The sequence below is a fragment of the Trachemys scripta genome, chromosome 1 (genome assembly GCF_013100865.1).
Source record: "Trachemys scripta elegans isolate TJP31775 chromosome 1, CAS_Tse_1.0, whole genome shotgun sequence".
NCBI classification, from domain to species: Eukaryota; Metazoa; Chordata; order Testudines; family Emydidae; genus Trachemys; species Trachemys scripta.
In genome coordinates, this window is record NC_048298.1 from 151,023,001 (window position 1) to 151,166,826 (window position 143,826).

General features: G+C 44.6%; 5 protein-coding genes across 9 annotated transcripts in view; 2 read left to right on the forward strand and 3 right to left on the reverse strand.

Annotated features, from left to right (window-relative positions):
• Window positions 1-36,498: 36,498 nt before the first annotated feature.
• Window positions 36,499-59,039, reverse strand: TBX19 (T-box transcription factor 19). Its single transcript, XM_034789699.1, has 8 exons — window positions 58,822-59,039; window positions 52,796-53,060; window positions 50,034-50,168; window positions 49,106-49,167; window positions 48,135-48,196; window positions 45,791-45,979; window positions 43,789-43,924; window positions 36,499-37,616 (listed from the first exon to the last, which is right to left on the reverse strand). The coding sequence occupies exons 1-8, from the start codon at window positions 59,016-59,018 to the stop codon at window positions 37,385-37,387; spliced, it is 1,278 nt and encodes a 425-aa protein (XP_034645590.1). The 5' UTR covers window positions 59,019-59,039; the 3' UTR covers window positions 36,499-37,384.
• A 9,818-nt stretch (window positions 59,040-68,857) lies between these two features.
• On the reverse strand, window positions 68,858-87,435 carry SFT2D2 (SFT2 domain containing 2). The gene is made up of 8 exons (XM_034789710.1): window positions 87,299-87,435; window positions 83,913-83,999; window positions 82,435-82,520; window positions 80,357-80,438; window positions 79,374-79,409; window positions 79,223-79,281; window positions 76,887-76,916; window positions 68,858-75,281 (listed from the first exon to the last, which is right to left on the reverse strand). The coding sequence occupies exons 1-8, from the start codon at window positions 87,359-87,361 to the stop codon at window positions 75,242-75,244; spliced, it is 483 nt and encodes a 160-aa protein (XP_034645601.1). The 5' UTR covers window positions 87,362-87,435; the 3' UTR covers window positions 68,858-75,241.
• A 5,385-nt stretch (window positions 87,436-92,820) lies between these two features.
• Window positions 92,821-109,003, reverse strand: TIPRL (TOR signaling pathway regulator). Of its 3 annotated transcripts, none has more exons than XM_034789734.1 (7): window positions 108,960-109,003; window positions 106,060-106,239; window positions 105,084-105,183; window positions 102,029-102,160; window positions 99,650-99,745; window positions 97,795-97,857; window positions 92,821-95,970 (listed from the first exon to the last, which is right to left on the reverse strand). In XM_034789734.1, exons 1-7 carry the CDS (start codon window positions 108,986-108,988, stop codon window positions 95,821-95,823), a joined length of 750 nt encoding a protein of 249 aa, XP_034645625.1. In that variant the 5' UTR covers window positions 108,989-109,003; the 3' UTR covers window positions 92,821-95,820. The 3 variants fall into 3 exon arrangements, with proteins under 3 accessions (XP_034645625.1, XP_034645615.1, XP_034645636.1); XM_034789724.1 differs by lacking the exon at window positions 108,960-109,003 and adding an exon at window positions 108,714-108,933; XM_034789745.1 differs by lacking the exon at window positions 108,960-109,003 and adding an exon at window positions 107,857-108,297.
• Window positions 109,004-114,669: 5,666 nt separating this feature from the next.
• Window positions 114,670-136,380, forward strand: GPR161 (G protein-coupled receptor 161). The gene is made up of 6 exons (XM_034789757.1): window positions 114,670-114,818; window positions 120,047-120,458; window positions 122,944-123,668; window positions 126,784-126,888; window positions 130,024-130,143; window positions 133,068-136,380. The coding sequence occupies exons 2-6, from the start codon at window positions 120,076-120,078 to the stop codon at window positions 133,313-133,315; spliced, it is 1,581 nt and encodes a 526-aa protein (XP_034645648.1). The 5' UTR covers window positions 114,670-114,818; window positions 120,047-120,075; the 3' UTR covers window positions 133,316-136,380.
• Window positions 136,381-141,117: 4,737 nt separating this feature from the next.
• The window catches only part of TTF2 (transcription termination factor 2), a 50,079-nt gene continuing 47,370 nt past the window's right edge, over window positions 141,118-143,826 (forward strand). For all 3 annotated transcript variants that reach the window (XM_034789770.1, XM_034789790.1, XM_034789781.1), the window contains exons 1-2: window positions 141,118-141,216; window positions 141,463-141,574. In XM_034789770.1, the coding sequence (XP_034645661.1) occupies window positions 141,189-141,216; window positions 141,463-141,574 (140 nt within the window). In that variant the 5' untranslated portion in view covers window positions 141,118-141,188. The remainder of the gene's footprint in view (window positions 141,217-141,462; window positions 141,575-143,826) is intronic.

Sequence of the window (143,826 nt, forward strand, 5' to 3'; positions counted from 1 at the left end):
GGAATCCTGGGGTCGACGCCTGCCTCTGCCACTGACAGAGCATGAGACCTTGGGCAAGTCACTGCACTTCAGTTCCTCCCTCTGTGAAATCTAAGCTACCTGGAGGAAGATGATACTTAGGAACCATCTTTTAAGTGCTTTTCAAACTATAGATGAAAAGGGCTAAGTGCTAAACAATATGAGACTCCCTGGAACTACAGTTTTGCATCCTAACATGGTTTTCCCCCGTCCTTCATCTTTCTGCAGTAGATGCATGGAATGCTGTGTAGTTTCAGATAAAACCTGAAAGCCTGAATTCCTGTCTGTTCTGCATGGATATTCAAGACCCCACCAAACACTTTTCATAAGGGTAAGGATTCACCCCAGTGTCCCTGGCTATTTTTTTTTTTTTTTCATTTTGCCATGAGCCTGGCTTCTAACCTGCACCCCAGAGGTCGCTGAAAACACTAGTCTCTGCTGGTATCTGAGTCTCTGGCCCAGCTGGTGTAGCGGAATGAATAGTTCAGGGCCTACATGTGATTGGAATTTGGAAGAGGGAAAGGTGGCTAAGGCTCACTGCAAACAAAAATGAGGCTCTGGTGGGGAAAACAGCCTGACAAGTCAGTGGGAATGATATCCACACCCTGCCTGAGGATCGTGGCAGCCATTTGTCACACAGTTTACAGCAAGGGGTCTTATTAGCCGCTCTGGTCCCACTGGACGCAGTTCGCTGTTTCAGGCCAATGGGGGCTGCGGGAAGTGGTGCGGGCTGAGGGATATGCTGGCCGCCCTTCCCGCAGCCCCCATTGGGACGTGGCAGGTAAACAAACTGGCCCGGCCCGTCAGCGGCTTTCCCTGACGGGCCGTGTGTCAAAGGTTGTCGATCCCTGCTTTAAGTAATGGCTGCTATGACTCAGCAAGGGCATGTGACCAGACCACATGATACTGAACTCCATTTTGGGTATCTATATTTTTCCACAAACCGGGCTGGGAACTGTTTCTGGAACAAAGTGTTCCTGCCATATGTTAAAGCTAGATAAGGTGGGGTGTCACATCATCTAGTGGCCTCACTCCCCGCACAAGAACACTCCTGGAAACACCCGAAGACCAAAGACTGAACTGGGGGAAGTGCTGGTCCCCAGCTAAAAGGATTTCTAGCATGTGTATGGAAACCTGGTGGACTGCTAATTCAGATCCAAACTTTCTAGTATTTTAGGCTTAGTTTGTGGTTTTGTTTATTTGCTAGGTAATCTGCTTTGATCTGTTTGCTATCACTTATAATCACTTAAATCTATCTTGTTGTAGTTAATAAGCTTTGGTTTTTGCTTTATCTAAACCAGTGTGCCTTTGAGTGAAGTGTCTGGGGAAAAATCTCAGCTTGGTTATCACGGGCTTGTTGTATATTCCTCTCCACATTGAGGGCGGGGTGCACTATTTATGAGTTTACATTTTACAGATCCCAGTGCAATGCAAGATGGTATAATTTATACTCCCATGGGAAGTATGAGCCTGGGAAAATGGCTGGTGTCTCCTGCCTGTCTTTGAGTGCTTAAGTATAGCAGCACTCAGCTAGTTCAGTTTAGGTGTGTGGTACCACCTACTGTTGTGTTGGGTGTTAACAAGGCCTGATGAGGCTGGCTGTAATTCCAGCACAGCAGTGTGGGCAGGGATAGCCCAGCTGTGTGTCTTAGAGGGGCGCAGTAATTCTCACAGCTCCCAGACTGCACCCCAGGGGTGACAACCCATCATGCTGCTATTGGACCACTTCTGTTGGTGAGAGAGACAAGCTTTCGAGCTCACATAGAGCCAGGGGCAGCACGTTTGTATAATTTTTGGTGGTGCCCAGAACGGGTCCAAGTCCCGCCCCTCCACCCCTGCCTTGTAAGCCAATATATATAGTTTAAAATAATGTAAAAATGTGAGGGCTCAGGGGTGGGGCTAGTGATGAGGGGCTTGGGGTGTGGGGGGGGGCTCAGGCAGAGGGTTGGGGTGCAGGGGTGAGGGCTGCGGGGTGGGGCCAGGGATGAGGGATTTACAATGCAGGAGGGGGCTCAGGGCTGGGGCAGAGGGTTAGGGTGTGGGGAGATGAGGGCTCTGGCTGGGGATGAGGCGCTTGGGGTGCAGACAGGCTGCCCCGGGGTTGGGGCCAACCCTCTCCCCGCTGGCAGCACACTCACCTCACACCACTGTCACTGCACGTGCTCTTAGGGCCCCTCTCAGGTCCAGGAAGCCCTCTCACCCCCCTGTGGTAGGTCCGGGGGAGGGGGCTGCCATCACGTGTGCACCTCCTCCCCTGCTGCTGCCCCTCACTGTAGCCTCACTGGGGGTGGGAGGTGGGGTTGCCCCTTGCCCAGTGTGAGGCACGAGCGGTGATTGCAGGCGGGGTGGGGGGGGGGCTGTGCTGGTAGAGGGTCCCGCTGGGAAAAGGAGGGTCTGAGGTGGAAGGGCAGGGTCAGCCTGCCCTGGCATTAGTGGATGGGGGCACTAGGACCCTGCAGCGGCAGTTGATGCTGGGAACCAACAGAGCAGAGGCAGCGGGGAGCTGCAGGGGGCAGCCGCCCACTTGAGACAGGGACGCTCCAGGGCCCGGGGGAGGCGCGCAGGGCCGGGAGAGAGACCCGGCCCCAAACATTGGTGGAGCTGGGCCCCCGGCCCTGAATATTGCTGGAGCCCAGGCACCACGGGCCCATATAACTCGCCGCCCTGCACAGAGCTCTTCTTCACGTCTAGGAAAGGTGCTCAGGGTGTCACAGCTAAATACAAGGTGGGCTGTAGCCCACGAAAGCTTATGCTCTAATAAATTTGTTAGTCTCCAAGGTGCCACAAGCAGGGCCGGCTCCAGGCACCAGCCTGGCAAGCAGGTGCTTGGGGCGGCCGCTCTGGAGAGGGGTGGCACGTCCAGGTATTCGGCGGCAATTCGGCGGACGGTCCCTCACTCCCGCTGGGAGCAAAGGACCTCCCGCCAAATTGCCGCCGCAGATCGCGATCACAGCTTTTTTTTTTTTTTTTTTGGCTGCTTGGGGCAGCCAAAACCCTGGAGCCGGCCCTGCTCACAAGTACTCCTGTTCTTTTTGCAGATACAGACTAACAGGTCTGCTACTCTGAAAGGTGGAACAGATTGTTTAGCATAAGTAGTTAACACATATTCCAAGGGACCATTCAAGGTGGCCCGTTAACAGCCTTGCAGCCATAGGACTGAAGATGGGGATTAGTGGGTTACAGATTGTTATAATATGCCATAAATCCAGAGTGAAAAGGTGGGTGAGGTAATATCTTTTATTGGACCCACTTCTGTTGGGGAGAGAGACAAGCGTTTGAGCTGACACAGAGCTCTTTGAAAAGCTCAAAAGCTTGTCTCTCTCCCCAACAGAAGTGGGTCCAATAAAAGATATTACCTCACCCACCTTGTCTTTCTAATATCCTGGGACTTACATGGCTACAACAACACTGCAGAAATCTAGTGTCTTTATTTAGACCATGATTTTGAGTGTCTAGCAAAGTAATGAATTTAAGCTTCAAGGCTTATCTTTTGAAGATGTGCAGGTTTCCTTTGAGGATGAGGACTGAGAGGTCAGATACGAAGTTGCTTTGTGAAAATTGTTCACCCAGGGGTGATACGGTGTTTTTGTCTTTTATCGTTTTTCTGTGTGAGTTCATTTATAGTTTATTACAACAATCTGTAACCCACTAACCCCCTTTTTTTTTGTCCTATGACTGCAGGGGTGTTAACAGGCCACTTTACTTTGAATAGCCCCTTAGAGTATGTGTCAAGTATCAGGGGGTAGCCGTGTTAGTCTGTATCTACAAAAACAACAAGGAGTCTGGTGGCATCTGAAGAAGTGAGGTTTTTACCCATGAAAGCTTATGCCCAAATAAATCTGTTAGTCTTTAAGGTGCCACCAGACTCCTTGTTGTTTTTTTAGAATATGTGTTAACTACTTATGCTAAACAATCTCTTCCACCTTGTATTTAGGTGTGACAATCTGAGTACCTTTCCCAGACCAAAAGAAGAGCTCTGTGTAAGCTTGAAAGCATGTCTCTCTCACCAATACAAGTTGGTCCAATAAAAGTAGGATGGCCAGATGTCCCAATTTTATAGGGACAGTCCTGATTTTTGGGTCTTTTTCTTATATAGGCTCCTATTACCCCCCCACCCTCATCCCGATTTTTCACATCGGCTGTCTGGTCACCCTAAATAAAAAAGATATAATCTCCTCCACCTTATCTCTGAAATATCATATCTCATTTAATTTTAAATTAGATTCTGTATTTGTTCTGGACATGGAATACAGAGAGTGTGTTTCATGAAGACACACACACAAGGCACCACCACAAATGAATGAAATAAAGTTTCCTTTTATACTGCACTGACCCTCTCACTTGATTGTCTTTTGCATCCCAAGATCATAACCCAAGTGGGTGGTATCTTCTACTGAACACAGGGACTTTTGCCATATGTTGTGTCTTTATATGATTCAGCTTCATATTCTGATCTGTGTTTACAATGTACTACCTAATTGATAGTGAAAAATAAGCAGATCATGAAATATCCGATGGCATGAGGATGAGGAAGGCTTACAGAATTCTCTCTCGGACTCATAAACATTTGGTGACACAAGCATTTAAAATAATGGCAGCTTTAAAAGACTGCTTTGAAATAACAAAACAAACAGCAACAGTGTTAAGAGTTTGTGTAGGTTTTTGGCCATGGGAAGATTGTAAACCAGTAATTTGCTATGACTATCTCCCAGCTGTTGACCTTAGAATATGACAGCACAAAGGATTGAAATTCTCTTCTCCTCTTGTGTTAACCTGGGGGAATCTGTTGCATATAATGCTAATCAGAGGGGGCCAGAAAACAGCAAATTGAAATTTTGTTTTCTGAGAAGCTTTCCATCTAGCTCTAATATTAAGTATTGGTGCAGCAAAGTTATGCAAAACCAGTGAACTCACTGACACTCCAAAGTGCATGGGTCTGGTCAGGTCCACTCTAGGGTTTGATAAAGAAACCTGGATCAGCAAAGCACAAGAGTACAAGTACATTATATGAAGCCAGGAAAGCAGTTCCTTCTCTAGGCCTTGATCAGGTTGCTTTGTATCATTGATGGAGCAAAGCAGAACTGAAGCTAAAGAACCTTGCTCCCCTTACAAGTCACTCAGCACAGGGCAGGAGTTTTCAACCTGGGGATTGGGACCTCCTGCTACATAAGAGGGGCATCCAGGTAGGATCCCCGAGGTGGTCCTGGTAGGTAAAAGGGGATTGAGATGTGGGAAAGGTTGAGAACCTCTGGCATAGGGCAGTCATCAGGTGCTGCACCCCATGCTGATCCCCCGCATAGTGGTTATGGCCAGGGGAAAGAGGACATGGCTGGGGGGTACTTGCAGAACACAAAGCAAGATTTGGTCTACAGTGTGCATAGCACTCTGGGATGAAGATGTAAGACTCCACTGACTAAAATTAGAGATGGAATGTCAGGCCTTAGGACCTTGTATGAAGCACAGATCTATTCTGCTGACTCATCCAGACAGCCGGAACAAGTGGGCCTCATTGGATTCAGCTCAGGAATACAAAATTTGAAGGGCTTGTCTACATGGAGAAATTTACCAGCAAAAATATACTTGTATAATTACAGTGCTACAGTTATACCTGTATGACTCACAGTGCAGACACTCTTATTCTGGAATATGAGTGTTTCTTTCCAATATAGGTTATGTTACTTTGAAAGTGGTATAAGATGTACTGGAAAAAGGCACTCTCATTCCAGAATAACAGTATCCACAAAGGGAGTTATACTGGTACAACTACAGCAATATAATTATATCGGTATAAGTCCGTAGAGTCTCTCTCAGGACTTAAGTATCTGCATAAAGGTAAGCACATAGTGAAGCACTTTGTTGAATAAAAATGGATTTAAGCATGTGCTAAATGCTTTTCTAAATCAGTACCATAATACATTAAAGTTTGTCACCCTATTTCCAGTTGAGTCAATGGAAAAACTCCCATTGACTCTAATGGACTTTGGATTTGGCCCAAAGGCCTCTTAGAGGTCCTGAAATTGGAGTCTGTGGTTCACAGAGCTGCTTCTATCCCTATGGTGAACCACCTATCGGTCTCTATGCAGTGATGCCAGCAGGTAGTTGTAGCCTGGTCTGGAAATCTTTGGTTCCTAAGGCTTTTCCAACTAAATTAACACAAAACCCTACCCAAGCCTCTTTGCATCTTACACACTTATTAATGTATTCCTTTCTTGAGTGTCTATTTGGTGCAAATATAAACATCACCAAATTTTCAGACGCCACCAAAACTGAAGGAACATAAAACACACAAAGGGAAAGGATCCAATGGCAAAGTGACCCCGGAGAGACCAGAGCAATAGATGATTTTTGTAACAAAGGGAGATTCTTTACTAATTATATAAAGTTCCTATATCATGAGAAAAAAGAACGAGGAGTACCTGTGGCACCTTAGAGACTAACAAATTTATTTGAGCATAAGCTTTCATGGGCTAAAACCACAAAAGCTTATGCTCAAATAAATTTGTTAGTCTCTAAGGTGCCACAAGGACTCCGCGTTCTTTTTGCTGATACAGACTAACCCAGCTACTACTCTGAAACCTGTATCATGAGAGGAAATAAAGAGCACTGGTACAACAAAATGGATGGGACGTACCACGGTTGCACCCATCCCAATAAAGAGATTTGTTTTCATCTTCTCTACAGTAATTTAATACAACAGCTGCCACAGGGAAGATGCAGAATCAGGAGGTTAGGAGCGAAAATGTCCACAACAGGATCTTTGTCTTAAAAAATGGTCTACAGGCCAAGGAAGACTGTAAACCATTCCTTTAAGGCAACCATAGGCGTGCGCACGGGGTATGCCGGGTGTGCCCAGGCACACCCTAATGCAGGGGCGGGCAAATGGCTCCACTCTCCCAGCGCAGGAAGCCGACAGCCCCTCCCTTGCCTTCCTGGGCCAGCCCCCGCCTGCGGGTCTCCCCCCCCCCCCCCCCCCCCCCCCCCCCGCGGGGCTCCCCCCCCCCTCGGAGCATCCCTGCCTGAAAGAAAGCAGCACAGGCCTCTCCCATGCCTGCTTGTGCTGCTGCTGTAGCACGTTCCTGCTCAACTGCTGTCTGCTGCCTCAGGGTCCTAGTGCCCCCCATCCCCTAATGGCATGGCTGACTGCCCTTACCCTGCCCTTCCGCCCTAACCCTGAGCCTCTCCAATGCCCCAAACCCCTCAACCCCAGCTCTCATCCCCCCGCACCCTAATCCTCTGCCCCAGCCCTGAGCTCCCCCTGCATCATGAACCCCTCATCCCCAGCCAGAGGCCTCATCCCCCCACACCCTAATCCTCTGGCCCAGCCCTGAGCCCCTCCTGCATCATGAACCCCTCATCCCCCCGCACCCTAATCCTCTGCCCCAGCCCTGAGCCCCCTCCTGCATCATGAACCCCTCATCCCCAGCCAGATCCCTCATCCCCCCGCACCCTAATCCTCTACCGCAGCCCTGAGCCCTCTCCTGCATCATGAACCCTCATCCTCAGCCCCACAGCCCTCACCCCTGCACCCCTCCTATCCCCAAACTCCCTCCCAGAGCGTGCACCCCCTTCTCCTTCCCACACACCCCCTCCTGCCCCCAAACTCCTTCCCAGAGCCTGCACCCCCCTCCACCTGCACGCCCTCCCCCACCCAAACTCCCTCCCAGAGCCTGCATCCCTCACCCCCTCCTACGCCCCCACCCCAGCCCAGAGCCTGCACCCAAACTCCATCCCAGAGCCTGCAGACCTCACCCTCTCCTGCACACCCACCCCCTGCCCCAGCCCGGAGCCTGCACCCAGCACCCAACTCCATCCCAGAGCCTGCACCCCAGACAATCTCCCCCACCCAAACTCCATCCCAGAGCCTTAGGCAGGTGGGAGGTGGAGTTGGGGGGGGCGGGTTCTGGGCACCACCAAAATTTCTACAAACCTGCCACCCATGCGTGGGGCAGCGTGTCTGGCTCTGCGTGGAGCAAAACATGCTGCTAGGAGCCTCATGGTAAGGTGTCCAGGACCGGGGGGTTGGATAAGGGGTGGGGGCAGTGAGGGAACAGGGAGCAGGGTGGGTTGAATAGGGGAGTGGGATCCCAGGGGGGTGGTTAGGGGTGGGGGGTCTCTGGAGGGGGCAATCAGGGAACAGGGGGGGTTGGATGGAGCATGGGAGTCCTGGGGTCTGTCAAAAGGGCAGGGGATGGATAGGGGTCAGGGCGGTCAGGGGACAGTGAGCAAGGAGGGTCCTGGGGGGCCAGTTAGTATGGGGGGTCTCTGGAGTGGGTGGTCAGGGGACAAGGAGCTGGGGGGAGCTGGATGAGTCAGGAGTTCTGGGGGGGGCTGTCAGGAGACAGGGGTGTAGAGAGGGGTTGGGGCAGGCAGGGAGCAAGGGGGTTGTATGGGTCAGGAGTTCTGGGGGTCCTGTCAGGGGGCGGGGAGCGGTTGGATAGGCGTGGGAGTCCTGGGGGCCTGTCTGGGGGCGGGTGTGTGGATAAGGGTTGGGGCAGACATGGGACAGGTAGGTGGTAGGGTTCTAGGGAGGCAGTCAGGGGACAAGGAGCAGGGAGGCTTAGATAGTGGGTGGGGTCCTGGGGGGCAATTAGGGGCAGGGGTTCCAGGAGGTGGTAGTCAGGGGCCAAGGAGCAGGGGGCGTTGTGGGTTCTCAGGGGGGCAGTCAGAGGGCAGGAAGTAGGAGGGAGTGGGCGGGTTAGGGCAGGGCAGGGGCGGGGGTAGGGCAGGGCTCCCTGGGTGCACACCCTAATGAAATGTGCTGCGCACGCCTATGAAGGCAACCACAATACAATAAAATAAATCTGTGAAATTCCCTTGAGGGGAATCATGTGGGTGTAGCCAAGAACTGGGACCCAGAGTCAAAGATACCGTATGATTAGAGAATACACAAGAGGCAGCATGGATTTGTGGTCTGAGTGCACAGCACTTGGAGACAGAAGTCCTGACTTCATCTCAATCTCATCTCTCTGACCTGGGAAAAAGCACCTTCACTCTCTGCTTCAGTTTCCCCACCTGTGCAGTGAGGTAATACTGATTTGCCTATCTCACAAGGTGCTTGTAACAATTAAAGGTTGCTTGTAATGCAAGGCAAGAGAAATGTGGAGTGAAACCCTGACCCCATTGATATCAATTGGAGTTTTGTCAATGGGCCCAGGATTTCACCCATTGTCTAAGTGCTATGAGCACAAGAACGGAAACCCAGGATTCCTGAGTTTCAGCTCCGACACTACCCTCTTATAGATTCATAGATTCATAGATTCTAGGACTGGAAGGGACCTCGAGAGGTCATCGAGTCCAGACCCCTGCCTGCATGGCAGGACCAAATACTGTCTAGACCATCCCTGATAGACATTTATCTAACCTACTCTTAAATATCTCCAGAGATGGAGATTCCACAACCTCCCTAGGCAATTTATTCCAGTGTTTAACCACCCTGACTGTTAGGAACTTTTTCCTAATGTCCAACCTAGACCTCCCTTGCTGCAGTTTAAACCCATTGCTTCTGGTTCTATCCTTAGAGGCTAAGGTGAACAAGTTTTCTCCCTCCTCCTTATGACACCCTTTTAAATGCCTGAAAACTGCTATCATGTCCCCTCTCAGTCTTCTCTTTTCCAAACTAAACAAACCCAATTCTTTCAGCCTTCCTTCATAGGTCATGTTCTCAAGACCTTTAATCATTCTTGTTGCTCTTCTCTGGACCCTTTCCAATTTCTCCACATCTTTTTTAAAATGCGGTGCCCAGAACTGGACACAATACTCCAGCTGAGGCCTAACCAGAGCAGAGTAGAGCGGAAGAATGACTTCTCGTGTCTTGCTCACAACACACCTGTTAATACATCCCAGAATCATGTTTGCTTTTTTTGCAACAGCATCACACTGTTGACTCATATTTAGCTTGTGGTCCACTATAACCCCTAGATCCCTTTCTGCCCTACTCCTTCCTAGACAGTCTCTTCCCATTCTGTATGTGTGACACTGATTTTTCCTTCCTAAGTGGAGCACTTTGCATTTGTCTTTGTTAAACTTCATTCTGTTTAACTCAGACCATTTCTCCAATTTGTCCAGATCATTTTGAATTATGACCCTGTCCTCCAAAGCAGTTGCAATCCCTCCCAGTTTGGTATCATCCGCAAACTTAATAAGCGTACTTTCTATGCCAATATCTAAGTCGTTGATGAAGATATTGAACAGCGCCGGTCCCAAAACAGACCCCTGCGGTACCCCACTCATTATGCCTTTCCAGCAGTATTGGGAACCATTAATAACAACTCTCTGAGTACGGTTATCCAGCCAGTTATGCACCCACCTTATAGTAGCCCCATCTAAATTGTATTTGCCTAGTTTATCAATAAGAATATCATGCGAGACCGTATCAAATGCCTTACTAAAGTCTAGGTATACCACATCCACAGCTTCACCCTTATCCACAAGGCACGTTATCCTATCAAAGAAAGCTATCAGATTGGTTTGACATGATTTGTTCTTCACAAATCCATGCTGGCTGTTCCCTATCACCTTACCACCTTCCAAGTGTTTGCAGATGATTTCCTTAATTACTTGCTCCATTATCTTCCCTGGCACAGAAGTTAAACTAACTGGTCTGTAGTTTCCTGGGTTGTTTTTATTTCCCTTTTTATAGATGGGCACTATATTTGCCCTTTTCCAGTCTTCTGGAATCTCTCCCGTCTCCCATGACTTTCCAAAGATAATAGCTAGAGGCTCAGATACCTCCTCTATTAGCTCCTTGAGTATTCTAGGATGCATTTCATCAGGCCCGGGTGACTTGCAGGCATCTAACTTTTCTAAGTGATTTTTAACTTGTTCTTTTTTTATTTTATCTGCTAAACCTACCCCCTTCCCATTAGCATTCACTATGTTAGGCATTCCTTCAGACTTTTCGGTGAAGACCGAAACAAAGAAGTCATTAAGCATCTCTGCCATTTCCAAGTTTCCTGTTACTGTTTCTCCCTCTTCACTAAGCAGTGGGCCTACCCTGTCTTTGGTCTTCCTCTTGCTTCTAATGTATTGATAAAAAGTCTTCTTGTTTCCTTTTATTCCCGTAGCTAGTTTGAGCTCATTTTGTGCCTTTGCCTTTCTAATCTTGCCCCTGCATTCCTGTGTTGTTTGCAGATATTCCTCCTTTGTAATCTGTCCTAGTTTCCATTTTTTATATGACTCCTTTTTAGATCATGCAAGATCTCGTGGTTAAGCCAAGGTGGTCTTTTGCCACATTTTCTATCTTTCCTAACCAGCGGAATAGCTTGCTTTTGGGCCCTTAATAGTGTCCCTTTGAAAAACTGCCAACTCTCCTCAGTTGTTTTTCCCCTCAGTCTTGATTCCCATGGGACCTTACCTATCAGCTCTCTGAGCTTCCCAAAATCTGCCTTCCTGAAATCCATTGTCTCTATTTTGCTGTTCTCCCTTCTACCCTTCCTTAGAATTGCAAACTCTATGATTTCATGATCACTTTCACCCAGGCTGCCTTCTACTTTCAAATTCTCAACGATTTCCTCCTTATTTGTTAAAATCAAGTCTAGAACAGCTTCCCCCCTAGTAGCTTTTTCAACCTTCTGAAATAAAAAGTTGTCTCCAATGCAGTCCAAGAATTTGTTGGATAGTCTGTGCCCCGCTGTGTTATTTTCCCAACATATATCCGGATAGTTGAAGTCCCCCATCAGCACCAAATCTTGGGCTTTGGATGATTTTGTTAGTTGCTTAAAAAAAGCCTCATCCACCTCTTCCACCTGGTTAGGTGGCCTGTAGTAGACTCCTAGCATGACATCTCCCTTGTTTTTTTACCCCTTTCAGCCTAACCCAGAGACTCTCAACACTTCCGTCTCCTATGTCCATCTCCACCTCAGTCCAAGTGTGTACATTTTTAATATATAAGGCAACACCTCCTCCCTTTTTCCCCTGTCTATCCTTCCTGAGCAAGCTGTACCCATCCACACCAACATTCCAATCATGTGTATTATCCCACCAAGTTTCAGTGATGCCAACAATGTCATAGTTGTATTTATTTATTAGCACTTCCAGTTCTTCCTGCTTATTCCCCATGCTTCTCGCATTTGTATATAGGCATCTGAGATACTGGTTTGATCTTTCCTCCCAGTTTTGTCCTGACCCTTCTTTCTCTCTGCCAATATAGCCCACACTCCCTCTCATTTCCGACCCATCTCCCCGGTCTCCATGTTCCCCACTTACCTGTGGGCTTTGCTCACCTGTCCCCGTCGAACCTAGTTTAAAGCCCTCCTCACTAGGTTAGCCAGTCTGTGTCCAAATAGGGTCTTTCCTCTCCTCGAAAGGTGAACGCCATCTCTGCCTAGCAGTCCTTCCTCGAATAGCATCCCGTGGTCTAGGAAGCCAAAGCCCTCCTGGCGACACCATCTTCGCAGCCAGGCATTCACCTCCATGATGCATCTGTCTCTGCCTGGGCCCCTACCTTTGACAGGAAGAATTGAAGAGAATACCACCTGCACTCCAAACTCCTTCACCCGTACTCCCAGAGCCCTGTAGTCACTCTTGATCCGCTCAGTGTCACACCGCGCAGTATCATTTGTGCCCATATGGATGAGTAGCATGGGGTAGTAGTCAGAGGGCTGGATAATCCTCGACAATGCCTCCGTAACGTCTCGGATACGGGCTCCCGGCAGGCAGCATACCTCCCAAGATGAAATGTCAGGGCGACAGATGGGCGCCTCCGTCCCCCTCGGAGCAGAGAGTCTCCGACCAACACTACCCTACGTTTCCTATTTGCAGTGGTGGCAGCAGACCTCCCAGCCTTAGGGGTACGAGGCTTCTCCTCCTTTACTGTAGGGAGTGATTCCTTCTTTCCTGTATCAAGGAGAGCATAACGGTTACCTATAACCATGGCAGGAGGGTTCGGAGCAGGGGTGGAGCGCTGCCTGCTGCCAGAAGTAACCAGCTGCCAGTGTCCACCCTGAGCCATCTTCTCCTCCACCAGTGGTGTATCAGCAGTCATGTGTACTGGGACAGCTACCTCAGCTGTCTCCACATGGACACTGTCGAGGAATTGCTCGTGGATTCGGATGCTCCTCAACCTAGCCACCTCCTCCTGTAGCTCTCCCACCTGCTGCCTGAGAGATTCCACCAGCAGGCACCTCTCACATTGGATGGTCCCCCCAGCCTGGATATCAGTAAGTGGAAATTGCAAGTTACAGTCTCTGCAAAACCACACCAGGATCTGGGTAGAGGCATCCATGCTCAGGTGCTCTGTCTGGCTATAGGCACAGGTGGAGGAGACAGAAGCAGTGCTGGCACAGGTGTTGTGGGTCTTTCTAACCATCGTAAGCCTCTCTCTGTCAAACTCCCGTCTGCAGCCCCCTGTCCGCTGAAAGGGTTGTTTAAGCAAGAAGTTTTGAGTGTAGTTGGTTTATAGGTATTAAGGGGAATAAAGAGAAAACAGATAGAACCGGCAAGGGACCCTCGCCCCCTTCCTGCTCCCCTTCCAAACTCCCTTGCGAAACTCCCTGTTAGCAGCCCCTGGTCACTTGTGCGCTGCTTTATAAAGCCCTGGCCTGGGTGAAAGCCCCGCCCACTGATTAAGGCTCAGCCACTTACCAGAGGCTTCTAGCTTTCAAACCTTCCTTTGAAGCTCACAGCTTCCAACTGCCAGCCACAGCACACGGTCCTTCAAACAACCAAAACAAACAAACAGACTGACAAACACAAGCTCAGCACACAGCAAGTAACCCTCAAACACAAACAAACACACACTACAGACAGTCACTTACCCCAAAAGGGTGCTGTATTGCTCCTCCTTCACCTGGAGAACTCCCTTGCGAAACTCCCTGTTAGCAGCCCCTGTGTAAAATGTTCCTCTCTGCTAGAAAAGTTTCAAACTCCAGGGAAGTAAATTGACTACCATTATCTGAAACCAGTTCTTTGGGGTTACCTTCCTGGCTAAAAACTGAAGAGAGGAACTTAATTACTGTAGCAGAAGAAATTTGCAATGTAAACACCACCTCAGGCCATTTGCTGAAATAGTCTATTAAAGTGATGGCATAATGACAGTCAATTGGAGCAGTATCAAAGGGTCCTACAATGTCAATCGCCACTTTTTCCCATGCAGATTCAGGAAGAGGAACAGGCTGTAATGGAGGGGTACATTTCACTGCTGTCTTATCATGCATTTGGCAAGTGACACAGGATTTTATGACTGCTTCAGTTTGAGAGTCCATCCCTGGCCACCAATACAGATCCCATAGTCGTTGTTTGGTTCTGACAATTCCTTGATGAGTATCGTGTGCCAGGTGTATGAGTTTTGACTGCAATTCTTCTGGCACAAGTAGCCGGTGTGTACCTCATAGCACACAGCCATCGAGCAAAGAAAGTTTATCCCGAACTCTAAAATAAGGCAGCAAAACTGGGTCAAGATTTTTAGGGTTACTGGGCCATCTCTTTGTCAGAAATTTCCTTAATTTTTGTTGAATTGGACACGCTGAACAAGCAGCTTGAAATTGTTCTCTTGTAACTGCAGTAAGAGTGCTTGTAATAAGCGCAACTACTATATCCTCATCCTCCGTTGGACCATCTGGTGAAGGCAAAGGCAGGCGAGAAAGGCAATCAGCTACCACATTTTTGTTTCCAGGCTTATATTCCAGTTCATAATTGAAAGAAAGTAGTATTGCAGACCATCTAGCAATACGATATCCTGCTCTTCCCAGTCCTTTCATGGTGAGCAACGTCGTCAAAAGGCTGTGGTCTGTGCGCAACTTGAACATGCGGCCCCACAGGTAAGTTCTCCATTTTTCAGTAGCCCAAACACAAGCAAGTGCTTGTTTTTCAACTGTAGAATATTTTCTCTCAGCATTACTTAGTGTCCTTGAAGCAAATGCAACAGTCCTCTCTGTGTTGTCCTCATGAAGTTGTGTGAGGACAGCCCCAAGTCCATAATCAGAAGCATCAGTAGTTACAATTGTGGGCAATGCAGGACTGAATAATGCAAGTACTGGACTATGTACAATCAAGTCTTTCACCCTTTCAAAACTAACTTGTGCATCCGTTGTCCACACTAAGGTTGAACTTCTCTGTAGTAATTCTCGTAACGGTTCAATGACTGAAGCATAATTGGGAATGAATTTTGCATACCAGGAGGTAAGACCCAAGAAGGAACGTAAGGTTTGCAAATCTGTTGGAGGAGGAGCATTTGAAATTGCCAGGAAATGATCTGGATCAGGTTTTAGTCCAGCCTGTGAAATTGTATGCCCCAGAAAGGAGAGTTCCGTTTGTCTAAATTTGCATTTGGACCTATTGAACTCGAGTCCTGCTTTGCTGATGCAGTTTAGTACAGACTGCAGGTTATTGTCATGCTCCTCAGTAGTATTTCCAAACATAATAATATCATCCAAATAGCACTGAACTCCATGTTGATTCTTCAGAATCAATTACATCATTTTTTGAAAGGCACTTGGGGCTGATGCGAGACCATATGGAACACATTTAAAACGAAATAATCCCTCATGTGTAATAAATGCTGTGAGGTCTCTGCTATCTTCATGCAACATAACCTGGTGGTATGCACTCTGCAAATCAAGAGTAGAAAACACATGTTTGCTCCACGGAGTTCTGCAAATACTTCCTCTATGTGAGGAAGAGGATGGCTATCAATCACAATAGCTTTATTTGGCTCCCTTAAATCCACACAAAGGCGAATGTCTCCACCCTTCTTCTGCGTCACTACTATAGGTGAAACCCATTCCGAGGAGTTAATCTCTTCAATAATGTCCTTTTGAACAAGTTTTCTAAGTTCCTCTGAAACAGCTTCCCTGACTGAAAATGGTAAGCGCTGTAATTTCTGTCGTACAGGCAACACATTATTCCGCATTTTAACTTTATGCAGAAACCCATAAGCACAGCCGAGTTTCTCCTCAACCTGGAGTTGGGTCCCAGCTGAAACTGGTGTGTGTACCACAAGAGTGCTTTGCTGAGGAAGATCAATTTGTCCATTAACTACCCTGAGATTTAAAGCAGCTAATAAATCTCTGCCAAGGATAGGCAATTGTTTGTTTGCAGTGATAGTGAACTTTTCTGCAAAGGAGTCACAGTCTGGACTGGGCCTCCTGTACACTTGCTCATTATTTTAGCTTCACCAGTAGCTGACTCAATCTGAGTAGCAATGGTTATTGCTTTTTCTAGTGTAAGTTGTGGTTCTAGAAGTAAGTGTTCTCTTACACGAAGCATGGTTGTTTTCTCAATGAGCTGGTCTCTAATCATCTCATCTTCCATATTCCCAAAGTCACAAGTTGCAATCAGACTCCTCAGGGAGGCAATATACTGCATTATAGTCTCCCCTGGTTTCTGCTCATGCTGATGAAATCTGTAGCGATTAGCTACTACATTCACTTTTGGCACAAAAAGGTTCTTTAATGCAGTGAGTGCAGTCTCATATTTATCATCTGCACGGGGAAAAGTGTGGAATATACGCTGCCCTTCTGCTCCAAGGCAGTGGATTAGCAGAGCATGCTTTCTTACTTCAGAAATCTCTGTAGCACTAATTGCAGGCAGATAAGTCTCAAACATATGGATCCAGCCAGTAAAAGCAATTGGAGGCTCACCTGGGCTTTGCAGAAAGGGTGCAGGTGGGTTCAGAGGCAGAAGATCCATCCTCGTCGCCAAAATGTTGTATCCACCAAGCAAAGTATTAACAACTTCAACGGAACTTTATTTACAGTGGAAGTCTCTTTTCCAAGCTGTAGCTGCACACTCCTTTTCTGTGCCTCTGGCCAGGACATTTATATACCCCTTGTGCTATTCTTAGGGACTGCTCAAGAACAAGTATACCAAAGGGAATACATTATGCCATCATTAAAAGCTGTCACTTTATAAAACAAATGTCTTGGGGTTGCATAAATTATGCCTTTGACTATCATATCAGGGCGGCTCAGCTAATGTTTTCCATTTTATTAACCATTTAGCATAGAGATGAATTTGGACCTAATCCCTGCCTACATCTAACTCCACCCTCAAGGAATGTGGGGCATTCAAAATCAAAACATCAACACCTAGACCCTAGTTTTACAAAGGACCCCATTTGGACAATGGGCTGGAAAAGAGGTGGGCTACACCCAACCCATTAACTACAACTCCAAAATCCTGTCATAGCATCTCATGAAAGGAGTCCCATTATAGGCTTGTAATTAGAGCTGGGTAAAAAAAATTTCAGCTAGTAGTAAATTAACCCAAAAAAATGCATAATTCCAAAATTATTTCCAAATTTGGGTCAAATTCGGTGAATACTTTCAACCTCCCAAAACCTGAACGTCAAAATGTTTCATTTCAAAAATACTGATCCAAACAATATTTTGTTTTGAACTGCTGGTTGCCGGCACAGAGTGCCCGAGGAAAGCAACAATGGGGTTCGTTGCCCGGTGTGCTTCGCGCCAATGAACACACCAGGGTGGAGAAGCAATCAAAGTTTATTTGAGATCTCAAAGCAGTGCAAGGAGACTGGCATGTCTCAGATCAAGCACACTGAGACAAGCAGTTTTCCCCTTTTTATACATTTTTTTTTCCTTTCCTACCTCCACCCCTTCCTCCCCCTTCCTTCCTCTGCAGTAGTTACATTAAGCAAGTAGCAAGCAATTACATTTAAGCAGTTAAATCATCTTGGCGGCTATAAGTCCAGCTTGTTAGTAACTTTTCTTTGAATTATTATCTTGTCCCTTTCCTTTGCCTTTCAGACAGAAGTATGCAGGCCTCATTATTACCGCTTGGCACCGGTATGAGCGGTGCTGCACCTGATAACTGGTTCTTATACATTCCAATTTCTGCATCTGGCTTTTGAGGTTGATTAGAATTTAAACATGGAAGGACTTTGGTTTATTTAAAAAGCCTAGTGCAGGAAGGCTTCATCGACACTCGTGGTCTTCCACCCTTCCGAGTTACCTAGGGTTATGCCTAATGACACCAACATGTTGATTCAAATCAATACTTGGTTTCAAAAATGTCATTTCAAGTTGACATTTGCAACATTGCCTTTGACCTGAATGAAATTTTTGCTGTATTTCATTTCAGCAAGAAAACCAAAAAAATTCAGTTTAGGTTCGAAATTAAACACATTTTTTTGTTTGCGGATTTTTGCCACTGAACCCAAAACTCAATTATTTGCTCCGCTCTACTTGTCATCCCAGAACTAAAGACTCTAATACCCCCTGGAAGAAAATGTTGGTGATGGTGATATTGGCGGGGGAGGAGGTTGCAATCTGCACTCAAATATTGCAGCTTGTCTCTCTCTCTTTCTGCTTTTTAGATCAATCCATCACATGACCTGCCGCGCTGCTGTCATTCCTATTCATCCCTTTGAAATCAATGACACATAAGCAGGGGTAGTCAATTATTTTTTGTCAAATTTCTTGGTCAAGGTCCAGGCTCCAGAGAAAATATTTAAAAAAACAATAACAATAATGATAATAATAAGTAAATAAAAAGATTTCAGGGTCCGCTGTAAAGTGTCTGACAATCTGGATTTGGCCCGTCTGTTAACTACCCCAGTACATAAGGGTGTGCGTAGCACATTCATCCAGGGGCAATCTACCTGGAACTTCCAGTGGCAATCAGATTCACTTAATGGGCAATCTTTGCTACGAAGTATCAGAGGGGTAGCCGTGTTAGTTTGGATCTGTAAAAAGCAACAGAGAGTCCTGCGGCATCTTTAAGACTAACAGATGTATTGGAGCATAAGCTTTCGTGGGTGAATACGTTGCGTCTGACAAAGTGGGTATTCACCCACGAAAGCTTATGCTCCAATACATCTGTTAGTCTTAAAGGTGCCACAGGACTCTCTGGCCTTGGCTACACTTGCAGCTGTACAGCGCTGTGAGGTAAACCTCTCTTCGTACAGCTGAGTAGGGAAAAGCGCTGCAGTCTGTCCACACGGACAGCTGCCAGGGCAGTGGTGTGGCCACACTTGCAACATTTGCAGCTGTGTTGGGAGCAGTGCATTATGGGCAGCTATCCCAGCATTCATGTGGCTGCAATGTGCTTTTCAAAACGGGAGTGGAGGGGGTGGAGTGGATTGTGACAGGGAGTGTGGGGGGAGAGAGAGTGCTTTTTGGAGCACATCAGGTCTCTATTTTGCAAGTTCCGAACTCCCAGCCCCCTGCTCATTCATTTACTCACTCAAAGCAAGCTGCAAACTGTTTGCTTTTCTCTGTGGTATGAGCTCTGAAACCGGCACTTCCGCATTCCTGCAGCCGGTCACAACAATGGAGAGGATTGGCCACTTGACAAGGTGATTAGTACAGAGCTGCAAGCGTTTACACTCACAACCGTGAGTCGTAGCCACTCCGCTGCAGCTGTTATTCCTCTCGGGGAGGTGGAGTACCTGCAGCGGTGTACCCAGGGAGATACAGCACTGTGAGTGCCCTGCCAGTGTGGACAGGGAGTGAGTTACAGCACTGGGGGAGGCTTTACAGCGCTGTAACTTGCTGCGCTCAGGGGTGTGAAAACGCCACACACACCCCCCGAGTGCAGCGAGTACAGCGCTGTAAAGCGCCAGTGTAATCAGAGCCTGCAACGCTGCACGCTCGCTCACAGTACTGCAAGCTATTCCCCTCGGAGAAGTGGAGTACATACAGCGCTGCGAGAGAGCTCAACGGCAGCGCTGGGAAGTCCCGAGTGTAGCCAAGGCCTACGTTGTTTGCTATGAAGCATCTGCATTCTGTGATCCAGCCCTATTGAAGGCCTATATGAGAAGCACCCTGAGGCTGACAGTACTGAGTTACCTTTTAGCCACGCTGGACCCACATCTGAACTGTTGACATCAGGGTGAGAGGTTCATAGTCTATCACTCACCCTGTCCCACCTCTTTTCTTTGGGAGCGTGGCATGTGCATTTCTCACTCAGAGCAGCACACTGCAGAGGCTGTCTTGCTGTGTCACCCTCTCTGCTGCAGGGTCGGACAACTAGAAAAACAAACAGGGATTTTTTATTTCTTGCTCCTATTTCATTAGTTACTGTTAGGAATCAGAACCAGGACTATGGCAATGAGAAATGGTAATGGACAAATAAAAAAAATCACAGTCTAAATTAAGGTTACATGAATTCAGTGGCTCAAGAGTAACATAATCAAGCTGAAAGAGTGTCCTGTTAACCTCTTGGGAAAGAGACATAAAATACCACAGAGCCGGCCCGGGGTCTGATGAATAGCAAAACTAAGAAGCAACCACCAAAAATACTTAGGCTAGTAGGATGCACACACACAACACAGTTGAAGCAGCAGCACGTCTGGGCTTTCAAATTCCACACACATCCTTGAAAACTGGCAGCTTTCCTCTAACGTCTTTCAGCTCTATCACCAGAATGATCCCTTTTCCTTTTCGAGCCCTGTGTGAGTCATTAAACAGCCGTCTGACACCATCTGCTGGACCGGGAGGAAGAAAGTGCCAGCAACTGGCTGCCAAGGAGAACAGAAGTAAAATGTGAGGGGTTCCCCCCCCACCCCCCTTGAACAATGATTTAGGCTGTGGGATTTGGCATACATTCGCTGTCGACGGCAATCAGTCCTTTGCATTGGACAGTGCAAATTGGAGGGGGGGAGGGGTACAGTCAATGTAATTATGCTTCAAAGCAAGAATTTAGGTGGTGAGCTAAACATATGCTGTTTTTCCCTTTCCAGGGCGACAAAGGGAGAAGAAAACAGTTAAAAAACAGCCTTCTGCAATGTCAGGTTCGAATTCTAGTAGCAATGGCAGAGAAGGGAGCTGGGTTTTAAAATACAAGACCTCAGAGCAGTGATGAGTCAGCCACTGCGTAAGCAAAGGAAGCGGCCATTATACATTCAGCAATAGCTTGCACATTAGACCCTATCTGCATTGTGTGTTGTGTGGAGGATGTGGGTCAAAACACTCAGGTTCTTTTCCCCAAAACACACTCTCTCTCTCTCTCTCTGCATTGTATGTTTTGTGGAGGATGTGGGTATTCACACACACACTTTCTCTCTCTCTCTCTGCATTGTGTATTTTGTGGAGGATGTGGGTCAAAATACCCAGGTTCTTTTCCCCAACACTCTTTCTCTCTCTCTCGCCAAAGAGTACCAGAGCATCTTTAACATCCACTTGGATACCTGCCACCAGGCAGCAGGTTTATTATTTTATTTAAATTAGAGAGGCTCACATTTCATAGCTTCTAGAGGCCGAATTCATTGCACACGCCAGGGGCTCCTTTCATCCCTCCATTCCACCCCACAAGCTTCCTGTGTCCCACGCTCCCATCCCCCACTGTTTCAGGGACTGCCTGAAACCCCCAAATCCTGTATGCCAGGGGCTTAGTGTACACTCTTTCCTCCCAAGCCAGGGGCTCTGTGGCCACCATTCCCCCTTCTTCCCCAAGCCAATGGCTTAGTGCACCCCACATTCTCTGCTCCTCTCCCATGCCAGCGTGTCTATGTGGGCCCATCTCCCTTCTCTCACATAGCTGTCTTCCCTCCTCCCCCCTTATTATTTCTTTTCTTTCTGTCGGGGAAATAAGCCATTCAGAGTATCAACATTTGAAACTCCATTAGGACAATGGGCAGAGCTGAGCGGTGGGGAGTTGTTATGATGGAAGTTGTTAATGGCTGCCATCAAGCAGTTATTTGATCAGTAGAGAATTATAGCTCTGGTTGCATCTGCTGGGTCTGCTAACCAGATGCCAGGGGCTCTGTATGTCCTCTGTCTCCCCATTCTAGTTTGCCAATTTTCCTCAAAATCGACAGGGTGCTGCCCATTGTTGCCTAGAACATTCCCCGAAAATTTGGAATTGATCAGATGCGGCATTCAAAAGTTACTGCATTACAGCCAAACAGAGAAAAGCTATCAAGTTGAGCATAGGGCCTCACTCTCCTCTTCCCCCCATATATGGCCAAGTAAAGGGAGAATCCAGGCCCACTGAAGTCAATGGGAATGTTCATATTGACTTCAACAGAGCCAGGGTTTCACCCATGGCAACTACCAATGCAGCTCTCCCAACCCCCTTTCCATATACTTTCTTTCCACCTCAGATTTTTTGAGATCAGCCACACTTTGCAGAGCAATCCCTCAGCATTAGCAGGTCACAGGGCTGCTTCAGATAATGGTCAAAAAGCTGTAGGGGCCACCTGAGGTCCCATCACTGCTAGTGTGATGTTCACTGCTCCGATGTCAGCCTTGCATGAGGTGGAGCATGACGTGATTTGTACTTTCTGAGCACTTCTTGGTGGTAACATGAACCCTTTGGGTAATCAGGACTCCTCCCCCCTCCCCTTTTCATGATGGCTTTGTCTGGCACATAGCAGAGGTTGCATGCACTGCCAGTTTTACAGGTAGCCTCTGCTCATTATTACATTAACTCCCTCTCTCTCCCTCCAAAAATACATGTACATGTTCTGGACAAATCACTTTCCACTCCTTGGGACTGACCCCACCATGCTCAGCAGACAATACATTGCATGGGAGTTTGAAGCAGATGAGAGGAGATTTCCCTCTGCATGTTGGTTTTGCAGCTGGAGGATTCAATTTGCTCGAGCCAGCCCTGATGAGTCCTGAAATCTCTTTGGAGTCTTGTACCATAAGAACAGCCATACTGGATCACACCAATGGTCCATCTAGCCCAGGATCCTGTCTTTCGACAGTGACCAGTGCCAGGTGTTTCAGAAGGAATGAACAGAACAGGACAGGGCAATTATCAAATGATCCATCCCATCATCGAGTCCCAGCTTCTGGCAGTCAGAGGTTTAGGGACACCCACAACATGGGTTGATGTTCCTGACCATCTTGGCTATGGGACACAGCCTGCGAGGGTTCGGGGGGGTCAGTCCCTGAAGCAAGGGGCTAGCCAGAGGCATTGGGGTACAGCGCAGGGGTGGGGGTCAGATCCCAGAGTGAGGGGCCAGCCATAGATTTTTTAAAAATTAGCGTTACATTAGCTGTCCTCCAGTCATCTGATACAGAGGCTAATTTAAATGGTAGGTTACATACTATACTGAGAAGTTCTGCAATTTCATATTTGAGTTCCTTCAGAACTCTTGAATGAATACCAGGCCCAGCTCCAGGCACCAGCGAAGGAAGCAGGTGCTTGGGGCGGCCAATGGAAAGGGGCAGCACATCCGGGTCTTCGGCGGCGGGTCCCTCAGTCCCTCTCTTCCTCTTTGAGCTGCCGCCGAAGTGCTGCTGAAGAGGAAGAGAGAGAGAGCGAAGGACCCGCCGCCTAATTGCCGCAGAAGAATGAAGCGGCGCGATTGAAGTGCTGCCAATCTGCTTTATCTTTTTTTTTTTTTCCGCTTCGCCACTTGGGGTGGCAAAAAAGCTGGAGCCAGCCCTGGTGAATAGCATCTGGTCTTGGTGACTTATTTCTGTTTAATTTATCAATTTGATCCCAAACCTCCTCTATTGAAACCTCTGTGTGGAACAGTTCCTCAGATTTGTCACCTAAAAAGAATGGCTCAGGTGTGGGACTCTCTTTCACATCCTCTGCAAAGAAGACCTATGCCAGGGGTGGCCAACCTGAGCCTGAGAAGGAGCCAGAATTTACCAATGTACATTGCCAAAGAGCCACAGTAATACGTCAGCAGCCCCACATCAGCTCCCCACCCCCCGCCAGCTCCCAGTGCCTCCCCCCGCACCGGCAGCCCTCCCCACACTTCCCGGTCAGCTGTTTTGTGGCATGCAGGAGGCTCTGGGGGAGCGGGAGGAGCGAGGGCACGGGGCAGGAAGGGGTGGAGTGGGGGCAGGGCCTGTGGCTGAGCAGTGAGCCCCCCGGCACATTGGAAAGTTGGCGCCTATAGCTCCAGCCCTGGAGTGGGTGCTGATACAAGGAGCAGCAGATTAACTTCTGAGGAGTTAATGCAAAGAATCAGGGCCAGCTGCTGTTTCCCTCCTATAGCCATCCTTTGCGCCGCACGGCAGGGCCGGGAAACAGCAGCAGCAGCGCACGGCCTCTCCTGCCCCATGGCGGGATACGCTCCCCGCCTGCCCCTGCTGCCGCGGAGACTGCCTCCGCCCTGGGCTTGGGCTGCCTGGCTCCCCCCAAGCGATGCCCGGTTCCTGGTGCGGGACCCCAGTCAAGCCCAGCCCCTTGCATCTCCTCCACAGCGGCACCCCCTGCCCACGTCCTCCCGGAGTGGCCCCTGGGCAAGCGGGGGAGACTCTGAGGTGAAGAGGCTGCTGGCTCTGGCAGGGCCTGAGCACTGGAAACTGACAGGTACCTGCCCCCCGGCCCAGTGAGTGTTACCTGCCCCACCAGCCTCAGTGCCCTGCCCCCTACTGTCAGCCACCCCAATCTCACTGTGACACCAGCGCTCCTTGGCAAAGGGCCCCCTGATCTTCACAGACAGCTGTCACCGCAGGCTTGACAAACTCACTGCACCCCACACATGTCTTACAGTGCCCTTACCCACAAAGAGGAGCGTGGAAGGGATCTACACAAGGCTGTAACTTGTCAAGAGTGAGAATCTTTGTGAGAGGTGTGCATGGGTAATATTGAAGGAATAATGTATTTACCTTAAAAGTCTGGTTTATAGACTTGGAGTAGAAATTAGTCACCAGGGGATAATGGCCCTTTGGGGCAAGGGGGATTTGTCACCCTGACTAACCTGGCTGGTGATGTGATGCAAGGCTCAATTGTTTAGCTTTACACAATAGTAAGACTTTGAATGGGACACCATCAGAGGCAAATGGCAAACAACTGAAACGCCTTCAAGGTAAAAAAGAAACATTACAACAGCCATTACCCAGTCTGACAGGCTGTTTATAATGCTAAGTTTACTAGTTTTCAGAGGTGGGGGGGGGAGAAGGGGGGCGCAAGGTGGAAGTTTCACCTAGGGTGCAAAATATCCTTGCACCAGCCCTGCAAAGAATTCATTTAGCTTCTCCATTACGACCTTGTCTTCCTTGACTGCTCTTCTAGCACCTTGATCGTCCACTGTACCCACTGATGGTTTGACAGGCTTCCTGCTGCTGATTAACTTAAAAAAACTTTTGCTGTTAATTTTTGGGTCTTTTTCTAGTTGCTCTTTAAATTCTTTTTTTGGCCTGCCTTATTATACTTTTACACTTGACTTGCCAGAGTTTATGTTTCTTTCTACTTTTCTCAGTAGGATTTGACTTCCAATTTTTAAAGGATGCCTTTTTGCCTCTAACTGCCTCTTTTACTCTGCTGTTTAGCCATAGTGGCATTTTTTTGGCCCTCTTACTATTGTTTTTTTTAATTTGGGATACTCTTTTAGTTTGACATCTCTGTTGGGGTGTTTTTAAATAGTCTCCATGCAGCTTGGAGGCATTTCACTCTTATAAGTGTTTCTTTTAATTTCTATTTAACTCACTTCCTCTTTTTTGTGTAGTTCCTCTTTTTGAAGTTAAATGCTGCTGTGGAGGGTTTCTTTGGTATTTGCCCCCCCTACAAGGATGTTAAATGTAATTGTATTGTAGCTGCTATTACCAAGCGGCCCAGCTATATTCACCCCTTGGCCCAGATCCTGTGCTTCACTTAGGACTAAATCAAGAATTGCCTCTCCTCTGGGGTTCCAGGACTAGCTGCTCCAAGAACCAGTCATTAATGGTGTCTAAAAATTTTATCTCTGCATCCCATCCTGGGGTGACAGGTACCCAGTGAATATGGCTATCAGTGAAATCCCCAAATATTGCATTTTTTGTTTTTGTAGCCTCTCTAACCTCCCTGTGCAGGTCAGATGGTTGGTAGTATATTCCTACTGCTATACTCATATTATTCCAGCATGGAATTTCTATCCCTAGAGATTCTATGGTACTGCTTGATTCATTTAAGATTTTTACTACATTTATTTCACTATGCTTTCTTTCACATATAGTGCCACTCCACCACCACCACAACCTACTCTGTCATTCCTATATATTTTGTACCCTAGTATTACTGTCCCCCATTGATTATCATCATTCAGTCATCTTTCTGTGATGCCTAGTGTGACCATGGAGGCTTAAACCAACTTCAGGCATACGTATCAGCTGTAGGTGGAATGTTATTAAAATTAACTTGTTAAAATTACAGTAAAAGATGTAGTGATTGGACTTTCCTAAATGCTAGTGAACAGATGACAGTAACACTCCGATGCTAATCTCTGTATTTCTCATGTTTAGAAGAATATCTGTACATGTGTGTTACATAACCTTCACATGGCTAGGACAGACTCCATGATAACTAGGCTCATTAATCATTGCTTAGTTTCAACCATAAAAGCAGCTACAATCCTTGGGGAGAGAGTGGTCAACTGATACTCATGAAAAAGCAACATGGCCAGAGGAAACTCCTTGATTCTCAATACAGTAGCTAGAAACCAGTACAGGAGACAATTCAGAAGGGGGAACTCCCACCCAGAGATGAGTCACACAGGATGACTTCACTGAATAATTACTTCCTGGACTCTCCCACTCCCTCCCCCCTCCATCGCCATCACCTTTTGCATCTGTGGGTCCTAGCATCAAAACAGTCACATGGCAGGGTTTTCAGATAAAAGTTCCCTAGTGAAATAAACAGGGTTCTTTTTACCCGATTGGATCCAAAGAGGCAAGGACTTTTTCGCCAGGTAAAGGACCCCTAGCTGCCACAGCTGGGATAAGTCTCCGAAGTTGACAGTATAAGAACTTTGTTACTTTGAACAAAAGTTTGATAAGATAGTAACCCAAGTTTCAGAGAGTCCTGTGGCACCTTTAAGACTAACAGATGTATTGGAGCATAAGCTTTCGTGGGTGAATGCCCACTTCGTCAGATGCAAGTGGGTATTCACCCACGAAAGCTTATGCTCCAATACATCTGCTAGTCTTAAAGGTGCCACAGGACTCTCTCTTGCTTTTTACAGATCCAGACTAACACGGCTACCCCCTCTGATACTTAACCTAAGTTTGTCTTTGTCTGTCTGTGCCTTTAGTACGCTTAGAATCGTGCAAATATTTCTTGCTTCATTTCCATTTAAGTAATAACTCCTAACGAAGCTTATTACAGGATCAGACTGAGCATTGCATAATTGTATAAAGGCGGGAGATTGAAGGAGGAACTGACCTATGGCATGTGTCTGGTCCTTTGAAAACAGAGGAACGTGGAGTTTCCTTGATATTACGGTGAAAAGGGCCTACTATCACAGGCATCCACTTACTTGGTGTCAAGAGGGACTGGGGCTTTCAAGGGGATTGTTTAAAATCTATATGAAGGCTGGCCCAAGCCTAGGGAGTTAATAAGCAGGGCGGATAGCTGGTATCTCTAAGGCGTTAGAGTCACCGCTGGTACTGGGTTAACTTCCCTGTTATTGAACAATCTGCCCTGAAGTAGAACTCAGGGTCTTGAAATACCAAGGGGCATGATATCTATTATAGCAATATCCTCATTTAATACCAGGCACTCAAGCTGACCCATCTTAGTATTTAGATGCTTGCATTTGTATACAAGCACTTATAAAATCTGTCAGTATTTAGTTGTCTGCCTTCATGTCAGATGTCACTGAACGGGACTTTTTCATTTGACTGTTTCTCTTCAGTTCCTACCAGTACTTTATATCATAGTAAACAGGAGAAGACAGAAGTTGAGAAAGTATCCCCTTTAATAAATCCTCTCCAAAGGGACGTGTCTGTCCGAACCCGTCGGCTTTCCCCCAGACTTTAGTTTAAAAACTCCTCTACAACCGTGTTAATTTTACACGCTAGCAATCTGGTTCTGTTTTGGTTTAGGTGGAGCTCCTCCTTCCTGCATAGGCTTCTCCTTCCCCAAAAGGTTCCTCAGCTCCTAATAAACTAAATTCCGCCTCTGAACACCATTGTCTCATCCACACATTGAGACCCTGCAGTTCTGCCTGTCTAACTGGCCCTGCGCATGGAAATGGAAGCATTTCAGAGAATGCTACCATGCAAGTCCTGGACTTTAATCTCTTATATAGCAGCCTAAATTTGGGCTCCGGAACTTCTCTCTTACCTTTCCCAATGTAATTGGTACCCACATTTACCAAGACCACCTTCCTCCCTCCTATCCCCCCCCCACACTGCATATAAGTCTATCTAGATGTCTCAAGAGGTTCTCAACCTTCACACCCAGCGGTCACCACAAACCCAACTATCTTTCTAATAATTGAATCCCCCATTACTATTACCTGGGTATCTTTCTAATAATTGGGGTCCCCATATCCTCAGTGCGAGAGGATACCATGACATCATCTGGAAGGAGGGTCCCAACTATGGGATTGTTTCCCTTCACTCCAGCTTCATGTTCTCCGTCCCTGAGACTTCCATCCTCCTGCACAGCACAGAGGCTGTCAAACTGGGGTGGAACTGCGCTAGTGTGTCCCTGAAAATCTTGTCCATGTACCTCTCTGTCTCCCTTAGCTCCTATAATAGACCCACTCTGGTCTCAAGAGCCCATATGCGATCTCTGAGGGCCATGAGTTGCTTGCACCGCATGCACACATACGCCACCTGCCCACAGGGCAGGAAATCGTACACGCTGCATTCAGTGCAATAAACTAGATTAGCTCCCACTCCGCTGCTGGACTTCTGCCTGCATTATTTTTTTACTCTTGCAGGGGGGGTTGTGTGTGTGTCTGTTTGTCCTTTGTGGGGGGCTTTGAGAGATGGTTATTGGCCTAAGTTTAGAATATGTTTGCTAGGTATATCTGGCTCTCAAGCTCCCTCTCTAAACTCCCTTGCAAAACTCCCCTGGACGCTAGCTTCTCTGGTTGATTAGAAACTGGCTTTTTAAACCCCTGTTCTTCATGAGTTAGCCCCGGCCCCTTGTCAAAGGATCCTAAAGGGATGAGGCATCAAAAGATAGTGGGCTAGAGCCTCAGAGCTTTCAGCCTAGCCTAGCAGGACGCTTGGCTTGGCACACAACATACATTACCAAATTGCCAGGCAATGTAGCAACTTCTTTAAAAAATCCGACACTAGTTTAAAACAAATGTTGAAAGCTGAAATGTTTCATCAAAACAAATTGAGGAACCAATGCTTCCTCCCATGTGCAGTATCTTATAGCTCCATGAAGTGAGCGTTAGCTAGGAGGCCAAGCTGGCAAACTCACAGGAGCATTCCTTATACACACATGTAAACCCACTGACATCAGTGGGATGACTGGCGTGAGCAAATCTGATCTCAGTAATCCTATTCATCTTGGACAGTGATGCAAGACTGCTCCGTTTCACTGTTGCTTCTAGTCCGTTTCATTCACTCACCCCCATATTTAATGGTCTTGTGTTTCCAACACTGCAGGGTGTAATAGACATGCTGGTGAGAGGCTGAACTTTTATTTCCTGTATACAGTTATATGATTTGGATCAGGGTTACAAAGTGAGCCCTCTACCTCTCCCTTCAGCAAGGTACTTACACACATGCCTAACTGAAGCATATGCCTATTTTCTACTCAAATGCTTTTAGTTAGGAATGTGCTTAAGTACCTTGTTGAATCAGGGCCCTGTTACAGGACTGAAGTCAGTATCCACTAATTCCAGTGGTTACCAGCACACAGGGGAAGGTTTAACTCAAATAATCCTGTTTTCATGGAGATGGGTGGTTATTTTTTTTCATGTCATGAAAATATTATATATACACACAATGACTAAACTTTCATTTGGGGCCTGTACTAATTTGACAGAGTCCCTTTAAAAGAAACAATGTATAATGCAGTATAATGCAATGACAATGTTAGTAACACGCAGTACATTTATTATATTGCATTTACCACCAGCAAAACACTTTACTAACACCAATTAAAGCCCCACAACACCTCTGAGAGGGAGATCAATACCCCTTTTCATTCTCATTTTACAGGCCTAGTTCCTTTATCACCAGACTTGTCCAAGATTACAGAATCAGTGGCAGAGCCAGACACACGGCTTTCCAGCAATCCCCATGTAAAGGGCACACACTGGTAAAGTTGTCCACTTAAATCAACCCTTTTAAACAGACAAGTCATTGAAGAGACCTACAGGCTCCCAGAACTACAGTTCTTGCTCTGGGCAACCTTGAGAAAATCTGTTCCAGGTTGCTGAAGTCTTGAATTTAAATGGATACAGACAAGGCATTTCACTGTACGCTGACATGAGGTACCTAGAGCAATATGTCTCCCCTCTGTAGGATTGGCTGTTCAGCGCAGAACTGATACGCATACAGCAGCATATGTTACAGAAATTGATTTCCTGTCCTGATATTTGGTTATACACAGAGGGACTTTCATAGGAAGGGGCAGAGAGGGAATGGGGGACAGTCGATCACATCAGACTTGGAACTGGGTCATTTTCCAGACTGCCAGCTACAGCTAAGTGAATGGTTAGGAGGGCAGATTATACAGACAAACACACACAGAGACACACACATGATTTTTGATCTTCAGTGGATTAAAGGACAAGAACCTCAGTAGAGGTCCCAAAGTAACAGCTGTCTCCAGATTCTAGGGGCCTGATTCTCTGTTGCGCTGCACACTGCATATTCATTTACAGCAGTGAAAAATGACGGCCGAGCGGATGTAAAATGCTAACATTCTGATGTGAAAGAAATTTACACCCACTTGGCCCCAGTGTAAATGACTGCACAAGATCCAGGGCAACAGAAAATCAGGCCCCAAGAAATGCAAAGATGCACAACACAGAAATCAAAACCATACGTGTTACACAGCTACATCCACAACCCAAGTAGAGACGGGGCGGGGGGGGGGGGGGAGACATCTCTTATCTGCGCACAAAAATTTGCAATTGGCTCCCAGAAAATGACTGATTGTGTAATTTAGTTAGTGGCTTTGAAACTGCTGTCATTCCTTTCAAAGTTGCTGCAGTGTGAAAGTCTCTTTAAACATTTTTTTCTGTTGTTCATTCCACAGTCAATAGAAAGGAGTAATGCCTCAATAACTCCCCCCAAAAATCCATTTTTAAAAATTTTACAAATGATCTTCCTACTCAATGAATAGATATATAGTCGGTGGGAAAGTAATTTACGTTTTAGAAATGAAAGAGTTCTACTAATTGATTTTCTATTCTTATCCTTATCAATACATTAATACAATTCTAGCAAACCATTTATATATATATATATATATATATATATACACACACACACACACACAGACTATTTTCCACACATAGTACCAGTATATGGAGAAAGTTAATATCTTATTACATTGTTATTAATTTGCTGTGAGCTGCCTGGAGGCCCCACTTGATTTCACAATCCCACTGCACTAGGCACTGTACAGACACACAGTAAGAGACAGTCCCTGTCCTGATGAATTCACAGTCTAAATACCCACAGCAGACTAATGGTGTGGGAGCAAAGGCAAAGACCTATCCACAGTCCCATTGCAGGTCAGTGTAGAGCCAGAAAGAGAACCTAATTCTTCTGAGCCTCTCAACTGAGGGCACAGTGCAAATTCTGCACCTTATAAGTCATGATTAAATTGATTTGGGGGACAGTCATCTTCTCAAGCAGGGGATGGATTCCATCATGTAATGGGACTTTTCTATATCTATTATGATCCTACCGCTCCAATTACATATGATATGAGCACCACCTTCACCCAGTACGTCATAATCAAAGACAATTTAAAGTCTGGCCATTCTGAAGGCCCAATTACCCTTTCTGTACATATGTACAGACAGACCAGCATGAAGTTATTCAGAACAGCACCAGGATTGCATTTTATAGGTGCTCACTTACCACAGGGACAAACATGGTACAAATAAATGGATAGAGCAGATGGCTAGTTTATGCCATATTGAAATATTGTGGCTTATGGTTTAATGTGATTTCTGCTAACCTCTCATCATCAGGAAGTTAAAATTCTATTTTTTGTCCAGGCCATGTTCATCCCTTTCTAAAACGAAATCTTGCAACAGGAAAAAAAAAGTCACACAAACAAATGGCTTAGCAATCAGTAAGCAACATTTCAAAGGTATTTTTAAAGGGCCACCCAGTTAGTTAGAGCCAGAGCACCACCTAGAGTTTTAGATGATATGGTAAAAAGATCAGAGGGGTAGCCGTGTTAGTCTGGATCTGTAAAAGCAGCAAAGAGTCCTGTGGCACCTTATAGACCAGGGGCCGGCAACCTTTCAGAAGTGGTGTGCTGAGTCTTCATTTAATCACTCTAATTTAAAGTTTCACGTGCCAGTAATAGATTTTAATGTTTTTAGAAGGTCTCTTTCTATAAGTCTATAATATAAACTATTGTTGTGTGTAAAGTAAATAAGGTTTTTAAAATGTTTAAGAAGCTTCATTTAAAATTAAATTAAAATGCAGAGCCCCCCGGACCGGTGGCCAGGACCTGGGCAGTGCGAGTGCCACTGAAAATCAGCTTGCGTGCCGCCTTCGGCACATGTGCCATAGGTTGCCTACCCCTGTTATAGACTAACAGACGTACTGGAGCATGAGCTTTCGTGGGTGAATACCCACTTCGTTGGATGCATCACTCACGAAAGCTCATGCTCCAATACATCTGTTAGTCTATAAGGTGCCACAGGACCCTTTGGTGGTAAAAAGAGAACAAGTGCTTTTTGGAAGGGCTTCCCTCAGTGTCTGATTAAAGGTGTTTTGGTATTCCAGCTGTCCCCACAATGCCTTTTAGTTTCCATGCACATTCTGTATCCTGTTTGTCATGGGCAAATCCAAAACGTCACAGAACCACTTTTCCCCTATTACACTGTAAGCTGAGAGACTGTCAAATAGTATAAAGTAAAAAAATGAGACTTTCTAAGGACAGGCAAAGCACTGCCTGCACTCCGGCACTGCAGAGTTCCTAGCGACGCTTTGTTTCCTTCTACGTGTCCTCCATCGATAATTAGGAGATTTCTACACTGGGAGAATAAAATAAACATCTCACTTGCAATAAACACGGTATCCCTGACTCTAAATAATCATCTGCCCATGGGAACATGTGCTTCAACCGTCTCACACCCCCCCCCCCCCAAAAAAAGAAAAGTTTAGTCTTGGAAAATAAATGATCAACATGAGAACTTAGGAACTGAATGTCTTATGGTGTGGGTTTAATGAGCCATGTCTCTCAAGAGTGGGAAAAGGGGCAGAGGGCTGCAACAAGGAATCACCAATGGTTGAGTTAATACTTGCACAGTGCACACACTACAAACTGATACAAACAAGGACTCGGAGTGAGTCACAGGCTCGGGGGGAGAGCAAGGTGCTGCTAGAAGTGATGCTGGCGACTTAATAGCTGGTCAATACTTAGAAGATGACCCAGGAAGGTGTGGAGGGCACCGTGCAGCTAAACAAAGATGATTTATTAGGTACACCTTCCCTTTGTAGCCCCGGCTACAATACAAGTGCAACCTGTTGTGTTCACAGCATCCGCACAGAGAAGTTGGATAAAAACATCAAATGTTCTCGCTGGAAGTTGAAATGTAACACTACTTTATTTCTTAGAATTCAGAACACCACACAAAAACCAAAACCAGAGCAGAGACACAAAGCAGGCTGCTCCCTAAAAACAGAGAGGCACAACTCACTCCACCTTATTCTAGGCTGGCTGTCTACAGACAGACTGCTGGTTGTATGCTTCCCTACAGAGCTCCATAGGCTGGATGCAGGACCAGGAAACCCTCCTGCTCTTAAAGTGATAGCTTGCAATTTCAACACAGTCCTCAATATGCCACACAACCACGCTTCTGGAAACAGGTCCTGACATGCTCATCTAAGCCAGTTACAACAAGCGCGGCTGAACTGTGCCACCACACAGCTGTTCCCACAACAGAGCAATGTGTCAGTCATGGCTCCATATCCATGCTTTTCATGCTGCCGTGCTTGCCTATGTTTGGTGAATGCATTCTGGGAAATTCTGGGCACCCATCCCTTTGTACCTCGGCAGAAGACAGAATGTCTGCAGAACACACACAGGCATCAGCAACACTTGACAAGATGTAGACCTGAGGTTCTGACCAATTGTGGCTGTTCATCTTCTCCTCTTGAGTTGCCTTTAAGAGCAAGTGCCACTTCAAAATCCTCTCCCCATTTGCACAATATTTCCCTGAGGAATAACACACTTTGCCTGCTGGCACCTTTAACCCAGCTGATACTACTGGGAAAATCCATCCTGTGGGAAACGGATGTCCTTACACAAACTGTCCAGATCTCCCAAGTAAAAGAGAAATACCCCCTGCTTGGCTCAGGTCTTATCTTCCACCAATATTATATTTTTTAGAAAATGGCACCTCAGTCCCATGATGCCTGATTCAGGGTCGTGGGGCTCAGGCTAAAGGTTTGTTTAATTGTGGTACAGATGTTCGACTGGGACCCTTCCACCTTGCAGGGTCCTGGGGGCTTAGATGGGAGATAAGGAAGCAGCCATGTGCATGCCCAGAGGCAGCAATTTAAGGGCTGAGTAAGTTTAGGCTCCTACAGGATTTGGTGGGAGTTTTGTGGATCACAGTGCAGCCAGCCTTGGGACTTAGGTGCCTAAGTACCTTTTGTGGATGTGGGCCTATGTATGTAATCACTCTGATCCATTTTTTTCTCCTCTCAGTCCTGTAGCGCTAACGCACCTATGGGGAAGTTCACTGCATTCTGTCCCCGCTTCCACATCAATGAAATAAAACTGCAGTTTGCAGAACTTCTTGTGATGGTGACAGCATAGCCAAAGCACAGCTCAATGACTCAAGAGCCAGTATGTGGATCTGGCAAAAATAGCAAGTTAGAAGATGTGTGAACTCCTCCTTGGGAACATCTAACTATTTGGGGAAAACAGCAAATCCTGTAACACTGTGGAGTCACTGGTTTTACCCTCTGCTAGGGTGACCAGATGTCCCGATTTTATAGGGACAGTCCCGATTTTTGGGTCTTTTTCTTATATAGGCTCCTATTAACCCCCATCCCCGTCCCGATTTTTCACATTTGCTGTCTGGTCACCCTACCCTCTGCAATATCCATAACCACACAATGTAGCTTTTGTGCTGTGAAAGGGGAGCTGAACAGCCAGCAGAGGGTAGCACAAGTTAGTCAATAAACCTATTCCTAGAGGAGGCTGCTTCAGTGATCAAAAGGGCTCAGAACCACTTGTTTAAAATCTGTGTCTACAAACCAGAAGAGGACAACACTGAGAAACGTAATGATCATGCTTTGAAGAGGATTTGGAAAACAAAAATGAAAACTAACATTCATCGGCACTTCAAGTGCAGATAATTGCAGGAAACTAGAGTGGGGTGACAGATTTCATCACCTTTTACCAAAGTCATTAGCTCCCGTTTGACCAAGTGTCTTGTAATGATGAGTCATTAGCTGATGGCTGGCTTGTGGCCTTAGTGAAGCAACCTGATGATTTCAGTTCTGAGGGCAAAGGGGTCCACCTCAAATAAACTAATGGCAGTGCTGAGTCAGATCGGGGCATGGCCTTGACTGGAACAGTGTTCTGAGAAGAAATGACATGTCTCAGCAATACTGAGAGACTCTGGAGGCGACAGTGCAGGGGTGTTGGTACCAGAGTGTTTCATCTTTAGCTTAGTCAGTTGTACACCAGCCAGCCTGACTGAAAATGCTTCCACTCTAACAGTTGCCCTGGGGTGCCTGAATGAGACTGGTTTCAGTCCAATTCACGGTCAACAGAAGACCCACCATCATATTTGACACCCGTTGATACACTTGTGCAGACACACCAATGTGGAGTAGTCTTGCGGAAGCCTGGTCTGCCCTGGCCTCTTATGTAGCTACAGGGGGGACTTAAGCCTGCATTGCTGTTAATCCAGTACCTCTCATTAGTCAACAAGAATTGATTACTGTTTTTAAAGAGAATTTAAGGACTGTCGTGCTTTCCTTTTATCCAAAGTACAGATGGCCGCCTCTAAAGCGACAGTCAACTAACTACACTCTTCTCTGTGTATCTCAGATTTGCTGACCTTCAGGGATGGCTGCAAGGCCTGTCTTCTTAGGCCTTGTCTACAGGGGGTATATGCCCTAGATAGCCATTCACTGGCATTGCTACAGCTGCGCAAATACAGGCCCCTTCTGTACTCAGGGACATTGCAATTCAGTTTGGTGTAGTTTACTGCTGCTTGAAAGCAGCATAAATGGCACAGCATGAGCTGTGGCTTTCCCTATCTACACCAGGAGCTGGTATCAGGGTGGAGCAAGACCTTAGGCAGGCTTCGGGGTTTGAAGAAACTTGATGGAAGTTGGTGTTTGGGAGGTGGGGGGAGACGGTCTGCTGGGGGCGGGAAGCCAGTAGTAGTACACTAGCAGCTAGATGTCCCACGCGAGATCACAGCCCCATTTTGCTAGGCACTGTACATAGCCAGAGTAAGACAATCCCTGCCCTGAAGTTACAATCTAAATAGACATGACAGGCAAAATGAGGAAGGAGGCGAGAGAAGGGAAGGGACTGCCCCAAGGTTATACAGCAGGTCAGGGGCAGAGTTGGGAACAGACAGTTCCTTTCTGGGTTGAGATTTGCTGCTGGTTGAATTGTTTTGAACTTTGTCTGAGGTCCCTAAAGTAAGAGAGGTGCTTTATTATTATTATTATTTTGGTGAAGACAGTAAAACTAAACCAAATCATTTCATTTGTGGTTTATTTTTACTCTGTCTGCACCCTGAAGCAAAGTTGGAATGCAAGATTCTAATATTCTCTTTTGTAACTATTTGCTCAAAAATAACAATAAATATATGACATTTAAAGAACTTACATCACTTTACAAACTCTGTATAGGAACCACTTCACCAACGCTGAAATGCAGCCAATTTTTTGGCAGCCTTGTTACATTTTCTTATAGCACACAAAGACTACACAACAGCTGTAGGAGAGGAAGGGAAGAATACCACCCTACGCAGGTGAAACTAGAGGGGAGTGTCTTAGGGAGACAGAAGGCAATTTCCTCCAAGTTGGAAGTTAGCTTCAAGAATTTTAAGAACTTCATAAAACAAGTATTTAAAAACACTAGGGCATTTCTGGGCAGCATTTCCACTTTAAAACGCTGCTCAGGGACTGTATGAGGATGTCATGGTTTCTGGTTGTTGTTATGAGGTCCCTGCCAGCAATCTAATTGTGACTGGCCTAAGTTACAATACACATTCCTTTGAAATCCCATTAAAATTCCCAGCTGCCACTTCTGTTCCATTGGGACCTGAATCTCTGGCCCCTTTGCTTTGACATGGAAGCAAAGCTGACTCTAAAGACTTGGATCAGTCGTCGTCTGCTGTAGCACTGAATGGTACAACAAGAAGCCAGCTCCCCTCTAACTCGTTCCCCTCCTTTGCACTAGGGCTCTTGACTCAATCTTTCATTGCTCCTTTGGAAATGGAGAAGTGCAAGGTTTATCGTGGAATCTGGTGCATCGCTGAAATAGGTTCCTTGTGTGCATGTCCCCTCCCCAATCTGTACTGTGATCATAGGAGGTGTTCTTGTCCTGTCAGTCTTGCTTGGATCCTGCTGAACATTCCTGAAGAGCTTCCCGCCTGTTAAAACGAATGCAAGGATGTCCAGGCAGAATCAGCTAGTCTGGCTAGAGTGGGTTCCCCTGGTGTTTCCATGTTGCTGGCAGCTGCTCCCTGCAGAGGAATCGAGGCAGATGTGGTGGGCAAAGGGATGTTACCTCGCAGGAACATGCCTGGAGCGCTGCCATTCACGTCACTCCCCGGGTTGGCAACATTAAGGGCACTGTTGCTGACTGTCCACAGACACGGATAGTGGCTGGAACGAAGCAGTGTAAACCATAACAGAACTTAAAGAAGTATTTCAAAGTAGATTAACACCCCCCCCCCCCCCCGCTCCCATGGCACAATATGGCAAAGTAAAGTGCATTACCCAGTATTGGCTACTGTCCATGATAGCATACCAGACTCAACAGGCCACTGGTCTAAATTGGCAACTCCTATGTGAAAACCCAGTAAGAACTAGGGCTGGTTTGGGACAAGGGGGGAAAGGGGAGGAAATGTGAAGCTAATTTTGAAATCTGAAAAGGTTTATAGTTCTAAATTTTGAAAATAGTTCCACCAGCTCTGCAGCTGATCAACAAAGGAGAGGACATTTTTAAAAAATGTTTTCTCCAGTGACTTTCAGAATTTTAAAATTAAAATCCTCATCCAAACTTCTAAATTCAAAATGTTTCAACTACTCTGTTAACAATACTTGATACCTTTGTAACATCTTATGAACTGGACTTCACAATGCCCCAGTGAGGCCAAGTATTATCAGCCTCCTTTTACACAGAGAGACTAAGGCCAAAATATTTTAGTGTCCACTAATTAGGGATGCCTGAATTTGTAAGTGTTGAAAGGAGACATTGCCTTTCAGAGCTGCTGAGCACCTGCAGCTCCCATTGATGTCAGCTGGAGTTGAAAGTGCTCAGCCCTTCGGAAAATCAAGCCAGGATTTTCAGGCTGGGCACCCAGAAAATAAGGAACCCACAATTAGTGAATCCTTACAAAAATGCAGCCATGATTTTCCTGGGGTCAATCACCAAAACCAGGCACAGAACTCAAGAGTCCTATCGTCCAGTCCCATTTATATAGCCCCTGGATCAAATGCCTTTCTATTGCTGGACGGAGAACACAGAAGTCCTCACTCCCATTCCTACACTAAGTACTGGCTCACACTTGCGCCTCTCCTTCCCTTGACTAAGGCCTGGTCTACACTATGAGTTTAGGTCGACTTTAGCAGCGTTAAATCAAATTAAGCCTGGACACGTCCACACAACGAAGCCCTTTCTTTTGACTTAAAGGGCCCTTTAAACCAGTTTCTTTATTCCACCTCCAACGAGGGGATTAGTGCTAAAATCGGCCTTTGCGGGTCGGATTTGGGGTAGTGTGGACAGAATTGGATGTTATTGGCCTCCGGGAGCTATCCCACAGTGCTTCATTGTGACCGCTCTGGACAGCGCTCTCAACTCAGATGCAAGGACCAGGTAGACAGGAAAAGGCCCGCGAACTTTTGAATTTCATTTCCTGTTTGCCCAGCGTGGAGAGCACAGGTGACCACGCAGAGCTCATCAGCACAAGTAACCATGATGGGAGTCCCAGGATCGCAAAAGAGCTCCAGCATGGACCGAATGGGAGGTACAAGATCTGCTCACCATATGGGAAGACAAATCAGTGCTAGCTGAACTCCGTAGCAGTAAACGAAAAGGCAAAATATTAGAAAGTCTCAAAGGCCATGAAGGACCGAGGCCATAACAGGGACACACAGCAGTGCCGCGTGAAAATTAAGGAGCTAAGGGAAGCCTACCACAAAGCCAGAGAGGCAAACGGAAGGTCTGGGCAGAGCTGCAAACATGCCGCTTCTACGCAGAGCTGCATGCCATTCTAGGGGGTGCAGCCACCACTACCCCAACTGTGTGCTATGACTCCATCAATGGAGAATCATGCAACAGGGAAGCAGGTTCGGGGTACGCGGAAGATGATGATGATGATGAAGACAATGAAGATAGCTCACAGCAAGGAAGCGGAGAAACCAGTTTCCCCAACAGCCAGGATATGTTTATCACCCTGGACCTGGAACCAGTAACCCCCGAACTCACCCAAGGTGTGCTCCCAGACCCTGAGGGCACACAAGGGACCTCTGCTGAGTGTACCTTTGTAAATATTACACATGGTTTAAAAGCAAGCGTGTTTAATGATTAATGATTAATTTGCCCTGGCAATCGCGGCCAGTACAGCTACTGGAAAAGTCTGTTAACGTGTATGGGGATGGAGCGGAAATCCTCCAAGGACATCTCCAGAAAGCTCTCCTTCATGTACTCCCAAAGCCTTTGCAAAAGGTTTCTGGGGAGGGCTGCCTTATCCCATCCACCATGGTAGGACACTTTACCACGCCAGGCCAGTAGCACGTAGTCTGGAATCATTGCGTAACAAAGCATGGCAGCATATGGTCCTGGTGTTTGCTGGCTTGCAGACAACATCCATTCCTTACCTCTCTTTGTTATCCTCAGGAGAGTGATATCATTCACGGTCACCTGGTTGAAATGGGGTGATTTTATTAAGGGGACATTCAGAGGTGCCTGTTCCTGCTCGGCTGAACAGAAATGTTCCCCGCTGTTAGAAACGTGGTGGGGGGAAGGGGTGAAGTGATCATCACAGAGAATTGGGTGTGTGTGGTGGGGGGTAGTTGGGTTTGTGCTGCATGTTAACCCGGAAACCGCAGCCCCTCCTTTTACATTGCAAACCCATTTTAAATGGCCAACCCAACGTGTCCTTGGTATGGGAAATGAGGGCGCTGCTGTTTGAAACCATTCCCACATGTTATGAAGGTTAAAAAAGCCAAAAGACTGTGGCTTACCATGGCTGTCTGCAAGCCGAATTCTGTTGCCTGGCACTGTGTGAGTGATCTCTCACACCAAACCGGCAGGCCCTCAATATAAGAGGAAAAATGCGACCTTGTAACAAAAGCACATGTGCTGTGTAATGTGAACAGCAAAATTTAACATGAAAGAGTGTATCCATTGTTCTCTAAAATGAGTCTTTTTTAACCTCCTCTCCTCCACCAACTGTAAATGTTTCTCCTTCACAGAGGCTAGTGAAGATTAGAAGGAGAAAACGGCGGACTCGGGATGATATGTTCTCGGAGCTCCAGATGTCCTCCCACGTTAACAGAGCACAGCAGAATGCATGGAGGCAGTCAATGTCAGAGTGCAAAAAAGCACAATATGAACGAGAGGAGAGGTGGCAGGCTGAATCGCGGGCTGAAGAGAGCAAGTGGTGGCCTGAAGAGGATAGGTGGCGTCATCTTGCTGACAGAAGGCAAGAGTCGATGCTCCGGCTGCTGGAGCATCAAACTGATATGCTCCAGCGTATGGTTGAGCTGCAGGAAAGGCAGCAGGAGCAGAGACCGCCGCTACAGCCTCTGTGTAACCAACAGCCCTCCTCCCCAAGTTCCATAGCCTCCTCACTCAGATGCTCAAGAACGCGGTGGGGGGGCCTCCAACCACCCAGCCACTCCACCCGAGATGATTGCCCAAGCATCAGAAGGCTGGCCTTCAATAAGAGTTAAAAAGTTTTAAACTGCAGTGTGTCCTTGTCCTTCCCTCCTCCCCCACCCCTCCCGGGCTATCTTGGCAGTTATCCCTTAATTGTGTGATGAATAAATAAAGAATGCATGAATGTGAAGTAACAATGACTTTATTGCCTCTGCAAGTGGTGCTCGAAGGGGGGAGGGGAGGGTGGTTAGCTTACAGGAAAGTAGAGTGAACCGGGAGGGGGTGGGGAGGGGGGGGTTCATCAAGGAGAAACAAACAAGTTTCACACCGTAGCCTGGCCAGTCACAAAACTCGTTTTCAAAGCTTCTCTGATGCGCACCGCGCCCTGCTATACTCTTTTAACTGCCCTGGTGTCTGGCTGCGCGTAATCAGCGGCCAGGCGATTTGTCTCAACCTCCCACCCCGCCATAAATGTCTCCCCCTTACTCTCTCAGATATTGTGGAGCGCACAGCAAGCAGCAACAACAATTGGAATATTGGCTTCGCTGAGGTCTAGCCGAGTCAGTAAACTGCGCCAGCGCGCTTTTAAACGTCCAAATGCACATTCCACCATCATTCGGCTCTTGCTCAGCCTATAATTGAACAGGTCCTGACTCCTGTTCAGGCTGCCTGTGTACGGCTTCATGAGCCATGGCATTAAGGGGTAGGCTGGGTTCCCAAGGATAACAATAGGCATTTCAACATCCCCAATGGTTATTTTCTGGTCTGGGAAGAAAGTCCCTTCCTCCAGCTTTTGAAACAGACCAGAGTTCCTGAAGACGCGAGCACCATGTACCTTTCCCGGCCATCCCACGTTGATGTTAGTGAAACGTCCCTTGTGATCCACCAGGGCTTGCAGCAGCATTGAAAAGTACCCCTTGCGGTTTATGTACTCGGTGGCTTGGTGCTCCGATGACAAGACAGGGATATGGGTTCCGTCTATCGCCCCACCACAGTTTGGGAATCCCATTGCAGCAAAGCCATCCACTATGACCTGTACGTTTCCCAGAGTCACTACCCTTGATATCAGCAGGTCTTTGATTGCATTGGCTACTTGGATCACAGCAGCCGCCACAGTAGATTTGCCCACTCCAAATTGATTCCCGACTGACCGGTAGCTGTCTGGCGTTGCAAGCTTCCACAGGGCTATCGCCACTCGCTTCTCAACTGTGAAGGCTGCTCTCATCCTGGTATTCTGGTGCTTCAGGGCAGGGGAAAGCAAGTCACAAAGTTCCATGAAAGTGCCCTTACGCATGCGAAAGCTTCGCAGCTACTGGGAATCGTCCCACACCTGCAGCACGATGCGGTCCCACCAGTCTGTGCTTGTTTCCCGGGCCCAGAATCAACGTTCCACGCCATGAACCTGCCCAGGTAACACCATGATTTGCACATTGCTGGGGCCTGTACTTTGTGAGAGGTCTATGTTCATGTCAATTTCCTCATCACTCTCGTCACCGTGCTGCAATCGCCTCTTCGCCTGGTTTTGCTTTGGCATGTTCTGGCTCTGCATATACTCCAGGACAATGCACGTGGTGTTCATAGTGCTCATAATTGCTTCGGTGATCTGAGCGGGCTCCATGATCCCAATGCTATGGCGTCTGGGCTGAAAAAAGGCGCGAAACTATTGTTTGACGGAGGGAGGGCGGGAGGGGCAAGTGACAACATGGCTTACAGGTACAGGGAATTAAAATCAAGAAAGATGGCTGTGCATCAGGGAGAAACACAAATAACTGTCACACAGAATGGCCCCCCCAAAGATTGAACTCAAAACCCTGGGTTTAGCAGGCCGTTGATTTCACGGAGGGAGGGGGAAGCAAATGAATACAGAACAAATCTGGTCCATCTATTTTTTACATCTTAAGCTGGCAGCAGACGGTGCAGCATAACTGATAGCCATCGGCATCTTCTGGGTGCTTGACAGAAAAAGACGTACTACGACTGCTAGCCATCATCATCAAGACGGTTCAATAGGCCAGGAGACAAAATATGTCTGCCCAGGTGCCTCTGATTGAACTCACTGAGGAGTACGACGATGACGGATATCAATCGTAATACACCATCCACTGCCAAAAGGCAAGGAGCTGCTGCTGTGTAGCAATGCAGTATCACGTCTGCCGACACCCAGATGACATATGGTGACGGTGAGCTGAGCTGAGCAGGCTCCATGCTTGCCGTGGTATGTTGTCTGCACAGGTAACCCAGGTAAAAAGGCACGAATCAATTGTCTGCCGTTGCTCTGACGGAGGGGGAGGGGCCTGACGACATGTACCCAGAACCCCCCGCAACACTGTTTTCGCATCATCAAGCATTGGGATCTCAACCCAGAATTCCAATGGGCGGCGGAGACTGCGGGAACTGTGGGATAGCTACCCACAGTGCAATGCTCCGGAAGTCGACGCTAGCCTCGGTACTGTGGATGCGGTCCGCTGACTTAATGCACTTAGAGCATTTTATGTGAGGACACATACAATCGACTGTATAAAACCGATTTCTATAAAACCGGCTTCTATAAATTCGACCTAATTTCGTAGTGTAGACGTACCCTAAGTATTCTCTTAAAGGTTAAATAATAATAGACTGAAAGGACTAACTGTGCACTAGATAAAGGGTGGAGATAATACTAATTACCATTTAGTGCTCTCCATTTCAAAGAACAGCACAAAGATTAACTATTTAAGCCTCACAAAACCCTGCTGGTAAACATTGTCGTCTTCATTTTACAGATTGGGAAACTGAGGTAAAGTGATTTGGATAAGGCCATGCAATGAAGCGGTGGCAGAGCTAGGCTTGGTCAGAAAGTCCTCAGTTCTAAACCCTTGCACATGCTTCCAAGCAATGCTGCCTAATCCTAGTGAAGGAGAAACTGCTGGGCTTGTCCCTTCTCTAATATCTATGGTTCCACTGTAACCTTACCTAGAACCCGCAGTGGCAGTTCCCTTGGCATGTGGTACTGAAAGCAAGTTGGCATGTGGAGTGGATTGTAAAGAAGTCCAGCTATCGTGTGTTGGAAACATCTGCAAATTATTGCTTGAGCTCTCGATCAAATTCACTTTGGAGGAAACACAAAAGTTTGGTGACTATACCAAGTTATTGCAAGGCAATAAAAGAATGTAGAAAACAGGCAGGACTGAGAGAGAATCTAATTGACTAATACAGCTTCCTCCCCATGGGCTTGAGACAACAAGCACACAGGGAAGAACAAACTTACTTTACTCATGTTTTTTTCCACTCAAAAGGTGAATCATGACACTAGTCTGGATGGCAGAGGAATGGTAACAGGACCAGAGCTGGCTGAATGATTTTGAACGGAACATTTTTCCATTGGAAAATGCCGTATTGTTGATATCAAAACTTTCCATGGGAACATGTCGATTTTGACTAAATTTTGTTTGGAAAAAAAGGGTGAGTATTTTGAAAAGGTTGATGTGTTCCGTGCCAACCTTATCACAACAGAATGGTTCAATTTTTCATTTCAAAATGATTTTTTGCTTAGAAATGTATTTTATATTATAAATAGAGCTGAGTGAATAGCTGGGTGTCCCAGGGCTTCCAGGCTCCTGTCTCCACAGGGGAAGCTTGGTGGGGCTGCTGGGGGGCTATGCACCATGAAAGCTCCAGGGATCCTGGCCCTGGGGCAGTCTGGCAGGTGGGTCAGCATTTCCCATGGAACAGAAATTCTGAGTTCTGACCCGCTCTAAATGGAATGTAGAACCTTTCATCTCTTGCATTGTCAGTTCAAGTTCAGCCTAAGCCGATAATGAGCAAAGTTACTACCAGCTGCTGATTGTTCAATGACCTACGTGCAGGGCCAATGCAACCATTTAGGCAACCTAGGCGGTCACCTAGGACACTAGGATTTGGGGGGCGCCATTTTCTTCTGCAGCGACCGCAACAGCTGGATCTTCGGCTGCCCTGGTCGCCGCCAGCATTTAGGCGGAGGGAGCTGGGGCAGTGGAGCACGGGGAGGGCCGCCTGCAGCGGGGGAGGCCGGGATGCAGGAGAACTCCCCGCCCCAGCCCACCCCTGCTCCGCCTTCTCCCTGAGCACGCCGTCGCTGCTTCACTTCTCCCTCCTTCCAGGCTTGCGCCGCCAATCAGCTTAGGCGCCGCAAGCCTGGGAGGCGGGAGAAGTGAAGCAGCGACGGCGTGCTCAGGGAGAAGGCGGAGCAGGGGTGGGCTGGGGCGCGGGGAGGGGGTGCCTCAGGGCGGAGGAGGGGAGCTGTCGTGGGGGGGGGGGGGCGCGGCGCAAGGTGGAAGTTTCGCCTACGGCGCGAAACATCCTTCCACCGGCCCTGCCTATGTGAAACAAACTGATGCTCTCAGTCCTGTTCCTTGTGAACATGTATCCATATCAGAGAAACTGGCACCAAAATTGGTATTAACTGGCAGTCACAACAGGAAGATGAAGGACTGAATGGGACACAGTAGAGCACCTCAGAGAATTTTCAGGCAGAGGAGGCTCTAAAGACACATTGACAATACAAAAACCTGTTCCAAATCAGCTCTTAACATTCCCTTAAGGGCTGCTTTTGACTCTAGAGGGAGACTGTTTCATTACTTGGAGTGAAAGGAAGGTCTGAAATGGTTCTGGGAGTTTGGGTATAATTAATAAGAAGTAATTTAAACACAATTGTTCTCCTTCTTCCATTCTCATCTATCTTCACCTACTTAGCCCTCATGACATATCTACCTCCGTAACTTTTATACTTTTGTTTTCTGTGAAGTGCACCTTTAAATTTCTGAATACTCTCCTTGTGTGTGGAGTTCAGGAGCCATTTTGTTCTCAGAGTTCAGTGCAGACTGTTACAGAAGAGAGACACACTGTGCTCTCTCCATTGTTTTTTCTTGCTTTGCTGTTTCTTTTAACGTAAGGAAGAATTGTGCAGGCTGTGTGTGAGGAGACATTGCAGCCTTACCTGTTGGGGAGTGATTTCTCTGCATGTACGAAGCAGGATATGGTGCAGCCCGATGCCCTTGAAGGGCTGCATAATGCTCACAGCCATGGTGGGAATGTGGGGCAGGTAGAGACAAAGCTCCTCCATACTGATAATTAGAGTTTCCTGCTGCACACACTGCATCTGGATTGGAAATCAACCAGCCACCTACTGTGAGGGAAAAGGAAGAAACAGCAAGCAAAATTAATAAAAATTTAATAAGAAAAGTAACCAGGCTTCCTAAAAATGTACCCTGCCAGATCACAAAAATTCCAGACAGTAGGAAACCTGCTTGTTGCCTGGCGTTTGTTTTGTACCAAAGAATGAGTTCCAAGCCACAAAAAAGACATTTAGACACCAGATAACAATATCGCTAATGCTTAGATAGCATCTTCATCCCAAATGGTCCCCCAACACTTAACAAATTTTAGAAAGGAAGCCATTCACTCCCCCCAGTGAAATGCAACCTAGGGTGGAGCATGGCAGCTTCTTATCAGCAAAGAGCAATGCTACACAACAGCTTAAGGTAGGACGTGAAGAATACTACAGTATTCAAATGAAGGGGGGCAGATTTAGGAAAACAAAGTTTGTTACCTAGAGGTGTAATTTGCCCTTACTCTTATGAAAAGTACCATGGGATCTTTAATAAGCACAAACGGTCAGGACCTCAGTTTACCCTTTTATTCAAAAGATGATAGCAAGGTACCAACCGCTAGCAAGGTCTGCCAAGATTACAGAGCAAGAGATCTTGGCTATTAACCTGGCACTTTCATGTATTGATTGTCCACTCAGATTTTAGAGGGGTGTAAAACACTTGCTAATGCAGAGATTTTTTCATACCCTGGAGTTCAAACAGCACAAGCAGAAGCATGTACCCTATGTTAGTTGTACATTATGTGTTATGAGAAAAATTCAGACAGGCTACAAATCAAATTTAATCCCCAGGGCCAGGGCACACATCAGGAGTTGGGTTTCATTTGTCTTTTTTTTAAATGACACCATTCATGTCATTATAATTAACAGGCAATTTAGTTTTACTCAAATGAATCAATATCTATATTGAATAGAGTTGTCTTCTAGGATCGCTTCCCGACCCCTCACTCCAACTTTCACTTCCCCCAAAAGCCCCAAAGACGACTCATCTATTCCTCTGTCCGAGGGGAGCTGGATGTGCCTCCTTCTGGAATCCACCCAAACTGCACCTCAGTTTGGCATTTCTCTAAAGAAAAACGTAACTTGACGCCTTTACGCCTATCCACAATGCTGACCTCACTGCCTCTCAAGCAATTCCATATGCTGCACACCCATGGGCTACCTATTCTGTAACACTCACCATGTGCTGTACATACAGATGCCATAGTTGCCAGCTACCCATACGTATTGTAAGGGAGACAGCAAACCTAGGGCCTTCTGGCACACAAACAGAAGTACCTACTACTGGTACTGAAATAAAGAGGCTCTTCTTCAACCAGACTGAAGTAGAAGAGTTTTATTCTTTAGGCCTCAGGACAGTGGAGGGCCGTGATGCACAAACACCCAGTATTAATACTGAGCAGATAGCTGTGACTTTCTTGTGAACTACTGAGCAAATTAAATATCTTATTGTTTGCTATGGTTGGGACCTCATCATGCAATCTTTCATGGGCATTTGTACAAACTGAATTTCATTCGTGAACAAAACAAGTAAGATGGGCAATCCAAAGTTCATTTAGAGGTGGGAATAGAATTGCCAGTGTGACTGATTATAAAGTACATGGTGGCAATTAGAAATAATAATGGGAAATGAAATCAAAATAGTTTGTGGAACGGGCAAGAAGCAAAAAAAGTCAGTAAAAATGTTTTAGAGAAAAATCTGGAAAGAAAATATTTTTCAAATATCAGAGTTTATGAATGGAAGAAAAGCCAAAATTTCAATAAAACAAGAACAACCTCTCCTCCTATTTTTTATGAATCAATCGTCCAGCGATAACGATGGGACATTTGTAAGGATAACAAGAGTTTCCAGGGTTATAATACTAAACAAACAAAAAAAGAACACAGCTTTGAAAAGGTTATAAGTCTCAAACTGCCAGGCTCAAGCAAACCTCTAAATATCGGGGATTACAAAGAAAATGTCCTTGTAGGTAGATTATCCCGTAGCTGCCTACTACATGGTTTCTTGAACCTCCCTCTTACTTATTTATAGTATTGGCTTCCATCAGTGACAGGGTTCTACATTGGATAAGACCAGTGGCCATCTAGTCTAGCACAGCCTATGTCCACAATACCTATTATATTACATAATACTTCAAGTTCCCATGAGTAAAATGATGTTGGGAAACCTTACGGTGAGAATATGTCATATGTTGACCTTCCAAAACATTTTCGGAAGTATCCTTGGGATGGTTTCTGAAAGAGAAAATAATGAGTGGTTATGTTGTGCTGTATTCAAAAGAAGGTGAAAGGGTTAGGGAAATGGAAATTGAAAAAAAATAAAAACTGAAAATTGTTCAATTTTAGGTTTCATCAACTGAAAAGACAAGGCAGTAGTAGACTCAAACCTCTATACATGGTCCAGCCACCAGAGGGGAACAAAGAGCCATATTTTGTTAGCATGGGTGGCCCATACAAACCATTTAAAGATGACAAATAAATACACTATTATTTTCTGACAGTGCATGTCTCTCTAACTTCTTAAATACAGTGATTTCCTATGGAGACTATTTTAATGAAATGGGTCACACTTTACCATAAAGGTATAGAAATTACAGTGTAGTAACATTGCAATTTCACTGTGGTTATGTTGATATATGTGGTTACTTCTTATTCATATAACTAGATAGTAACATGAAATGAGAATATATGAGAATAATTAAAGCGTAAATACAATGGAGCTAACATACCTAAAATCTACCACTATATGTATGAAATGCAACACTGAAGGGTTAATAAGTACAAACAGTCAGCATGTAAAATTTCTATTCCTATGAATTAGTGGTAATTATATACTGAAAAGCAAAACCAAAGATAACCATAATGTAACTATACTGTAATTATAGTAGTCTTATTTATAGTGACCAATAAATGATATTTCAGCATTTTGTATCAGCAATGCACTCACTCATGTAAGACCAAAATGTGATGACAAATAACATGGTGTAAATCTGGCATTACCACCACTGAGCTCAATGGAGTGACTCTGGATTTATAGCAGTGGAAAGGAGGTCAGGATTTGCCCCTTATCTTTCTCAGAGTATTGTTACCATTTTAACTGTAACAGCAGCAAAAGTCATCAAGCTGAGTAAAAGCCGAACTCACCTTTCCTTTGCATCCAGGAAGGCTTTGGCAAAGGGATTATACTTGATTTTGAGAGCTGTTATCTTGGGTTTACAAAAAACAAGGCATGTTAGTGAAGGTCATTTTAACAGAGACTTGACATAGCATTGTCCAGACTCAACAGAATGGACTGAGGTCCGCCTCAGTTAGTGAAACAAAAGACAGGCATTGTATTTACCATGCAGCTATATGTCAGCCAGGTGCATTGTGTGGGAGCATTGCTCTCCTCTGAAGCATCCGACACTGGTCACTGCCAAAGGCCGGAAACCAGAACTGATGGACCAATGGTCTGATCCAGTATGGCAAATTCTGTATTACTGTGAATATTTCTCCCAAAGCTGCTGAATTGCATAGAAATATGTATAATATCTGTAGTGACATTAACTAGGAAAAAAGGGACAAGGGCCACCAACCCTCATGCTTCAGGGCACAGCTTGATTACAGTTTGAGGTCAGGAAGAAATTTCCCCATATTATAGTACAATAGTCTAGGTGCATTATAGGAGGAGTGGAGGGGTTATACTTTCCACTGAAATATCCAGCATTGGCCAGTGTTAGAGCCAGATACTGGACAAGACAGAAAGTCAGTCTGTTCCAGCATGGTAAGGGGATGGGATACTGGTACAGATAGACCAATCCAGTATGGCAGCAGACAGAATACCAGACTAGCCTGACCATTCATCTGTCCTGGTACTGCAGTCAAATTCTAGACAAGGTGGACCAAGGGTATGTTTTGTTCCAGCAAGGAGACAGAGTATTCAATTAGATGGGCCCTCAATCCGCTCTGGACTGACAGTGGGACAGGATACTGGATTATTTTCACCATTGGTGTGTGCTGATCTGGCAGGTCTTAAGCTTTTAATATTTCTGATCTGTGATGACCAAACTGTGTGACATTATTACCCACCTACCTCTTCATTTTGATAAGCAGTAACAGCTATGAACTGAGTCTCTGGAAAGGAGCAGTTCATCACCATCCTGTGTGGGCCTCCCACACGAACAATGTGAACCTGAGGCTCATATTTATGCAAGGAATTCAGCATTATCTGCAAAAAACAAGAAGGAAGAGAGATGGAATTAATAGGTAGCAAGTTTAAAACAAACCAAAGGAAGTATTTCTTCGCACAGTGTACAGTTCACCTGTGGAACTCCTTGCCAGAGGATGTTGTGAAGGCCAAGACTATAACAGGGTTCAAAAAGGAACCAGATAAGTTCATGGAGGATAGGTCCATCAATGGCTATGAGCCAGGATGGGCAGTGTCCCTAGCCGCTGTTTGCCAGAAGCTGGGACTAGATGATAGGGGATGGATAACTTGATAATTGCCCTATTCTGTTCATTCCCTCTGGGGCACCTGGCATTGGCCACTGTCAGAAGACAGGATCTGGGCTAGATGGACCTTTGGTCTGATCCAGTATGGCCATTCTTATGGACTGTCACAGCTACATCAGTGATGCCCAGCCTGAAATGGCTGAAGAGCTATGTTTGTCACCAAACAGAGCCACAGAGGAATTACGGTTTCAGAGTAGCAGCCGTGTTAGTCTGTATCCGCAAAAAGAACAGGAGTGCTTGTGGCCCCTTAGAGACTAACAAATTTATTTGAGCTACAGCCCACTTCATCAGATGCAGCCGAACAAGTGGGCTGTAGCCCACGAAAGCTTATGCTCAAATAAATTTGTTAGTCTCTAAGGTGCCACAAGTACTCCTGTTCTTTTAGAGGAATTACGAGCAACGACCTGACCTTGGCCTTGTGGTATTTGCATCGTGTCATTGATACTTGTTGTCAGTCCCATATTGAGGGGACATCATGTACCAACATCACGGTGCAACCCCAATGTCAGCAGAGCTCTCCAGGGTCATCCTTTATGTGATTCCACACTACACTCTGTCCCCTCCTCAATTCCTGGTTGCTGAAAGAGAGAGAGAAGGATTTCTCTTTTCCTCCCTCCATTCTAGCTGCGGGTATGGACAGGGACAGACTCCAGCTGAATTACATTAGACGCTTCTGATGCAGCAGTAAATGTTTATGTTATGATAGTGCCCAAAGAAGACCCCAGTCAGAATTGAGGCACAACTGTGCTGGAAGCTGTACAAACAGATGAGACAATCCCCACCCAGAGGTGCTTATGGTCTAAAAAGCACTGGGACCATGATCTTTTTCTGTGTTTTGCACAGTGCTGAACAAACCAGGGGTCCTCAGTGAAACAATACAATTATTTGTTATTATAAAATACCTTCCTCCAAGTATCACATTTTGATTAAGAACAAAGAAGGGAAAGCAGAGCCCCAGACAGGGGGCATGACTTGCCCAAACACCCAGATTTGTTTGTCTTTGGCTCTGCTACTGACACCGTGTATGACCTTGGGCAAAGCAAGTCACCTGTCTATGCCTCAGTTTCCCTATCCATAAAATGGGGATAAACAATTCTCTCTCTCATAAGAGTGCTCTGAAGCTAAATTTTAAAGCTTGTGAGGTGCCTAGGTGAGCATAATAGAAATGACAACAAACAAATTAGAAATACTACAATAAGGAGATACTACTCAGGACTAAGGTTAAAGTAAAGAAAGTATTTATAGTATTTGGCAGAACTCAATTTTTTATACATATATATAATTTTGACAGATAATATTGATGTTTATTTTTAAACATTTTTTCTATTTTCGTATATATAAAAGTTCACAGTTGCACAAAATTATGGGCATGACAGATAACGGGGGGTGGGTCAGATTATTATTTAATGACAGTAGATGTTGAGATTTGAAAAATTAAAGCTTTATAATTGTTAAAACACGATTGTCAACATCACGTCAAGCTATACTTAAATCAGTATCCTTAAATCAAACTCTAATATGTTCTCAAGCAGCATTTTTCTTACTTTGCCTATCTGTACATTTTGATTATCATTGATGGAAGTATTTTTTGTCGGCTTGTGTGTATATATAGTAAAATTGACATTTACTGATAAAAATCAAATCCTTCCAAGCCTAAATATTTACTTGAAAGGAATTGACTCCTGGCTGACAAGTAACATCCAATATAGGAGTTTTGTACAAAACAAATAAACAAACAAAAGATCTTGTGCAATATTTTACTTTCAGATACATCTTTAAAAAAAAACAGTCCAAACCAATTTTTCTGTTTGTATTTTCAAGGAGCTCAAAGTGAATGTCACTTATTTCTAGTACATGCAGTTTCCTTCCAAAGGCCAAATCTGACTCAATAGAATATTGATAATTATCATGAGGCAGAAGCAGACATAGTAATTATTTCATTTAGGAGCAGCCTTTTATTCTGGTATCTGACTCTTGCCAACATTCCACTTATACCAAACAACATGGGGGAAAACAACAAAAACCTAATACCCACAACCATTTTTTCCCCTTTCTCTAAAGTTCTATGTAAAAACCCCAGCACACAAGACAAACTATGAAAAGCCCCCGATGATTAAGTAACCCACAGCACTCTCTCTCTCTCTTAACATCAAGAAGTCCATTAAAATCTGAAAGTGCCAATTAAGACCTGTTTATTCCTGTTTACGTTTGGGCTCCAGAGAATAATTGGCATCTGTGGGTGAAGAGGGCCCCTCTAATTGCATAAATGCACCCTTGATATTTCTTGATTGGTAGGTGCTTGCGATGGAAGACAAGAGGTGTATGGGAAACATCGTGCTGTACCTGCCCGCTTCCATTGAGCTTGTTGGTAAGTTTCACTTTGCTGAAGGAAACAGAGGCTTTCATCCAGTGTGCCCCGAAGTTGGGAGAGTCTGGGTGAATGTAGACGCAGCTGTGGTTTGGTGGCTCTGGTTTCCCAGCAGGCACCCATTCACCGTTCACGTACTTCCAGCGGTGGCCGTCAGTCGGGGCAAAGTCCAACAGGAAGGAGTACATGGCGTTGGGATCCAAACCTGACACACTGATCTTTAAAACCGGGAACATCCGTCTGTAGTGGAAACAGAAGGCAGGAGTGGGAAAAGCATCATTAGTCCTGATATAAAAGAGGCTTGTTACTATGTTTCTGCAAAGACGCTCCCTGAGTTGCTCAAAGAATAAATTACCCTCGCTTTGGCTGAACCAGAGATGATGTTAAAGGGCTACCATCACTTTGTTTTCATTTCCTGTTGATCAGTCAGAAGCAGTCACAAAATGCTTTCATGTTTCACCTGAAATATGGAATTTCACCCCAAAAATCACCCTGATTGATGGGACCAGGACTGATAATATTGTCCTGCACTAGTCACATTCTTAGGGCTATCAACTTTATTCCACTGGAGAGGTGGATGGAAATCCCTATGCCACAGTAGTACAGAACTTGAATACAGTGAGAATTCAAATCTTACAATTGTAAGATCTTAATTTCTAGAAAGCTATTAAAAAAATCATTCACACATCCCCAATTTTATCCCTGACCAACCAATGGGGAGCCATAACTCTGACCATAAACAAGATATATCAACACAGGCAGATTTAAATTCTTCCTTCACTACATAGACATTTTGGAAAAATCACTAAGATGGGAGGGGTTCTTCAATCTAGCAGAGAAAGGTGTAACACGATCCAATGGCTGGAAGTTGAAGCTAGACAAATTCAGATTGGAAATAAGGTGTACATCTTTAATGGTGAGAGTAATTAACCATTGGAACAATTGACCAAGGGTCGTGGTGGATTCTCTATCACTGACAGATTTTTAAATCAAGACTGGATGTTTTTATAAAAGATCTGCTCTAGGAATTATTTGGGGGAAGTTCTATGGCCTGCATTATACTTGAGGTCAGACTAGATACTCAAAATGGTCTTTCTGGCCTTGGAATCTATTAATTATATAGGACGCTTGAAGGCACATATGGAACCATACATACATAAGAACAGCCTCACTGGGTCAGACCAAAGGTCCATTCAGCCCAGCATCCTGTCTTCAAACAGTGGCCAATGCCAGGTGCCCCAGAGGGAATGAACAGAACAGGTAATCATCAAGTGATCCATTCCTTGTTGCCCATTCCCAGCTTCTGGCAAACAGAGGCTAGGGACACGATCCCTGCCCATCCTGGCTAATAGTCATTGATGGACCTATCCTCCATGAACTTACCTACTTCTTTTTTGAATCCTGTTATATGTAATAAGGAAAGGCTTTAAAGCCACCTGCATATCTACATGGTTGATTAATGTGCACAGTGAATGAGGAAGACCATTTCAATTAGAGCCTGATCCAAAGCTCATTGAAGTCAATGGAAAGACTCCCATTGACATTGGTGGGCTTTGGACAGGCCTTTAGTGCACAAAAATGCACACTTCTTGTGTGTGCATCTTGAGCGGGAATTCGTTCTACTGATGTCTAGCAAATAGCTTTGCATCGTGGAATTTTTATTTTCTTGTTTTGTGTGTGGAGATTGTTTTGTTTTTTTACATTGTATACATCATACAGTTTTATTTACACACACACACACACACACACACACACACACACACACACACACACACACACAGTATCCATGTTGTAAATAAGCCTACTCTTGCCATGGTCCCCCCAGAACATATTGCCCCCTTGGTTTCACCACAGCCCCACTCATTCACATCACTCCCCACACCTACATCGTCACTCCCCCTTGAGGCCCACACTTCTCTCATTCAGCTTGTAAGCTATGAGATGCGCCAACTGTTAGCTGTGTCAGTGATACATAGCAACATTTAAAAGCTGCAGGTGGTAGGCAAGCAGGGAGGCTGTGGTAGGGGGAGGGGCTGTGCATGGAGCATGTTGGAGAGTAAGGCTGGGGGTGATTGGGAGAGTGCAAGGATGGGGAAAAGAGGGTTTGGGGGCAGCACTCTGGCCTGTCCATGGAAAAGTGGCCTGATGGCGGAGTGCTGTTCTGAAAATGATCAGGAGGGGAAGTGAGTCTGGGGGTAAACGGTTGGGGGTGAGAACTCAAGTTTCTGTAGGGATAATAACAAGGAGTCCGGTGGCACCTACTGATAGCTGTCCATGGGAATGACTCTCCATGTTGATCCATATTAATTGAAAACCTGGGAAAGGCACACAACCTCCTCCCCTCCACCCCCCAGTTTACTTTGAGGAAAGGTTGCTAGACCAATATGTCCTACCACTGCAAATCTTAGAAAGCAGGCAGTGAGGTTGAAAACGGGCTGCAAACTCTGCTTTGTTATGTTTAGGAAAAGCTGTACGTCAGGGTGATCTATGGGGTTAGCGGGAGGGGTTCTCCCATTGCTGTAGTAAATTCACCTCCCTAATAAGCAGTAGCTAGGTCGATAGAAGAATTCTTCTGTCGACCTAGCACTGTCTGCACCAGTGGTTAGGTCAGCATAGCTGCACCTCTCAGGCATGAGGATTTTTCACATCCCTGAGAGATGCAGCTATGCCAATGTAAGTTTTCAACATAGACCAGCCCTTAGTCTCTGTGCCTCAGTTTCCCAGCTATAAAATGAGGATGATAGCACTTCCCTACCTCACAGGGGTGATGTGAAGATAAATGCTTTAGCAATTCTGGGACACTCAGATACTACAGTGATGTGGGGGCTATACCTTAGATAAAACTTTTGAAATCAGGAGTTAAGTTATGGTTAGGACACAGAAACAGCTCTAACATAATTAGCAACAGAATAAAAACAGTGGTGAATCTCACTGCATCAGCATCACAGCTCAGCTGCGTTTCATACTATCAAAAACAACAAGGAGTCTGGTGGCACCTTAAAGACTAACAGATTTATTTGGGCATAAGCTTTCGTGAGTAAAAACCTCACTTCTTTGGATGCATAGCCTATGCTATGCTATGCATCCGAAGAAGTGAGGTTTTTACTCACGAAAGCTTATGCCCAAATAAATCTGTTAGTCTTTAAGGTGCCACCAGACTCCTTGTTGTTTTTGTAGATACAGACTAACACGGCTACCCCCGATACTTGATTTCATACTATCGTGAACCTAGGATTAAGTGGTGTATCGGTTTAATAACTGGTATGTCCAGCACTTCTTGTGGCAATCAGAGTGCAGACGCCACAAGGAGAGAACAGATGGATTAAACCCCAGAAACGAACGGTTGATTTAACTCATTGTAGACAATGATATTGTACTATAAAAACATATCGAGTACATACGCTCAAATAAATGTGTTAGTCTTGAAGGTGCCACAAGGACTCCTGTTCCTTTTGCGGATACAGACTAACACGGTGGCTGCTCTGTACCATATTGAGTAAGGTCTTTTATGAAAGCTTGCAATGTTCTGAACTTGATGGTCATTAGGAGATGTGTACACACCAAGATTAGGAATGTATGTATGTGTATAGATAGAAAGTTTAGCATCACCTTACAATAGGTGAAGTAATCAGGCAGGGAGGGGCTACCTCCCGAGCCAGTTGTGTACAAGAATCCAGCCATTGTCCAGCCCAGAAAAGGACAATGGTGAACCATTAAAGCTAATGGAAAGACTTTGAGACAACTGGAGACAGGGGAGCGAGAACAACGTGTATAGTGGGGATGCTGAGAGCCATTGAACCAAAAAGTGTAAACCCTGTGTATGACAGGAATCACTTCAACCCCGGGGTGCTGCTGCACCCCCAGCACCCCTAGTTCTACCACCTAAGACTGGGGATTTCCCCAGTCTGAGTAACCATGAATTACCTAGTCTGAAAGAAAAAATGGGGAGTGGGAGGAAGGGAAGCCTTTCAAAAAGGAGGCTTGAAACTGAATTTCTCATCCAGAAACAGGGACAGTTGGTTGGCAGGGGCTGTCCATGAAACACTGGATGCTCCTTATGGTTAGGGTGTACACTGGGAAACTGTTCCGAGGCACAAGGAATCTTGTATTAGACAAGGGATTTTATCTAATATGGAAATGGAAAGCCTGAGATTGCATCTTTCTGTTTATTTTCTGCGTAACATGGATGTTTGTTTCCCTTCCTCCTTCATCTTTGGATCTGTGGCTTTTCTATTAAATAAACCTTTTGTTTAGTTTTACCCCAAACAAGTCTACGATGTGCAAACCACGTGGAATGTGCGTGCCAAAGTAAACTGCTGTCTGAGGGCTGGTTTCACGCCTTCCGCGGGGAGGAGCCAGAGGGGAAAGCCCAAGTGCCTGGAATTCATGAAGGATGGATTTGGGGAGTCTCAGGACTGGAAGGACTGTTCATGTCACCCTGCGGGGAGGAACGAGGCTGGTGGAAGCCAGGGTGAGACCTTGTTCTTGTGGGCAGGCAACTGGTGTCAGAGGTCTGAGCCATCGCATCACAGCATAAAGGCACCCCAGGGTACAGGGCAGGCAGTGACAGAACTTCTTCCTGGGCTGTGATATCCCCAAAACATCACATGTATCCACCACTAACTCCTGTGATTCTCTATATCCTGCTATGCCAGTTACATTATTATAACGGAGCACCACATTGTATCGGATACATATATCAGCTATAGTATTAAAGTCTCTAATTCTGACTTGATAGTCACTGTGGGCACTTTGAGTCACTATGATTCAAGCACATTTGGGGAAACATCAGTGCCTACTGGAGACGAATCTATTAGAAATTGTTAAATTGTACATGTTATACTTGTGCTGCTAAGTCCTAAACTTTAAGGCTATGCAGCCTTACATTTTTCTGGTTCTATTCGGAGTGCTGCCTTCGGTTTGGTAGATGACTTTGGCCAAGTTGCTTCTCCACACTGGGCCTCTGTTTCCCCAGATAATAACACTTACTGATTTGATAGTGTGTTGTCAGGATTAATTCCTGGGCGTTCATAAAGCTCTTAGGATGGGATTTTCAAAATTGCTCTGCGTCCCTCCCTTTGAAGTCAATGGGGGTTTTAACAAACTTCAATGGGGGCAGGGTTAGGCCAGTGTCATGAACTTTTGACACTCCCACCCGAAAAGCCCAACACAAGACTTTTCTTATTATTTGGGAGTCCCTAGCCTGCAAAAGGCCATGAGTCATAGAAAAAAAGAGCTCCACCAGGTCCCACTTCGTCTGTCCCCTAGGACTCTGCAGGGCATTGTCTATATTTCCCCAGCTTGACTTCTGGTTTTAATTAAAATATACTTTTAGAAATTCAAAGAGAGGCCTTTTTACAAAAGCCTACATGATTCTATAGTAACAGCCCCAAACCCTCTAACAACATAACTGTGCTTAGGGCTATAAAACCAGAGACTATTGTACTTTGACTTATTTATAAGGCAACTTACATTTTCTATTATAGAAAGGACCCAGTCCTGCTTCCACCGATGTTAGTGACAGCTCTGGGGATAATGACACTGCTTTGCCTTTGTAAAGCATGTTCAGCCCTACAGACGAAAAGCTACTATCTAAGCACTGAGTATCATTATAATAAGCAGTGTTCAGAGGGAATTATTTGCTAAGCCCTTGCAGTGGAGTTGGGAGGTGGAACTATCCTTCCCCTGGGAAATGTTCTTTACTATTTTGTTCAGTCCCAAGACAATAAATATCTTCTTGCACTGTCTCTTATGATCAGGGATAAAAGGGCACAGGAATGGTTTGTCAGTATTCAGAAAGGAACATGAACCTCCTCCTTAGTTTGTAGGCTGCCTCTGAGACTGCCTTTCCCTCCCTGCACAGGATATGTGGATGCACACACAGCACTAACAACATTATACCATGGCTACAATTTTCTTTAGCCTATGTAAACAGCAGTTGCTAATATTCCCCATATACCGTAGGATACGCTAATTACATAGGGGACAGTACAGCACTCACCTGCCGTTCTTGGTCACAATCATCTCGTTAGTGACTTCCCTGAACCTCTGCCATAGCGCAGCCTCCTCCAAGACAACCTGGAGTTGTTTCTCGGTCGGGTCCCCTTTGTCTCTGCCAGCTTGGAGTTCGCTCTCCACGACATTGAGCAGCCTGGAGACAGTGCAGTCACTGGGCTTCTTACATCCCAAATCAGTCATGGTGTACTGTCAAAAACTTCTCAGCTGGCTTAAAAAAAACAAACAAACACTAAGCATACTTCAACCCAAGCCAATTAATTAGCCACACTAACAAATCTGCTCTCCCTGATCTTTGGCCATCAACTTGTTCCTCCCCCCTGGAAGTCCCAATGGGACAATGACACCAGTGTGTTAAGGTTGACACACATGCACATACAAAAAGAGGACTATCTCCTAATTACTCATCAAGTCAGGTGGGAGGCAGCCTGATTATGCAATTGGCTGCCTCAGAAGAAGAGTTCTCCATCCAAATTAATGGGCTTTTATCTTTTTTTCAACCTGAAGTGGGTCTAATTGTTCTGCTTGAGAACCAGGTTTCCATTAATGAAAATTGTTTAGTTTCCAGACTGAAACAATGCATGGAAATTGTGCTTGTGCTGATGCAAATCCCAGCTAGCAACATTCAAGATTGGGGTGGAGAGATGCTAGTCTTGCAAGCTTTCCATCAGAAATCACAGTGTGCTCACCCTGCTCCCCTTTTTCTAAAAAACACACACACACACACACACACACAACAATCAAAGGCCCCTCTGCACTTAAATTTTGCCCACGTGGTCTTGTGCCTGGAAGATAATTTAGTGCATGTTCAAAATGTCAGGAGTCTAGGACAAGACGCAGGTCAAATATATAGGATTTTTAAAAAGGTACAGTTCTCTTTTTGGAAAGTATACTAATAATTTCTGGTCACCCAAAAATGACATGACAGAGAACCTTACGCTTGTTTAATTCGATAGCCCTTGATGCGCCTTTATGATTTTTTCTGAGAAGTTGGAAGGCCGTATTTTTGGAGTTATTCATTTTATTGTAAGAAACACATTCAGCCCCTGCATTGATAAAAGTCAGATGCACTTTATAACGAGTGTTAAGGGTCTGGCAGACTTCCAACAGTCTGCAGGATTCAATAAGGTCCATCAGACCTATGGCAGGTTTACAAAGTCCACCAGACTTTACAGGACAAGAAGTCTGATCAGTGTCATGCTCTTAAGCACAAAGGACTGGATTTTGCACCCTTTTGTGTTGAATAGTACCTCATTCTGCAAGTAGTCCCTTTGATTCCAGTCAGGGCCAGCTCCAGGGTTTCTGCCGCCCCAAGCAACTCTTCGGTGGCAGCTCAATCGCGCCGCTCCACTCTTTGGCAGAAGTTCAGCGGAGGTTCTTCACTCCATCTCTTCCTCTTCGGCGGCAACTCAAAGAGGAAGAGAGGGACCGAGGCACTCGCTGCCGAATTCCCGCCAAAGACCCGGACGGGCCACCCTGATACCGGACGGAGTGCCGCCCCGTTCTATTGGCCGCCCCAAGCACCTGCTTCCTTAGCTGGTGGCTAGAGCCGGCCCTGATTCCAGTAGAGCCATGCATAGAATGAGGTTATTGGAATCTAGCCCCAAAGGAGTGGGGCTCCAGTCTTGCAAAGATTTCATGCTGTACCAGACTGGAGAGATTTGTTTACACTAGAACAAATTAGGATTCCCAATTCCCAGCAGTGGTAGCAACAGAGGAAGCTGTAATTTAGACAAGGCTCCAATGTTTTTACCACTGTGCCACTTAGCCCTGCTATTTTCAAACCTTGGTTTTGTAAAGTATTTTGCTTCCTATAGATTCTTTTCAGCCTTAATGTACCACTTTCTGATTAGCTTTCCTGTGATAAAGAAGTGAGTTAGGTTACCCTGTCAGTTCCAAGAAGTCAGCTTCCTTTCTCAGTTGCAGTATTCGGGCCCATTCCTGCAATTAATACTACCCACTATATCCTGGTTTTCAGCATGCTGGATTTCTGCAATGCGTGTTGAAGTCAACGGGATTTTGGGGTGCTCAGCCCCCTCTGAAAATCAAGCCAGGAGGTTTTTGATGAGATGGGTGGTGATGGGGGGTTAGTGAATTTGTGTAGGGCAGGGTATTTCTAAATTAATATTTCAGCTGGTTGTTTCTGCTGCATGAAGAGGATACGTTGTTCTTTTTGTACGCACTGCACAATGTCAAATGTTGTAACAAGCACCTAGAGGACAGGGCATGTGGCTTTTAGTTGTTTATATATAAACATGGAAAAATACAATAAATAAAACTCGTTGAAATCTTTTGAAAATTCAACATTGATACGACGTTTTTGTGAAAAATCATCAGTTTTTCAACTAGCTCTAAATAAATACATACAGATTTCCTGCCATTTTTTAAATGTATCTTTCTTATTTCACGCCAAGGAGATGAAATGCAAACATGATTGAGATGCAACCTTAATGTTAGGAATTCAGTTACTCAGAACTCAGGAGTGTCAAAGTTGGGGACCTGCAGCAGTGGTGACCCAGCCACATAAGGACAGTATTATTTCTACAGCTGTAGTTTGGCATGTTCCTTTGACGGATAAAGACGACGACACGAGACTTGATGTTCAGAGACACTGACTGCCCATCAGTCCCACTGATTGGCAGCTGCACCTCTGAAAATCAGATCCAAACTCTCAGCATCAAGTTGCTCAGATCTCAAGGGAAATCATTGTACACACAAAAACAACAGACCACAGTGGTTGGAAAGGGAAGGAAGCAGGACAGCAGTAGGGGATACTGTTGCTGAATCCCTAGAGGCCAGTTATTTGCTGGTCACAGGCAGATGATGGACTTGATTAATGTTTAGCAGGCTTATTTGTGACACTGGAACAATCCAGGAGGCAGGAGGATGGGTTGGTTTTTTGTTTTGATTTGTTTTTGGATGCAGCAAGTTAGTTTGGGCAACTTTCTTTGGAGTGTTATATTAAAGTGAGCACCACATACAGTAATGCAAACTCAGATGCCTAGAGCCAGCACCTAGATCCATAAAGGCCAACTAAATCAGTGGCCTGATTTTCTGAGGTCTTCAGCATCCAACACTTCCACTGAAAACAATAGAAGTTGGGGGTGCTGAACACTTCCATAGCAAGCACTTTAAACGGATCCTCAAGATGTATTGAGGTGCCAAACTTTTAGTACCCACATTTGAAAATGTCAGCAAAGGGAAATACACTTCAGTTGCTCAACTGTCCAGACATTTGCACAAGTAGAATCTCAGTCTTATAGCTGAATTAATAGGGTTTTGGGGTTATTGAATCATCAGCATTTTCCAAAATGCAGGGCGTGTCCCTCCCTGACTAGTTGGAGGGGTTGAAGTGGGACAGACAAACCTCTCAGTTAGCCTCCAGAGTCCCAGCTTTTATTTTACCTTTTAAAAATTAGTCTCCAGCTGTTATGGTTGCAGAAAATAAAAACAACAACAAATCCATCAAACTGTGGAGTGAGTGTAACTGAGCTAGCAAGTCTGCCTGAGTTTGCAGACAGCCTGAAAAATAGCTCTGAGGAGTGAACTCAGGGATCAAACTCAGATGCCAGCAATGATACTTTAAATGTCAATGTTAATTATTTCACGGCTCACCAGTGCATATAAGAAAGGAGCTGCAGGGCCATGGTAGGAAGATCTACACCAAGGTGTGGGGCACATCCCCCGCCCTGGAAGGGCCCAAAGGACAAGCCACGGTGGATGCAATGAGGCTGTATTAAGATGGACGGCCTTTAACAACATAAGGTTTCTGGGTGGGGTGGTAATCGGTTTCATTTTTGTGAAGCGGAGCTCAACTTTTAGAAATTTGGCAAATGCTGCATTCAAGGCAAAAATAGAACATTTTTTCTTCTGTATCTGATCCTCCTGCAACTTTCTCACTCTCCCATCATGTAACAACAGCCATCGAAAGATGCAACAGCAACCCCTCATTGGGGCTCCAGCATCCTGTAAGGGAGGCAAGAGTAATGCTTCGAACAAAGAACAACATTGGCCATTCTGTTCTAGAGCCCCTTGTCACCAGTCATTATCCCATGAAAACAGCTTTGAGGCCAAAATGTTTCAGACCATAGCTCTGCCCAATGAATAATTTGATTGTTTATCAGCGAAGTTGGAACTAAATGGATCTAAATCTATGTGAATTATTGAAATGGCAAAAATGCTCATTTTGTTCAAATAATTGGTCAGCTGGGTTTTTGGATGCGAGCTAACGTGGCTCATTTTTAAAATGACTAGATAGTGACTCGTGCTCAGTGTGATAGGCCATCCTAAACGTGGTGATCTGCACTGGTCACTATTCTAGGTTTGGAAAAAACAAACACCTGAAGACCTATCTAGGCTGCATGCCAAAAATATAGCAGACAGAGACTCAGGCCAGAGATGATCAGTTTAAAATCCGTATCTCAGGCCTCATCTTGCTCCAGCTTCTTCATGCTTTACAATACCTTCATGTCCCAAGACCCACTTTATAAAGCCTTTCAGGGAAGACACAAACATCTGCATGACCAACTGCCCATATGGAATGAGTTGTAGGCCAGAAAGCAGATAATAAGCTAGTAGGCAGGGTTGTTTGGGGAAATTTAACTTTGTCTTTCCACATTTTTTTTTTTTTTTTTTTTTTTTTTTTTAAATGAAACCTTCATTTTGGATTTCCAGGCTGCTGGGGAGTCAGAGGCTGAGCGTAGGAATTCCTGGCTCCCTGACCTGTTCCCAAACCTCTGCTGAGTCTTATTTCCGTTTGGGGGGTCAGCAATAGCTCAGTGGTTTTGCGCATTGGCCTGCTAAACCCAGGGTTGAGAGTTCAATCCTTGAGGGGGCCATTTAGAGATCTGTGACCAAAAAAAAAAAAAAAAAAAAAATAGTTGGGGATTGGTCCTGCTTTGAGCAGGGGATTGGACTAGATGATCTCCTGAGATCCCTTTCACCCCTGGAAATCTATGAAAATGGCCCCAAGCCTGGTATTTGCTTCTATATGAAGCTTCCTTGGTAAAGGAACACAGAACACTGGTTATTTGTGTTCACCAATCATTAAAAACATAAAACTGGTCAACTCCATCTTCCTTATGAAGTCGTAGGGAAAGGAGGGCTGCAGGAGTGACAGTCATACACTTTTTGCATTTACTTCCTGTAAATACTTCAATGCACAAATTTACTACCAGAGATATTTGGCAAAACAATGAATATGCACAAAAAGCTAATATTTAGCTTATAAATTGGAGTCTGTATTGAAAACCCAATTCTAGGAGTTATACTCATCCAACCAGGGAGCAGAAACAGTATCGTGTGACTTGCATCCAATCAAAAACTAACCAATGCAGCTCAAATGTCAAATTATTGGACAGTCCTAGTGAACAGCTAATGCCAAAATCCAAAATGTACTTATATAATTATTTGGTGAATAATTTTAAATGAATAGACCCAAGAAAGTCAGGAAAAACAGGAAAGGGGAAAGAGGCTAAATCAATTAAAAAAAAAAAGGACATTCACTAGGACTTCTTTTTTGCTGAGCTCCAACAATGAGCATGCTCACCTAGGCATTGCTTGGATTATTTCTTTGACTGTCTGATTAAACTCAAACCCTTTTTGGCCAACAGCTGCTGAGACATAGAAGGAAAAAAAATAATTAACCAGGCTTGCTTCTCCATCTGACATTTGATAGCTGGTTTTTGTCTTCAGGCCCACGCCTGCAAATAAAAGCCAACCCTTCTTGATAAAATGAAATGCACGAGAACGAGACTCACTCTTTCCATCTCCCCCGTAACCATTGAACCACCTGAATAAGTAAAGCCTCTCTGAACATTCAGTCCCCGCAGCCACGGGAAATTGAACACCTCACTCGCCATGACACTAGCAGGAAATCAACACCCACCAAGTATGGAGTTATAATTAAAAAAAGAACAATAAGACAGCTGCTTTCAGCAGTGTTTTTAATCATGGATCTAGCACCCTAGGAGATTATTGGACTACAAGAGATTTAGGAAAGATTAGTCTTTTCATTACCGTTGGGGGGAGAGGGTGGGGGACGAAGGGGTTAGTTCCTATGCAATGCCAAACAGCCATGTTTCTAGCATATATGTAGACAACTTGTGCTGTTGGTACCTGATTGTCTGGAATTTCAGTGGAGATCATAGGCAACAGGAACTACTTATTTCTATTTTGGGAGGGAAAAAGTTAATTGAAAACAGATCTGATCTGACTAGACTGATTAAAAATTTTTTGTAAGGTAATTATTGTACTCCCCCCCCCCCTTCTTTAGCTTCTTCGGGGATCTCCAAGCTCTAAAACAATCATGAATGTCTCCACAACCTTGCTTGGGTGGTGGATTGATATTATTGCCCCACTGTTACAGTGGGGAAGCTGAGGAAAAGAGATTAAAAATTACTTTGGACTCTTTTTTTTAAACCCTTACATTTCAGAGCCTTCTGAGAAGTGGAAGTAGGTGGGATCTTTTACACTGGGAAAGAGGAGTTGAGATTTTGGATATAGTTAAGGCACTAAACCATATGTGGGGCACCTAAATTGAAGTGGCCTGATTTTGCAGAAGGACCGAGTCCCCCAAATCCTATTCAAAGCAAATAGGATTTGGCAGGAGAGCATCATTTTTGAAAAATAATCATTTTTACCTCTTGTCCCCATCCCATAGATGGCAGACTTAGAAGCTTTGGAAAATGCCCTCCTCATAAGAGTCAGATCCTGTTCAGGCAGGAAGTAGAGAATTAACAGGTGCTGAGGGTGGTTTAGCACCAGTGGAAGAGAATCCACCTCATGATGCTTCCTATAGGTGCGGGATCCACATCCTGGAAAGGCAAGGTGGACAATATTGTATTAGATGCAGTCTGGGGAGATAGGAGGATGTAGGTAGGAGCTCTTGTACATTTAAACCCAAATGCAATCACAGGTGCACTTCCCGCACCTTTGTTTTATCCTGCACCAAAGACTAAGCCAGAGATGACCATGCAAAATAGGCCCAGCAGCATCCATCATCTAGGTGTCAACTTGCAAAGTTGAGGGCGTCAGTTTTCAATAAATAGTGTATAGTAGGTACCTTAACCTCCAACCTTGCACTAAAAAGCATGAAAGAAAACCAGAGCTTTTGTCCCCCTACAATCCTGTCACCCGGAGAGATAGCTAAGACAGTCACTGGGACAGCCTTGAAACATCTGCTCCAGCCTACAACTCCTATCCACTTTACTTCTACTATGTAATCATTGTCCCATGCTTGCTACAAAAATCAAAAGCCCAAGCCCTCAAAGCTACCCCTTCATCCAGCTGCCTGAGAGAGCACCTCCAGCAGGCTGCCAAAAGGACAACTAAAATATCCCCATTCCAAATCTTCCCCTCAGTCACACCTACAGCAACTGCTCCAGGTCTCAGTGTATTCACTCACTCTCTCACATGATAAGGTCTCCTGGAAGTAGAAAGAAAAAAGGAACAGAAACCTATTTCTTAAGCGTCTCCTGTTCTTGTTGGATGGGCAATCACCATCATACACTAAACCTCGAGCTGCTGCTACACAGACTGGAACAATGAGGAAGGTGCACACAGAAATTAAACCCTCTCAGATCCTAACCTCTCCCTGACACTGAATTTCTCACACCGCAGGGAATTCCCCCCAAGCAAATCAAAATCTTAACAAAAAAAAAAGGGGGGGGGGAAAGAGACAGAGGGAGTTGGGGAAAGAGGCAAATCACTTTTCTGAGTCTCTCATCCCCAATGGGAAATATGCTACCAGCCCACCACCTATAAAAAGGGGACACAGTCTCTGCCCCAGAACTTAAAGCATAAAAAAGATCTGACTGGAAGCTGAAGCTAGATAAATTGAAGGCTAGACATGAGCAAATTAACAGTGAGGGTAATTAACCATTGAAACAAACTTACCTAGGGATGTGTTTGATTCCCCATCGCTCAAAGTCTTGACATCAAGACTAGATACATTTCCAAAAGACATGCTCTTGCTCAACCAGACATCATAGGCTTGATGTAGGAATCGCTTGGTGATGTTCTCTGGACTGTGTTATTTAGGAAATCAGACTAGATGATCCTATTGGACCCTTCTGTACTTAATCTAGGAACTTGATAGACAGTTCCTAGATTAGACTTTAGGCCTGAGTCTTCATGTGTATTGAGATAACACTTGAAGACAGAGTTGTTTGGGTCCTTGCTGTCTGATTCTCCAACAAGAAAAATTCACTTTCTGGACAAATCAACATTTTCTGCAGAAAAATGTCAATGCTGTTGGAAATCTCTGATTTTCCACTGGAAAAATTGTTCTCAGCTCTCCAGCTCCCCTGCTCCTTGGGCAGCCTGCCTAGAGGGATATAGAGAGCTGGGGTTTGCAGGCTCCTTGGCTCCAGGGCAGTCTTCCAGGCTGATTGTCCCAGAGTGGCGACTGCCAGAGCTTCTAGCTCCTCAACCCAGCTCCCAGGGCTCCTGGCACCGCAGGGACCCTCAAACATTTTGAAAATGTTGAAACCAAATAACAGAGTTTGTGTACTGCAAGAAATTTCCATTTTTTGTTCATTTTGGAAAAAAAAAATATTTTTTTTAAATTTCAGAATTTCCCACAGCACGGGAATTCCAGTTACCAACGTTCAAGGGCTGGCCAAAGACTGTGGAATGAATTCCTCCAGGAACTAAGGGCCATCACAAACCTCACCACCTTCTGCTGTAAGTACAAGGTGTTTTTCTTTGACATTACCTTCTCTAACATAGCCACATGTGTATATATTAAAAATCCTAAATGTGGATCAATTGTATAGTCACTTGCTTGAGCACACGGTGGTTTGTTGTGAAATATACTCAAGAGACCCAATAATCAATGTCAATCAGGTTTATTAAAGCGGTACAGGAAAAAGGTTCTATATACCAGTCTCTGAACAGCAGTCCCGTGCAATGATGTTACATTCACCTTACACAGGTGTGCTCCAAGAAGTTACATCCCTAAAGCCATCTTTTTATACACTACCTTTTTTACTGGTAAAAAAGGTAGTACATTTGTCACCTGAAACTGAATTTAATCAATCACTGTTTACCTTGTTTGTTTCTGGCACCATGATGTACCAGTTTATCTTTTGTTCTGAACCCACGCATCCAGATCATTATGCACCCGTATCTTTCTTTTGAGCACATGCATTCCAGGTACTAAGAGGCATGAAGACACCTTCTAGGTTTCTGTGGGTAATGCCTTTCCTGTTGCCGTGAGGAAATAATTGTATGTACTGATACTGACAGTTTTCTTATCTACTCAAGCCCAAGCTCACTTCAAGGTGTTATGGGATACTTAGCATGTGTGTACAGGACTATAACAAAAGATACAGGCCAATTTGGCCTCTATAACTTCTATACTGATGCTTAATAATATATACACTTAAATACTTGGAATACATGTTGCAGATAGTATTATCAGAATACTACACAGGTATGCTAACCAGCATATATTAGTCAACATAAACAAAACACTTTACTGTACACAATTCTCCCCCTGGGGAGAGATGAGAGAACACACACAACATATTAGCCATCTTACTTAATGCACTACTGAAAGGCACTCATACTACAGTATGCAGTATAAGAACCTATATAGAATAGAGCCTAGCACATTGTGGGTGTGACCAGACATGTAACTGTTCCTTTTATTCTAAAGAATTGCATACAATTCTTTAGGAGCGTGAGTAACTACAAGCAGCACAAAAAATGAGGGCATATCAACATTTTCAAAAACGGTCTCCTTTTTGATCAAGGGACTTGACCAAGATCAGAGAAAGACAGTGTCAGAGACAGGATTAGACCAAGTGTTCCTGGCTCCCAGGTCTATATTCACTCTATAGCTCCTCACCTGATCTTCCCCTATTTCACACCAAGAGAAAAAACCAGCTGAATTTAAAATAAAAGAAGCCCTTTTGTACTATTCTATTTTCTATGGACTACTTAACTTCACTTGCAGTTTCACCTGAAAACTCTGCATCATTTAAATTAAAAATTAAAAGCAATTGAGAAGCAACAGATCATTTACTGCAGTGTCAACTTTATTGAAAAACAATGATGTTCACACGTCTTAGGATCTAGCTTCATTACAGAAATTTTTTTGCAATAAGTTAAAAAACATTTACTGAACAATTACGAAGTCAGACAAAGCAACCAGGATATATATAAAAGGTCCAAAAGCAGCTTATAATACAAAACAGTTATTGTAGTGGAGAATTTCACAAAATGTTTGTTTGTTTTACAAAACTCCCTCAGTTGATAAAGCTATTTTTTAAAAAAATCACATTACATTTCAAAGCTCGGCACGAGATTTTAAAAATGGAATAGCCCCATATTTAACGGCTGTGCTTCCCTTCACAATCTGGTTAAGATTTACTATGGTCTTAACATGTACGCATTTGCATTTAGGACAAAAAAATTTTTACTGAATAGTTTTTAGAACCTATAACAAGCATATTACAGATACCAATGGTGTTGATCTTGAAAAGGAGGTATTAACCCGATGAAAATAAGGCAAATGAACTGACTGCAAACTATTTTTAGAAATTAAACTGGTTAAAATGACAGATTGCAATCACATACAAGAAAGTGTCATCTCTTGGTACATGAAGGCTGGCCAAATGAGTTCCCCCCCCCCAGAGTTCTACAGTGCAGTTTATGGCCACCATTTTTAATAGAAAAATGTGGACCATAGTAAACTGCATGCTGGGAACAGCGGGTCATACATCTGCATTAAAGATAAGATAGACGCAATCTGCTCCCAATTTACACAAATCTGGCACAGAGCTTCAATTCCCTGAATGAAACCTGCCCCAAGATGCAGCACAGAATTCTGACAGCTTTGCTGTATTCTCCAGGAATATCCATAGCAACATCATGTGAAATTTGAAAAGTAATTTTCACAAGATATTTTCTGTATCTAAGACCTGGTGCAGAGTACAAAACACACTTCCTTGGGTTTCAAGATTGCCCATCCAACTTGTCTTTAATATTCAATAGTAATAAAATTATTAACAAGATTGGATATTTTGTTTCTTTTTCTAAAATGCTGTTATCACTAAAAAAGCCTCAGGCAGTGTCAGTATTCAAAGTGCACTTCATTATGTGTCATTAAAGTCAGGTTCCACTCAGAAGAGGGATTAAAAATTGCATATAGGCTTTCATATATAGTGTGCCCCAGACACTCCAGAACCAATGTGCTTTCTTTACAGGTGAAAAGGTTTTTCTAATTTCTATTCCTACCAAATCTGACAAGTCAGGCATTGTTTGTTTCTTTTTTTAAAAAGTTATTTTCCAGGCTAGAATTGCATTTTAAGGCCTTTTTTGGTTAAAGTAGCATTGCATTAACATGTACTGCAGCTTTAGCAAATGAAAGACAAGCTGGTCTGAGACTTTCAAGCCTGCCGAAGGGAGCTAGATACTCATATCCCACTGAGTTTGGTACCCATGTGCCCCTTAAGCTTCTTTGAAAAATCTCAGCCCTTGTGGTTGTGTGCTCTGTAAAATTAGGAAGGAGCTTGGCAAGGGGAAGAAGCTTCGAGATCCAACACATGATTTATTTTTAAAATGAATGAAAGACTATTTTCTATGTGTTCCTGATGTACTACACACTCAGCAGAAAGGTTTTGAATGTGAGGAATTGTATACAGGTATCTGGTGGCTTTAAGACACCTACCTACCCACCCATCGATAGATAACCAGCCATCAGAACAGAAAACACAAGGAAGCTTGTTTAACAACAAAAATAACTGCCTTTTCAGTGCAAATGAGTTCACATGGAATGTATTCTTCTGTCCAGTTTCATTATTTCCACATTAACTACACTATTATATTGTTTGATACCAGAGTGGATGAGCTGTGTATGCAAGGCAGGTAGAATACAGTGACTACTGTAATACGCAGGCATACAAAGAGGACAGGTTAATTACAGGCACAAATATGGGAATGCAACATATTTCAGTAACAAGGCAAGTGTTCAGTTGCAATCAAACATAGCAGCAATCTGAACAGAGGAGCTGCAGAGCAAGGAGCAAGTAGAAGTCACAAGCCTTTGTTTCAGTAGAATGAAGTGGTTTTATTAGGCAAAGCCATTTGGAGGTAAACCCACAAACCTGAGTGTTTCTCATATTGGAGACAGTCTGGGTGGAGTCTTTCCTACCCAGTTAGCCCCCAACCACAAGAGTATGATTCATTCATGGAAAATTTTTGCAATGCCGGAGGATAATATGAACACTATTGTCACTCAAGTGGTTATTATGTCTCCATTCCCTCTGCCCTCCCCTTTCTTTCAAAGTTCTGAGTCCGCCTCTCGTACCTCCCTCCATTAAGGACATTCAACAACCCTACATGAAATACAGTTTACTAAACTTATTGACTCAAGAGCTGTAATTAGCTTGTGGATCTGAAATTTAAGACACCAAGACAATCTGTGTGTTGGCAACAAATTACTGTACAGCTCCAAACCGTAAATTCCCTATTTATAAAATTAACCATTCTGCCAAAAAGTTAGCAGGAAGGTTCTAAGTAGCTAATATGCAGACACAAAAGTTCTATCCAGTGTATAAAACTGAGGTTTGATTCTGGTGCTCCTGATTGGGTTAGAAAGCTGTGTGCTCTGGTGCAACATTCCAGTGCAAGTGCTAGCCCTTTACGAAGGCAGTGAAGGTCAAGGAATGAGTGATCTGAAGTACAGGAACAAACAATCCAGCATGGTAGGATTTAATTGCTTATGCTCCTACAATGATGGACTTGGTTAACAGCACTTTTTTGGGGAAAAGAAGCATATGCTACTTACATAGAGTTTTCTGAGAATTCCCACAGAGATGCTAGTGCTAAAATAAACTTGGGCTTGAGCAAGGCATTAAGGGATAGATTTTCTAATTGCCTCTTACAGAGGCATTTTGTAAACATTGCAAAGACTCTTACAAAAAACCTGGATAGGATCCTTTGGCAGGATACAGACTGGGAGGTAGCTCAATTCCCAGTTACACGGAGGCACACAGGTTAAGTGACTTGCCCTAGCCAGGGAAAAAAACCCCAAAACTCCCAGCTTTCTGCTTTAACCACTATATCACGCAGCCTTAAGGAGGCATAATAAACCAGGGAGCCATATTAAAAAAAGGCAGCTCCCTGGAAATCAGAGCTCAGAAGCAGCTGAAATAACAAAGAAGTCAAAGGAGGCCAAACTGCCCAAACCAAATGTGATGCGTTTGTGAGAGATGGACAAGGCTTTGTATGTGTGTAAACAGAGTTAGGCTTTGTTGCAGCCTGAAAGCAAATTAGAAGCCTCTCCCCAGAGAAAACTCAATTGCTGGACAATGACTGGTGTCCACCTGTCTGCAAATCATGCGAAAAGTGGGATTTCATCATCTCCAAAGGGGGGCGGGGGGGGAACGTGGTATTCAACAGAGTTACAAAATGACTAGTCAAGCAGCAGCTTCAAGAACAGCAGCAGGAGACAATGTGAACGGGGCAATTGTCCCGAGTTTTCCCCAAGCTCTCCACTCACAGATGACTTGGGAGGGGGACCCTAACTGAACAGAGCCTACAAGATTACACTTGCCACCCCCCGACGGATATTTCATGAGTGTCTGCTGCTGCCTCTCTCAGTGCGTAAGGGAGTCTGCTTCAACCCTGAGAGGCTGCCTGCTCAGCAACACACTTCCCAGTAACTAGAGACCACAAGACAGTCAGAGGTTACAGTTGTGTATAGATTCTGGCTCAAAGTGGGAGGCTACGGTGGTTGGAAAAGTCAGTAGTCGCACTTCTGCACCCCTCCAGCCCCTAGGATCTAGACCTCAGGTGGGGGTACAGCAGCTTCAGGACCTTAGTAGCTTAGAGCTGAAGCCAGAATTGCTTTCATGGTGGAAGTGGAATAGTTCAGTAATAGCTTGTGGCCAGGACCCCTGGAGAGCTGGTGTGCATATAGAAGATGGCAGCAAGGTGGTTGTTAGAGGAATGTTCCAGTGTCTCCACCCAACAGGACTGCCACACAGAATAAGACAACAGATCAGGGCATCTGCCCAGAGCCTCTATTCCTGAGGAAGGAGAGAGATGAATGCTATTTGTTAAAACCTAGGTGGCCCAGGGAAGCTACTGCTTTAAGGCATCATGACATCGGATTTTAAAAACCATGGGGGTACAAACAGGAAAGTGTCTCTTGGGTCCTTCACTGCTCCTTCCTTTCAAGGAAAAAGGGTGGAAAAAATAATGGCATCAGCATATTAATTTCAATGTTAATTCCCCATTCCTTTTCATTCACAAACAGATTATTTTATGGAGGAACCTGTTCTCTATAGCTCTCCCATACTTCCAAGCATAGCTGGGGCATATTTTTAAGGTCTGTTCTGTTCCTAATGGATTTCTAAGGAAGTAACTTTAGCCACAAGAAGCCCATAGATATCTTGTTAAACTGGATGATGGGCTTTGAAAAGGATCCTGTGACAATGGAATGCACTAAGCTATCTAGAACGACTGAAGGACAAAAAGGTTTGGTTTTTGTTTTTTAAATAACTCATGGCATCCAGAAAGTTTATTAGAATCTGAGAAAAATCAGACTGATTTTTGCGACTGATGCACTGTTTTGTTGCTGGCCTGGTTTGGTTATGAGCCATGGGTAAGGTCCTAGCTATGCTACAAATCGGAACCACATTTGCCCCTAGGTTACAAGTTGTGACCGGGCTCCCTGATGTGGTAGTCTTTGGGAGGCAGGTAGGGCCTTAAAGAACAAAGGATGAACCCTGCAAAAAACACCAAGATTTTGCAAACACTCGTCTACAAAGCCTCACTGATCATCATCTTCCCAGACCTTGGTCCCAGCCCATAATGTGAAAGATAAGCCTTTGTACCAGTAAGGTAAGGTTGCATTAAAAGGAGAAGTGGTAAAGCAGTGTCCCACACAGCACAAGAGTGTCCAAGGGCTGAACTTATACCAAGTTTGCCAATGAGCCACTGTACAACTTGGAGCCAGATGACTGTGTTGAGCTCACACAAGAATTTGGCTAAGGATTCAGAGAAAGAGGATGCTAAGGTGGTCTTGGAACTTGTTGGCATCATAAAGATCCCAGCCACTAGGTAGAATTTGCTGAAAGTTGGCAGTTTAATCCTGCATACATTTCCTTAGCAATAGCAAGTACAGCTTACTATCACTCTTCTCAGAATATAGACACTTGAAGATCGTACACTTGTGCATTTCTTCTGGTCCACAGAGTGATATTTGAACCGCAGAGGGATTTAACGATCTCTCACCTCTGTACAGAGAAGTGACAAATGTTATGAACCGATGAGAGAGGGAAGTCAGAAGAACAGTGTCTCTTCCTTTTTTAACACTAATTCTGCCACCCTCTGTAGAGGATTTTTTTATTTTAAAGGGTGTATAGAAATGCTTTCCTACTTTGAAGTAAAACACATGGACCATTTAGAAAGAATCTCTGATAGAATCTGTGCCCAGAAAACTAACAAGCTCAGTTTTTCCTTTGCTTACCTACCAAGTCCTGGGTTGTCCTTCTCCCATACTACAGCTGGGAACAGGATGGGCACCTAACCTGATGTGAGAAATGCAGCTCCCTGCCCTGTGATACTGCTAGCTGCTGCAGAAATCAGGTCCGTAGCAGGTAAAGGGCCTCTTAATTTACCTTGGTTGCACTGAATTCCTAGCACTTTTCCCGTGGTGATCAATGCTCTTTTTGAGTTATTTTACAGAGACACTGTCAGTAGTTTAAACCCAAACTTTAGTAGTTGGGTAAAGAAATGAAACTTTCAAAAATATTCAGCCAAAACAGTTTTCCCATTTAGACTGAAACCTTCCCTGGTGGTGTTATAAATCCCACCATGCAGCACTGAGCTCTTACAAGAGAGCCAGGAAGTAAGAATGGATCAGGGGAGTTTCATTGTCCAGTGAAAAAATTAAACACAAATCTAAATGGTGAGACATTAGGGTTTTAAAAGTTATTTCAAAGCTAGGTGGAGGTCAGAAAGTGCAGATTTGGTGTCTTATTATGCAACAGATCCTCAGCTGGTGTAAATTGACATAATTCCATTGAAGACAAGCGAGCTGTGCTGTTTTACACCAGTGGAGGATCTACTCTATTATTTTTAGGCTAACAGTGTCTCTTTAAATGTTATTTTTGTTTCACTCTGCATGATTTGTGTAATTTATCTAAAACAAAACAAAACTGAATTCTAGATGTCAGTCCAGCTGGGCTAAATGTTACAGAAAGCACCACTTCACTATTCTGACTGACTATCATTGTTTACAAGTAACCACATATGCTGGATTTTAATACAAGCCTCCCACTACAAGCTGCAAGGCATATATTTAAGACACAAGTAGGAAGGTACATACAAAACGGTTAGCATAATTCCACTGTACTTCCTAGAGTGTCACAAAACAGCACATATACCTGTTATGACAGACAAACAGTAAAGCATTTCTTCACAGCATCCCTGTGGAGAGAGAGAAATACTGACATGACTGGGCTGATTCCCCAAATATTTCATTGCAGTAACCAAGATATGCTGCTTGAAGACAGACATTTATTCCTGCACAGTGTACATTTCCATATGTAAGGCTGCAGCATTCCCCCTGCATAACATATGTGCATGCAATCTGTGTGATGACATGTACATAGTGGAGACAACTTTCAGTTTCGTTTAAATGGGAGATGCATCTATGTACTTGGTTTGGGTAGGGGGGCGGGTGGAGAGCAGGAAAGTGGGGGAAAAGAAGATGCCAGAATTGGACACACGTTTGTTAAAAGAAGTATTAAAAGAAATCTTAAATGCATACAAGAAAATCTAAATTAAGGTTCCCACAGGACAGCTAGTTTAGCTCCATTGTTCATCTGTAGTATTTTGGATTATTGCTTATGTTTTCAAAAGGCAATTCTTAGGATTCCATTGCAGACCATGTACCACATAGCTAAGGACTTGACTACTTGGGAATACTCAGTAAAGTTACGGCAAATCAACTAAAGGTGCGAAGTAAATGCACAGAAATGAAAACATGCTAAACACACCTATGTGGATGCTCTCATTCAGGGGTAAAGTGGCTTTAGTTCACTGAGATTAAGTTCAGGTCTGCACTACAGACTTATATTGGTATAACTACGTCACTCAGGGGTGTGAAAAATCCACCAACCTAGCGCTTTCTACACAGGGGTTAGGTCAACAGGAGAGCTTCTCCTGCCAACATAGCTACTGCCTCTCAGAAAGGTGGATTAACTACACCGGTGGGAGAGCTCTCTTCCATCGGCTTAGAGTGTCTTCATTAAAGTGCTGCAGCTGTGCCGATGCAGCGTTTTAAGTGTAGACGTGCCCTAAGTACAAGGTAGAACAGATTAGTAAGCATAGGAGCTAGGACATGTTGCACGAGATCATTCAAGATGAAGCAGGTAGTTAACACCTCTGCAGTCAGAGGACAAAAGGACATCTCCCTCAAGTGACATGCCTACATTTCATTGGGCAGCATGGGATATTTCTGCAGGTGTGAAGACCATTGAGTTTGTCACAAGGGACCTGGGTGGATTTGGCAACTGACAGGACAAGCTTGTAATCAATGTTCTGGAGGGCGGCAGTGTGAGAATATGGCGGAGTTTAATAACTTGTGAGATTTATTTGACAGCATATTCATACAGTCTCATGCACTTTATAGGTTACATGCCTCGGAATGCAGTGTGCCTTTCAGTGCATACAACATTTGAAAAAAAAAAAAAAAAAAGTAGTGGGTGAGTTTCAGCAAAAAAGCCAGCAAACATGCTGGAACCTCTGATGTTTCCTAAAAAGTTTACTGGGAGGAGGGGAAAAAAGAAAGGAAGGGGATGGTAAGAACTCCTAACCCCCTGCTGTCATGCCCCACCCCAGAAACAGCTGCATTTCAGTCATGGGTAAAAAATTCTTAGGTGTTTAGTTTGTAATCAACTCTAAGGTCATTCAGAAAAAATGGCAGCACATAACCATTTTAAGGTCATACAGTTTATGGGGGAGTTAACTGTAAGATAGTGTTTAATAGATATTCACTAATATAATAAGGAAAAAAAAAATCAAGCTTACCTTGCAAACGGTATGAAAGAAATGCTGTACCTAAGAGAGGAAGAGAACATTAAAAAAATTGAGTTACCATTCACTTCAGATTACTTTAAACTCCTCCCGACACCACACTGAAACAGACACAGAAGTGTCTCAGGGCAGGTCTTCACTACCTGCCGGATCGGCGGGTAGTGATCGATCTATCAGGGGTCAATTTATCGCATCTAGTGTAGACGCGATAAAAATCGATCCCCGATCGTGCTTCCCGTCGACTGCAGATCTCCAGCTCGCGAGAGGCAGAAGCGGAGTCGACGGGGGAGCGGCAGCAGTTGATTCACCGCCGTCCTCATGGCCAGGTAAGTCAACCCAAGATACCCCGACTTCAGCTACGCTATTCGTGTAGCTGAAGTTGCGTATCTTAGGTCGACCCCCCCGCTAGTGTAGACCTGGGCCAAGTGTACATAAAGACAAAACTCCAGTTCAAGCAGTGGAAAGGCATGCAAGCCCCTCCTCAGCCATCCTCCTGAAAACAACTGTTGAATCCATGAAGTGCCACAGTAAAGCTATGGCTTGCTATAAAAATGTTTATTAATAATAATCTTCCTCTCTCTGAAACCCTACATGCACCAAGCACTGGGGCAAGTAGGATTGGTCATCTGGCTAGTGATGTACTGGGTGACTTGAATAAGGACACCTAGTCAACCTTCTTTTTCTATAGCATCTGTAGCAATGAACCTGGGAAGCTGTACAAAAGTAATAATAATGAAAAGGAAACTGGCCCTAAGCAATCCTGATCTAAACCACACAAAGTAAAGAGAACAGGCAAGAACAATATAATCCAGAAAGGAAGAGCTAGTGTAAAAGGAAGGGCTGAATGGGCAAAGGCAAACTGATCCAAACAAGGGAACCTTGCTGCTGGTTCCAAAAAGAGCAAGAGAGACTCTGGGAGGGAGTCCCAGTGAGAGAGATTCTGCAGTAGAAGTGCTCTTCCCCCAGCCCATTCCAAGTAGAACTCTGGAGCAGAGAGCAGGGACAAGCCATCTGATCTCAAATGGCTTGTAGGACAGTCACTCATGAAGATCAGGTTATTAGGATTAATTTGACTAGGTCAGGGGTCAGCAACCTACGGCACGCGAGCCAATTTTGAGTGGCACGCAGCTCCCCTGACGCAGTCCCGGCCCCCAGCCCCTCTCAGCCCCCCCGCTCTCCCCTGCGGGGGCAGGAGGCAGAAGCTTGGTTCTGCAGCAGCCAAGCTTTCCCCCTCCCCTGCTTCTTCCCCCTGCATGGTGCTTTCCAGCCTCTCCTTCTCTCCTTCCCTGCGCCAATCAGCTGATGGCCCTAGCGAGAGGGAGGGGGAAGTGCGGCAGCGTGCACACAGCTCCGTAGGGGACTGGGAGCACCCCCACGAGCTGAGCACTCCAGCCTTCTGCCCTGCACCCCCCACACCCCCCAGCCCTCTGCCCTGAACCCCCCCCCCCCCCCCCCCCACACACACACCCACCAGCCCTCTGCCCTGAACCCCATCCCCCAGCCCTCTGCCCTGACCCTGGAACACCCACCCCCAGGTCTGGGGTCCCGGCCGCAGGCTCTACTCAGCCCGCTGCCGGCCTAGGTGAACAGAACCCCAGGTTAGCAGCGAGCTGAGCAGGCTAGTGCCGTAAGATCAGCATTTTAATTTAATTTTAAATGATGCTTCTTAAACATTTTGAAAACCTTGTTTACTTTACATACAATAGTTTAGTTATAGAATATAGACTTATAGAAAGAGACCTTCTAAAAACGTTAAAATGTATTACCGGCACGCGAAACCTTAAATTAGAGTGAATAAATGAAGACTTGGAACACCACTTCTGAAAGGTTGCCAACCCCTGGGCTAGGTGGTTCGTGTTTGGGTGGCGAGACGAAAGGGAGAACTCCCCTACCATAATTCATACAACTTCAGAGTCCTCTGACAGTCTATCAACTAAAGCTAATTTTAATCCAAGTTACTGGGTGGGGGACGCAGAGGCAGCTTTAGCAGGGGTTCATGCACCCACAGAAATCAAACCAATGGTGCCAAACCCAAGTGACGCTGCAGCCCTGTGTGCCAGGTTGAAATGCCTGAAACTGCAGCCAGGCCCAGGAGCTGCTATTGTGGTGCAGGCTCGCACTCTCCCACCCCTCTCCAGAACCCCCCCTCTGCACCAGGCCAGGATAACGGTTGCAGTGCCAGGGGAAAGGGTGCTGCTGCAGATGGCTGGTGGTCCCTTGACTATAACTCAAAATCCATCTCCTAGAAGAGTTTAGGATAGCATACCCATTGAATTCAGATGCTACACCTGCCCCTATTGGGGGGTGGGGGGGAGAAAGTAGTTACCTACCATGCCAAGGCAAAAAATTGCAAAATGCAGAAGATGAGAGCAAGCCCCTTGTTGTGCCACTGAAAGAAGAAAACAGACAATAATGCAATCAAATAATGAGCATATATATTTGTTAATGTGCACTGGCTATATACAAGATCCAAATACTCACCCAGAAAGCAGAACACAATGTTAGTATGAGACACAACTAGAAGAGAACAGAGAATTTCAGTTAAAATAGAGATTACTCCACAGTTAAAATATATTTATTTTTTGCAAATATAAAGGAAGACTGAAGGGAAATGCAATATTTTACCTGATCCAATGTAAAAACTGCTATTTAAAATGCCCTATGTATACTATTTTTGAATACAAAATAAAGCAGCAAGCTGGCTAACATCACAAAAGGAAGATCACAGCTGCAGTCAAGGAACAGCAGAAGGCTTCCACAGTTTGTGGCAATTTCTATAGGTTCCTACTTTTTCCCAGGATAATTTTATTAGTTAGTGTACACATTCAAGTATACTACTTCACTTTCTTATCTAAATAGAACTATAGAACTTTCTAGCTGCTCTCTGTCTCTGGCTGCAGCTCTGATTTGCCCGTCTCTAAACATGCCATGAATCTGTTTCCTGTTGAAATCACTAAAACAGCAGCCCTGGGGTATCACACAGCTACCCAGTTCATATCAATTGAGATTATGAAAAATGTTCAGGTACTTTTTTAGCTACTACTTTATTTATTTTAAAATGATCCATCCACTTCAGGCATCTGTAATGCCTACAACCTACATCTACTAAAAAAATAGGAGCGGCACGGTTATGACACTTCTTATGACCTTCACATCTTCTTTCGGGGGTGGGTGTGTGTGTGTGACCTCAGCAACACCTATCAATCCCCTCAGTGATGATGATTCTACTTCTTCACATACTTAAACCACTGTCCCCTGTATTGCCCTGATTTAGGCTATGCTCTTCAGAACAGGGGACCTGTCTTTTCCAGTGTTCTCTATAACTATATAGATCTCCAGTGCTATAAGAACAGGAATAAAAGCAGCACAGTGAAACGTAACTAGATCAAAGCAGTATTGATGACTTTGTACTGGAATTTTGCACTGAATTGAGACTAGTTAAAACAAGATCCTTTGATACTTACTAGCATAACAATAGTAGCTATCAAACGAGTAGGCTCAAACATTCTTTTCAATTGTCTCATAGGTCCCATAAGGAAAAAAGTGCTGTAACAAGCAAAACAACATAATACAGACACATAAAACATGTACATACAGCAACAAAATTAGATTGTAAGATGCCCTAATCAAGCATGCTTACTGTGCTGTCATAAATTGACGTTCTGTCATAGAGGGTCACTACTATACTAGATACCAGTGCCTATGTTATTATGGTGATTGATGCTATCCGTATAGCAAAGACAGCCAGGCAGTACTATAAAATAAAAATCAGTATCCTACTGACAATGGGGAAGATACATACCAAGAACTGGGCACCAAACAAACTAAGAGTCTTGGGAAGAAGCAATTGCTGACATTTGTAATCTGGATTTGAACAAAGATGGAGTCCAAACATTCCAAAAGGGATATAGGGACAAGTTTGGTGGAGGTCAATGGGTCCCATCCCAGGTCTCCATTCTGATTTGATGAAAGTGATCCCTGAGATACCTGGACTGCATTTACACAGACAAGTCAATGAGTTCACTTCCTACCAACGTGCTAGACACAGTCTTAAAGTGCCATCAGACTCGGCTGACTTTGTAGAACAGTGAGGCTCAGATTAAATTGATCAAATTTTCATTTTTTTTTTTTTTTTTTTTTTTTTTTTTAATCTTAGCTTGTTTGGTCCAGCTAATGTACCCTTTTTCTCTCTGGTTCTAAGATGACTCCTCTCCTCCACCCTGTTGCTGACAATATGCTGCCACTGCTTCAGTCAAGAGCAGCCCAAGATACAGTATAATGGAGGAGATGAGGTGGTGGGAGAGAGAAGAAAGCGATCCCAAGCCAGCCACTGATGACAAGAGAGAAGTAGTCAAGTAGAGTATTCCTGTGAAGATCAGCCAGATGGCAAGTACCAAGGACAGCCACATAGCCATTGGCATGCTTAATTCTACTGCATGCCAGGGATGATGGGAGTCTCACTAGTCTCTCCTCCCTCCCAGTCACATGGCAATGAGTTACACAGTCAAATTACACACTGCATGAAAAAGTACTTCCTTTTATTGGCTTTGAATTTCCCAACTTTTAATTTTACTCAAGTGTCCTCTGATTCTTATGTTACGAGACAAGGAGAACAGGCTTTCCCGCGCTAACCTGCCTAGAAAATTCATTACTTAGTACTTGTATCACATTCCCTCTTTCTAAGGTAAATAATTCCAATCTTTTCAATCTTCAATCTTGAGTTTTTCCATGGTTTAGATCATTCTCATAGCTCTTCTTAAATTAAAAAGAAATCTTTACATGATAAATATTGCAAAGTCCAGGTTAAAAAAAAAATTAAGGACCCACATATCCTTGAACATATCAACTCATGTCCCACCTTAAAAAAACCAAGTGTTCTAGATCGAATTCTGTAATATGCTGTTTGAGATGGGGTGACCACCATGGCACACAGCATCACAGATGACGCTGCACCTTTGATCTATGTAATGGCATTATAGCAGTCTCCATATTATTTGCCACCCCATTCCTTACATATTCTAAAATCTTGTTTGTTTTTATGTCAGCTGCACATTGTAAATAGCTCAATGAAGACCTCTTCCCAATGATGGCCAGGGTCTCTTGTGAGGCTAGTGAGACTAGCTACACAGATACGCCTCCAGCATGGACTAATAGCTGATGGTTCAGAGGAAAGTGTAGAAAGCCACAATGATGCACCAAACAATACATAAGTTATGTAGATGTCTTCCTGACCTCTGCAGGAAGCATGAGATTTGATTCCTCTTATTTCAGCAAGTATATCCAGACAATATTTGATTCAAACAATAAAGACAAAATACCAGTTGAAACTGTTTCGTTTCCCAAGAACTGGACTGTTTAAAATCAGTCATGTTTGTTCCTCTTCTATTACTTCTGAATTTTAGAGATCCGTACATAGAAGTGAACAATCAGCCTCACATCCCATCATTTCTACCACTCAGACAAGCATGTATACATTCACACACCCTCATTCTGTTCCCATTTTCTGCCTTTGTATCAGGTAGCTGATTTACAGAAATGTTACCTTCCAAGGGATGCAATATTCCCCAGAGTGTAAAATACTGCAAAGAGAACTAGTCCTCTCCTTGGCACCCATAGCAGGCAAGTACCCTGAAAAAGGAAGATAATAGAACATAAGAACAACCATACTGGGTCAGACCAAAGTCCATCTAGCCCAGCATCCAGACTTCTGACAGTGGCCAGTGCCAGGTGCCCCAGAAGGAATGAACAGAACAGGTAATCAAGTGATCCATCCCCTGTCACTCATTCCCAGCTTCTGGCAAACAGAGGCTAGGGACACCATTCCTGCCCGTCCTGGCTAATAGCCATTTATGGACCCATCCTCCATGAATTTATCTAGTTTTTTTTTTTTTTAACCCTGTTATGGTCTTGGCCTTCACAACATCCTCTAGCAAGGAGTTCCACAGGTTGACTGTGTGTTGTGTGAAGAAATACTTCCTTTTGTTTGTTTTAAACCTGCTACCTAGTAATTTCATTTGGTGACTCCCAGTTCTTGTGTTATGAGAAATAGTAAACACTTCCTTATCTACTTTCTCTACACCAGTCATGATTTTATAGACTAACTGGATAAAAATTGTTTCATGTTGCAACAAAAATAGCCCCAAAACAGTGTTTTTAGTAGCACTGAAGAAGCACTACAAAATGTAAACCTGAATGGCAGTTACAAAAGTTGGTTTGTGTTTGTTCACATTCTTTATAGTGATCAGAGCATTACACTTGCTGATAGAACCCAGTTTCCTTTTTTATAAAAAGGGTTTGAAATTTTTTGCTTTCATCAGGGATGGGACAATCCCCGAAACTGAAATCAATTTCTGCACAAATGGGCAATTTTGCCATATTTGTGCAAATCTTATTCTTTAAACAAAAGTAGGACTATCCGATACATGGATATAGTACAGAAGGATGTAGTTCCATCTACAAGGCCAGTTTTACCATGTCAGGGACTGTGTTCATAACAAGTGCGCCTTCTGTCTCTATTATAACAATTTGATCTGACCTTTGTAGACTGATTAAATCATGTTACCACACAATCCCTCAATTTGCCTATGTAGATGAATCCTTGGTATTGCCTGGCTCAGTCCTCCTGCCTGGCCTGAATTCCATTCCCTTCCTGAACCATAACACTAGTTTACCAGTCCCATCCCACATAACCAACCACACATCATTCCTCCTGGTACTTGAGAATCATGTTCCATACAAGTTGCATATTGATCCACACATCACCCAGTCCTCCACAAATCAAAGAGGAAGTGAACTGATCATCTTCTTGATTTTTAATTTATGTTTAGTTTAATTTTATAGCTGCATTTCAAAGTTTTCCCTTCCCAATCCAGATGCCTGCTCAAAATCCCAAGTAGCTAGCAGAACTGGGGCCAGTTTGTACATCATTTTGTTATCCGCTTTTGGGTGCTATAAAAAGTAATTGCAGCGCTTGAAACGCAAGCCTCCTCCTAGAGCAGAAGTTGACAGAGAAGAACTTACCAGGACAGAGCACAGAACTCCTAGGGCAAAACAAGCGATGAACCCTTTCACTCTCGTGCCCCAGCTTAATGAAGTTGTATCAACTATCTGGAAGCCAAACACAAATAAAGACACATATCCTTTAACACAGTGATTCTCAAACTTTTGTACTGGTGACCCCTTTCCACACAGCAAGCCTCTGAGTGTGACCCCCCTCAAATTAAAAATGTACATTTTTATATTTAACCCTATTATAAATGCAGGAGGTGAAACAGTATTTGGGGTGGAGGCTGACAGCTCGCGACCCCCATGTAATAACCTTGCAACCCCCTGAGGGGTCACAACCCCCAGTTTGAGAATCCCTGTTTTAGCACATCAACTTGTGTCACAACTTAACAAAACAAACTTTATAGCTCTATTTCCATCAGCAGCTTAAGCACTATCTGAAAAATATTCCACTAGAACATACAAATAATAAAAAAAAAAATGAATCCATATACAATAGCAATACTGCTAACAGAGCTCAGTTTTGAAAACACACTGCAAGAAGAATTCCCACTGAAGTAAATGAGCGCCATATGTTATTACCTACAGAATGAGGCTCCTATCAAGTCCTAGACACCTACAATAAGCGAATAGCTTGCCACAATACTATATAGTTTGCTCATTCTGGTATATTTGTACCTACATATCTAACCTTTCCTGTTCTTTTATTAGCAGACACATATCCACCTCAGCGAGCATAGGTTCTTCACCTCCACATTAAGGCCTGGTCCTACACCTAAAACTTAGGACAACCTAACTACCTCACTCAGGTTTGAAAAAAAAAAAAAAAAATTCACACACCTGAAAAACGTAGTTAAGCCGACCTAAGTCTAGTGCAAAAGCTGCTAGGTCGACAAGATTCTTCCATAGAATTAGCTGTTGCCTTTTGTGGGGGTGGATTTACTACAGTGATGGAAAAACCCGGTCCATCTCCGTAACAAGTGTCTACACAAGAACACAGCAGCAGTGAAGTTGCAGCACCATAACTGTGACGCTACAGCACTTGTAATGTAGCCATCCTCTCAGTTATTAATTATCAGTTTCCCCTCTACAACCCTTAATTTCGATATTCACTGGAAGTGAATCAGGCAGATTCCATTCAAATTTTCAGAGAAAAAGCAGTTTATTAAAAGCACCACAATTCGTTTTCTATGTTGCATTCATCTAAATAGAACAGAACTATAATGCTGCTATTTCATCCATCTAGTCAGAGTGAAGTCCTTGCAACATATTTCCTACCGACCCACAAACATCCAGTTGGATACACTGAACAGCAAAAAGTTACTGAACTCTAGAATTGATGAATACGTGAGGATGTTAGCCCTTACACACTAGAGCGTATTTAGTTTTAGACACATGGGATGAAGGTGAGGGAAAGAAGTTCGATGGGACTATGAAGTTGTTTTCATGCATTCAGTTGGAAATCGTTTAAATACATGATATCAGACTAGTATCAGAGGGGTAGCCGTGTTAGTCTGAATCTGTAAAAAGCAACAGAGGGTCCTGTGGCACCTTGAAGACTAACAGAAGTATTGGGAGCATAAGCTTTCGTGGGTAAGAACCTCACTTCTTCAGGTGCAAGTAATGGAAATCTCCAGAGGCAGGTATAAATCAGTATGGAGATAACGAGGTTAGTTCAATCAGGGAGGGTGAGGTGCTCTGCTAGCAGTTGAGGTGTGAACACCAAGGGAGGAGAAACTGTTTCTGTAGTTGGATAGCCATTCACAGTCTTTGTTTAATCCTGATCTGATGGTGTCAAATTTGCAAATGAACTGGAGCTCAGCAGTTTCTCTTTGGAGTCTGGTCCTGAAGTTTTTTTGCTGTAAGATGGCTACCTTTACATCTGCTATTGTGTGGCCAGGGAGGTTGAAGTGTTCTCCTACAGGTTTTTGTATATTGCCATATATATATATGTATATATGTAGGAGAACACTTCAACCTTGGTATTCACACCTCAACTGCTAGCAGAGCACCTCACCCTCCCTGATTGAACTAACCTCGTTATCTCCATACTGATTTATACCTGCCTCTGGAGATTTCCATTACTTGCATCTGAAGAAGTGAGGTTCTTACCCACGAAAGCTTATGCTCCCAGTACTTCTGTTAGTCTTCAAGGTGCCACAGGACCCTCTGTTGCTTTTTTACAGATTCAGACTAACACGGCTACCCCTCTGATACTTTATTTTAAAAGTTGCATGGCATCAAATTTGGCTCAAGATTTAAGCTTTACGGGAAGTAGCTTTTTATAAAATCCAAGAACAAAAATGTTTACACTATTTTTGTAAAAACAAAACAATTTGTTTAAAACAAATAACCATTCCCCTGCAGTGTCTGAAACCCAAACAATGTAGCACTCAGAACCTGAAAACAAAACCATAAACCAAGGTGGAACTGATTTACATTGTCTAAGAGGAAAGAAATGCAGTGAGTCAACAAAGAGCACAAACAGTGAGAGATACACTGGGTGGCTAAAATTCTTTCCCTTTAAACACTCTGACAATGTTTAAAGTTATTGATATATAGATAACATTTGTTTACAACATGAGCTCTGACCCTGGTTAGCACAACGTCTGTGTGGCCAGAACGGGAGGTAGGCTTGAGTCTGAGCCCGGGGTTACGCTGCAGTGATGGCATACCCTACGTCAGTGGCTCTCAACCTTTCCAGACTATATATCCCTTTCAGACGTCTGATTTGTGTACCCCCAAGATTCACCTAACTTAAAAACCACTTATTTACAAAATCAGACCTACAAATACAAAATCGTCACAGCACACTGTTAGTGAAACGTTGCTTACCTTCTCATTTTTACCAAGTAATTATAAATCACTTGGAATATAAATATATTACATTTCAGTATATAGAGCTGTATAAACAAGTCATTGTATGGGGAAATTTGGAGTTTGTACTGACTTTGCTAGTGCTTTTTCTGTAGCCTGTTGTAAAACTAGGCAAATATCTAGAGGAGCTGATGTACCCCCAGAAGACCTGCGTACCCCCAGAGGTACAGGTATCCCTGGCTGAGAACCACCGGACTAGGTGGCGAGCGACCCTGTAAAGCTCCCATGTCCGACCAGGGCTCGCTGCCCAGCCCATGGGAGCGTGCTGCAATGCCCAGCTGCCCGGCCCAGGCCCGGCTCCCCGGGGGCAGGGCGGGGCTGACTGGCCGGGCACCGCTCCCCTCGCCAGAGCGGTCACTGAACTTTGCGTTCCCGGGCTGGCCGCGGCGGGGCTCCCGCGGGGTTCGCCGCCCCCCGCCCAGCCGGGCTCGCAGCAGGGCACGGGCCGGAGCGGGCCCGCAGAGCGACAAGCCGCGGCGGCCCGACCAGCAGGAAGGGCCAGAGGGGGAGAGGAGGCTCGTTACCTCGCCTAGGCCGCCCTGCTCCTCCGCGTCCTGCCCGTTCAGAACCCGCTTGAGCTTGTCCATCCTGCCCGGCTCGCGGCCCCCAGCTCCGCCGCCCGCTTCCGTGGCCCGTCTACCTTGCTACTGGCCCGCCCCGCCCCCGGGACTACAACTCCCAGCGTGCACCGCGGCCAGGAAGTCGCCGGTTTCTAACCAACCCCGCGGCTAATCCGGCGCAGTGCATGATGGGAGATGTAGTCCCGACCCGCTGGCGCAGTACATGATGGGAGATGTAGTCCCGACCCTCTGGCGCGGTGCGTGCTGGGAGCTGTAGTGTGTATTGGCCTTTCTGCTGAAAGGTGTTGCCAGCCTCCAGTGGCACTTGGCTCCTATGCCAAGGCAGCTAGTAGCGAGGCATCAGCCTTCACTTGTGGCATGCTGCTCCTTTTTACACACTCACAGTGCCAATCAGAGCAGCCTCCAACACAGCATTGGCAGCTCATGATTTTATGGCAAATCTCCCACTATTTGGTGCTTTCCCTAAAGCCCCAACTCCCAGAATTGAGAGAATCTAAACTTTCATTTAAAAAGTTTCTAGACATCAGCATTGTGGAGAAATGCTGGGGAATAGGACCGAAGTCTAATCCAAAGGCTCAAAGAACAGAACCCAAATGAAAAAAAGCAGCAAACATTTATTATTTTAAATATTGTATTTTTAAAGCCACTCTCACTGGTTTGGGGTGCCTGCATCATGATTTTTGAATGCTTGGATTTGGCAATGTTTCTTAAGTCATTCTGCTGCGCAAAAGGGTCTGCTGACATTACTTCAGCCATATTTAAGGTGATCTCTTACTACAAAATAATATAAATAGCATGCCAAGTGCCTATATAAGGGCAACTTCTATTTTATTATTTTTCTTAAAATGGAACATATTCATCTTTTTTAAAAAGAAGAACAGGAGTACTTGTGGCACCTTAGAGACTAACAAATTTATTAGAGCATAAGCTTTCGTGGACTACAGCCCACTTCTTCGGATGCATATAGAATGGAACATATATTGAGGAGATATATATACACACATACAGAGAGCATAAACAGGTGGGAGTTGTCTTACCAACTTTGAGAGGCCAATTAATTAAGAGAAAAAAAACTTTTGAAGTGATAATCAAGCTAGCCCAGTACAGACAGTTTGATAAGAAGTGTGAGAATACTTACAAGGGGAGATAGATTCAATGTTTGTAATGGCTCAGCCATTCCCAGTCCTTATTCAAACCGGAGTTGATTGTGTCTAGTTTGCATATGGTCACATAAATACCACCCTATACCGGAAACCTACTGACCGCTACACTTACCTACATGCCTCCAGCTTCCATCCAGGACACACCACACGATCCATTGTCTACAGCCAAGCTCTAAGATATAACCGCATTTGCTCCAATCCCTCGGATAGAGACAAGCACCTACAAGATCTCTATCAAGCATTCTTAAAACTACAATACCCACCTGCTGAAGTGAAAAAACAGATTGACAGAGCCAGACGAGTACCCAGAAGTCACCTCCTACAAGACAGGCCCAACAAAGAAAATAACAGAACACCACTAGCTGTCACCTTCAGCCCCCAACTAAAACCTCTCCAGCGCATCATCAGAGATCTACAACCTATCCTGAAAGATGATCCTTTACTCTCACAGATCTTGGGAGACAGACCTGTCCTCGCTTACAGACAACCCCCCAACCTAAAGCAAATACTCACCAGCAACCACACATCACTGAACAAAACCACTAACCCAGGATCCTATCCTTGTAACAAACCCCGATGCCAACTCTGTCCACATATCTATTCAAGTGACATCATCATAGGACCTAATCACATCAGCCATACCATCAGGGGCTCGTTCACCTGCACATCTACCAATGTGATATATGCCATCATGTGCCAGCAATGCCCCTCTGCCATGTACATTGGCCAAACCGGACAGTCTCTACGCAAAAGAATTAATGGACACAAATCTGACATCAGGAATCAAAATACTCAAAAACCAGTGGGAGAACACTTTAACCTGTCTGGTCATTCAGTGACAGACCTGCGGGTGGCTATATTACAACAGAACAACTTCAAAAACAGACTCCAACGAGAGACTGCTGAGCTAGAATTGATATGCAAACTAGACACAATCAACTCCGGTTTGAATAAGGACTGGGAATGGCTGAGCCATTACAAACATTGAATCTATCTCCCCTTGTAAGTATTCTCACACTTCTTATCAAACTGTCTGTACTGGGCTAGCTTGATTATCACTTCAAAAGTTTTTTTTCTCTTAATTAATTGGCCTCTCAGAGTTGGTAAGACAACTCCCACCTGTTTATGCTCTCTGTATGTGTGTATATATATCTCCTCAATATATGTTCCATTCTATATGCATCCAAAGAAGTGGGCTGTAGTCCACGAAAGCTTATGCTCTAATAAATTTGTTAGTCTCTAAAGTGCCACAAGTACTCCTGTTCTTCTTTTTGCGGATACAGACTAACACGGCTGCTACTCTGAAACCTGCCATCTTTTTTAGTTTTCTCCCTGACCCACTATTGTTTAAAAACCACCATTGTACAGTGTCTTATTTCTACCCAACTTTAAAAAACTCCAAAAGCCAGTGGTCCGTTAAACATTTCTTCACTACTTTCTTTGGGTACATATTTGCTTTCCTCTTTTATTTAGCTAATGCTTAAGAAGGTTGTTTATTGGGCTTCCAGAATATCAATTATTTATATAGCAGGATTATTGAAGACTTGAAACATTGAGTCTATAAGCAACCATAATTGCCTTTTAGGCCTGCTCCAGCAAATTTTTTAGTACATGCTTTATGCACTATTCATTATGCATATAGATGTGCAGAAGTGTTTGCAGGATCAGGCCCTAGTATACAAAAGATGTTGGTAACACATAGGGCTAGCTCCTGCATCCACTGAAGTCAATCATAAAATTTCCATTGATTTCAAGAGCGCAAGATCAGGCACTTAGTTACTAAGTATGCTGTAAGCTATTAATACAAGAACAGTAATATACATGCTTTCAAAATAAACCTGCTCTCCCCTGTCTGTTTTTGCAAACAATGCGTTTTGAAACATTTTCAATTCAGCATTGTAAATTCCGTTAAGAATATTCCACAATGCTAAACTTTGAAAATGTCAAGTTGCACTACACCTCTACCCCAATATAACACAAATTCAGATATAACACGGTAAAGCAGCACTCGGGGTGGGGGGGGGAGGGGGGTACATTCCAGCAGATCAAAACAAGTTTGATATAACGCGGTTTCACCTATAATGCGATAAGATTTTTTGGCTCCTGAGGACAGCATTATATCGAGGTAGAGTTGTATTTTAAAACATACATGTCTTAAAAATATCATGTTTTGAAGCATTTAATAACTTCAATTACACCAAATAAATTTCTTTATGGTCTGTACTAACATCAGTTTAAGAACCAACCAAAATACTGGGGCAATGAGCAATTTCTTCATAGCTCTGGATGGAAATAAATAAGATTACACTCTTAGAAGTGCAGATCCAGTTTTTGCACAATAAATATAGGTATATTATGATGAAAACATTCATTTTTTAAACAATTATAACTTATGTTCCAAGCCTTTGGACTCATTCTTCAAACAGCTCATTGGACATTCCACCCATTCTAAAAATTGGTTTATGGCATTGGGAAATTCAACCAGGGCAACAAAACAGGGCATGTATAAGTGACAACACTGCGCCAGACAAACTAGCTTCAAACATTAATGATCTGCACAGACATGAAAGCACATCCATAGACATGTAAAGCAAGAAATGTATCTTCAATACTGTCTGTGTAGCTTTTTCAGAACCCTCATGGACTTTGTTTCTTGTTTGTTTGTTTTTTATTTAATTACCATCCAGTAATTTTCTTCAGACATGAAGCCGGCAGTAAACAGGCAGTGTTTTGTCTTGTTTTGTGTGGAATTTTTTTTTTTAGAGCTGTTACCTACTGCAATTAGTTAACTCAGGCAATTAACTCAAAACAAATTAACTCAATTAAAAAAAATTATCGTGATTAATCACAGTTTTAATCACACTGTTAAACAATCAGAGAATACCAATTTAAAATTCTAAATATTTTTGGATTTTTTTTTTAACATTCTCAAATATATTGATTTCAGTTACAACACAGAATACAAAGTGTACAGTGCTCACTTTATATTTGTGATTAGAAATATTTGCAAAAAAGAAAAACAGTATTTTTCTATTCACCTCATACAAGTACTGTAGTGCAATCTCTTTATTCTGAAAGTGCAACTTACAAACGTAGATTTTTTTGTTACAGAACTGCACTCAAAAACAAAACAATGTAAAACTTTAGAGCCAATAAGTCCACTCAGTTCTACTTTTTGTTGAGCCAATCACTAAGACAAACAAGTTTGTTTACATTTATGGGCAATAATGCTGCCCACTTATTTACATCACCTGAAAGTGAGAACAGTTGTTCATATGGACCTTTTGCAGCCAGCATTGCAAAGTATTTACGTGCCAGATATGCTAAACATGCCTGTTCTCACTTTTAGGTGACATTGATGTAAACAAACTTGTTTGTCTTAGCGATTGGCTGAACAAGAAGTAGGACTGAGTGGACTTGTAGGCTTTAAAGTTTTACATTATTTTGTTTTTGAGTGCAGTTATGTAAAAAAAAAATCGACATTTGTAAATTGCACTTTCACCATAAAGAGATTTCACTATGAGAGTAATAGAAAAATACAATTTCTTTTGTTTTTTACAGTGCAAATATTTGTAATAAAAAATAGTGAGCACTATGCACTTTGTATTCTGTTGCAATTGAAGTCAATATATTTTAAAATGTAGAAATACATCCACAAATATTTAAATAAATTATATTCTACTATTAATACTGCAATTAATCACGATTTCTTTTAATCTCATGATTAATTAACTGTTTGACAGCCCTAATTTTTTCCAAGATTCACTGAGAGATGCAATACTGTGATTCTTTAGACTGCTTTGGTTTCACAGTGTTATCCCGGAACATTTAGCGCTAAAGTGAGTTTTAAATTTCAACATGTATACACAATTTGCATCAGTTCTTGGAGAGTGGAAAGAGATGTGCTAAGAATTCCAGTCAGACTGACGTCTAAGGAAGCCAGGAGTGTTCATCACCTCTGAAAGTTATGCTGTAATACAGTACTTCCCAAACTTTTCAATCCTGAACCCATGCAACTGCTTTAGAAAAATTAAACCAATCACATCCTGCCTTCAACCCACCATGGGCTGTTAGAGGTCTAGCCATCTTAGTTTATACATCTTTCTTGCTCCTCCAGTTAGGCCTTTGGGTTCACCTCCCTACATAGCAGCACTTTGGGAAATGCTGCCCTATTTGTTTTCATATCTAAAGTGGTGTATCATGAGATACAAGTATCTGAAAAAGGTCTAATATACATCATTCAAGTATACTGTCATTCCTTTTATGTTTATTTTTCTAATAAAACTCAGACTTAGACAGAACTATAAAATGTTGCATACATTTTATTTAGTGATAGACAACTACAAATATAGACCATCACATATTAAACTGACCACAAAACTGCCAGAAAAGCACTTCCCCCATCCCTCTGAGGCATACAACCTGTGCACATCACATAAGACTGGCACTGGCTTCTTTCCTCTGGGAAGCTTGTATCTGAGCAGCATCCAATACACCGATTTCACAGCCTTTTGTGTATTTACACAACATAACACATTTAGAGTGACAAGAAAAAACACCCCATACTGCATTTTATTTTGCAGGGAAGTATAACTTTCTAATAGGATCTTGTGATTTCTCCAAGGTGCACGTTCCATTTAAATGCATGGTAGTCAAAAAAGATGGATATCAGATGTGTACATATTCAAAGATAAGTGCGAACTCCACAGCTCCATTTTAAACAGATCACAAAAACACTAGAAGCAGTAATGGAAGGGCTATAACACACAATATATGCTAAACATGCAATACACCCCTTCTCAATACTAGACATGGAATATGTGGATTGTTCTCCTCCATCTTGCCTCAGTGTGATGGAGCTGAACATTATCACTGACCAAACCTGAACCATAGTATTTTTAGCCAGCACACAGGTATGTTTCCTTATGTTATCAGCATCCCAACTCTCCTCTCCATCACTACTAACCACGACTCCAAAATGTCTGATTTTTTTAAGCCTCTTAAGAGGCATCTAAAATGGTGTATGCCTTAAATAAAGGCTGCAGTGAGATTTACTTACCTGCACAATGGCTTTCCCTCTTTGCTCGCTGTTGTTTCCGTCCTTTGCCTTCTTTTCCCCCTCACTGAATGAGACCTAAATGTGTTTCCCCAAATTAATTTACTGTGTCTGCTTCCATGTCAAATTCCTTCCCTGCCAGATTCACTCTGTTTATCTAGATATAGGGGGCTTGACTAGGAACCAAGTGTAGGGAGAAGAAGCTTGGAGGTAGCTGGGGCCTCGTGCTGGAGAAAGAATAAATTGGGATTTTTGCATATGAGGGTTTACCTGCCTCTCAGTGGCCACATATTCAGTCATCCCACACTCTAGATGTCCCTGGGTAACATCTACCTGGAAATTAGCTAGCTCTTTGAGTAGTTAGTTATATTTTAAACTCAGTCCTCTTCTCTAGTTGAATCAAACTGATAGTAAACCATTTAATATGTTTGTGTTGCATGCTAGTCTTTTCCAAATGTAAGGCTGCAGGTGTATTTAGGAATACTTTGCACTGATATAACACTTTACAAATTAATCCTCACAAATCCAGTGAGGTAGGAATGTATTACCCCCATTTTATAGGTGGGAAACAGAGGCACAGAAAGGTTACATGACTTACGCATAGTTATACAGTGAATCTGTGTCAGAGCCAGGATCACTGCTTAGGAGTTCCTGCCTTTCAGCCCGATGCCCACTCCATTAGACCATACTGCCTCACTGCACTTGTGAAGCCAATCTTCAGAAAGACACCTGCCATCACTATCATGGCAGGAGCTTTCTCTAAAATTCAGTGTCATCTTAAACCAAAACAGCTTTCATTCTTTTAAGTCTCAATGGTTTTCTTAATTTTTTGTAAAACATCTTATCACTATCCGTCAACTCTAAATTGCATATTTTGATGTGGAGAAGAATTAGAATATATACATTTCTTAATAAGATTAAAAGTTTTCTTCCCTCATCTGAATTATTGCCACCATCGTGGAATATTAAGTCAGTTTAACACTTAAGATTTACTTTTTGTCATCACCTGAATTTAATTCTTGCACTTCATTCAATATGGGCATGAAACCAGACTGGTCAGTTTAGGTTCTTGGTTCTCATGCTATAATCACATTGATGTGTTTAGGTTTTATGACTACATAGGGTAAATGTTTAAATCCACAAAAGTGTAAATTGTGTTGGAACAGAATCATGAATACACACACAAATACACTTAATCTATTAGGATTTGTAGGATTTAAGAAATAAAACCTAAATTTCAGGCCTAGTATATTTGACAGTGTCCCTTTAAAGCTAGGGAAACTTCAGTCTCAAAAAACCAATACCTCAACCCTTTAGGAATTGAAATACCTGGGACTTAGCAGTTTGATTGTCAGGCCACAACCAACTAAATGGGGTGCTGGCCGGGAAGTCAATGCAGTACAATGCATTTTAATGACTAGATACTACATTAGCAGCACACCTAATCCTAGTAAGAGTCAGATTAGTGTTGTCAGACAGTCCAGCCCCACTAGATATCAGGTGAATTGGTACTTGATAAATTTACCATTGTGTGGGCCTCTGTTAACTTCAAGCCATTTCCCTGCTCCCGAACAAGGTGATATCTTTATAATGTGTCTGAAATTGTAATGCTTTGCACATTGCTAACTTTTTAAAGCTATTAATGAGGGAAGAATAAATATCCTCCAATAAAATGTCTGGGATTAAAATTCAGAGAAATTACCTAACTTGTATATTATCTTACACCAAGGGGAGCCAAGCAAAATTTCTAATGTACAACAGAAGGTCAATCATCATATATATCATAGGGAACAAAACCTTTTATTGTAGAAGAATTCTACAGTGTTAATAAAAGCTGCTCAGTTTTGTGAATTACACTAGCTTCTCGGTACCAAGAGCCAAAATTCTTGATCCAGGGTGCTAGTGGTTGAGGGTTTAGGCAATATAGCTGCCAAATGCTCAAAACAGAACAAAAACAGCTATTCATGGGAGGGGTTTATTCTCCAAGACAATTCTCCTGTTTGTTACCAGTCTCTCATTCATTCCAAACACAGGTTTGAAATAATATTTAAAAAAAAAAAAAAAGGACAATATATACATTAGTGAAACCTGTCTGAAATGAACTTTTTGCCCCCTTAAGGCTACAGAAAAATTAGCCAAACAAATGATCTTTAGCCCATAAATAGTGAAACTACCCCAGTGGTAATGGTCAAGTGATCATATGATCTCCAGAAGAGGGCCCATTTCAAGTCCACATAAAGTCACATTTATTTAGATTCCATGCATGTGCTTTCTGATGAGGCTGTAGGCTCAGGATCCAACTTCTCTGGGAATTCTAGCTTCTCACAAACAGTCTCCTTTACAGGTAAATACTGAGAGATCTCATTAGGCTCCGTGAACAGGGAGGGTGGAACATGCTAAGGAGCAAATATTTTAGTTAGAAATAAATAGAGAGACAAAGGAAGATTTTCAAAGCAAAGTTTAAAGGGAACCAGTCAACTTAAACTCCTACCTGTATGAAATATTCACTGACTACACTTAAAACACACAAGATCAGACAGCTATTCATTCAATGTACTTTATGCATTTAACTGCATGTTGTGTACACTCAGTTTTCCTTCTCTGTGTGAGTCTTCCAGAACAAAAACATTTAATAGAAAAATATAACCATAAGACCACAAAAACTGGCAGGGACAGTCAGGGGCAAGTGTGGGGTATTCAAAACTACATTTCACTTTTTTAACTGATTGTATTTTTAAATTGAATTTCTGCTCCAAAGAGAGGCTGAGAATGGTATTGTGGAGTCTCATGTTTAATGTCTCCCAATGACTCCAACATCTTCAATGGAGTAGCTCAGGTGTAACAGACTAGCACATCAACAATTCTATTGATAATGTCAATGCACTTCCTCTTAGCTCTGAAGAGCCCAATACAGCTACCAGTAAAAGTTTTAGACAATGAAGTCAGCAGATAGAATTCTGAATACACACAGGGAATCAATCTGTTCAGTAAATGAAACCACCAAAAAACTCTGCATTTTCAGAGCAGAAATGCACTAATTCTAAGTGTTTAGAAGTATTTCATTCAAGCATCTTAAATTAAAACCAGACAATTGAACAAAAGAGGCATTTTACAAACTCTCTCTTCTCTATAGGTGCTTCCAGAGACTACACTGCCTTATTACTTACAGATGTTTGGAGAGTTATTCTGAGAACACTGACTTCAAGCCTTATAAAGTAACTTCATCTAGAAGATTACTCAAAAGTTGTTGGAATGCAGCCCACACTGCAACCTGTTCAGGCTTTTAGCAAAGCACCGTGCTGTTGAATTTTGAAACTGGCTCTTAATGTAACATGCTGGGGTTCATACTACTGTCTCTGAATGATTTTTAGATCTGATGTTCCCAATTTACAAGTCATCCAGCATCCAGCTCACTCCGCTAGCTATGTGGACTCTACAACACAAACTTAGATTCTGTCATTAAACAGATTTAATTAAGATATGCAGGGATCATATACCATATGCTGAATAAAAAAGGGTCATTCTTATAGCATAATCCCTTACTTTTAAGGATATCCAATGTTTTACAAACAAAGCCCCAGAAATTAGTGCAGCATTAGCCTCATTTTACAGATGGGGAAAATGAGGCCGAGAGACATTAAGTGATTTGTCCTAGGTCACACAATGAGTCAGTGGTGGAGTCAAGAATAGAACTCAGTAGTCCCGACTCTTAGTTCCTACCTCTAACAACTAGGTCTTGCAGCTGTCTCTAAACACTTATACTATTGTACAAATGCACTTTAGTAGCATAAGACCATAGGCCTTTCAATTTTAAAGGCCAATTATAGCATTTGCATCAGCCAGTCTGCATCAGTCTATGCTAGTAAATAGATCTCAAATATTGCTAGCAGTGTAGGCAACCACTAGCCTGCAGAATTAATTGCCACAGGAGATCAAGGGGTCTTAAATTGTGGATGAATAATTCTACCAATAACCTAACATTTATAACTATTCAAACAAAGATGAAGAGTAATCTAGTACCATGTGTCACCTTATGCACTGAATATTGACAAGGGCCAAGAATCAATCTTCCTCCAAATAGCATTGCACAATGGTCAGGAGGAGTTTTGCCTCTCTTCAGGTCCAGGCTAAACAGAGGTCTGACCTGATATGGCACTTTCTACACTAAACAGAAGACACTGAAGCTAGTATACATGGAAAACATGTTTAAAATGCATTACCGTTAAGCCTGAAATTTTGCTTTCTTTAGATGTGTATTCCCGTAACATGTAGGGCTTGTCAGCCTAATAAGAGAGAAAACAGGCAAAACAGTTACAAAACATATATTCTCTAGTATTCCATGAACTGAACGTTGTAAATAAACTGAATTTGAATACATCTGGATTTTGTTGGCTAAAGATTTTTCAGTGTGGAGACTAGGATTTAAGTTCACTGTGGGGAAAAAAAATGAAGTTTAGCAATTTCAATCTAACTCCTAGCAGTCATTTATCTGCAAAACAAGAACTATGATTTAATATATTTGTTAATCTTTGCTCAGGTGAAGCCCAATTATTGGCATCATCAATGGCATTGAAGGGAGGAATAAACAATATTTCATGTTCATCCCAGAAGTGCCCTGATCTCGTTTCATGGGATGCTTGGGCTCAAGTGCAATCTTAAGAGTTTCTTGCACCTTGGTCTGGCAAAAGCATCACAAAAATTACACTCTCCAGAAGTCAGCCATAGAGTAACAAGGCAACAGGATATTTTTCAACAACAGAGACAGGGAAGAAGCAGCAGAATATGGCAGCCCACTTTTAAATACTGAGGAAGGGGTCAAATTTAGATGCCTCAGGTGCCTCACCATTGCAAGTTCCCTTCTCCTCCAAATGCATGGTTACAGGTCTGAGCAGCTGTATGGCTTGAGAAGCAGAAAATTCAGACTTGAAGGCAATTTCTCAATTTGGAGCTACAGTACTGTGGATTTTGACTTCCACAGCAGGCTGTCTTTTATTCCAAAATGATCTGCCTGCCATGGAGCCAGTCACTATGTGCACATGACTCAAATGGCTGCACAAAATAATGCTGAATTATGTCCTGTACAGAGCAGTACACATATAACCAATACCCTTTGCAGAAACAGCTAGCCAGCCCCGGTAGTCATATAGCTTTCTACCTAGTTTAACAGAGTAGTAAAGGAAAGAGACCTCTAAAGCACATACTATCCAAGCATCTCAAAGTGCTTTACAGACAGTAATAAAGATTCCATATTATTTATTCGGTAAGTTATCCACATTTTAGAGATAGGAAACTAAAGCAGAGGAAAACCAACTTCCCCAAAATCATAGCATGAGTCAGAGAGAGAACTGGGAATTCTGACTCAGTTCTATAATCAGATACGTAAATGCTGCTGGGAGCCACAACAAGCCAACAGGAGATGCCTAGAAGTTGGGAGCAATTAGCATAGCGTACAAGATCATATTATTCACTTTGTATGTTCTACTTCTTTCCCTTACCCTTTGTCTGTCTTGTCTGTTTAGACTGTAAGCTCTTCAGGTCAAGGACTGTCTGCTACCCTGTGTTTGTACAGTGCCTAGCACAATGGGGCTCCATTCTTAGTGGGTCATTGGGCATTACCGTAATAAACATGCATAAAATAATAAATTGGAAGTTCAGTTCAGCTAGCCTCTACTTTCCCTAACCCAACATCAGCCAACATTGCTCTGACTTCTGCACTAGAGAGACAAGGTGGGTGAGGTGATATCTTTCATCATATCAACTTCTGTTGGTGAGAGAGAGAAGCATTTAAACTCACATAGAGCTCTTCTGCAGGTCTGGAAAACTTACTCATTTTAGCTGTGACACTCTGAATTAGTTACCCAGTCCTGCAGAAGACCTCTGTGTAAGCTCAGAAGCTTGTCTCTCTCACCAAGATAAGTTGGTCCAATAAAAGATATTACCTCACCCACTTGGTCTCTCTAATACCCTGGGACGGACACCGATACAACACCACTGCATACAACGACAGTAACACTGTACGGGCCATATTCTGCCAAGTGGAACATGAAACAGACATCAGGGATATTAAATGTTTACCTCATGGTAAAGTCTTGTATCATTCATCCTGATAAGTACACCATCAACTCGCAAGAAAAACCTCAACAACACAAAGAAGCTGGAAGGCATTACTCTCTGCAAAAAAACCAAGATGTTTAATTTAACACGTTATGACATTTTACTGTAAAATACGCAGATATTTAGCCAAGAAGTTCAGAACCACTAGTGCTAGTAGCGCTTGGACTGTTCCAAGCCATGGTCTTGTGAAGAGCACAAGTTCCACTGGAGCTGCACAACTGAATAGGAGGCAGTGATCTTTAAATGGTGCAGTCAAGGTCTGTGCCTAATGATCTGCTATAGCTGCCTCAAAAGATTTGAGAAAATACTAATGTACAATATCATTCAACAGATTGTTACATAACATTTATAATGATCCTGCCCAGTGCAGGGACAGGGGAAAAGATTGTTCCTTGTAACCTCTGATACCAATATCCTTTTCTTCTACAAGATTATGTTTTTAGAAAGAAATACAAAAAAACTTACATTTTAAATATATTGGCCAGTTGGGGCATTAAATGTCTCCTAAACAGACATAACTCCTCGATATTATGATCCAGGCCATCACGTAAGACAGGCCTCACCCCCCAATGGTAATTCGACACTGCAGTTGCAAGCGTGCTTCTCAGCAGTAGAGAGACATGCACTAGCTCGGTTTACATTAGCATGCTAAAAATAGCAGTGTGGCCGCAGTGACATGGACAGCAGTTTGAGCTAGCCACACAAGTACAGTCATACCAGCCCTCTGGGTATGTACTCTGGTGGCTAGCCCAAGCCACTGCCCATGCTGCCATCGCCATACTGTTGTTTTTAGCGGGCAAGTGTCTCTCTCTACCTGGGCTGGGAAGCACACCACCAACTGCAGTATAGACACACCCCTTGAACCCAGGCAATGGGGACAGATCCTGTCCTATTTATTTAAGGGGCTCCCAAGATTTTGTAACAAAAGAATGAACACTAGGATGTTGATAGTAATAACAGGTTTTAAAATTTGTATTAAAGTTAATGTTTAAAATTAAATATACACAAGTTAAGAGGGAAGGTACTATACATCTGGGGTCAGGCTTGATTTATGAGGGATTACAGGTATCGGTTGCAAGGGTGAAGAGATACATACATATCACATAACCAGTATAGACTCAGATGGGGGTGCAAGAGTTTTTAATATGTCAGTGGATAAGTGGGCTCGGGTACACCAAGTCAGTAGCGAATGAGTACGTGGCTGGGGTGCATTCCTTGGTTCGTCAGGGAAGGAAGCAGGCTGTTTCAACACGCTTCTACAGCATTCACAAAGTGCTTTACAAATTTCAGCCAATTAATCCTCAACTCCCCTTGTGAACCAGGTGAGAAACTGCAGAAGCAAGCTGTTATTATAGAGTCACGGTAAATCCCCTTTACAAATGTTCCTTATCTGTAACACTAAAACCACCTTGATTATTTACACTGAAGGAATTTTTAAATTTTAGTTTATTGCACTATTACCACTTTGGACCCAAACAGCTTGTGAAAGTTCAGGGACCTGTGGGTTGTTCCCGTTGGCAGAAAACACTCATGATGGAGTCTGGGATTTTTGTTTATTTACAAAGAATGTATAAAGTCCTGTTTCTTCAAATGCAAGAGGAACAAAACAACCAAAACAAAAAACCCCACAAAAACAAAAAAGGAGACTGTTTCTTTGCTCACAAAACCAAACTTTCAGCCAATACTCTGACCCAAAACCTCTCCTCTCAGCATGTCGCAGGGCCACACTAATGTGGTTCCAGGCTATGTCTGCTCACCACTCTCTCTGCTTCGGCTTCTCTGTGTGTGTTGCCCTCTCCCCGCACCCACAGAACACTCCTCCCTTACTCCAAAACCAGTACTCAGGCCTTGGCTACACTGGCGCTGTACAGCGCTGCAACTTGCTGCATTCAGGGGTGTGAAAACGCCCTCCCCCACCCCCGCGAGCGCAGCGCTATAAAGTGCCAGTGTAATCAGAGCCACAGCGCTGCACACTCGCTCACAGCGCTGCAAGCTACTCCCCTCGGAGAGGTGGAGTACATTCAGCGCTGCGAGAGAGACTACACTCGCGCTGTGAATTCCCGAGTGTGGCCAAGGCCTTAGTTAAAAAAAACCTCCACCAAAGTCTTTAGAACGCCTGTGTGACCTTGGATGTGCCTTTGTCTCAGAGGCCACAATTGTCTTACATTTAACCTGAAAGAAGGCCTGCTGTTCAACTCATCAATTTAATGGGTTTTAACTAAACCTATAACAATACATTAGGTCTGCTTTTTACTTTACCTTAACTTCAACTCAAGAGAATATTTGAGGCGGGTGGGGAGAAGGGGAGAGAATATGTACATAGGAAGTGATTAAACTCACTATTTTTACACTCAGACTTGAAACACCATGATCATGAAGCTCATCTTCAAACAGCAGAACTTCTTCAAAAAACATAATCTGTTCCCGGGCTTTCAATTTCTCTGTATCGATGTGATCAGTTGTAGGAACAACCTAGGAAAATTAAGTTTAAGAATAGTTAGCATAATTTGGCAGTGTTGTTGTAGCAGTGTCGGTCCCAGGATATTAGCGAGACAAGGTGGGTGAGGTAATTACTTTTACTGGACCAATTTCTCTTGGTGAAGAGACAAGTTTTCAAGCTTACACAGAGCTCTTCTTCTCACCAACAGAAGTTGTTCTAATAAAAGATATTACCTCACCCACCTTGTCTCGCTAACATAATTTGGCATAAGATATCTGCAGACTATGTCTTCTGCTGAAAACCCCGTACTCTTCAACTCCCTGTTTTAATACAGCCTTACTTCTGTGGTGCTCAGCCAAAGGTCTCTGAGCTTCTCATAGAAAAAAATTGCTAAAAGCTAAAAATTCCAAGAGGAAACATGGCTAAACAAGACAAGAAACCCAAAGTTTGGGATTTCCCATGAGCTGTCATCTTGCAGATTGGGACAGGCTGAGCATGGGTTTTGCTAAATTTCACTTGAAGAAAAAAAAAAAAAAAAAAAGTATCTGCAAACAGTTCTGACTGAGTTCTAGATTTCAAACAGTCAGGGAAGTACTGAGTGTATTGTGATGCTGGCCGGCCAGGTGCCAGCTCTTGCCAATACTGCAGGCATTAGCTAAGAACTCACAAACTCATCACTGGAGACCAGACCAGCTCATTTAAGCGTTAGTGTTGCTCAAAAAAGGTATTAGTCTTATAAGAATGTATTTAGTGTTTAGATTCTATAGACTGTTTGTAAGTTACTGCATGAATTCATCATATTTGTAATGTCTGCATTCCAAGCTATCGGGAAATATGTAAGTTTTGCTTTATAACTTTGAAAATGTTTGCTCTAATCTTGTGAACTCAGATGGGAAGAGTGATCCCCCCCAGCCTGTCCAGAAGAACTATCAAAATCAGATGGGCCATCAAGGAACATCGCAATACAAAGAATTGGTGAATGGCCCCATCCTTGCATATGGCATTTCCAAGCTGTGAAGGTCATTCAATAGACTTGCAGGCCAAAGGAAGGAAATAAAACAAAGGCCAGGTGTACACTACAGACCTATAATGGTATAACTTTAGCAATCCAAACCCCTGAGCGATGCAGTGATACGGACCCAACCCACCATGTAGACAGCACTATGTTGGTGGGAGAGCTTCTCCCACTGACACAGCTACTGTCTCTCAGGAAGTAACTATGCCAATGGGCAAAGCTCTCCTGTCGATGCAGTAGCGTCTTCACTAAAGCGCTGCAGCTGCGCCGCTGTAGCACTTATACATGAAGTCAAGCCCAAAGACACATGAAAACTTTCCATCTCTTTGCTGTTTGAACTCTCACAGGGTCAGAGACACTAAACTGAAGCCAGAGATCACCAGGGGTTACCTCTGGATCTGCCCTGGAAGACATTTTGAACCAGGGCTTTGGAGCTGTGCTCCGGCTCTGCTCCAGCTCCAGGCAAAAACCTGCAGCTCCACTGCTCTGCGCTCTAGCTCCGGGCTCCACTCCAAAGCCCTGTTTTGAATTAACAGATCACAACTCTGTCACTCTTGGGATTTTTATTGCAACTCATTTGTGCATATATGTTTCCTTGCTTTAACCTGTAACTAACTCATTTTTTTTTTTTAAACCTTTAGATAGTTTTTACAGGATTGGCTATATGCATTGTCTTTGGTGTAAGATCTAGGGTACCAATTAATCTGCGGTAAATGACTGGCCTCTTGGGACTGAAAGCAATCTGAATATTTTGTGATTTTTGGTGTAAATGACCATTTATCACTAAGTCCAGCTTGCCTGGATGGCAAGATAGACTGAAGAGTCCAAAGGGATTGTCTGTGACTCCATTGTAAGACTGGTATAGTGATCCAGGAGTTCATATTTGTCACTGGCTTGGTGAAATCTATTTAAAGAACATACCACCATTTTGGGATATGTTTTTGTCAGTCTGCCCTGAGGTTGGCAGTCATAATCGTGAGCCAGACCAGACAGTGTGACATGTATTAATAGATATTTCTGAATAGTATTTTGGTTATAAATATTGTAAGCTTCTATAATTTATACGGAACACCAAGATCTTTTATAGACAGATAATACAAAATGCTTCTCCTCCTTAACTGCACAGAAAACTTGGGTATCTTTCTCACTTCCCAGGACCTCTCATTCTATAAACACGTTCAAAGCTATCATTCTTACCCTCTCTGAAAAGGTACCGGCAAAGTGCCATTTGGCCAACAAGAGAAGTTTTATATTTATATAGCACAATTCATTCCAAAGGGACCCAAGAGTTTTGAGGGTTTTAAATAACTATAGTAATGCTAGGGGATTAACTAGAATTCATCTGCCTAGTAGAGGTAGGGGGTTGAGGGTTTTTTTTTTTTTTTAATTGCTAACATCAAGCAGATGCACTGAATATTTCAGGACTACTTTAAAATGGTTACTTACAATTGGGAGAGGTTGTCAAAAATGAGGTATGAACACAGTTATTACTGTATGTAAACACAGCACAACTGATTAACAGCCAAATCTGGGGGACAGCATCACAGCCAACTGGCACGCTGCATGCTTAGGGTACCACAGAATTATAGGAAACCTTCAGTCCTCATGTATCTGGGGAGTTCAGGACTTCAGTGGCAACCCACTAAGCATCAAGAACCCACACACACAGCCTTATATTCCAAATACCAGGGACTTTGGGGGCATTTTTATATAGAATTCAGAAATTAAAAAAAAAAAAAACCCTCAGCATTAAATTACTCAAAGTGAACTGTGACTTGCTTAAAAAAAAAAAAAAAATACGGAAGACTCCATAAACCCAATTATACTTTGAAAGCAGATCTCTTCAAAACTATGCAACCTTATTTTGGAAGGCGTGCTTTGTTTTTCAATAAGTCTATACACAATGTGATGCAATGAGCATTTAATGAAAAAAGACTCACTTTTAACTTTACAGTATCTCCTAATAGTGTTCCTTTGTAGTCTGTCGTATAGGTCCAATCATATGGTTTAACGACTTCTTTCGTGTGTTCAGCCTCAGTCCTCAATAAAGGAAGAGAAAAAAAACACACTTTGTAATAAGTGATTAACATTACAATACCACATACAAGAGACATATACCCTGCTCCCAACACTGATGTCCTTAAACAGCCAAAACTTCCTGGAAATAGCGGATTTGCCTGTGCAAAGGCTCTAGTGTCAAGCCACATCTATACAGTACTGCTTCTCATTGACAATATCCATGCTTATCTAGTAATTTTGAAGACCATTCCAAGCATCAACTCCCATAGCATAAGTGCTTCGTTCATATGATTTTAGACAGAAGTCTTTAGTTTAATGTTGTCAAGTGTTGTACAATTTAAGTTTGCCTGCTCATCCCAAGGATTCTGCTGGCAGAATGTATCTGATATTAAACCGATACTCCACTTCATCTTAGGCATTTGGACAGTTTTGATGCTTCTGTGCCTCACTTCATATACTGCCAGCATCACTGCTAACAACCTGATAAATATACAGTAGAATTCTGTATCAAGACTAAATGCACTACAAAAAGGAACCTCCAGTAGCAATATTTTGTACTTGCCCTTTGACATCTTAAGGTGAAAGGTGCTATGCATGATCTTGCAACATTCAAATCACAACAGGAATTTTTCTATTGACTAAAATGGAAGCAGAATCAAACCCAAGTCCTTTACAAGTGTTAAGTAAACCACAATACACCTGAGAAGAAGGCAAGTATAACTATCCCAGTTTTGTGGATGGGGAGACTGAAGCACAGAAAGCTTAAGTGACTTTCAAGACCACACAATAAGTGACAGAGCCTTGGCTGCCAGTCTCCTGTATTAGCCACCACATAAAACTCCATCTCCCATCACATTAGTGCTCACCCTGGTATTGTGGTAATACTGCAGTGCTCACCTGCTCTCTTGCCATTCCTCTGCACAGGCCACTTTAATCATACCTTGATAGTTATTTACACATTTTAAAGCATCTGTTGCATTGAACTCAATTCCAAAGCCATAATCATGCTGAATTCTTAGGATGTTGTCTCCAAACATCATTTCTGGGAGGGAAGGCATGTGCAATTCATCAGCTAATCTGCATGCAGACAAAGAGGTTAAATCAATAAGGTTGCAATCTACATTTGCAGGACTTTGTAACTGTGCCCACAAGCATAGTTTAATTTGAGTGATCATTTTCCCTTCACACTACAAAATATTCCAATAGTCTCCTCTCTTCCGCAACACTGTCAGAAGATCTCTTAAACATGGAGAAGTCCAGAGGTAGACAGTTGTGGCTAGTCTACTCTAGAAAATTTGATCGGCCTAATTAGATCAACACCCCTGAGCAACGTATTTAAGCTGATCTAAGTCCCTGTGTAGACAGTGCTAGATCAACGGAAGAATTCTTCCATCGACATCACTACCGCCTTTCAGTTTTACTACAGTGGCTGGAGAATCCCTCCTGTCACCTTAGTAAGTGTCTACATTGAAGCGCTCAACTGTGCCGCTGAAGCATTTTAAGTGTAGACATAGCCTTACTACTACTTACCACACAGTATTACTTTAGAGCAAGATAAAGATGCACAGTCTGCCCATTTAAAAATATAGCTTCAGTTGAAGAAATGAATGGCTCAGAGGATCAGTACAGTGAGATGCAACCTTTCACCTTTGGGTTGGCAGTTCTAAACCTGCTCTGATTGGTAATTGATGGAAGTTTTCATTATCTAGCAGGTGTTCAGTTATCTATGAGGAGTTAATATCTCAATGAGAGAAAAATAAGCATCTACACTGCAAACAATTGGCACTCTTTTGGGGTAGTCTCAGCAGACATGCCAAAGACTGAGTGGGAAATATAGACTAAAATTAGATTCTCTCCCCTACTAGTGGCCAATGTACCATGAAGAACATTGGCACTAATCTAAGCCCCTTTGTAGACAGTGCTAGATCAACAGAAGAATTCTTCCATCAACATCATTACGGCCTTTCAGTTTTACTACAGTGGCTGGAGAATCCCTTCTGTCACCTTAGTAAGTGTCTACATTGAAGCGCTCAAGCTGACAAGCTATTACTATCTCTGGTGAATCTGCTCTGAAGACAAAAGGATTAGAAGACAAGAATCCATCTCTCTCTGTCTTCTGTAATTGTGATCATTGTGCAGAGCTATCAGGTGAAAAATGCAGTAAAAGTTATTTTAGTCAGTAAAGCAAGCAGCTATAACTTAAGACACATCAGGAGCAGATAGAATGAGCAAGGTGCCATTTTTGCAGTCACTTTTCAGAGTAGCAGTGCATTGCATTTGTACAGTGCCCTGCACAATGGGTTCCGGCTTTATGACTAAGGCTCCTAGGTACTATGATAGTGTCCAAACCTTATGATTTCATCTGCCTGCATTTACTATACACTTTGCTACAAAATGCAATTAAATAAGATAGTCCATTCAGGACTTCACAAAATAAAACATTTTTCAACATGACACAGTCTTATATAAAAGAGCTTTTTAAGAAATAAGTTTATGACAAACAAATGAATCACACAAAAATAAATGCAACACAAACTGAAAGTCACATATTGGCAAGAGACTGAAGAGCTGAAATAAGTCTGACAGATTTAATTTACCATAGTATTTGAGATCCAGAGATATCAAACTATCAAAGACGGTTGCTGCTAAACAAGCTCAGACTTTACTTTTAGTATCTGAAATATTTATATTTACTTTAACGTTCAGGTTTCAAACAAACTTTAGTCAGGTCTGAAGGAAGCAGTTCCCCCCACCGCTTTATAGAAACAGAAATTGTTGCCACATGTGAACAGGCGAGTGGTCCTTTTGTAAGAAAACCTGAGTTGAGGAGTCCACAAGAGTCCTGAATACCTTAGGAAGAGGAAAGCAAAAACATCCCTGCCTCTCAAACCAAAAGATGTTCCACAGTATCACACAAAGGATGCAAAAGAAACTCTTGATCCCAGCAGATGGCCTTTTGGGACTTACATTTATTAGGATTTTTTGTTTTTAATAGTAGTTCTTTCTGCAGTGCATCTTTAGGAGATTACCTTAGCAGAAACTCAACTTTTGCTCAGTAATGATATGCCTACACTGCATTGTAAACCCAGGTCTGTAGTACCCATGCTTGGGGACTCAGGCTATGTCTACATTAGCACTTTTGTCAGTCAGTGGTGTAAAAAAACAAACAAAATCCACACTAATGACTGACGTAAGTTTCACCAACAAAAGCTCCAGGGTGGACAGCACTATGTCCTCAGGAGACGCTCTCCGGCCGACATAGCTACCGCCCCTGTTGGGAGTGGTATAATTATGCCAACGGGAGAGCTCTCTCCCTTGTGTGGGCAGCAGAGGGATTTGGGCTCAAACCACAGCCTGAGCCCCGGTTTACAACGCGGATCTGTCAGAGGCGCGCTCCCCAGCCCGACCGGACCCGCTGAGCGGGCACAGGCAGCCCCATCCCGGGAGGACCCGAGCGGTGAAACCCGAGCCTGGTCTGTAACCCCCGCCCGCCCATCCATCCGGCCTGGAAACGGAGTCACCGGCCACGACCCCCCGCCCCGCGACCCCACCTCTCAGCCTGGGCCGATTTCATGATGTGGGTCCGGGCGGCGTTGAGTCTCCAGGGCCCGAAGGTGAAGTCGCGGCTGGTGCTTTGGAACACGGGGTACATGGCGGGGCCGGGGAGGGGCTGGGAAGGGGAAACGGCGGGAGGAGAAGAAGGAAAAGGTGGTTGCCGGTCTCCCCCGCAGTGACAGCACCAGCGCCGCCGGAACCGGAACCCACCCCCATACACTTCCGCTTCCGGGATCACTCACCTGGGCGCGCGCCAGAAAGAATCCGGCATCGTGACGAGAGGCTCGCGCCGCGGAGAGAGAGCGGGAGATGGGAGCGGGCAACATGATAAAGAGGCGGGGAGGGGGCAGGGTCACGTGACAAAGGCCCAGCGAAGCCGGGGACCTACATCTCCTAGCGGCCTGGCCGCGCGCTGGGAGTCTCTGCTGCTGGGACCGGCCGCGCGGAACGAGGGGAGGCGCCGCGCTCGCGGGGGTGTAAGGCTCCATGGTACCAACCCACAGAGCAGAGGTGCGGGAGGTTGCTCCGCGATGGAGACGACCCGTCCCATCTCCCCCCCGCCTCCGGGGCGGCTCTGGTCCTGGGGGGCTGGGTCCTGCTCTGGGCGTTGCGACCTGGCCCAGGTGTCCGATGGTCTGCTCCGGGTTGGCACATCCCTCCCTCCCTCCCTCCCTGGGGACTGCAGCGCTTCCTGGGGTCCCCAAGTAGGGTGACCAGACAGCAAGTGTGAAAAATCAGGACGGGGGGGGGGAGTAATAGGAGCCCATATAAAAAAAAGCCCCAAATATCAGGACTGTCCTGATATTATAGGGACAGTCCTGATATCTGGTCACCTTATCCCCAAGGCTGAGGCACCTTGCTTCCACCTGCCCTTAGTGTTGTCTACACCTGCTGGCAGGGGACAGCTCCCCATCTCCATGGGCACTGCGGGTGCTTCAGCCCTCCAGCCCCCACCCAGACTGACTAGTCCCTGTTCTGCTGGACACCCAGAATTCATAGATCTGCTGCACCCAAAGAAGCAGCACACCCCAGCTTACCAGTTCCACTTCAGATACCCGCTCTGTTTAACACATGGCACTTATCTGTTTGTTGTGAAAACAAGTGTAGACAGAGTTTCCAGAAGGAGCAAGTCAAAGTATCGGAAATTAATGGTTACATGTAAAATAAACTTATAAGCAGGGATCCTAGTTTTCCATGGTAAAAAAACCCCAAAATTTTCTGATTTAAAAAAAAAATCCATGTTTTTCTGTGATTAAAATGAAATGCGGAACTTTAGTTTCCCTAGCCTCAATATATATAGGCATTGGTGAAACACAATGTTTTATTATATATTTACAAATTTTAAGCAAGTTTGAAGCCTACCAGGACCATCAATCATTATAATATAAAAATAATAAATTGCAATTTGTATTTTTACATATACCAACTACTGTATTTCTATGTATTCTGTATTTTCAGGGGAATTTTTTTTTTAATTCACAAAAAAGCTGGAATGATCCAGTCACAGTGCATTGTTTCTTTACTGTTGTTGATGGCCTTGCTGTTTCAGCCTCTTGTTTTCATTTCTTTTCATTCAGTTTATGATTAGCGCTTTCCATGTGTTCTACAACTGTCTGCCTTCAAACGTAATCTACAGCCTTGCTACATACAGTACAGAAAAGCACATTACCACCAACATGAAATTTGTCCTTGCCAAACTCAGTGACACCGTCTTTCAGGATGATTTTTAAAGTTTAATGCATCTTTTCTTAACTTTAATTACTCACATCTGGAGGTTGAAGTGAAAATTGAGAAGCATTAAAACACGAACCCCTATACTTCATTGAATAACCCTTACAAAAGTTTGTCTCCTTGGTGAAGGATCCAGGGTGTACCTCAGTACCCCCAGTTATACTCCCAAAATTCATTGTTTTATTCATAAACAAAATGACTTCCCTCGCTGTTTTTTTCCCCCTGCTGGACTTCTCTCACATGAATGCACAATCTTCATTAGCGTCAGGCTTAGTAATGCAACTAGTCACATTGTGAGGCATAAAATACACAATGATCAGCCAGAGACAGAAGTATTTATCTGTCTAAACAGAACTCATTTATCACTATCTGGCAATCTGTCCTATCCTAACTCACACCGTCAGAACATAGTTTTCAGTATTATGTCTTAAATATTATGTGTACATACATCTTGCAATGATTAGGATGACCAATCATCCTAAAAGGTTGTCAGTAGAGACTTCACATGCCACCTTTAGCACATTAGCAGACCCAGGAGATCCCTTAAACCCCTAAGTACTCCTTATGCCCTCTGGCAATTCACACCAAGGGGTCCCTGGGTCACAGAGACAGTGGGGCAGATACACCAAATCTGAGTGGCACTGTGACTACGTGTGCTAGGTTGCAATGCCAATCAAATTTGCCCCTTTTCCACTCTGTCTATATCTGCAGAGGAGCAGACACACCAAACCTGAGTGGTGCTGCTGTGACAGGGGAGCAGTCTTCTGCAATATACTGGGTAAACCGTATTGAATTAAGTTTAATACTTTTGCGATCCATTGCATTAAAAATGCAATTGTTTATGTGTTATTGTAGGATTGTACAGTAACTCCTCACTTAATGTTGTCCCGGTTAACATTGTTTCGTTACTGATCTATTAGGGAACAAGCTCGTTTAAAGTTGCACAATCCTCCCTTATAATGTCATTTGGCAGCTGCCTGCTTTGTCCACTGCTTGCAGGATTCTCTGGAAGAGTAGCTCCTCCTTGTGGGGCTTAGAACTGGGTGGGGGGTAAGGTAAGGTATCCCCTGTAAGGTATGTGGCTCTGCAGCTGCCCAGCAGTACTTCAGCTGTCCCTCCCCCCACTGCCATCCTACTCCTGCCCTGCCCTCTGCCTTGGAGCTGCTCCCCGGAGCTTCCTGCTTGCTGGGGGAGGAGGGGAAATGGGTGCTGATATCAGAATGCACCCCCCCCCCCCGCTCCATACCCCCTCTCCACAAAGCAGAGGAGGGGGCCAGGGCTCAGGGACAGAAAGGAGGAAGCTTGCTGGAAGCTGTTGCTTCCTGTCTGAACTGGGTGATCTGCTTAAAAGGGCAATGTACTTGAAGTGGGGTCAGCGTACTTAAAGGGGCAATGCACATCTCTCTCACTCATGCACGCACTCCCCAGCACTTTGGAAAGTCAGCACCAGTGCAGCCATCATGTGCTTCAGGAGGAGGGACTGGTGTGCTCCAGGTGGATGGGCTCATCATCATGTTCAGTTTTTGCAGGGAAGTGTTTGCAGCTACTGCCCTGCATCTGTTGTGTTTCCTCCCTCCTGCCTCAGGCCAGGCTGCCTTGTAGAGTGTGAGGCTACATTAACAACAGCATATTAACTCTTGAGGGCTCAACTGAGTGCTAGTTCATCATTTAGCAGCAAGGCATTCCCTGGGAAATATTCCGCCCTCTTACTCCATCACCTTAACCAAGCTTCACAATCATCATTGCTGTCTACGATATTAAACTGTTTGTTTAAAATTGTTTAAAACTTATACTGTATATGTATATAATGTCTTTTGTCTGGCAAAAAAAAAAAATCCCTGGAACGTAGCCCCCTCCCCCCCATTTACATTAATTCTTATGGGGAGATTGGATTCGCTTAACATTGTTTCACATAAAGTCACATTTTTCAGGAACATAACTACAACGTTAAGTGAGGAGTTACTGTATGGAACTCCTGTAGAGGAGATATGACTAACATAAACAATGGGGAAATTACATTACAAGCTTTCATAAAACACCTTACTTGACATATTTTATAGCACAATAACATTGTATACAGTCAGTTGATTCAACTGTTTTTCCCGCTTTCTTCTTCGGCGGGAATTTGGCAGCAGGTGCTTCCCTCCGAGAGGGACCCCTGCCGAACACTCCAACGTGCCGCCCCTTCCCCTTGGCCACCCCAAGCATCTGCTTGCTGGACTGGTGCCTGGAGCCAGCCCTCGTGAGACACGTGAAAGCGCACCTTGGGGAGAGGAGCAATGGCCAAGTGCAAAGGGCTCCATTTGTTCTAAACTGTGGATCAGCTAATAGTATCAGAGGGGTAGCCGTGTTAGTCTGAATCTGTAAAAAGCAACAGAGGGTCCTGTGGCACCTTTAAGACTAACAGAAGTATTGGGAGCATAAGCTTTCGTGGGTAAGAACCTCACTTCAGTCTTGCATCTGAAGAAGTGAGGTTCTTACCCACGAAAGCTTATGCTCCCAATACTTCTGTTAGTCTCAAAGGTGCCACAGGATCAGCTAATAGTTTCATGAGGCTGTAGTACAGGGGTGGGCAAACTTTTTGGCCTGAGGGCCACATTGGGATTGCAAAACTGTCTGGAGGGCCGGGTAGCAAAGGCTGTGCCTCCACAAACAGCCTGGCCCCCACCCCCATCCGCCCCCTCCCACTTCCCGCCTCCTGACTGCCCCCTCAGAACCCTGACCCATCCAACTCCCCCCACTCCTTGTCCCCTAACCGCCCCCTCCCAGGACTCCCCATCCCTAACCGCCCCCCACCCCCATCCAACCCCCCTTCTCATAGTCCCCTGACTGCCCCCCCAACCCTTATCCACACCCCTGCCCCCTGACAGGCCCCCCCAGGACCTCACACCTATCCAACCCCCCTCATTCGCCATCCTCTGACCACCCCCCCCCGAACCTCTGCCTCTTATCCAACCTCATGGCCCCAGCCCCCTTACCAAGCCGCTCAGAGCAGCATGTCTGGCAGCTGCGCCGCCTGGCCAGAGCCAGACATGCTGCTGCACGGCTCTGCAGGAGTGTGCAACCCTGCTGTCCAGAGTGCTGCCCATGCGGCGACGTGGCTGCAGGGGAGGGGGGATAGCAGGGGAGGGGCCAGGGGCTAGCCTCCCCAGCCAGTAGCTCAGAGGCCGGGCAGGATGGTCCTGCGAGTTGGATGTGGCCCACAGGCCGTAGTTTGCCCACCTCTGCTGTAGTATGTAAGAGCAGCCTGCGGGGTTGCTGTAATTCAGTAGTTCTCAGACTTTTTGTACTGGTAACCCCTTTCATACAGCAAGACTCCTTTATGCTCATGTAGATACCCCCTTCCCCCCCCACACACACTTAAAGTTACATATACCGATGCCTACAGGAGTCTAAATTAGTGTAATGGAATCTAAGTTACATATCACCTCTGAATTTGGACCTGTGAGTATGAAGTGGGGCAGGGAGAAAAGACTAGCAGAGAAGGTGAGCGGGTAGACAGAGGGTCAAAGGAATAGGAGGAAAGGGGTTGTGGCAGATGGGGAGGTGGAAAGAAAAGAGACCTATCAGAAAAGAAAATGAAAAGGGGGATGGCTGATTGGAGAAACATGGGAAGAGAATTGGAAACTGATAGAGGAGAGAAGGGAAGGTGGGAAAGAGAAGGGAGGGAAGAAAGAGGAATGGAGGAAGGAGGGCATGGAAAACAGGATGTTGAGGAGAAGATCTGGAAAGGGGGATAGAACAGGGAGGGTATGGAAAGAGATGGATAGAGGGGGAGGAAAAAGAAGGATGTGGAAAGGAGGCTGGATGGAAAAATGTGAAAGGGAAATGGATGGTGGAGATTAGGAGGAGGAGAGATGTGGAAAGGGGGATAGAAGGAGAAGGTTCGGAGGAGGGATGTGAAAGTGGACATAGAGGAACTAGGCTAGGCAGTGGAGGAATGTGGAAGGGGGATAGAGGAAGGAGGAAAGTGTGGGTGGAGGGAGGAAGAGGAATGTGTGGAAGGGGCATAGAGGGAGGAGGGGAGAAGGGATGTGAACGCATGGAAAGAGGAGGAAAGGGGGATGGAGGAAGGAGGTTAGGAGGAATGTGAAGGAGGATGGAGGGAGGAGAAAGGGGGATGGAGGGAGAAAGTTAGGGGGAGGGGTGTAAAGGGGATGGAGGGAGGCGGCTAGGAGGAGGGATGTGAGGGGGATGAAAGGATGTGAGGAAGGGGGATGGAGGGAGGCGGGTCGGGCAGCTGCTCCGGCCCTCTCTCTTGGCGGCGGCTGTGGGGGGTCCGGGGCGCTGTAACCCGAAACCTCCCGCCCCTGAGTGCAGCGAAGGCGGCGGGGGAAGGAGGAAGCGGCTCGGCTCGGCCCGGCCCGGCGGTGAGTGTGTCCCACACCAAGGGGGGAGCGCTCCGGTTTTTTCACTGGAGCTTATGGCAGCTGCAGGGCAGGGAAGGGTGTGTGTGTCTGTGCCTCCATTGCGGGGCTCTCCCGGCCCCGGGTGGGTTCTCGCTGCCCCCTGCTCCTGCGGTCTCTCCGGCCCCACCCTTCCCCGGGACTTTGCCTCCCCACCAGCCTTTGTGTGCGGAGGAGGGACAAGCCCGTGCCGGGAGGGAGGCTGGATTTTAGGGCAGGGGAGCAGCCGAGCGCTGCATCTCTGATTGCAGAGCGGGGGGGCAGCCAGCCAGCCAGCGACTGCAGAGGGTTGCGGCGGGGGGGGTCTCCTGCTTCTCGCGAGCCCTGCGAGCCGCCCAGGTCCCGATCGGGGCCGCTGGGCCCGGGACAGGCGCTGCGATTTCCCTTGCCTCTGTGTCTCAGTGCGCCGCGGGCGGGCGCGTCCGGGGCTGGGGCTGGAGCGGAGCTCACTGCAGCAGGCTCGGGCCACGCGGGACCTGCCCGCGCCGGGGCTGGGCTTGTGTCTCACTCGGACGCCAGGGGGCTAGAGCAGCAGGCGAAGGAAAGGAAAGAAGTGTTATTCCGATGGGACAATGGGCCGGTGCAAGGAGGCTCACAGCTACTCTGCCATCCCATGCCATTCTTCCCCGGATGATCGGCCTGCAGCAGGAGCTGCTCAGAGCTCCCCTGCTTCCCAGTTCCCTCGGCTCCCGGCGCCGGGCTCGGATCTATGGTGCTGGGTTACCTCAACAGCCGCCCTGCTTTCCCACCTGGGCTCCACTCCCCTGCCCTGAAGCATTACACAAGTTCCCCACTCCCCTTTGCTCCATAGAATCATAGAACTGGAAGGGATCTCCCCAGGTCATCTAGTCCAGTCCCCTGCACTCATGGCAGGACTAAGTATTCTCTAGACCATCCCAGACAGGTATTTGTCCAACCTGCCCTTAAAAATCTCCAATGATGGAGACTCCACAACCTCCCTGGGCAATTTATTCCAGTGTTTAACCACCCTGACAGTTAGGAAGTTTTTCCTAATGTCCAACCTAAATCTCCCTTGCTGCAATTTAAGCCCATTACTTCTTGTCCTATCCTCAGAGGTTAAGAAAAACCATTTTTCTCCCTCCTCCTTGTAACAACCTTTTACATACTTGAAAACTGTTATCATGTCCCCTCTGAGTCTTCTCTATTCCAGACTAAATGAACCCAATTTTTTCCAATCTTCTCTCATAGGTCATGTTTTCTAGAACTTTAATCATTTTTGTTGCTCTTCTCTGGACTTTCTCCAATTTGTCCACATCCTTCCTGAAATGTGGTGCCCAGAACTGGACACAATACTCCAGTTGAGGCCTAATCAGCGTGGAGTAGAGTAGAAGAATTACTTCTCAGGTCTTGCTTACAACACTCCTGCTAATACATCCCAGAATTCTGTTTGCTTTTTTTGCAACAGCGTTACACTGTTGACTCATATTTAGCTTGTGGTCCATTATGACCCCCCAAATCCCTTTCCACAGTACTCCTTCCTAGGCAGTCATTTCCCATTTTGTATGTATGCAACTGATTGTTCCTGCCTAAATGGAGTACTTTGCATTTGTCCTTATTGAATTTCATCCTATTTACTTTGGACCATTTCTCCAGTTTGTCCAGAGCATTTTGAATTTTAATCCTGTCCTCCAAAGCACTTGCAACCTCTCCCAGCTTGGTATCGTCCACAAACTTTATAAGTGTACTCTGCATGCCATTATCTAAATCATTGATGAAGATATTGAACAGAACTGGACCCAGAACTGATCCCTGCGGGACCCCACTTGTTATGTCCTTCCAGCATGACTGTGAACCACTGATAACTACTCTCTGGGAACAATTTTCCAACCAGTTTTGCACCCACCTTATAGTAGCTCCATCTAGGTTGCATTTCCCTAGTTTGTTTATGAGATGAAGCCCCATCAGAAGCCCCTGCCTGAAGCATTAGAAGAATTTCTCTCCCCTGTGCTCCCTCACCCTCAGCCCCTTGCTGCAGTAGCAATAGTGTTCCCCTGGGATTTTCTTCCCAGTCCATGCTCTGGCTGCATAGGGGTGGAATAAGAGAAAATGTATTCTCTGCAGGGCCCTGCCTTGACGTTTTGCTATTACCTGCATGCATCTCTATGCCTGCTCAGTGGGACCTTTTCTACATTAGAGAAATTAGGGTGATAACCAGCATTTGGAGCCTCCCCTCCAGCACACCTGTAACATGCACACCTTGCATCTGCACACACAGCTGCTACCCGTGATGCACAGGCATTTGCTAAACACTTTGCATTATGCTTGCTCTGCCTCACCTAACCACCTTGTCAACCTCCACCCCCCAAGCCAGTTGCCATCACTGCAGTGCCTGTGTGGATAGCAAGTGATGGCATATTAGCTCTAACAGTGCAAATAGTCCTCCGGCTACTGTCCCACAGTGTATCGGTTACTGCTTAGATGGCTGGTGCTCATGTTTCTGTTCTCTGTTGGTTGAGGGTCAAAGGAGGGATGCTTTTTTGCCTTTTGGATGTTTTAAAATTTGCAGGGAAGATTTGTACATGTGCCACAAAGAGGGCATGTGTCCAGGAATATGACTGCCAGTGGAATGGTGAGCACTGAGTGTTCCAAGTGCATTGTTTTAAACTAATCGATGGATCCTACCATGGATGGATCCTACCATGATGTTTAAAAAGCTTTTACAAATTAAAATTCTTCTGAATATTTAATTTGTTAGTTAGATGTTCTTGTTACATTTAAAAGGATGGTTATTTTATTTCTCTGGGGTAGTTTAGAACCAAACAAAATACACCTCTACCCCGATATAACGCGACCCGATATAAAACAAATTCAGATATAACGCGGTAAAGCAGTGCTCCGGGAGTGGGAGGGGAGGAGGGGCTGCGCACTCCGGTGGATCAAAGCAAGTTTGATATAACGTGGTTTCACCTATAACATGGTAAGATTTTTTTGCTCCCAAGTTCAGCGTTATATCGGGGTAGAGGTGTAGTATATTTTTAAAAACAGTTTAGGGTTTTGTGGCATTTAAAACTAGTGAAAATGGATTTTTGTTAGATTTTAAGCATCCTCCTACAGTGCTAGCAACTCAACCATTGCAGTATTGTGCTAGTGCTTGAGCACCTGAAAGTGAAAATGACAATAAACAATAATTGTTGTCTGCAGAGTAGTTATAGCTGTGTTGGTCGCAGGATATTAGAGAAACAAGATGTGTGTCTTGAAAGCTTGTCTCTCTCACCATCAAAAGTTGGTCCAATAAAAGATGTTACCTCACCCACCTTGTCTTTGTAATAAACAAAAAAGAAAGGATAAAATCCTTGTTTGTGGCAGACAAGTGCTCTGCACAGCTGAAGAGGGAGTGTGCAAAGGTGACTTTAATCTACCACCGGACTTCTCAGATCCTGGAGTTGTTCTTCATCATTCTAGCACTCTGGCATAAATTAGCACTGCCTAAGGGCTATTCTGATTTGTGCCAGCTGCCAAAAGCACAAAGGGACCCTTACAGCAGCTAGGGTTGCTGAGATGCCAGGACACTCCTGCTCAAACCACATCCATATCTCTGTGCCACCCAAGGATCCTCCTACATAGGAGAGATCCTTCCTGAGTAGCCAGGGAAGCTGGCTTTTGGCTGCTTTGTACCAATAGAGTTTAGCCAAAAGCAGCCAGGATTTTATGCAAAATGTTCATGGTCTGTGCCAAATGAAATGCAAACAGTAAACAATGAGCTTCACTGGTGGTGAAAAGTAAATGCGATTTAAAAAATTCTTTTAATGTCAGTAAATTAAGGTTTTCTTAGGAACACACGGAAGGAAATTTGTTTGGAAAAATATGATTTTTAGGCTGGCAGCGCCCCTTTAAACTCTAACTACCTCAGAGATCTAGGACACTTTCTGGATATTCGTGCCCAGCTGGGAAGGGTAGATGGCCAGAGTCCCAGCCAAAGCAACCCCTGCGAGTCACCAGTCCCCAAGAAATGCCAACACCAAGTTTGCATGAATTTGAAGCCAATCTTTTTTGACATTCCCTTTTTGTTTTCAATTCTTGGTCTGGATTTTGGGATTCAGTATGTGTGTGGCTTCACTGACAGAGCAGTGAGAGGGCTGCACATTAGGTTCTTCCCTTTCCCTTTCCAGGGCTGTGGAAAGAGAAAAATCTGATCTGGTAGTGGGAACACCAATGCTCATGCCAGGGGGAAGGTGATTAAGCAGGAATGACACTTTTGAGACCAGCGGGTGGTGTCGGCAGCCTCGCGAGGCAGCCGGCTGTGGAAGTGCCACTAATCAGGCGCCCAGAGGAGTTGGTGCAGGCCCACTGGAATGAAGGGTTAGTAGTCAGGAATACCTCTGCCGGAGACAATAAGGGGAGGTGACAGTGGCTCTCAGGGGAACCAGCAGCAGTATTTCTGGGGCCTGACGGGGAGATGGTGTTGGTCACCTGGGAGAAGTGATAAAGCCTTAGGTCAAGGGCTCTCAAACATTTTCATACCGTGGATGAGATCATAACAAAGGAATTGCCTCTTGGACACATTTCTCATTGACAGTCACACAGACTGTCCGGCTCACCTCCCCCGGCTCACTGGCAATACAAGAACATTCCTGTGGCAACTACAGTCATTGCAAAAGTGATATTAGGAGAGTATTTTACTGTATTTTAGGGTTTTTTTTTAATGTGATTTAGCAGCTGCAAAGGAGGATGGGCCAGTGCCATGTGACTAGCCAGCTCTCTGTGGATCACCAGCAAGTGCTCCACAGACCAAAGTACCACAAACTGTCAACTGTATAAAGAGAGATCAACAAAGACCATTTATTACTCCATTATTGTTTCTTTTCATAACAGCTTTTTGGCATAGATGACTGTGAGTTAGAACTCATGGGTAGGTCTGGTCAAAAGTTTGAAATAATGCCTTCCACTCCTGGAAAATATTAAATGGAATGTTTTCAGAATTTCTCCCGTTTTCCAATCAGCCCTGTTCTTGGGTTCTGTGCTTGGCTCTGCCATTGACTTGTGTGTGACCTTGGGAAAGTCAAGTCCCTGCTCTAGGCCTCAGTTTCCCCATCTAAAAATGGTTATGTGCCTCCTATGGGTGTTGTGAAGCTTGATTAATGTTGGTAAAGGGCCTTGAGATCCTGGGATAAAAGATATCGTAGACACAGAAAATACAATAATGTTTTCATGTGTTTTTCTTCTTGTTCCAGCTGCCCAGCATGTACTGTCTGCTCTGTCAATGTGCGCTCTGACAATGAGCATCAACTCCTCCCTCAGCAATGGGAAGGGCCTGAGAAACCTCACAGCGCAGGAAGACGGGGCAGTCAGAGTCACCGAGTCGATTGCTATTATCGTCATTGCTATTTTCATCTGCTTGGGCAACTTGGTGATTGTCATCACCCTCTATCGGAAGTCTTACCTCCTTACGCTGAGCAACAAGTTTGTGTTCAGTCTGACACTGTCCAACTTCCTTCTGTCTGTCCTGGTGCTTCCTTTTGTCGTCACCAGCTCCATCAGGCGGGAATGGATCTTTGGAGTAGTTTGGTGCAACTTTTCTGCCCTGCTCTATATGCTGATCAGCTCGGCCAGCATGCTAACTCTTGGTCTCATTGCTATAGATCGGTAAGCTCCTCTTTTTGTTATGAATAGCAAGGATTAATTCCAAACTGGGCACAAACAAACAATATGTGTTTTAATACAGATAAATGTAAATGTATTAATCTAGGAACAAAGAATCTAGGCCATGGGGGACCTGATCCTGGGAAGCAGTGACTCTGAAAAAGATCAGGAGTTGTGATGGAAAATCAGCTGAATTTGAGCTTCCAGGGCAACGCTGTGGCCAGAAGGGCTAGTGCAGGGTGGCCAAGCTGCAGCTCCGCAGCCACATGCAGCTCTTCAGAAGTTAATATGCGGCTCCTTGTATAGGCACCAACTCCAGGGCTGGAGCTACCAGCACCAACTTTCCAATGTGCCGGGGGGTGCTCACTGCTCAACCCCTGGCTCTGCCACAGGCCCTGCCCCCACTCCACTCCTTCCTGCCCCCTCCCCTGAGCCTGCCGTGCCCTCGCTCGTCTCCCCTCCCTCCCAGAGCCTCCTGCATGCCATGAAACAGCTGATCGGGAGGTGCGGGGAAGAGGGGGAGGTGCTGATCTGCGGGGCTGCTGACGTATTACTGTGGCTCTTTGGCAATGTACATTAGTAAATTCTAGTTCCTTCTGAGGCTCAGGTTGGCCACCCTTGGGCTAATGTAATCCTTCAATGCATACATGGGAATCTCAAGTAGGAGTAGAGAGGTTATTTTACTTCTGTATTTGGCACTGATGTGACCGCTGTGGAATACTATGTACAGTTCTGGTGCCCACAATTCAAGAAGGATGTTGATAAATTGGAGAGGGTTCAGAGAAGAGTACAAGAATAATTAAAGGATTAGAAAAAGCAACAGAGAATCCTGTGGCACCTTTAAGACTAACAGATGTATAGGAGCATAAGCTTTCATGGGTGAATGCCCACTTTGTCGGATGCACGTCACATGCATCCGACGAAGTGGGCATTCACCCACGAAAGCTTATGTTAGTCCAATACATCTGTTAGTCTTAAAGGTGCCACAGGACTCTCTGTTGCTTTTTACAGATCCAGACTAACACGGCTACCCCTCTGATACTAAAGGATTAGAAAACATGTTCAAAGAGCTCAATCTATTTGGTTTAACAAAGAGAAGGTTAAGGGGTGATTTGATTACAGTCTATAAGGATCTACCTGGGGAACATGTATTTCATAATGAGCTCTTCAATCTAGCAGAGAAAGGTATAACATGATCCAATGGCTGAAAGTTGAAGCTAGACAAATTCAGGTTGGAAATAAAGTGTAAAATGTGAACGGTGAGAGTAATTAACCATCGGAACAACTTACCCAGGTTGTAGTGGATTCTCCATCACTGACTATTTTTAAATCAAGACTGGCTGTTTTTTCTAAAAGATCTGCTCTAGGAATTCATTTGGAGGAAGTTCTAGAGGTCAGATTAGATGAACACAGTGATCCCTTCTGGCCTTGGAATCTATAAATCTATCTATCTAAAAAGTGTTGGTAAGAGAATGTTAAGGTTCCATGGGTAAAGCAATGAAAAGTCAGAGTTAAGGTTGCATGAACACAATAACATACTATTTTTCAAACAATACAATGTAACAGGGATTCTCAACCTGGGAGTCATGATCTCCCTCCCTTTCTTTTGGGCTAGATGGATAGTGAGGGGTTCCAGACCTTTTTTCTGTTGTAACATGGGGTATGGTATGGAAAAGGTTGGAAACCACTGCAATTATAGTGATTAATAATACCTAGCTCTTGTATATCACTTTTCATCAGACGATCTCAAAGCACAGGAGGGAGTCAAAAAAGGTAGTATCATTATCCCCATTTTATAGATTGGGAAACTGATGCACAGAAAGGTCAAGTGACATGCCCAAGGATATCTAGTAGGCCAGTGGCAGAGCTAAACCTAGGTCCCCTGAGTCTCTGTCTAGTGCTCTCTCCAGCAGGCAACACCGCCTCCCCAATATAATACATTTTCCCTGCAATTACATGTAAAATCATGAAATAGAAAGGTAGAAAATAATTAAATTACTATTTCAAGATGCAGCACATGCATCTAAGATTGTTAAAATCAATTGATCTGTAGTAACATAGCATTTGAGTAGGTGTATGTAATCATGTATAATTGTAAACATCAATACAATAATGCATTCACACTAGGATTAATTCTCTCTGAAGCATCTGGTATTGACCACTGTTGGAAGACAGGATACTGGGTTAGGTGGATCATTGGTCTGACCCAGTATGGCCACACTCATTTTTTTATAATCAGTAGGTAGAATTAAGGCTGCAAATGCAGCTTGATCTTGGGCACTTCTTGACTTTTGAGCTCATGACTGCAAATAATTTTTTGAAATATTTTTTTTAAGTGTCCCTCTAACCCCATTTGAGATTTGGGGAGCGGAAGTGGGGAAGTCTTTCCCTGGACTCCAATGGGAGTTGGATCTTAATCAGTAAACCCAGTTCTTTGCTTACTGTACTTTTCTATGATGGTACTGATGTCTCCTTTTGTGTTTCCCAGGTACTATGCTGTCTTATATCCAATGGTGTATCCAATGAAGATTACAGGAAACAGAGCAGTTGTAGCCCTTGTGTATGTGTGGTTACACTCCCTCATTGGCTGCCTTCCTCCTCTCTTTGGCTGGTCGTCCTTGGAGTTCGATCAATTCAAATGGATGTGTGTGGCTGCGTGGCATAAGGAGGCAGGCTACACAGCCTTTTGGCAGATCTGGTGTGCTTTGCTGCCCTTTCTGGTTATGATGATCTGCTACGGATTCATATTTCGTGTGGCTAGGATTAAAGCACGCAAGATTCACTGCGGTAGCGTGGTCATTGTGGAGGAGGACACTCAGAGGAATGGGAGAAAGAACTCTAGCACCTCCACCTCCTCTTCAGGCAGTCGAAGGAATGCTTTCCAAGGGGTTGTCTACTCAGCCAATCAGTGCAAAGCTTTCATAACCATCTTGGTTGTCATTGGTGCTTTTGTGATCACATGGGGGCCCTATATGGTAGTAATTACGTCAGAAGCACTTTGGGGGAAAAATAGCATTTCTCCTGCTCTGGAGACATTAGCAACATGGTTATCTTTTTCAAGTGCCATTTGCCATCCACTGATTTATGGACTCTGGAACAAAACAGTGCGCAAAGAACTATTAGGAATGTGTTTTGGGGACCGATATTACCGGGAGTCATTTGTTCAGCGTCATAGGACAGCCAGACTATTCAGCATTTCCAATAGGATCACAGGTAACAAACACTTAGATAAAAAAATACGATTCCCTTGAGGCTGATACTTAGTATCTGCATTCATGTGGTAACTTCCAAGGGCTGTACAAATACTAACTAGTGATGTGCTTGAGGGAGCTCTCAAGGGACCGTTTTTCAAATTATACCTCCCATCTGAAGGAAAGTTGTGATGAGTTGATGGGAATTCACCTCCCTTTCTTGATGCAGCTAAATTGTCCCTGGCAGAGAAGATTTAACTCTGGGGCCAATAAAAATAATTTCCTTTCTCCTCTGTTGTGATTCCCCTACACACACACACACACACACACACACACACACTATTTCAAATTATTCAAATCTGAGCATTCTTATACTATCAATATACTCAGTGGGTCTGATTCTCCACTCCATTGCCTGTTTTTATGGTGGTGTAACTCTGTTGACTTCAGTGAAGTTACACTGGTGTAAACCCAGTGTCATAGAATGGAGAATCAGGCCCAGTATATTTTTCAGGAGCAAAGTATAAACGTTTCCAGCTTAATAGAAAAATGTTTGCCAAGTGGTATTGCCTTTCTCTTAGCTAAACTTGTCATTTTAGCTGGAGCTGTAACAATAGCTATAGTTAACATTGCTTCAAACTTCTCATTCTAAGACCATGTATTCAGTTGATTATAACATCCCAAACTTTTACCTATTGGGGTAAACTTTTCTAGGCCTGTGTAGGCCTGAGGTCAAAATATTTTGGAAAGTTAAAATGATTCTGTCTGTTTTTGAGAATGAGATAGTGGGAAAAACATGCTGTATGAAAGGGCAATGCAAGCACAATATGAAATTGACCAACCATGCAGGGGAAACTGACTAGACACAAAGTGCTGACAAATGCAAGGAGTGAACAAACACAAACATATGAAGAAAATATTTTTTCTCTAATATCATTTGGTTACCATAATCTTAGGTGTTCCTTGTAACAATACCAGGTAAAACATGTACAGATAGAAGTGGAAGTTTTAAATTAATGGTAGTCCCTTTAAAAATCTACTTCCACCAGGCTCACAAGCAGTAAGTTTATAATTTAAAAAACCCACAAAAATTGTGATCCCCCATCTCTAGATATCCCAGTCCATCACATCCCTTTTCTGGTCTGCCTTTTAGATTGTAAGTTATATGGGACAGGGACTGTTTTTTATTTTTGTATCGTGGACAGCACTAAGTCAGGTGTTGGTGGTAAATAAAAATATACTCCATTCCTCACCAAAGTAGTTTTGTATCCAAATCTCAGAGAAAATCTTTCAGATTCCTAGAACCACTCTCTAATTCCCAATGCTTCTTAGGTCTGGTCTATACTACCCGCCTGAATCGGTGGGTAGAAATCGACCTCTCGGGGATCGATTTATCGCGTCCCGTTGGGACGCGACAATCGATCCCCAAATCGGCGCTCTAACTCCACCAGCGGAGGTGGTAGTAAGCGCCGCCGACAAAAAGCGGCAGAAGTCGATTTTGCCGCCGTCCTCACAACGGGGTAAGTCGGCTGCAATACGTCGAATTCAGCTACGCTATTCACGTAGCTGAATTTGCGTATCTTAAATCGACTCCCCGCTGTAGTGTAGATGTACCCTTAGTGTTAAAAGTATTCTATATTTTGGGAAGCCTGCTTGACCAATCAGTGTCTTTGCTGGCAAGCAGTCATGTTTGCCTTGGTATAGCAGGGTAGGCAAATGTGCTGTTGATACACAAATTTTATTACTCTCTGCAAGTGTAAAATTTGTATTCAGCTTAGAAAAAGGCAGAACATTCCCTGTCCTGATGATGGGCCTGAACCAAAGCCCATCAAAATCAATGGGAATCTTTCCATTAATTTCAATGGGCTTTGAACCAGGCCTAATAAGAACCTATGGATGTTAGGCACCAGCTTTTAAATTCTCTATCTAGGGCAAGTCCATCACCTCCCTCTCATCTGCAATAACCCTCCACTCCTTAGGACTAAGTGTTCTGGTATATGTCAACTAGGTACAGGGGTTGAAAAATCCATGTGTCTCACCAGTGGCAATTTTTTCTAGTGACTTCAGAAAATGTGAGTGCTTGTTTGTTTGTTTCAATTAAGTTTCTAGTCCTTCTGGTTGTGAAGAAAACGGTGTAAATGTAATGAAACCATTCCAGTGCAATAGTGTTGTCTTGAGTCTGCAGACAGGCACCACCAGTGCCTCTATTGCTACTCAGAGTTTTGCCATGTTGTAGCACTGTGAAATTAGCAAGATTCTGATCATTTTCATGATTGCTAATTCAGCACTTTTTGAAATTTCCACTTTCATGGTACTGCTTGGGAGAACTAAATGTAGAGGCAGGCTCTGGAATTATTAGTGGGGAAAGAGAATGCAAAATGTGGAAGGAAGGTGAGGGCATTGGAAACCTCCATCCCCATTGCAGAAGCCAGGTAGCTCTCACAGATGGGCTCTGGAAGGATTGGAAGCATAGCTGGGGAAGAAAAGACAGAAAGCGTCTTTCTCCTTCCAGCTGCGAGAGTAGGCTGGGCAGCTTCCAATTTATCAGACCCCTACTAGCCAGAGGCTGATAGAAAAGGTGGAGCCCTGAGCAGGATCCTAAGACTGCGCCTTAGTAAGAATCCCAGTGTTTTCCCCCTTTCTAGCATCTCAGGGTTGCAAAGAAGATGGAAACTAGCTCATTAGCCAACCCTCACTATTTATTATCCCATCAATACACTTGTCTTCTATAACTGCTTCTGGCTACTAGATTTAATCCTTTGGCTAGAGGGTGTCTGATAAGTTTTTCCAGCCCTGCGTGCATATATTTCTAAATATAATTAGCTCTCCTGATAAACTGCACATACTTGCAAATTGCTGGGGAGAGGTAGACAGCAGGCTTGCCGTGTGGAAAGAATCCAGGAGCATGTGGCAGCTGGTGACATGATATTGCAAGATGGGAAATCCAGGTGGTTTGGCAGCTGGGTCTGGAGGGTGGTTTTTGCTGTCTTGTCACAGGAAAAATGGGGAGAAAGGAAAGTTGGGAAAGCTGGGGGGTGGAATCGGGCACTCGGATGTGGGGGTTATTTGAAGATGCTATCATTAGAGTAGCTCTACCATACAGAGCACAACTCAGTGATGATTAAACTGTTTTGCAGATCTGGGACTATCTCCCCATCTTACAGCTCTCATGGCAGGTGGGCGACCTTTAGGACACAGCAGCAGCACAGGGGACACTGGTTTCAGCTGCTCTCAGGATTCAGGTAACTCTGTTGTTTTCCTTTCTCAGACAGAAAGATTTTACTTGCAGCTTACTTGCAGAATTCTGCGAACAGTCTGTATTTATGTACAGATATCTTTTGGTAGGTGAACAATAACATTAAGCATCTCCTATGGCAGTGGTTTTCAATCTGTGGTCCGCAGACCCCTGGGGGTCCACAGATGATGTCAAAGATTTCCAAAGTCGTCTACTATGCCATTTGACATTTTTTAGGGGTTTGCAAATGAGAAAAGTTTGAAAACAATTGTCCTATGGTACCCTGAGCAGAACTGCCTTAGCCTCTCCTCTGTATTTTTGATCTTGCAGTGTCTACTATGAAAATACCGTTCAGCCTAGGAGAATAATTTCTTTCCCTAGTGCATATTTCCTAGGAGTGTGATAATCTGTTTGTCCCGTTCCTTTATTCTTCTTCCCTCTTCAGTGATCTTCCTGGCCCCCCAAGGAGCTAAGAAGCAAACTGCTCGGGAAATAGGTCTCTTCATATCCTGCTTATAGGAGATTTCATTTGGTCACTCTATGCTAGAGCCTCTCCGATAGAATGGAGGCTTCTCATCTTTGTCATGGATCTCTCGAGCAGTAGCCTAGAAAAGGGCATGGTGATCTGCCAGTAATTTTCCAGCGCTGGTAATAGGGGGGCTGTGGTTTTAACTGCCAACAGAGGGAAGTTTTCCAAAACCTCCACCTGCAATCTATTTTAAAGAGCATTTCTGCTCTACAGATACCAGAGAGCACTCTTCTGACAGCTGCAGCTCTGCATTGCTCTCTGACTGGGAGAATGGGAGAAGGAGGCTGGCAAGGTGGGATTTTTCATGAAGGCAACACTACTCCACTAATTCTGTAGGTGAATTGCTGGCTTAAGTGCAGCTATAGGTGATAACGGGTAATGGAAAACTCTTCTCTTTATAGCATCCTGTGTTATCATCCTTGAAGAAAGGCACTAAGAGGCCTCCACAGCTGACCAAATCAAAGATATAAGTTGTTAGGAGCCCCAATGTTTAGGGAATTTGAATTGGGAAATATCCCACTTCACTGAACATCCTGAATGACAGAAGACAGGCTTTTCAGATAGTACAAGCCAAAGGAACTGTATACAGAGAAAAGATCAAGGGATGCCCATTACAGATCAAGTATTTAATGAGGCAGATAATATAGGATAACCCGTATCCAGTCAAAACACTATCTTAGCATCACTTATAGACAGGGATCCACTTCTGGGCAAGAATTACAGGCCAATTTCTTTATTCAATGTAGTTTTTAAAATATATGCTAAAATATAGTCTCAAGGACTAGAGTGTCATCTTCCTAATTCTACCCATCCATTGCAGGCTGGCTGGGTTTCCAAGGAGTAGGGCTTTGATCTTGTACCATTGACGTCAATACCCCAGATGATCCACAGAACATTAAAAGTATCCCACTCATTTAATATGGTCTATGAGGAAGGTAGATCACTCGCTCATTACTAAGTATTTGGAGAAGGCATTTGACAGTATGGAATGGAAATATTTATATATCACAGTTCAATTCTGGACTATCCTTCATTTAAAAAAAATAGGTTTGCTAAATAAATCATTGGTAAAGGTCAGGTATATGCGACAGTGGCTTGTCTCATGGAACTCATCATGGATGTGTGTTGTCCCCTTTGCTATAAATTGGTCCTGGACCCTCTGGCTATTGCTATAAGAATAAATCCAGGAATCAAATGAACTCATGTGGGTGGAGAGGGCACAAAGCCATGGTCTGCAGAGGGTGTAATCTGACCAATGGATGATTTGGAACAAGCTACAAAGCATCGAATGGCTGTTGTAGGAAGCTTTCGATCCATCGTCAGAGTACAAAAGTATTTGGGCAAAAGTAAAGTGTCACAAGCATTCAGGGGAGCACAGGCTGTGCCTTTCAGCAGCAGGTGTAAGAAGCACTGACACAGCACGGTTCCCTAGTGCTCCCTGAGGCAGCCTGTCTGCTTCTATGCTAGGGAGGCAGAATGCCTCTTTGACTGTCATAGGGTATGTCTACACTGCAATTAAAAATCCGTGGCTGGCCCATTCCAGCTGACTGTGGCTCGTGGGGCTTGGGCTAAGGGGCTCTTTAATGCAGGGTGGACATTCGGAGCTCTAGAACCCTGTAAGGTGGGAGAGTCCCAGAGCTCAGGCTACAGCCCAAGCCCGAATGTCTACACCACAGTTAAACAGCCCTTCAGACCAAGCCCCATGATCCTGAGTCAGTTGGCACAGGTGTGTCTAATTGCAGTGTAGACGTACTCTTAGTGTCTGTACTCAGCCACAACGGCACTGGAGTGAGGAGCCAGGCCACAATTTGGCCCTTCATGTGATAGCATGCCAGACGTTGAGTTTAGTATTCTCCACACAGTAACAGGTAAACTTTATTTTATATCTAAATAATACGGAGGAAACGCAGGTAAATGAAATAGTGTTCATGAGATCAATACCCATAAAGTGGTAGAATGACTCAGCAGAAAAAAATACAGGATCAGTCAGGCAGATGTTCTCCTTAAGGAATAATGTTTGTGACAAGAAAGCAAAATTAGTTAACAAAGGCAAAATAGAGTGATCAGAACATTCCCCAGCTTGGCTTGCCATCCATTCTGAGTATGGAATCTGATCTCCTATAGGCATCCCCCATGGTCTGTCTCCCAAGCAGCCAGTTTGTAAGGACTTGTCCACACTTGAAAATTAATTCAGGTAACGTGTGAATGTAAAAGGCAATAGCTATTCCAGAAGAACACCATGCGTGGACAGGTGCCTATTTAGTGTGATCCACTTTCGAAGAATAAGTGTGCCTACCTGTGGCATTATTCAGGAATAGTTATTGTGGAGTAGCTGTTGTTGAATAATGCCATCTGTAGACAATCCTTCTCTCGCTCAGGAGAAGCAGGGAATTGTCCTCAGATTAACCTCTGGTTAGCTGAAGACCAAGTAATAACTTGACCCTGGCCCTGTCTGAAATCCCATCACAGTTGAATGCAGAGTGATAATGCATCAGCACATTTTAGGCAATTTTTGAGGAGAGGCGCTCAAGTCTATGAGTTCATTTCCCCCGATAATTTTAGGTTTGTCTTCTCAGGGATCATTATTATTTCCAAACGTTTTCTGCATTTCAGGGACAGATGTGATGCTGCTTGAGGATTATAGTTCGGATGGCGCTCATCACCCACATTGCGTTTATCCCTATCGACGGAGGAGTTCGGTGACATTCGAAGACGAAGTGGAGCAAATCAAAGGTGTGTTTAGGGTGGATACTGTAATGGTGCTCACCTGGGATGACCACCCCCTGCACCTTCATGATGGCTGCCAAGCATAGCTGTCCCCTTCTTTAACCTTAGAACACAGAGGACAAGTATCACTCCTGGGCTCTTCATCCTTCCCCTTCTGATAGGTGCTCTGACTCTTCCCTTCTGCTGATTCCTCCACAACCTTCTTGAGAGGCCCCAACTTCTGCTCACCCCATCCTTTACTGCTGGGTCACTCATTTTCACCACTGCTGCCTGCTCTGACTTCCCACTAGTTACCTCATCGACCCCTGTGGACACGCACTCCCATGCCATCTGAGCTGCTTCTCCCTGCTGTTTTCCATCCTGATGCTGCTGGTTGGTAGGTGGGTGGAAGGGAGGGAAATACACGTTTTCTGGAACTAGGGAGGTGAGGCTGGACAGGACTCACTTGCAGGGTATATTTTACAACTGTCTTTCTGCCATCCATCCACTTCCTTTTAAGATCTGTTCTTTCTTTTCTTCTTATTCGGGTAGGCACGACATGAAATCCCTGACAGATGTGTGGTCTGATTTAACGGTATCTGCTCTTGCACCACACTACAGCAAACCAATGTAGGGGACAACAGAGAGCTCTTCAGAACTGTATGAAGTTCTTATGGGAATACTAGGAAGCTTGGGGTGTACCAGTACGCCAAAGTGGTGCATAACATATTTCTGCTAGAGCCCGCGTTATCTTTGTTAATTAAAACCAAAGGCCCACACGAGGAGTACAGCATTTCAAACATGGGCCTGGATTCTCTGCACAGCTAAGGCCACTTTGCATTGCATAAGCCTTCAACAGCCTGGAGATAGTCTGTGGAGAATTTCCCCTGTGCTGGAGAACTCATGGTTTGCAGAAAGCTGGCAAAGCCAGCCAGCTCTGCCACCCCTTGTGCTCTCAGCATAAAGGGATGGAGAGGGTGTCAGGGGTGGAATAGAGATGGGGAGGAGGCGTCGCGGAATGGAGCAGAGGTACAACCCATCCTCCATTGGTGTAAGGTCCTTGGATGACCTTACCCCAGTGATGACCTTACCCCAGGCTTCCCCTATGTAGCACTAGCATGCTCTGGGGCCAGGCGTGCGTGCACACACACACACCCCTGCAGCGCTATGACAAAATCATTGGCGATAATAGATAATAGCAGTTTCCAGTTCAAAATATGAGTATCCCTTGAACTGGGGGTACACTATTTTTTATTCAGGGATAGCCAGCCCCCTGGATAGAAGAGCTTAATAACAGGCCTTCCTTCTGATAGGTAGTTCCAGTCTAGATCAAGGATCAGAAACTGGGCTTCCCTGCATGGGCCTCATTCATGCAGGAACAACAGCCTTATGTGACCCTGCCTTTCCTTGGGTTTCATCCATTTACGTTGTCTACTCCCCACTGTATTTTTTTCCCCTCTCTTCCCCGCAATGACTCCACCACCTTGATGTTTTTCTGCCCTCCCAGGCTTTTATTTTCTCCATATACTGCCCGCCTCTTGTCTCTCCTGTCCATTACCTGGCTGTGTTACTTTAAATTCTTTAAACTGAAAGAATGTATTTCTCTCCATTTATGCTGTTTGTTTGCTCCTTGCGTTTGTCTCAGCTGGGACAGGGAAACTAGACAAATCAGTTTCACTTTGTTTTCTAGTTAGGCTCACATGTTGGTTCTCAATACTAGCAACATGTTGCTGGGACTGGCTTTAGAACACTGCAGGGTTGATTTAATTTTAGCAGATCCTCTTTAATTTGGGCTAATAACTAGGAGGCCAATTGCAAGTGATAGAATTTACTAAATCATAAGTCAATGAGGACAACATAAAAACAGCCACAATGCATCACACAGTGTACTTGTTATTACCTTTGATTTTATTATTAGCATTAATACTTGAGACTCTACAGTACACACATACTGTAGTATATTTAGCCCAAAATAATGTAGTCTTATTAATATGAGGGCTTTTCTGAAGTATCTTCTGTAAATTATCTTAGCAAAATTCTACTCACACACTCACCCCAGGGTGAATTGGTTTGGGGTTTTGTTTGACAATTATCATTACTTTTCCACTATCCGCCCCATAATGATAAAAGGTAGCCAAGTAGCTTTTGTGTGTTGCCTCACAGACATTTATAGCAATTGTGCAAGGCTGTTTAAATGGATTCCTGAGGAGTAGGGGGAGGCTACCAGTTTTTTGTGCAGATCGGTGACGTATAGAACAGGGAGGTTCTGCTGTATATAAAAAGTTTGGTCTTCACCAAGTTTAAAACATACTATGAGCTGTGTGACTTCTTGTGTTGTCCCCCTTTTTATGTAAACAAAATGTAAAATTTTGGTCTAAACTAAATTGAGAATCTCCTTGTCTACAAAACTAATGGTTAGAGTAGAAGGGGCTGGGAATTGGGACTCAAGAGTTTTACTCCTGGCTTTGTCACTTATTTCTTTCCCATGGTCATGTAATTCCCATAGGGCCTAATTCTGTGCCAGATGGAATAAATGGAAGTTTTGCGCTTCGGCGGGATCAGGCCAATAACCTTTTCTGTGCCTAAGTCCCAATCCAGCAAAGTATTTAGCATGTAGTCCCATGTAAGCACGTGGGTAATCCATTTGACATCAGGGTAAGCATGTGCTTAAATGCTTTGCTTCAACAGTCCTTAGTTTTCCCATCTGTAATTTGGGGATAATTTCTCTACCTGACATGATGATATTGTGAAGATTAGTGTTCATGGTGTGCTTTGAGATCCTTAGACAAAAGATGTTGTGGAAGCATAAAGTACTATTAATAGCAATATTTATCATTTGTAGAAGACATGATCACACACTTGCAGTCCTGAAGACAAATATTTACCCTCAGTTGTTTGCACAGCCATGATATGTTATTGTTAATTGTTCTGTCTTAATTTTTTTTCTTTAGAAGCTGCAAAGAATTCCGTTCTTCATGTAAAAGCTGAAGTCCATAAATCTCTGGACAGTTATGCATCCAGTTTAGCCAAAGCTATTGAAGCTGATGTGAAAATTAGCTTGTTTGGAGAAGATGCTTTACCAGGATCTTTGTTTCCTTCGCGGACTATACCAGGCGGCAATGTGGGTGCACGGCGTGGTGGCAGAGCCCAGGCTGGCCAAAGACTTCAGCTTCAAAGCATCGATGAAGGGAATATTTGAGAAGAGCGCTGAACTAGAAGAAACCACTAAGTAGGACCCAGTCTAGTAATAATTATTGTAAAAGAAGCAGAGTATTCAGAATGGCTTAACTTCAGTGTTTTAGTCAAGAACACTTGAAAATACCTGAATACTTGTCTTTAAATACATACATCTACATTTTAGAACAGTATTTACTTACTGTTCAGGATACTGTAGATGTGTTTGTGTAATGTTTTTATCCATTATACAGCACATAAAAATATAGGATTTGCCTTACTGGACCAAACCACTGGTCCATCAGATCAAGTATCCTTTAGTGGCCAATTCCTGATATTTCATAGGAAAGCAAAACAAACAAACAAACAAAAAAAAACCCATGCAGCATTATACATGGTGTTGTAGAGATTTTTTCCTGACCCATGGGGCTATCAATGTAATCCCTAAAAGAGGAGATTTGATGGCTCTACTTACTGGAAACTTTATACACAGTGTTATTTTGGAGAACTGTAAAAAAATGACAGGAGCATGGATTTAACTAAAGCACAAAATCTGAGCTTAGTTTTCAGATTTCCAGGATCCCTTTCATCCAAATTACTGTCCTGCTCTCCTTTGGTGGTGGATTAAATTTTTGACTGTTCAGTCGTGGGAATGCTAAATATGAGGCCATATTTATTGCTTTTGTTCCACTGGACAAACGTTTTACTACAGAAAGCAGATACATCATTCTCACATGTATAATGGGTAGAGGCAGACAAGCACCGGAAAGATGGCAGAAATGGTTGTAGAAGATGGACATGCAGATTTTGTTTGGGGTTTTTTAGTTCTCAATGAGAATTACGATTTGCTTTCCTTGTTTTGTTTTTACAGAGGCATTGTACAGCCACTAAGATTAAACAAGGATGAGATAGAACATAAATACTGTATTGCCACTTAATATTGACGTTATACAGGTTTCATCCTTTATACACAGAAAAGCTTGGTGAGTTAGATTTTTACAAAGGAGTACGTCTTTTTGTGTTGTTAAAGCAATAACTACCTCAGTGCAAGTATTTCTTGGAGTTTAACTCATTAAATCTTAAAATAACAATTTTTAGCACTTATATAGCACTTTTCATGTTCCAAGCGCTGTACAAACATGAATTAATCTTTATAGCCCCCTAGCCCTGAGCGGCAGGTAGGTGGGTAAGCAGCATCATTCCCATTTTTGCTGAAGCATTATTGAAGTGAAGGGCCAAGTTTGTCCAGAAGTGCTCACTCGTTTTGTGTGACTCAGTTTTTGAGTGCCCACGTGGTAGCTGCAGGTGCTCAAAACCTCTGAAAATCAGGGACAATCTCACTTTGGGCACTTAAAACCTGAGAATTACAGAGCTCTTGTGACAATTTGGCTGTGTGTGACTTACCCAAGGCCATAGACAGAATATCAGAGGGTAAAATCTCTGGATTTCATGAAACTCAAACCCGTTCTTAAACCACTAGATCACCCCTTTCTCTGGCCCCAGTTCAAAAAAGCATTCAAGCACATGCGTAAATCCATCTCTATTCAGCAATGCACTTAACTCATGGCTAACTTAAGTACTTGCTTATGTCCCATTGAAGTCAATGGGATTTAAGTGTATGCTTGAAATTAAACGTGATTTGCTGAATAAAGATGGACTGTTGAATTGAGACTTCTACAATCCACAAAATTGGGTGTTTTGCATAGTTACAAAATATTCAGGAATGAAATAGTTAATAACAATGGATTGTGAGGAGCTGATGGCCTGAAAAGTAGCCTAGTGACCCCAGTCACTCATTCATTTTACTTTATTTAATTTTTCAGTGCATAAAATGTATCTTTTGACAGCTCTTGGCACACGTCCAAGAATCTATAATCCAATCAATTGCCAGGAAATGCCCTGCACCGAGGTCATTATTGCCATTGTAAAATGAATATGCAGGGAGAAAGCTAGGCCACTGGATTTCTTTTCACAGGTGATGCTGTTTTAATTGCTCTCTATATGAACACACACACGGTATAATAGCTCATCAGATTGTTAGAAACAATTTCTTAATGTTCCACTTATTTTGTAACCCTTGCAAAACAAGTTGACCAAAAATGCCATTGAAGGAAAAGGGAACAAGGAGCCTGAATTAAAGGGGCAACCATAGGATAGTTTGGATGGATTGGGTTCGCTCTTATTCACCATTAGATTGCGTTGAAGTAATTGTCAAGATTTTGTCTCAAAGGCATAGGGGGGAAACCCCCAAGCACATATGAAAGCACAAAATAGTTAGCATTACATAAAGAGCACCTTACCCACCAAGGCACTGATTGAAATTCAGCCCCCCGTGAAGGTCTGAGGAGTTGCACCTGCTTACACCAGGGTTGAATTTGGCTCACTGTGTTAATTTCACTAACATATTATTAGTAATATATTTACTAAATAATTTATTTACTAAATGAAACACATCTTACACCCTCCCCATAATGCTGTTGTTGTTATCAGTGTTTTCTAGTTTGAGATGTTGTTAGAGAAATAACTAATTAAGAAACAAACACATTTTACAAAGTTGTATTCAAAGTACAAGGAAGTGCATTGTTTCTAGATAGTGAAGGTGAGCGGTTTAGTTTCATTCTTCAACCTGAGTGAAGTGCCCCTTCTTTAATTCTTTAATTTTTGATAATCAAAGGTGTTACTAATTACATAAAAAGATCAGGAGTCCTTGTGGCACCTTAGAGACTAACAAATTTATTTGAGCATAAGCTTTCATGGGGCTGTAGCCACAAGTACTCCTGTTCTTTTAGTAGATACAGACTAACACGGCTGCTACTCTGAAACTATTACATAGCAGAGGAATTTTTTTTAAATCTCAACAATGTGCCATTAAGAAAGTCATAGTTCAAGACTAAAACAAAAGCATGGAACATATTGCATAAGGCTGCAACCATGTCCTTAGTCCTCCAGTATTAGTTAAAAGTAAAAAGAGATATTGGACTTGGAAAAGGGTCAGAAAAGGGCAACAAAAATTATTAGGGGTATGGAACGGCTGCCGTATGAGGAGAGATTAATAAAACTGGGACTTTTCAGCTTGGAAAAGAGACGACTAAGGGGGGATATGATAGAGGTCTACAAAATCATGACTGTTGTGGAGAAAGTAAATAAGGAAGTGTTATTTACTCCTTCTCATAACACAAGAACTAGGGGCCACCAAATGAAATTAATAGGCAGCAGGTTTAAAACAAACAAAAGGAAGTATTTTTTCACACAGTGCACAGTCAACCTGTGGAACTCCGGGCCAGAGGATGTTGTGAAGGCCAAGACTAAAACAGGGTTCAAAAAAGAAGTAGATAAATTCATGGAGGATAGGTCCATCAATGGCTATTAACCCGGTGAGGATAGGCAGCAATTATGGTCAGGTTTGTTCCATTAGGAGGGTGCGTTTTTAGGCCCCCCCTACCCCCCCTTGGAACAGGCTTTTCTAACTTTAAAAAAAAAAAGACCCATTGCTACAGATTCTACTTTTAGTTAATTCCCTGTCAAGAAACTTGATTGGTTTCAATGGAGTTAATGCAGATTTACACCAGTGTTAGTGGGATCAGAATCTCACCCAATAACTTTAAAGTTTGAGTCATCGTTTCCATAAGAATATGACATCTTTTCCTCCTCCTCTCATTCCTCAAATAATACAAATCAGCAAGTAACAAATTAGGTGTGTCATGCTAGGCATGTGTTTTCATCCATTATTATAGACCGGGGTAGGCAAACTTTTTGGCCCGAGAGAGCCATCTGGGAATAGAAATTGTACGGCGAGCCATGAATGCTCACAAAATTGGGGTTGGGGTGTGGTAGGGGCTGCAGGGTCTGGTTGGGGGTGCGGGCTCCAGGGTGGGACCAGAAATGAGTCATTCAGGGTGTTGGAGGGGGCTCTTGGCTTGGATGGGGGAGTTGGGTGCAGGGCAGGTGCGCGGGCTCTGGGGTAGAATCGAGGAGTTCGGAGGGCAGAAGGGGAATCAGGGCTGGGGCAGGGTTTTGGAGTGTGGGAAGGGGTGCAGGCTCTGGCTGGGGGTGCGGGCTCTGGCGTGGGGCTGAGGGTTTTGGGGTGCAGGAAGGTGCTCCAGGCTGGAATCGAGGGGTTCGGGGGGCAGGAGGGAGATCAGGGCTGGGGCAGGGGGTTAGGGCGCGGGAAGAGGCTCATGGGTGCAGGCTCTGGGTGGTGCTTATCTCAACCAGCTCCCGGAAGCAGTGGCCATGTCTCTGCTCCGGCTCCTATGCGGAGCTGTGGCCAGGCGGCTCTGCATGCTGCCCCATCCGCAGGCACTGCCCCTGCAGCTCCCATTGGCTGCAGTTCCCGGCCAATAGGCGCTGCAGGGGTGGCGCTTGGGGCAGGGACAGTGCGCAGAGTGGAGCCCCCTGGCTGCCCCTACACATAGGAGCCAGAGCGGGGTCATGCCACTGCTTCCTGGAGCCGTGTGGAGCAGCCCCCCGACCCTGATCTCCAGCTGGAGTGCCGGAACGGGGCAAGCCCCAGACCCCGCTCCCCAGTGGGAACTCGAGGGCTGGATTAAAACGGCTTGCGGGCCGAATCTGGCCCGCAGGCCGTAGTTTGCCCACCCCTGTTATAGACAAAGGGGAAAATTCTGTCCTTAGTTACACTGTTGTAAATCCGTGGAAGTCAGTGGGGCTATATCAGCGTATAACTGAGAGCAGAATTTAGCACAAAGCATGCATATGTTCATATCCCTTCTCCATCTGGCCCCTTCCCCAATTAATACTGAAAAATTTATGAATATGTTGATCACAAACTTTAATTGTTTTGTTCTATTATATATTTAATTTCAGTTTACTATGAGAGTAGTTCTTTAGTGTGGAACAGTACTTTATATTTGTGATAAATGTGTTTAAAAAAAAAAACATACGCCCCCTGTTTGAAACCTTTCTGCAGAGAAAAGCAGATATTCTTAGCATTTACTTCTATCCCACTGGAATAAATCAGAGGCAACACCATTTAAGTCAATGGAGTTACACTGATGCAAAAGGAGAATCGGGCTCTAAATACTATATTTTAAAAAAAAAGTTTGATCATTTCAAATCAAAGGAGCTATTCTAACTGTAGATTTATGGAAGTAAGAGGACAATCTAAAATAGCTGTAATCACGGTTGGCAAATGCTAACAGATTTTTGTGTAATTTTCATGGTACTGTATGTTATTACGAGGCACAGGATTGTGTAACTGAAATAATATTCTGACTAAAGAATATTTTGGTATTTTTATATTCATTTTGTATTCCCCTGCTCCCCTAACGCTAAATGTTAAAATGGATACATTGACTTCTTTGTTAATACTTTGAAAAATAAAAATGGATGTACACTGAAAATTTTCTCACCTGAAGCATAGTTTCAGCAATAACAAGAGGTATTTCCTCAATGATAGTTTGGCTCAGGCCTCTGGTGGTGCCTTTGCTATGGTGGACGCTGACCATAGGTGGTCTCTGGGAGCGGTGGCCACTCATTATGCCCCTTTCCTCGTTAGTATAGTGGCGTGTATCCCTGCTTGTCTCGTGAGAGATTGGGGTTCAATTCCCTGACGGGAAGGGTGGTCCCTTTTGAATGATGGACAAAGAAATGCCCAGCACATGCCTTGCATTCTCCTTCTAGGGCGACTTCCGTTCACACCCCGCACTGCTGATTTTCACCTCCAGAGAGACAAGTACCTCACGAGGACACTCCCGCCTACTTTCCCTAGCGAAAGCCTCTCCATGGCCTTCCGCCACTGGGCCTGGCTTCAGGACCTGCACATGGGGGCACGTTTCAGAGTCGCAAAGGGAAATACGCCGGCCAGGGGCATGAGGACGATGGCCCAGACAAACGGCGAGGGACTTGGTCAAGGGGTGGAGGCAGACAGAAAAAGGGACGGGCATCGGATTGGCTTCCTCTCCTTTTCCCCTTTGGTCACAATTTTAACTGGGACTGTAATGGGGAGACTTGAGAAATACCTGTGGCCGCCGGTGAGGTAGGTGGCCGCCCCGAGAGCGCAGAACTAAGCATTTTCCGCTCAGCTGTTGCCTCCGCAAACACCTGGCCGTGATCGTATAGTGGTTAGTACTCTGCGCCATGGCAGCAGAAACCTTGGTTTGAATCCGGGTCACGGCATTGCTTTTTTGGTGGGGGGGATATCCTGCCACATGCCTAGTCGCTCAGCCTGATTGGCCCATTTGCAAAGAAAGCCAGCAGCTGGTCCCTAGTTTCTGCTTGGTAAAGGAAAGTTAGTGGGGTCCATCCATCAGGAAAAGAGTAAGAGGAATTCTTCCTGGGCGCCAGGGTCCAAAAGCAGCGTATTCCCTCCTGGCAACTGCTGTGTTTCGAATATCCGTCCAGTGCACGGTGAAAGGAAGGATCTGTGTACCTGGGAAGCTGCGGCTCTCCAGAGGCGCTTCAAAAGCCAAAGGGGCCGTGGGTGAGTTTGTGATGTGGTGAGTTTGAGGGGCGTGAGTCCGAAGTGTGGAAGGGAGAGGGTCGAAAGACCCGGTTTTGAGAGGAAAAAGGTGCTGCTCATCTGGTACATGAGGGCAAGGTCCCAGGCACGTGTTGCGTGAGGAGGTGCGTAGCAGCCTGGTGGGCAAGGACATGTGAGGAGGGCCAGGGCTGTTGCTGCAGCCAAAGCCTTTAGGAAGCAGAAGAGGGCAAGAGGTGTTGTTGCCTGCTGGGGACTATGCTATGGTGGACACTGACCATAGGTGGTCTCTGGGAGCGGTAGGCACTCACCATGCCCCTTTCCTTGTTAGTATAGTGGCGAGTATCCCCACCTGTCACGCGGGAGACCGGGGTTTCATTCGCCGATGGGGAGGGTGGTCCCTTTTGAATGGCGGACAGAGAAACGCCTGGCCTGCCCAGCACATGCCTTGCATTCTCCTTCTAGGGCGACTTCAGTTCACACCCCGCACGGCTGATTTTCACCTCCAGAGAGACAAGTACCTCGCAAGGACACCCCTTCCTGTTTGCCCTAGCGAAAGCCTCTCCATGGCCTTCCGCCACCAAGACCTGCAAGCGGGGGCACGTTTCAGAGTCGCAAAGGGAAATACGCCGGCCGGGGGCATGAGGACGATGGCCCAGACAAACGGCGAGGGACTTGGTCAAGGGGTGGAGGCAGACAGAAAAACGGACAGGCATCGGATTGGCTTCCTCTCCTTTTCCCCTTTGGTCACGATTTTAACTGGGACTGTAATGGGGAGACTTGAGAAATACCTGTGGCCGCCGGTGAGGTAGGTGGGCGCCCCGAGTTTGGTGACACTTCTAGCGGGAGAGTAGGGAGGTTTCCCCGCTGCCAAACATCGAGCCCTTTCCCCGGCAGATCAGAGATGGGGCAGGTAGGCAACAGCACGGACTGGGACATGGTCAGGGCACGGTAAGGCACCGTGTGCTATAGGGGAGCTGGGCAGGGAAAGCTGTGTGCGGAGGGGACACGCCACGCGCTGGGGACTGGAGCGGGGGGAAGACCCGAACTCGGGGATGGGACGCTGCGTCCCCGGCCCCCGCCCAGCCACGCCCGGCCCCGCTTCCATGGGGAGGAGTGCAGAGTTCCCACGTGGTGTGTAGTCGGTGGAGGAATAAGAGGAGTTCTCGCGAGGGCTCATTGGTTGCCTTCCCACCAATGACTGTCCCCTTAGCTTTGCCCACTTCCTTCCTACCATTCGAAAGCTGAGTGCCCGCGCAGAGAGAGAGAGAAAGGGGGGGCGGTGCCTCGCTGCGATTGGCTGTCCATCATGCCCCCCCCGCTCCAATTGGCCGCTGTGCTAGCGGAGGGCGGGATCAATATGCCGGATTGGCTGATCTCTGAGCGGGGGCGTGGCCGAAGGGACGCGTTTCCCGGAGAATCTGTTGGGTCCCGGGCCGCGCCGGGGCTTCGGTGCCTGGGGATGGAGGCGGTGCGGTGCGCGAGGCACGGTGAGGGGCGGTGCCGCCGTGACATTCCCGGAGGGGTTCCCTGTGGGCGGGGGCTGCGGGGTCCCCCGGGTCGGGCTGTTCTGAGGAGGGCCCCGGGGGTGTCTCCAGAGTGGGGGGTCCCTGGGGCTGGGTCCCCAAACTGAGCGTGCGGGAGTTTCCTGGGGCTGAGGGTGTCCCTGGGCTCGGGTCCCAGAGTGGAGCGGATGCTGGGACCAGTCTCACGAGGCTGCTTTGCTTCCCCACCAGGGTCTCTCTGTGTCCTAAAAACAGGCGTCCGCGATGGACCAAACAAAGGGAAAAGCTTCTACGTGTGCGCGGTCCAGGACCAGGCGCCCTGCGGATTCGCCCTTCCTGCACAGTAGGTTTAGGGATGGGGATGTTCCTTTCCGCACACGTACCCCACTCTCGGGGGTGATGCTGAGCTGTCACCATACAGCCTGGGGTGCGGTGTATGTTATCTTAGATTTTCCAGTGTTGGATACGCTCCCAGATTACATTATAACAATATTCATTACTAAGCAAAGGCAGCTGCTGTATATGTGTTCTGAGAGACAGTGCAGTGTAAACATATCATCTGAGTTTGAAACGGCTTTATGGGAAGGCAGAAACATATCCTAATCCCCTTAGAGAGTCTGTAGAGTGTCTTATTATTTGTTTGTATTATCATAGTTCCTAGGAGCTCTAGTCATAGACCCAGGGCAGGTGCAACCTATTAGGCAACCTAGATGGTCACCTAGGGTGCTAGCATTTGGGGGGGGGGGCATTTTCTTCGGCGGCGACAGCGATGGCTGTCGTCCGCATTTAGACAGAAGGGGCTGGGAGGGCCGCCTGCAGCAAGTAAGGGGGTGGGGGCGGCACGCAGGGGAACTCCCCACCCTGGCTTACCTCTGCTCCGCCTTCTCCCCTGAGCATGCCGCCCCGCTCTGCTTCTCTCCCTCCCAGGCTTGCGGCGCCAAACAGCTGATTGGTGCCGCAAGCCTGGGAGGCAGGAGAAGTGGAGCAGCGACGGGGTGCTCGGGGAGGAGGCAGAGCAGAGGTGAGCTGGGGTGGGGAGGTGCCGCATGGCTCCCCGGGCCACGGGGGGGCACCTGCGGGCGGGGGGGGGGGGGGGGGCGGCGGGGGGGGGGGAGGATCTGCCGCAGGGCTCATGGAGGGCGCAAGGTGGAAGTTTTGCCTAGGGCACGAAACATCCTTGCACCGGCTCTGCATAGACCAGGACCCTATTGAACTAGATGTGATACAAACACAGGTCAAAAAGATGGTCCTTGAGCCAAAAAGCTCACAGTCAGAGGGTATGTCTACACTACGGGATTAATCCGAATTTAGATAATTCGGATTTGAGAAACAGGTTGTATAAAGTCGAAATGAGTGCGGCCACACTAGCACAGTAATTCGGTGGTGTGCGTCCAAGTACCGGGGCTAGCGTCGATTTCTGCACCGTTGCACTGTGGGTAGCAATTCCATAGCTATCCCATAGTTCCCGCAGTCTCCCGCGCCCATTGGGATTGTGGGTTAAGATCCCAGTGCCTGATGGGACAAAAAACATCGTCGCAGGTGGTTCTGGGTACAGCCTCACTTCCTCCCTCCCTCCCTCCCTGCATGAAAGCAACGGACGGCAGACAACCATTTTCGCGCCTTTTTTCCTGGGTGGGTGAACACTGCAGACTCCATACCACGGCAAGCATGGAGCCCGCTGAGGTCAAGACAGCACTCATGAATATTGCAAACACCTCGCGCATTCTCGTGGAGTTTATGCTCAGCCAGGACCAGAAAAACGAGGAGAGGAGGCAGCGGCGGCGGCAGCGCAGCGACAAGCATGATGAGGACATGGACACGGACACAGACACAGAATTCAGTGAAACCACAGGCCCCGGTGCTTTGGAGATCATGTTGTTAATGGGGCAGATTCTATCCATGGAACGCCGATTCTGGGCAAGGGAAACAAGCACAGACTGGTGGGACCGCATAGTGTTGCAGGTCTGGGACGATTCCCAGTGGCTGCGGAACTTTCGCATGCGTAAGGGCACTTTCATGGAACTTTGACTTGCTGTCCCCTGCCCTGAAATGCCAGAATACCAAGATGAGAGCAGCCCTCACAGTTGAGAAGCGAGTGGCGATAGCCCTGTGGAAGCTTGCAACGCCAGACAGCTACCGGTCAGTCGGGAATCAATTTGGAGTGGGCAAATCTACTGTGGGGGCTGCTGTGATGCAAGTAGCCAAAGCAATCACTCAGGTGCTGCTACGAAAGTTAGTGACTCTGGGAAATGTGCAGGCTATAGTGGATGGTTTTGCTGCAATGGGATTCCCTAACTGTGGTGGGGCAATAGACGGAACCCATATCCCTATCTTGGCACCGGAGCACCAAGCCACCCAGTACATAAACCGCAAGGGGTACTTTTCAATGGTGCTGCAAGCACTTGTGGATCACAAGGGACGTTTCACCAACATCAACGCGGGCTGGGCGGGAAGGGTTCATGACGCTCGCGTCTTCAGGAACACTACTCTGTTTAAAGGGCTGCAGCAAGGGACTTACTTTCCGGACCAGAAAATAACCGTTGGGGATGTTGAAATGCCCATAGTTATTCTTGGGGACCCAGCCTACCCCTTAAT

Coding starts and splice junctions, on each gene's coding strand:
- TBX19 (XM_034789699.1), bottom strand. CDS start 59,018: ATGACTGATTTGGGATGTAAGAAGCCCAGTGACTGCACTGTCTCCAGG. Junction 50,169..52,795: donor AGCTCAATGGAAGCGGGCAG/GTACAGCACGAT, acceptor TGTTTTTTGCAG/ATAATGCTGAATTCCTTGCA. Junction 43,925..45,790: donor GAGAAATCACTCCCCAACAG/GTAAGGCTGCAA, acceptor TTTCCTCCAAAG/TGAATTTGATCGAGAGCTCA.
- SFT2D2 (XM_034789710.1), bottom strand. CDS start 87,361: ATGGACAAGCTCAAGCGGGTTCTGAACGGGCAGGACGCGGAGGAGCAG. Junction 79,410..80,356: donor TAGCTACTATTGTTATGCTA/GTAAGTATCAAA, acceptor GTTCTCTTCTAG/TTGTGTCTCATACTAACATT. Junction 75,282..76,886: donor TCTTTCATACCGTTTGCAAG/GTAAGCTTGATT, acceptor CTCTCTCCACAG/GGATGCTGTGAAGAAATGCT.
- TIPRL (XM_034789724.1), bottom strand. CDS start 108,814: ATGTACCCCGTGTTCCAAAGCACCAGCCGCGACTTCACCTTCGGGCCC. Junction 105,184..106,059: donor GAGGAATGGCAAGAGAGCAG/GTGAGCACTGCA, acceptor TCCTTTATTGAG/GACTGAGGCTGAACACACGA. Junction 102,161..105,083: donor GAGATACTGTAAAGTTAAAA/GTGAGTCTTTTT, acceptor TAATTTTCCTAG/GTTGTTCCTACAACTGATCA.
- GPR161 (XM_034789757.1), top strand. CDS start 120,076: ATGTGCGCTCTGACAATGAGCATCAACTCCTCCCTCAGCAATGGGAAG. Junction 123,669..126,783: donor CATTTCCAATAGGATCACAG/GTAACAAACACT, acceptor ACTGTTTTGCAG/ATCTGGGACTATCTCCCCAT. Junction 126,889..130,023: donor CAGCTGCTCTCAGGATTCAG/GTAACTCTGTTG, acceptor TCTGCATTTCAG/GGACAGATGTGATGCTGCTT.